Source organism: Theropithecus gelada, chromosome 5 (assembly GCF_003255815.1).
Source record: "Theropithecus gelada isolate Dixy chromosome 5, Tgel_1.0, whole genome shotgun sequence".
Classification (NCBI taxonomy): Eukaryota; Metazoa; Chordata; class Mammalia; order Primates; family Cercopithecidae; genus Theropithecus; species Theropithecus gelada.
The window spans coordinates 54,418,548-54,562,726 of record NC_037672.1 but is presented as its reverse complement, the minus strand read 5'-3'; the positions used below and the strand labels follow the sequence as shown (position 1 = coordinate 54,562,726).

The 144,179-nt window shown below is 40.7% G+C and overlaps 2 protein-coding genes and 1 pseudogene across 3 annotated transcripts; 1 reads left to right on the top strand and 2 right to left on the bottom strand.

Moving 5' to 3' along the window:
* Nucleotides 1-18,485: 18,485 nt before the first annotated feature.
* On the bottom strand, nucleotides 18,486-36,791 carry HSD17B13 (hydroxysteroid 17-beta dehydrogenase 13). Of its 2 annotated transcripts, XM_025386125.1 has the most exons (7): nucleotides 36,521-36,791; nucleotides 32,402-32,509; nucleotides 31,181-31,312; nucleotides 29,568-29,674; nucleotides 27,687-27,824; nucleotides 23,668-23,784; nucleotides 18,486-18,698 (listed from the first exon to the last, which is right to left on the bottom strand). In XM_025386125.1, exons 1-7 carry the CDS (start codon nucleotides 36,728-36,730, stop codon nucleotides 18,608-18,610), a joined length of 903 nt encoding a protein of 300 aa, XP_025241910.1. In that variant the 5' UTR covers nucleotides 36,731-36,791; the 3' UTR covers nucleotides 18,486-18,607. The 2 variants fall into 2 exon arrangements, with proteins under 2 accessions (XP_025241910.1, XP_025241912.1); XM_025386127.1 differs by lacking the exon at nucleotides 32,402-32,509.
* Nucleotides 36,792-49,929: 13,138 nt separating this feature from the next.
* HSD17B11 (hydroxysteroid 17-beta dehydrogenase 11) lies at nucleotides 49,930-114,335 on the bottom strand. Its single transcript, XM_025386058.1, has 7 exons — nucleotides 113,653-114,335; nucleotides 100,342-100,449; nucleotides 94,772-94,903; nucleotides 92,792-92,898; nucleotides 76,284-76,421; nucleotides 53,830-53,946; nucleotides 49,930-50,684 (listed from the first exon to the last, which is right to left on the bottom strand). The coding sequence occupies exons 1-7, from the start codon at nucleotides 113,860-113,862 to the stop codon at nucleotides 50,594-50,596; spliced, it is 903 nt and encodes a 300-aa protein (XP_025241843.1). The 5' UTR covers nucleotides 113,863-114,335; the 3' UTR covers nucleotides 49,930-50,593.
* An 18,352-nt stretch (nucleotides 114,336-132,687) lies between these two features.
* LOC112625310 lies at nucleotides 132,688-133,339 on the top strand (annotated as a pseudogene).
* The last annotated feature ends 10,840 nt before the right edge of the window (nucleotides 133,340-144,179 follow it).

Here is a 144,179-nt window from a genome sequence, read left to right as displayed (position 1 = left end):
TAAGACCCAAAAATCCAGGATGTGGGCCAGGCTGGCTAAGACCAACTGGACCCAACATGGAACTGAATTTGACCTAGGTTTCACCTAGGACCTCATTATATGCTCACTGACATGCTCAATCACACACCCATCAATGCCATGACAGTTCTGGGAACACCCATATTTGGGGTAAAAATGGGTGGCACCACAGTTCTGAGAAATCTTCATCATTTTCCAGGAATCTTCGTGAATATTCCAGCCCTTAGTTAAAGAACTCCATAAAGGTAGAAGCCCCAAACTTCATTGTATTACTGACTCTCTTGAGTACACCCTCAATTCCTCTTTCTTGAATGCGTACTTTTCTCTTTGCAGTAAATCTTTCACATTTTCTGACTCATCCTTGAATTTTTTCTTGTGACAGTGTCAAGAACCTGGACACTGGCTGAAATCAAGGTCCCACCAGCATTTGGGGACCTCCCCCAGCCCAAACATATCATTGGCACCATGTTCTTGGACTTCTCAGCCTCTGGGTTGGTAAACTAATTAAATCTTTATTCTTTGTGAATTACCCAGTCTGGGGTATTCAGTTACAGCAACAGAAAATGGACTAAGACATGCCCTTTTTCCAGTTATATATTGTGTAGCATAATGATTACCCTGATATACGTAAATTTTTTTAGGGTCTTGACAATATAAAATGGCCTAACTTGGATTGGATTAATATGAAATAAAGGAGATTTCCAATAATATGATATGTAGGATTTGCTTAAAATAATAAGAGGTAGAGGGCCAGGCACAGTGGCTCACACCTGTAATACCAGCACTTTGGGAGGCCGAGGCGGGCAGATCACGAGGTCAGGAGATTGAGACCATCCTGGCTAATACAGTGAAACCCTGTATCTACTAAAAATACAAAAAATTAGCCAGGCATGGTGGCATTTGCCTGTAGTCTTGGCTACTCAGGAGGCTGAGGCAGGAGAATCTCGAACTCAGGAGGCAAAGGTTGCAGTGAGCCGAGATCACACCACTGCACTCCAACCTGGGTGACAAAGCAAGACTCCATCTCAAAATAATAATAATAATAATAATAATAGGTAGAATCAACCCAAACGTACATTGATAGATGAATGGATTAAAAAAAGATAGAATATATAAAATGGAATATTCTGCAATTTAAAAAGAAGGAAATCCTGTTACATGCTACAACATAATGAACCGTGAGGACTTTATGCTAAGTGAAATACATTAGTCACAAAAGGACCAACACTGTGTGATTCTGCTCTTATGGAGTATCTAAAGTACACAAAACCACAGAACAAAAAGTAGAAGGTGGTGGCCAAGGGCTTGGGGAAAGAGGGAGGCAGAATTAGTATTAAGTGGCTGTAGAGTTTCATTTTTGAAAGATGAAAAGTTCTGGACCTGTTGAACAGCAATGTGCATATAGTTAATTCTACTGTAGTGTACACCTAAAAACAGTTAAGTTGGTGGTGATATGGTTTGGCTGTGTCCCCACCCAAATCTCATCTTGAATTCCCGCATGTTATGGAAGGGATCCAATGGGAAGTACATAGAATCATCTGGACAGGTCTTTCGTGTGCTATTCTCCTGATAGTGGATATGTCTCATGAGATCTGATAGTTCTATAAGGGGGAGTTTCCCTGCACAAGGTCTCTCTCTTTGCTTGCCACCATACACGTAAGATGTGATTTGCTCCTCCTTGCCTTCCACCATAATTATGAGGCTTCCCCAGCCACGTGGAACTGTAAGTCCATTAAACCTCTTTCTTTTGTAAATTGCCCAGTATCAGGTATGTCTTTATCAGCAGTGTGAAAATGAACTAATACAGTAAATTGGTACCAGTAGAGTGGGGCACTGCTGAAAAGATATCTGAAAATGTGGAAGCAGCTTTGGAACTGGGTAACATGTAGAGGTTGGAACAGTTTGGAGGGCTCAGAAGAAGATAGGAAAATGTCAGAAAATTTGGAATTCCCTAGAGACTTGTTGAATGGCTTTGACGAAAATGCTGATAATGATATGGACAATGAAATCCAGGCTGAGGTGGTCTGTATTAGTCAGGGTTCTCTTAGAGGGACAAAACTAATAGGAGATATATAGAGATACAATCTTTAAGGTATTAAGATATCTTTAAGATATATATAAAAATATATATTATATTAATATGTAATATCTTTAAGATATTAAGATATCTTTAATATCTGAATATTTTGTAGCCCTCAGCCCAATCAAGTTGACACTCAATATTAACCATCACATGATCTCAGATAGAGATGAGGAATTTGTTGGGGACTGGAGCAAAGGTGACTCTTGTTATGTTTTAGCGAAGAGACTAGCGGCATTTTGCCTCTTCCTCCTAGAGATTTTTGGAACTTTGAACTTGAGAGAGATGATTTAGGGTAGCTGGCAGAATAAATTTCTAAGCAGTAAAACATTCAAGATGTGACATGGGTGCTGTTAAAGGCATCCAGTTTTAAAAGGAAAATAGAGCATAAAAGTGGAAAATTTGCAGCCTGACAATGCAATAGACAAGAAAATCCCATTTTCTGAGGAGAAATTCGAGCCAGCTGCAGAAATTTGCATAAGTAATGAGAAGCTGAATGTTAGTCCCCAAGACAGTGTCTCCATGGCATGTCAGAAGTCTTCACGGCAGCCCTTCCCATCATAGGCCTGAAGATTTAGGAGGAAAAAGTGGTTTTGTGGGCCAGGCCCAGGGTCTCTCTGCTGTGTGCAGTTTAGGGACTTGGTGCCCTGCATCCCAGCCACTCCAGCTGTGACTAAAAGGGGCCAACGTACAGCTCAGGTTGTCACTTCAGAGGGTGTAAGCCCCAAGCCTTGGCAGCTTCCACATGGTTTTGAGCCTGTGAGTGCACAGAAGTGAAGAACTGAGGTTTGGGAACCTCCTGGATACTGCCTGGATACTCAGGCAGAAGTTTGCTATAGGGATGGGGTCCTCATGGAGAACCTCTGTTAGGGCAGTGCAGAAGGGAAATGTGGGGTCAGAGCCACCACACAAGAGTCCCTACTGGAGCACTGCCTAGTGGAGCTGTGAGAAGAGGGCCACAGTCTTCCAGACCCCAGAATCATAGATCCACCTACAGCTTGCACCATGTGCGTAGAAAAGCTGCAGACACTCAATTCTAGCCTGTGAAAGCAGCTAGGACGTGGGTTATACCCTGCAAAGCCACAGGAGTGGAGCTGCCCAAGGCCATGGGAGCCTACCTTTTGCATCTGAGTGCCCTGGATGTGAGACATGGAGTCAAAAGAGTTCACTCTAGAGCTTTAAGATTTGACTGCCTCACTGGATTTTGGACTTGGATGGGGCCAAAGCCCCTTTGTTTTGGCCAATTTCTCCATTTGGCATGACTGTATTTACCCAATGCCTGTACCCCTATTGTATCTAGGAAGTAACTAACTTGCTTTTGATTTTACAGGCTCATAGGCAGAAGGGACTTGCCTTGTCTCAGATGAGACTTGGTACTGTGGACTTTTGAGTTAATGCTGAAATGAGTTAAGACTTTGGGGAACTGTTGGGAAGGCATGATTGGTTTTAAAACATGAGGACATGAGATTTGGGAGGGACCAGGGGTGGAATCATATGGTTTGGCTGTTTCCCCACACAAATATCATCTTGAATTCTCACGTGTTGTGGGAGGGACCTGATGGGAGGTAATTGAAGCATGGGGGTGGGTCTTTCCCATGCTGTTCTCTTGATAGTGAATAAGTCTTATGAGGTCTGATGGTTCTATAAGGGGGAGTTTCCCTGTACAAGCTCTCTCTCTTTGCCTGCTGCCATTCATGTAAGATGTGATTTGCACCTCTTTGCCTTCTACCATGATTGTGAGGCTTCCCCAGCCACGTGGAACTGTAAGTCCATTAAACCTCTTTCTTTTGTAAATTGTGCAGTCTCGGGTATGTCCTTATCAGCAGCATGAAAACAGACTAATAAAGATGGTAGGTTTTATGTTATGTATTTTTTTACCACAATAAAAAATAATAGACGAGGTAAGATTTGGATGGAAGTATAGATCAAACAAGTTGACCAAGAGTTGACAACTGGAGAGGCTGGGCAATAGGTGTATGGGGTTCATTATACTATTTTATACATACTCTTGTATAATATATGACATATAAATATATTATTTTATATTTTATAAATTGTCACAATAAAAAGCCCCTGATATGGTTTGGCTCTGTGTCTCCATCCAAATCTCCTGTCAAATTGTGATCCTGAGTGTTGGAGGTGGGGCCTGGTGGTAGGTGATTGGATCATAGGGGCAGATTCCCCTCTTGCTGTTCTTGTGATAGTGAGTGAGTTTTCATGAGATCTGGTTGTTTAAAAGTGTGTAGCACTCCCCTTTGCTGTCTCTCTCCTGCTGCCATGTGAAGATGTGTTTGCTTCCCCTTTGCCCCTCCACCAGGTTTGTAAATTTCCTGAGGCCTCCTCAGCCATGCCTCCTATACAGCCTGTGGAACTGTGAGTCAATTAAACCTCTTTTCTTTATAAATTACCCAGTCTCAGGTATGACTTTACAGCAGTGTAAGAATGGACTAAAACAGAAAATTGGTACCAGAGAAGTGAGGCATTGCTATAAAGATACCTGAAAATGTGGAAGCAGTTTTGGAACTGGGTAATGGGCATAGATTGAAACAGTTTAGAGGGCTCAGAAGAAGACAGGAAGATGAAGGAAAGTTTGGAATTTCCTAGAGACTTGTTAAATGGTTTTGACCGAAATTCTGATGTGGTATGGACAATAAAGTTTAGGCTGAGATGGTCTCAGATAAAGATGAGGAACTTGTTGGGAACTGAAACAAAGGACACCCTTGCTATGTTTTAGCAAAGAGACTGGCAGCATTGTGCCCTGCTCTAGGGATCTGTGGAACTATGAACTTGAGAGAGATGATTTAGGGTATCTGGTGGAAGAAATTTTTAAGCAGCAGAGCATTCAAGATGTGGCCTGGCTGCTTCTAAAAGCCTATATTCGTTTGCATAAGCAAAAAGAGCTGATATTTAAAAGGGAAACAGAGCATAAAAGTTTGGAAAATTTGCAACCTGACCATGTGGTAGAAAAGAAAACCCCATTGTATGGGTTGAAATTCAAGCTGGCTGCAAAAATTTGCATAAGTTCAAGAGGAGCCAAATGTTAATAGCCAAGACAATGAGGAAAATGTCACCAAGCATTTCAGAGACCTTTGTGGCAGCCCCTCCCATCACAAGCCCAGAGGCCTGGGAGGAAAATTATTTCATTGATGCAGGGTCCCACTGCTTTCTGCAGCCTTGGGACATGGTGCCTGGCATCCTAGCAGCTTCAACTCCAGCTGTGGCTAAAAGAGGCCAAGGTACAGCTTAAGCCATTGCTTCAAAGGGTGCAAGCCCCAAGCCTTGGTGGCTTCCATGTGATGTTGTGCCTGTGGGTGCACAGAAGGCAAGAATTGAAGTTTGGGAACCTCTGTCTAGATTCTAGAGGATATATGGAAATGCCTGTGTGTCCAGGCAGAAGTCTGCTTCAGGGGTGGAGCCCTCATGTAGATCTTTTACTAGGGCAATGCAGAGGGGAGATGTGGGGTTAGACCCCTACACAGAGTCCCCATTGGAGCCCTGCATAGTGGAGTCGTGAGAAGAGACCCATTGTCCTCCAGACCCCAGAATAGTAAGATCCACCAACAGCCTGCACCATGCACCTGGAAAAGCCATAGTCACTCAACACCAGCCCTTGAGAGTAGCCATGGGAGCTGAGCCCTAGAGAGCCACAGGGGTGGAGCTGCCCAAGGCCTTCGGAGCCAACCCCTTGCATCAGAGTGCCCTGGATGTGAGACATGGAGTCAAAGGAGATTATTTCAGAACTTTAATATTTAATGACTGCCATGCTGGGTTTTGGACTTGCATGGGGCCTGTAGCCCCTTTGTTTTGGCCATTTTCTCCCTTTTGGAACAGGAACATTTGCCCAGCACCTGTACCTCCATTGTACCTTGGAAGTAACTGACTCATGTTTGATTTTACAGGCTCCTAGGCAGAAGGAACTTGCCTTGTCTCAGATGAAACTTTGGACTTGGACTTTTGAGTTAGTGCTGGAATGAGTTAAGACTTTGGGGGACTGTTGGGAAGAGATTACTGTGTTTTGAAATGTGAGAAGGACATGAGATTTGGGAGGGGCCAGGGACAGAATGATATGGTTGGCACTATGTTCCCCACCCAAATTTTATGTTGAATTGTGATCCTGAGTGTTGGATGTAGGGCCTGGTGGGAGGTGATTGGAACATGGGGGCAGATTTCCCCCTTACTGTTCTGAGATAGTGAATGAGTTCTCATGAGATCTCTTTATTTAAAAGTATGTAGCACTTCCCCCTTCGCTCTGTCTCTCCTGCTACTATATGAAGAGGTGCTTGCTCCCACTTTGCCCTTCTACCTTGATTTATTTAAGTTTCCTGAGGTCTCTGCAGCCATGCCTTGTACAACCTGTTGAACTGTGAGTCAATTAAACCTCTTTTCTTTATCAATTACCCAGTATTAGGTATGTCTTTATAGCAGGGTGAGAATGGACTAATACACCCACCAAAAGTTCTATGTTCTGGATAAAATTTTCCTAACATTGTTAATAATCACACAGCATTCTTTATCCACAATGAAAATAGCTTTTCTCTTATCAAAATTCTGTATTTTATTTTATTTTTATTTTTAATTTATCTTTTGAGACAGAGTCTGTTGCCCAGGCTGGAGCACAGTGGTGCAATCTCAGATCACTGCAACTTCTGTGTCCCAGGTTCAAGTGATTCTCATGCCTCAGCCTCTCGAGTAGGTGGGATTACAGGTGCATACCACCACACTTGGCTAATTTTTGTATTTTTAGCAGAGGCAGGGTTTTACCATGTTGGCCAGGCTGGTCTCAAACTCGTGATCCACCCGCCTAGGTGATCCACCCGCCTTGGCCAACCAAAGTGCTGGGATTACAGGCATGAGCCACTGCGCCTGGCCTAAATTCTGTATTTTACATGTTAACTGTCAAAAGAAAAGGAAAAAAAAAAAAACGAACCTTTTTCCATCCCAAGTTATGGAAAGACCCAAACAGCAGAGATGACAGTAAAAAGAAATTTAAAAATCAGCTCAAATCCTATCATTCACTGGAAAGAAATGTTTGCATATATATCCTTCCAGACATTTCTTAATAAACTGTGAGGGTTTTTTGTTTTTGTTTGTTGTTGTTGTTTTTCAGACAGAGTCTTACTCTGTCACCCAGGCTGGAGTGCAGTGGCATGATTTTGACTCATTGCACCCTCTGCCTCCCAGGCTTAAGCAATTCTTATGCCTCAGCCTCCTGAGTAGCTGAGACTACAGGCATGTGCCACCAGGACTGGCTAATTTTTGTGTTTTTAGTGGAGATGGAGTTTTGCCATTTTGGCCAGGCTGGTCTCGAACTCCTGGACTCAAGTAATCCACCTGCTTTGGCCTCCCAAAGTGCTTGGATTACAGGTGTAAGCCACTGCACCTGGCCCATGAACAGTTTGTTGCTGTCAGATAAAAAGAGCCTATATTTATGTCACATGGAAAGCGACTCCTAGTTTATCAAGAATGTCATTCAAAATAAACATATAGATTAGCAATTACTCATTCCATATGCAAAATTATGTGTTTCTACATTAACATTTTTTTCTTAGAGAAGGAGCCAAAATTTTCATCAGGCGTCAAAGAATATGGTGTCTTGAACAGACTGATACTATAATCTTGAACCTCTTAAAATTACATATTCTATTCAAATATCTCTTTGCAGCCAATCATTTCTTCATTAAAGACAAATTTGGAGGACTTTTATTTTATTGTAATTCAAGTTTGAAATTAATAACACACATCTTCACCAAGGAAAATAACCACTTAACACCAGATTTTATTTGTTCTACTATTAATAATTGACCTATCCTCCCAGTAAAAAAAAAAGTTTGGTGAAAAATGTTGAGGTTAATGTATATTTTATATAAGCTTATTTGCTTTTGTGTTTTTCAAAACTAAAGTTTTATTGTGTTCACTTGCTTATTTTTCACAATTAGCCTGATACTTGCATAAAATATTCCATTAGGTGATATTGAATAAAATGAGTTCAATGAGTCATTTTTTTTCTTAAATTACTCAATTCAGAAACAAATTTCAGATTCAAATTCTATTCTCTTACTAGATAAAATGTAACCCCATTATAGAATGGTTTATTACATGGAATTATAATAATAACTTGTGATGATGTATTTAAAGTTATTATATAACAATTTGTAATTTTCATTCATTTAGTCATTTATTCACCATATAAAAGACAGCGAACAGGCAGGGAAAATTCTGTTAGTGGCCGAGACTTTGCTTCCAGTCTTGAAGTAGAAATGCAAATAGGTGGAAGGCTTATTTTCCCAAAACAAATAAAACCTAGAAGGCTTCAAGTCAAAACAAGCCTAATGACCTATTCTGTGAATTTTTTGCAATCTATTTCCTAATCCATTTCTTTAATGTCTTCAAGGTCAACTATCAGCACCAGAAGAAGAGGAACCAGCGTGCATCAGCAACCAGGACTTAGGAGTGCTAAGTGGAGAGTTTGAGGACAGAATAGAGAGGGAGCCTACCAGGATGAGCTGCCTCTTGGCTCTTCCCTTCAAATCACATGAAATGTCAAAAATTGTGAGGATTAGACTCCTTTGGGTTAATCCCTAATGTTGTCGACATACTAACAAGTAATTTTTAAAATTTACATTTCACATGAGTCATTAAATAAAACTTATGGGAGGCCATTGTTTTTGACTGAGCTCCTGCACTAGGCCCCAACAGACCAAACCGAAATGGAGTCACCTATGTAAAGTGACACATAATGAAAACTTAAAGGAAGCAGAAAAATCCCTAAATAGACCAACTTTTCCTAAAAACAAGAGATTCACAGCAACCAATTGGAAAGGGCCCAGTCAACCTGAGCATGCTAAGAACGTTTCTTCTGCTTTAATTCTTACAAGCAAAGTAACCTGATGTTAAGCAAGTCACTTTTTTTGATATTAATATGTTTCATTGTTCCTGCTCAAGCTACCTTACAAAAACCAATGGTTGTGCTATGCCCAAGGAAGTGCTCTTTATTTTTAGATGGGATGCTGCCCAATTTATGAATAGCTAATAAAAGCCAATTAGATTTTAAATTACATTTGTTGAAATTTTGTTTTCCAACAGAATACACTTTTAGGTTTTATTTTACACAACTGGCTCAAATATTTTATAAGATGTTCACCAAAAGAGAGATTTGTTTAATTTAATTTAATTTTTTTTCCTTGAGATGGAGTCTTGCTCTGTCACCCAGGCTGGAGTGCAATGGTGCAGTCTTGGCTCACTGCAAACTCCATCTCCTGGGTTCAAGTGATTCTCCTGCCTCAGCCTCCCAAGTAGCTGGGATTACAGGCACCCGCCATCTTGCCTGGCTAATTTTTGTATTTTTGTAGAGATGGGGTTTCACCATGTTAGCCAGGCTGGTCTTGAACTCCCGACCTCAGGTGATCCACCCGCCTTGGCCTCCCAAAGTGCTGGTATTACAGGCATGAGCCACCGCACCTGACAGTTTTTATTTCTTAAATATAGTCATGGGTTGCATAATGATGTTTCAGTCAATGACAGATCGCATATACAACAGTGGTCCCATAAGATTATAATGGAGCTGAAAATTTCCTATTGCCTAGTGATGCTGTGGCCATGAAAATGTCATAGAGTAATGCATTATTCACGTGTCTGTGGTGATGCTGGTATAATGAACCTACTACACTGCCAGTGGTATAAAAGTATAGCACATACAATTAGGTGTAGTATATAACACCTAATAATAATAATAATAATACTAAATTACGGTTACTGGCTTATTTATTTACTACACTATACTATTTTTTTTTTTTTTTGAGACAGAGTCTCGCTCTGTCACCCAGGCCGGAGTGCAGTGGCATGATCTCGGCTCACTGCAACCTCTGCCTCCTGGGTTCAAGCAATTCTCCTACCCCAGCCTCCCAAGTAGCTGAGATTACAGGTGCCTGCCACCATACCCAGCTAATTTTTGTGTTTTTAGTAGAAACGGGGTTTCACCATGTTGGCCAGGCTGGTCTCAAACTCCTGACCTGTCTGCCTTGGCTTCCCAAAGTGCTGGGATTACAAGTGTGAGCCACCACGGCTAGCCTACACTATAGTTTTTATTGTTATTTTAAAGTGTACTCCTTTACTTATTTTTTTTTATTATATTAAAATGTACTCCTTTACTATAAAAAAAAGGTTAACTGTAAAACAGTCTCAGACAGGTCCTTCAGGACGTTTTTCAGAGGAAGGCACTGTAATAATAGGAGGTGACAGCTCCATGCCCATTACTACCCCTTCAGACCTTCCAGGGGGACAAGAGGCAGAGGGGGAAGGCAGTGATATCAATGATCCTGACCCTGTGTAGGCCTAGGCTGATATGTGTGCTTGTGTCTTTGTGGTTAGCAAAGATTTAAAAAGTGAAAAATAAGAAAAAGAAAAAGCTTTAGAATAAGAATATAAAGAAAGAAAATATTTTTGTATAGCTGTACAATGTGTTTGTTTTAAGCTAAAAGTTATTACAGAAGAGTTAAAAAGTTAAAAAAAATTAAAAAGTTTCTAAAGTAAAAAGGTTACATCACCAGTAAACTGAGTTCTTCTCCTATTTTATATCAACCAAAATAGCACCCAGTTGGAAAAGAGGCAAGCAGGTTTTATTCCTGGCCAGGAATAGAGGAGGGGCTGTCACTCTCAATGCCACTTTTTCCCAGTCAGTAGAGGCATGGGTTTTTTAAGGACTAAGTAGGCATGCAGCCTCCAGACACACAGGCTCAATTCATGCATATGTCTTCATACAATCCATGTCACAAAGTGATGGATATTTTCTTTTACAGGAGGGAATTTTAGCATTATGGTGAAATGTTAATGACCTAGAGGCAACTAGGGGTCATCTGTTCCAGTTTGTGCCAGTTTGGGAAATCCTGATCTTTCTCTGGTATCTGGTCAGGGATCAAGAAACTCTGGTACCACCCCAGGCCATCTTATTTCTTTAAGCAGTTGTGTTCATAAATAAAGAGACTAAAGAAAAACAATAAGAAAAAAGAACTTTCCCAGCTAATTCATCAGGGCTGCCTGGGTAACAGAGTAAGCTGAGGTTAATTTATTATTGAAGAAAGAAAAATTAGTTTTATAATTTAGTGTAGCCTACTGGTACAGTGTTTATAAAGTCTACAGTAGTGTACAGTAATGCCCTAGGTATCTGGGGAATCCACCCCCAATATTTCAACGTAGGTTCTTTCTTTTTTCTGTAAATGTTGGCCGGCTGAGAAATAGAGATAGTACAAAGAGAGGAATTTTACAGCTGGGCTGTCAGGGCTGCCAGGGGTGACATCACATATCAGTAGGAACGTGATGCCTGCCTGAGTCTCAGACCAGGAAGTTTTTATTAAGGGTTTCAAAAGGGGAGGGGGTGTAAGAACAGGGAGTAGGTACAAAGATCACATGCTTCAAAAGGCAAAAAGCAGAACTACTAGTAAGGATCCAACAAAGATCACAAGGCACAGGGCAAAAGCAGAACTACTGATAAGGGTCTATGTTCAGTGGTGCACATATTGTCTTGATAAACATCTTAAACAACAGAAAACAGGGTTCAAGAGCAGAGAACCTGTCTGACCACAAATTTACCAGGATGGAGTTTTTCCCCACCCTAGTAAGCCTGAGGGTAGTGCAGGAGACCAGGGCATATCTCAGTCCTTATCTCAACCACATAGGACAGACATTCCCAGAGTGGTCGTTTATAGACCTCCCCCGAGGAATGCATTCCTTTCCCAGGGTATTAATATTAATATTCCTTGCTAGGAAAAGAATTTAGCGATATCTTTCCTGCTTTCATGTCCCTTTATAGGCTCTCTTCAAAATATGGCTCTTTTTGCCCGACCCCGCAGGCAGTCAGACCTTATGGTTGTCTTTCCTTGTTCCATAAAAATCGCTGTTATTCTGTTCTTTTTCAAGGTTCACTGATTTCATATTGTTCAAATGCACATGTTTTACAATCAATTTGTACAGTTAACACAATGATCACAGTGGTCCTGAGGTGACATACATCCTCAGCTTATGATGATAACAGGATTAAGAGATTAAAGACGGGCATAAGAAATTATAAAAGTATTATTTGGGAACTGATAAATGTCCATATTAAAATGAAATCTTCACAATTTATGTTCCTCTGCCACAGCTCCAGCTGGTCCTTCTATTTGGGGTCCCTGACTTCCCGCAACATCTCTCCCTTTCTTTTTATATAAATGTGCCGTGGTGATGAAGGCTTGTTCTTTCTCACAGTTTTGACACAGGATTCTTTGACTGGTCCTGCACACTAAAAACAAGCTGATTAAACAGAGAAACATAATTCCAAAATTTACTACAGTGGAGCCCACAATAAACTTAATCCAAGTTGCGGGGTTTAGTCCATAAAGACTTTCTGCTACCTGATCTAATGCCTCAGCTCCAGGCACAGTGGATAAATGAGCTTGAGAGGCTTCAAAAATTTGTTGTTTTAATTTAGTTATATCCAAGGATAAATTATCTTCCCTACCCAGAAGGTGTCCTTTGACCATTTCCCATGAATGACCAGTCTCATTGTAGGAATATGGTGTGATACAGAAATCAGAAGTATTCTAATCACACTGCATTTGCATGTGATGTTTGAGACTCATTAGCTGATCTGCAAGCCAAATAACAGACTATCTTAAACTATTAATTTGATTAGCTAAATTTTGATCTATGCCCTGTTGAGAATTCCACATTTGGGTGAAATTGGCTTACCAATCATTAACAAAATGAGCTGTTTGAATAGGTTGATGTAATGCCATTCTGGCAGTGGTGGCCAGTGCAGTGACTGTAATTAGGCCCATGATCACAGCGATTAAAGTGAAAACAAATCTCTTAGATCTTTTGAGAATTTGTTGTAGCACTTCATTAATTAAATGTACTGAGGGGGAAGATTCCCAAGGTCTGGGTAAAGTCACTGGTATCCAGATTCCTTCTCAAGCTCGAACCAACATTACACTTTTCCTGGAGTCAAAACGGGAGTTAACAAAAGTGTATAAATGACAACGCATTGGATAGTTTGATTGTTTGTCCAAATTTTGATATTTCCCACTAACAGCATGTAAGGAGGCTTAACACAACTCTGTATAGGAATAGTCAGGCTGGAGGTAAACAAAGCAGAATGTTTGAATCTACGTTGATTCTGAGGGAGAGGAGCAGCAGTGGCAACGCCCGATTTTCTCTGCCATAAAGAAGCAATCTGAGGTGCCCGGGGATGCCGAAGAGGTAGAAGGGCATACCTGGGCCGAGAAGAATGATCATAATGCCAATTGGAGTCCCATAAAGGGGGATCGGCATCAAAAAGAGGAAGAGGGTACAAAGGGGATTTATCATGGGGTTCAGAATCATGGATGTGAGAGGCGGTAGTGGGGACAATAGACAAAAATTTTCCCCTTCCCATACTTGCAGTCCGGACATGGCAATAGCCAATTTCCAAAGTTCTGGGTGTTCTGGGCTCAGAATGGGGAATATCATACGAGACTGGGGGTGGGGGGAGTAATGCCCTTTTCTTCCCATTTTAAGGGAAAGAATGAGCTGAACCTCCTATGCAAAGTAGGATGATGATCCTCGTCCTCCCAATAAGAAATAAAAAAGTAGCCTCCAGGCATTCCCTTCCGACAGAGGAGCAGTTGTTTTTTAAATAGCCCTTTGGTGCCCAGTCTATTACTAAACCATATGAGTCATTTTTTAATACTACTGCATGTGAGTTAACACAATCTTCCCAAATTAAAGTTTTAGATGGACCCTCAAAATTTTTAGGACATGGTTTTCCTACAGGTTTATGTTGAAAGTATGGGGTATCTCCTATTACTCCCCTTTTCATTTGTCTTAAAGGAGAAAGTGAGAGGCTGCAGACCAAATGTCCTCGTTCCCCTGTGGCTAATCTCTCCAGAAGATGAGCAGCCCAGACTTGAGTTTCTAGATGGATACAACCAGGTGCATGTCCGAGGCACAGAGGAGGGTATTTATAACCCCTAGTAACATTAAATGCTCTGCCGAGGCTCCAGCCAGTCCTTCCATTTGGGGTCCCTGACTTCCTGCAACACCTAGGTCTTCCCACTCACTCACCACTCACTTATTGACTCACACAGAGCAACTTCCAGTCCTGCAAGCTTCATTCATGGTAAGTGCCCAATACAGGTGTACTATTTTTTAAATCTTTTATACTATATGCTTACTGTACCTTTTCTATGTTTAGACCCGTTTAGATACACACCTACTTACCATTGTGTTACAATTGCCTACAGTACTCAGTGTAAGAACATGCCGTACAGGTTTGTAGCCTATGAACAATAGGCTATACCATATACTTTAGGTGCATAGTAGGCTATGCTGTCTACGTTTGTGTCAATACACTCTATGATGTTCACACAATAACAAAATCACCTAATGAAGCATTTCTCAGAATGTATCCCTGTCGTTAAGTGACAATGTCTTTATTACATACACTTGGAAAAGAAGGAGTGAAAGTTATATAGTGTTTATTTAGTAAGGGAAATAGACTCTACCACTGTGGGATCCTATGTCAGTTTTGTATTGCTAGGTAACAAAATACCACAAATTTAGGGACTTAAAACAACAGCATTTATGGGCTTATAGTTCTGTGTCAAAAGTGCAAAGAAGGAATGGCTGCATTCTCTTCTCAAGGTCTTGGAGCCCAAATCAAGGTGTCAGCCAAGGCTGTGATCTTATCAAGGCTTGTCCTCTTCTAAGTTCCCTGGAAATTGGCAGAATTAATTTTTTTGCAGTTGGAGGACTGAGATCCCCATTTTCATGCTACCTGTGGGCTGTGGACTGTTTTCAGCTCCTGAAGGTCATCCTTCTCAATGAGCAGTTCATAAAACGAATAAACGTTTGCTTTTTTTCCAGACTACCAGAGTGCATATCTCTGACTTCTCCTGGGACCAGCCTGAGCAAAATTTTCTGCTTTCTAAAAGCTCATGTGATTTGGTTTGGCTCACCAGGATAATCTCCCTTTTTAAAAGTCAACTGTGTCATATAACATACCCTCATCCCAGGGTAAAATCCATGCTATCCACAGTCACTGGGATTATGCAGGGCATGTACACCAGGAAAGAGTAGTCTTGGGTGCCATCTTAGAATTCTGCTGGCCACACATCATTTCACTACAACCATTATCTGAGAGACAGCAATATCCAAGGAGCAGGAGAAGGAAGAGAGCTCTAACAAAGAGATTGAGAAAATCAGCCAAAGAAGTCAGAGAAAAACTGGGAGGAACTGAAAAATACAACCTCCTCACATGAGAGGCCTTCCAGGTGGATGATTAAGACCATGGACACTGTAGCTGGACTGACAACTCCATCATTTATTGACTGTGTGGCCTTGGATGACAAGGTATTGACACTTTACAGTTGCTTATTTTTAAATTGTAGCCAGTTTAAAAGCAATCCCTACCTCACAGGATTTTTTGTGATGATTAAATGAGTAAATGCATGTAAGATTTGCAGGGAAGTGTATCAGAGAATAATAAGTGTTTGCCAATGTTTGAAAGTATTATGTGTTTGCCTGTATGTGTTTGCCAATGTTTGAAAGGATTATGTGTTTACTTACATGTGTCTGCCAATGTTTGAAAGGATTAAATCCCTTTTATATCATATTGATTAATGGAGCATATAATTTCTATTCTCATTGGACATTTAAAGATTCTTTTTAGGCGGGGCATGGTGGCTTACGCTTGTAATCCCAGCACTTTGGGAGGCTGCGGTGGGCGGATCACGAGGTCAGAAGATCGAGACCATCCTGGCTAACACGGTAAAACCCCGTCTCTACTAAAAATCAAAAAAAAATTAGCCGGGCGTGGTGGCAGGTGCCTGTAGTCCCAGCCACTCAGGAGGCTGAGGCAGGAGAATGGCGTGAACGTGGGAGGCCGAGCTTGCAGTGAGCCGAGATCCCGCCAGTGCACTCCAGCCTGGGCGGCAGAGACTCCGTCTCAAAAAAAAAAAAAAAAAAAAGATTCTTTTTATATCACCAGTTTCCCCCTAGCATAGCCCATAGATGGAGCCACTGCACTCCAGCGTGGCAACAATACAATACAATAGATGAATATAATACAATTATATGCAGCCATTAAGATTAATTTAGGTGGTATGGTTCTTTTTAAAAATTTAAACGTTGGCAGGGCCTGGTGGCTCAGGCCTGTAATCCCAGCACTTTGGGGGGTCAATGGGAGGACTGCTTGAGCCCAGGAGTTCGAGATCAGCCTGGGCAACATGACAAGATCTCCTCTCTACAAAAAAATGCAAAAAATTAGCAGGGCTTGGTGGTGTGCACCTGTGGTCCCAGCTACTCAAGAGGCTGAGGTGGGAGGACTGCTTGAGCCCAGGAGGTCAAGCTTGCTGTGAACTGTGATGGAACCACTGCACTCCAGCCTGGCAACAGAGAAAGACCCTGTTTAAAAAAAAGAAAAAAAAATTTAACATTTAAAAATTATGGGCCAGGCATGGTGGCTCATGCCTGCAATCCCAGCACTTTGGGAGGCCGAGATGGGTGGATCACCTGATGTCAGGAGTTTGAGACCTTGAGACGAGCCTGGCCAACATGGTGAAACCCTGTGTCTACTAAAAATAAAAAAAAAATTAGCCAGGCATGGTGGCAGGCAATAAGAATATAATGTATTTGTCATGCATATGCATCAGAAAAAGACTGGAAGATTGTGAATTGACGGCGTGACCTCTGGGAAATGGGATTGCTGGGGGTGAGCTTCTATTTTTTACTTTCCATGTTTCTCTTTTGAATTTTTGTAACCATACTCTAAAAATAATACATTTTACTCATAAATTTCTTGATTATAAGGCAAGAAATTAAAAGAATATTATGAACAAAAATTATTGCCAGTGACTACGAAAAAAAAGTCGAAACAATAGCACTATGCTCAATGTCACAATAGAGAGGACTCAGTAAGTTTCAGTTGATAAACCAGCACTCCTGCTGTCAAAGAAACCAGAGTTGAGAAAACCCCGGATTCATTTAATATCTGCCAGATCTAGCTATTTACTAACCATAACCGTGGTTCTTGAAGGACACTCACAGAGACAGAGATTAGAAGTCAAACATTTTATTTTATAACTACAAGAGGTTACTTTTTTAAAGCATAATGACATTTATTTTTAGTGATTTGTTTTTGTTAGTGACTTTTAAAAAATCATTTGTTTTTAATAAAAACAAGAGGATAGTCCATGCAAAAGCATTCTATAATACATGTGAAAAACACACAGAACAAGATTAGTCTTGATGTAGTGGGAGTCAGATTATTCTTTCTGTTAAAAAAAAAAAAAAAAAAAAAAGGCTGGGACGGTGGCTCGCGCCTGTAATCCTAGCACTTTTGGAGGGCGAGGAGGGTGGATCACGAGGTCAGGAGATCGAGACTATCTTGGCTAACATGGTGAAACCGCATCTCTACGAAAAATACAAAAAATTAGCCAGGCGTGGTGGCGGGCGCCTGTAGTCTCAGCAACTTGGGAGGTTGAGGCAGGAGAATGGCATGAACCCGGGAGGCGGAGCTTGCAGTGAGCTGAGATCGTGCCACTGCACTCCAGCCTGGGAGACAGAGCGAGACCCCATCTCAAAACAAACAAACAAACAAAAAATAAACAAAAAACAACAAAAAACAAAAAAACCTTTCTTTCTTCCCTTCCTTCTCTTGGATCCATTGTTAGTTATGTAATAGCCAGTACAGTTCCTTTTCCTGTGTTAGCTTTAATTTTTGAGCCTAAAATTGTCTAAACAGCTCTGGGACCAAGGATATATGTAAGCATAAACTACAAAGAAAGAGGTTATCATGGGACTAGAACTTAAAATTCTCAGATTTAAAATACAGTCGGTCACCTTTTGTAATGTATCTTATAAGATTATAAAAAGGGAGGAAATATAGAGGGTCCACTTTTGGTGGACTTAAGAGTTATACAGAAGACAGAATCAAGTAATAAAGTCCAGAATAGAGTTGCACCATTTCAGGCTGATGAAAAAGGAAGAGGCTAGGGAAATCTTTCAAATGCTGAATCTTAAGGTCTGTCCAGGTTGAGATAAAGCTGCCTGCTGAAGCTTGTTGTCTTAGCTGTGCACTCATTCTGTGTTCTTGTTGATATTCTGTGGCGTGGCTACAGATTGGAATGCTACTTGAACAGTCTTAAACCTTCCCTGTGTAAATAAGTTATCTTTGTATTTACTCTTAGGGAGGTAGCTTTTGTCCACCTTTAAATGGAAAAATAAAATACCTTAAAGAAAACCTTTTAAGTATGCTTATGTAAGCACAGAAGTTTTTAAGAGGCATGAAAGGAAAAACAGACCTATTAAAAACTACATTAATATTCTTGAGAAACAGGAAGACAGGTAATTAATCTTGATGATTTCACTGCTGTTAGTGCCAAACCAATGTTTTTCATATTAACAGGACTGAAAAAATGTGAAATAAAGCTTTGCAGCATTGATTCTAAACTATTCATATCATTATCATGCATACAACGCTGGCTGGAGCTTATTTATTCATTTCATTTTGATTTTGTTGCCAACCACTGCTTCAAATTGAATATTCTGCATACGATTTAAAAATGCTGAGGCGCGTTCAGGAAGAAACCTGTACAAAAAAGAAAAAAAAAATTGAAAAATTTTCAGTTTAAAATATTTGACAACAGAGTTCTTTATTTGGTCATTTAGAATACACTGAGAGTTATCTGGTTTGTGTTTAATTTTCCTCCGTTCTTCTTTACTTCCTTTGCAATCACCTCTCTTTTATGTGTGCATCTTTCTTTTCTTTTCTTTTCTTTTTTTTTTTTGACATAACTTCATAGTGGACTTCATTAGGAAAAGTGTAAAAACATTCAAATTCATAAAATTTAAATGAGACAGTAAAATTATGCCTTGTGGCTACAGTAATTGCCATAATAATCACAAGCAAGGTGAAGTCTAAATTATTGCCTAAACACGGAGGTTGCAGTGAGCCAAGATCATGCCATTGCACTCCAGCTGGGCGACAAGAATGAAACTCTATCTCAAAAAAAGTAAAAAATAAAAAAATAAATTATTGCCTAAACAAACACTATTTTGTCAAGCTTCTGCTGCAAGCCCAAGGCAGAAAACATTGCAATTATTAGAAGTCAGCCCAATTATGAATCTGCATTTGAAGATGGAAGAAAAGGAAAAAAAGTGTGTTCTGATTACAGCATCAAGACATTCTAGCCTGCAAAAAAGTAACTTTATTAACGTCTTGCAGCAGAATACATTAGTAATTGTAATCATGCATTAAAATTCTCATTTCATGTCAAAAAGAGAGTAATCAGTTTTCTTCATGATTTATGTTTTACTGAATTTCATATGGTTTGTCCCTCTGAAAATGTTTTTGGGAACATTCCCTCTCCAGGGAGTGCCTCCTAAGATACGCTCACCACAGGTCATCTTTGGTCATTTAAAATCAATCTGTCTGAACCTATATGTGCACCTTTGTAATATTCATAGTTCAAATTGTATGCAAATATAAATAAAGCACTGATACATACCGCTCTTCTCACTCTCTTATCTGGTATGAGTAAAGATCTAAAATGAAAGTCTGAGCTCATTGCTGAAATTGCTGATTAATCTTGATGCTAAAATCTCACCAAGAGACACCACCAGAATCCATTCCATCCAAGCGTTCACCTCTCGTTTACTATTTACTGAGTACCTATTACGCACACTATAATAAGGTGAACTAAAGTACTTAAAAAACAGCTGTTGTCTTTGAGGAACTTATTGTTTAGCTGAGAGGCTAAAATGGTCATCTTAAAACAATTATTGAAAAATATCAGCCATCTAGAATTAAGGGCTATAACTGGAAGGAGGATTCACATGGGCTCGGATAGTGGAGGAAAGCTTCAAAAGGACAACTGATGTCCAGGAAGGCATAAGAGATGAGTAGGCAGATGAAAGGAAGAGAGTGGCCTGCCCAGTGGCTCACGCCTGTAACCCAGCACTTTGGGAGGCAGAGGTGGCCAGATCATGAGGTCAGGAGTTCGAGACCAGCTTGACCAACATGGTGAAACCCTGTCTCTACTAAAACTACAAAAAAATTAGCCAGGCGTGGTGGCGCATGCCTGTAATCCCAGCTATTCAGGAGGCTGAGGCAGGAGAATCTCTTGAACCCAGGAGGCGGAGGTTGCAGTGAGCTGAGATCAAGCCACTGCACTCCAGCCTGGGCAACAGAGCAAGACTCCATCTGAAAAAAAGGGGGAGAAAAAAAAAGAAAAAAAAAAAAAGGAAGAGAGTATGTGAATGTAAAGAGGCAGAAATAACATATTCTGCAAAGAAAGTCATATTGAAAATCACTTTGGTATTGTTGACTAATGCAAGATTTACTTCCTCGTTTGGGGGGTAGGTGGGTGAAAGATGGGGGAAGGAGCAAACGGGCAGGGAAGATCTGGCTGAAAGAAGGACAAGGATAAGAAGAGAGCTCATGTGGGCCTTTTACCCTCACAAAGAAACCTTCATGCTAGTAATTGCATCTGCTCATAAAATGTTGTCTCTCTGTAAAAGGAATTAAATGCAAAGAAAATTAAAAATACATACCTGTTGCCTGGTTACAAACCACCATGACAGCTTCAAAGGATACAAAAGACTTTGAGACTGTTGTTTATTTTACTGGGATACTATTCTCCAACTCAGGCAGAATAATTGTTTTTATCACCTTGGTCATATGCATGTATATGCATGTACATATGCATGTAATTTTCAATATTAATATGACTTACTTTAGGCCCCAAGAGAGTAGGTGTTCCATGAAACTCACTTCCTACGGTGCTTAGTACCAAGACACTAATTTAGTCAACTCTTTTTTTTTTTTTTCATTGTTTTTTAAATTTATTTTTCCAAGACCGAGTCTTCTGTCGCCCAGGCTGGAGTGCAGTGGCACGATCTTGGCTCACTTCAACCTCTGCCTCCCGGATTCAAGCAATTCTCCTGCGAGTGCCCGGTATTACAGGCACAGGCCACCATACCTACTAATTTTTGTATTTTTAGTAGAGCTGGGGTTTCACCATGTTGCTCAGGCTGGTCTCGAACTCCTGACTTCAAGTATTCTGCCTGCTGTGGTCTCCCAAAGTGCTGGGATTACAGGCATGAAACACCACACCCGGCCTAGTCAACTCTTGAGATGATGTTGCTTGGGGGTCAAGGTTCTCCTTATGTTATCTCAAGTCAGTCTATTTAACCTAAAACAAAATACTGAAATTGATACATCAATGCAGTTTGTACCCTGTTCTCAAATTGTTCTATTTCAAGTTTGTTCATAATTTATATGGACTTGTTTCAAAAAGGTCCAAGGGCTTATGAAGTTAGTATAGTTATCTTCTCACTGATACAATTTCAATTTATAAACTGCTCCTCAGAAGAAAGCTGAGAAGGTGTATCCTCTGGGAATTGTTGCTGTTGCTATTTCATATAAATTCTGTTCTCTAAGATTTTAACATTTGAAGCCTACACCTTTTCAGTGACAAGAGCTTTGTTTCTATTATATTGTTTTATTCTTATGGCATCCTTATAAAGAAGATATCACCATATTCATTTGGCCAAGTGCAGTGGCTCATGCCTGTAATCTCAGCACTTTGGGAGGCCAAGGCAGGAGGATTGCTTGAGGCCAGGCATTCAAAACCTTTGTTGCCTGGGCAACAAAGCGAGACTGTCTCTACTAAATAAATACATAGGCTGGGTGCGGTGGGTCACACCTGTAATCCCCGCACTTTGGGAGGCCGAGGCAGGCAGATCACGAGGTCAGGGGATCGAGACCATCCCGGCTAATGGGGTAAAACCCCGTCTCTACTAAAAAAACTGAAAAAAATAAAAATTAGCTGGGCATGGTGGCAGGTGCCTGTAGTCCCAGCTACTCGGGAGGCTGAGGCAGGAGGATGGCGTGAATCCGGGAGGCAGAGATTGCAGTGAGCCAAGATCTTGCCACTGCACTCCAGCCTGGGCAACAGAGCAAGACTCCGTCTCAAAAAGTAAATAAATAAATAAAAATAATAAATAAATAAATCAATAAGACATTCTAAAGACATTAAAAGGATAATAAGGGAATGTTATGTACAAATTTATGCCAAAGAAATTCTACAACTTAGATGAAATGGACAAATTCCTTGAAAGACACACATTACCAAGAATTAGTAAGTAAATTGAATTGGCATGTAGCTATTAAAGAAATCAAATTTGTAATTAAAAGCTTTCCCAAAAGAAAATTAGAGGCTCAGGAATCTACCAAAAAAAAACAAAAAACAAAAAACAAAACAAAACGAAACAAAAACTTACTGAGTTTAGCAAACAGAAAGTTTAACAATTTAGCAAGGTTGCAAAATATGAGATCAAATTACAAAAATCCAATATATGCTGACAACAAACAATGGTAAATATAAATTTTTTTTAAAATGCCATTTGCATTAGCATCAAAAACTGTGAAATAGGGCTGGGCACGATGGCTCATGCCTGTAATTCCAGCACTTTAGGAGGCTGAGGCAGGTGGATCACATGAGGTCAGGAGTTCGAGACCAGCCTGGCCAACATGGTGAAACCCCATCTCTACTACAAATTCAAAAAATTAGTTGGGCGAGGGGACAGGTGCCTGTAAGCCCAGCTACTTGGGAGGCTGAGGCAGGAGAATCGCTTGAAGCCAGGCATCCTAAGTTGCAGTGAGCTGAGATCACACCACTGCACTCTAGCTTGGGCAACAAGGGCGAAACTCTGTCTCAAAAAAAAAAAAAAAAGAACTCGTGAAATACTTTGGAATAAATCTGATAAAATATGTGCAAGACTTAAACATCAAAAACTACAAAATACAATTTAAAGATTTAAAGATTTTGAAGAAGATTTTAAAAATAGATATTATGTTCTTGGATTCGAAAACTCAATATTGTTGATATGTCAATTCCCCCCAATTGATCTATAGATTCCGTGCAATCCCAACCAAACTTCTAGCAGGCTTTTAAAAATGGAGTCTTTATTATTAACTACTTCACTATATTGCATTCTTTTTAAACTGTGTTTCCTTTAGTTAGAATAGTCTTCAGCAAAGTTTGCACAGAGACGGTAGATTTGGTAGAGAAAATGAATCATTCTCTTTTTATAGACTGGGTAGGAAAAGAACAGAGGAAACTTAACTGTTCTCCCCAAGGATGGAGAGTTTCCATGCCAATTTTCACAACTGAAAGATTCTCCATAATAATAGCTCTACTGGGCCAGGCACGGTGGCTCATGCCTGTAAACCCAGCACTTTGGGAGGCCAAGACAGGAGGATAACTTGAGGTGAGGAGTTCGAGCCCAGCCTGGCCAGCACGGGGAAACCCCATCTCTATCAAAAAATACAAAAATTAGCTGGGTGTGGTGTGGTAGCACACACCTGTAGTCCCAGTTACATAGGGATCTGAGGCACGAGAATTGCTTGAACCCAGGAGGTGGAGGTTGCAGTGAGCCAAGATCGTGCCACTGTAATCCAGTCAGGGTGACAGAGTAAGACTCTGTCTCAAAAAAAAAAAAAAAAAAAAGCTCTATTGGTGTTTTAGTATTTAGATGTTCTGTGCTGTACTTACTTCTTTAGTATCAGAAAGATATTGATATATGATGGAACAAAAATCATTTTCTTATTGGTAAGTATTCCATCTATCAGACTTCTTACAACTTCATCTGTCTCCAATACAGGCCATAATCTGTGATTAAAAAGACGAAAAGTTTATTTTTATTTTCTAAAATTTTAATTTCATAAGTAAATGATGGTAGGAAAATTATCCTATATTTTTACTAAATTTAGAATGAAGATTTAAAATATTCCAGGATTTGCTGCATTAATGCCACCCTACCCACTTCCTCCACATCCCATGTTGATGTTTTGTTATCAGAAACTTATACTTTCATATCCAGTAGGTGTGTTTCATAGCTCACTTAGTCAAAATATCAAAATGGTGGAGAGGCATTAGATGGTAAGGAGTAGAGGAGCCACGCAAGAAAGAGGAACGGCTAGGATTAATCATGGGACAGGAAGGAAAGATCTGACATCTCAAAGCCTGTTGGATGCAAGGAGAAAATTCTATAGCTAAGTATACTTTCTTTCTTGTGGAGGTATTCCATAAAGCTGGATTGTTTTGAGGTCATCATTTTGTCAGAGGCGTTTAAATCAGAGCAACTCCATCTTGAATAGGGCCTGGGTAAGAGAAGGCTGACACCTCCTGGGCTTCATTCCCAGGAAGCTAAAGCATTCTTTGTCACAGGATGATATAGGAGGTTGGCACAAGATTCAGGTCATAAAGATCTTGCTGATAAAATAGGGTGCAGTAAAGAAGCCGGCCAAAACCCACCAAAACCAAGATGTTGATGAAAGTGACCTCTGGTTGTCCTCACTGCTCATTATAAGCTGACTATAATATATTAATTAGCATGCTAAGAGACACTTCTATCAGCACTATGACAGTTTACAAATACCATGGCAATGGCAGGAAGTTACCCGATATGATCTAAAAAGGGGAGGAAATCTCAGTTTTGGGAATTGCTCACCCCTTTCCCGGAAAACTCATGAATAATCCACCCCTTGTTTAGCATATAATCAAGAAGTAACTAAATATCCTTGGTGGAGCAGCCCCAGCCATTCTTCTCCGTGGAGTAGCCATTCTCCTTCACGGAGTAGCCATTCTCTACTCCTTTACTTTCCTAATAAGCTTGCTTTTGCTTTGCCCTGTGGCCTTGCCCCAAATTGTTTCTTGGGAGAAATCTAAGAACCCTCTCTTGGGGTCTGGATTGGGACCCCTTTCTGGTAAGAATTTCATATTTGAGATTCACCTCTGACTTGCCTATCCTGCAGTTTAATGAGAATTTAAGAGGCGCCCAAGGAGTATGACAACTGGAGGTATGACCTTCCTTATACTGAAGGCCGTGTACATGTATTCTTGAGAAATATTCATAAACATAGGTTTAGTGAAGAATTGCCTATTAGTGCAAGATGATGACAGAAAATTAAAACATAAATGGATTTAAAATGTTGTATTCAAATTAAGATGTCTAGGCGTGGACTGAACAGCCAGTGAATGTAAAGGCTGGGCGAGGAGTTAGGAAACCAGTGAATGTTAAAACTCCATTCCCTGGGATGATCTGTGGTTTACTGCAGATTAGTATGTGATTCACTTCTCCACTGCATTGAACAGCAACGCCAACAGAGAGTAATACAAGTCAATACATTTCTAAATTACTCTGTTCTGCCCTTTCTCTCCCTGATGTCATCTATATGGATCCAACAACCCAGCCTCAGAGCCAAGTGTGACATTACATATCAATGCCTTAGCCCTGACTAAGGAAATTCACAATCCAGCAACCTCTATAAACCAATCCCAAATCTTTAGCATTGCCTGTGTCTGCCCCTAAGTTAGCCCCCAGGAACCCTATACCCAGAGTTCCATCATCTTTACTCTTCTCATCTATTATGCCTTCCCCAAGAGTGGCAGGATACCCTTAGGAAAGCTCATGGTACGCTAAGCATGAAAGCCTACCAAGAGGGTTTTTATTGGGCCCAATTCCTTGTCTAAGAAAACAGTCAGGAGTTGCAACAGTACTATAGTATTTACTTGCATATCGCATACTTATTAAGTACTGTGAGACAACATAGCAAATGTAAGAAGCCACGTTTGCTCACTTCTGCTTGTCAGCATAATTTTACAAAGTCCGTGACTCTGTGACAATGTGCAGCTCTCTGGAAAGATGCTTTGAAGACAATACAGGATGGAGCACATGACCCCCAGTACCAGAGCAGTCCAACTGAACCTCTCTAAAGGGCTGCTCTCAGGCTACAGGCCTCCTTCTGTAGTCTTCAGTAAGGCTTCTAAATAAAATCAACACCTTTAATTCTTTAAAAACTTATTTTTTTGGCCGGTTGTGGTGGTTCACGGCTGTAATCCCAGCATTTTAGGAGGCTGAGGCAGGCAGATCACCTGAGGTCAGGAGTTCGAGACCAGCCTGGCCAACATGGCGAAACTCCGTCTCTACTAAAAATATAAAAATTAGCCAGGTGTGGTGGTGGGTGCCTGTAATCCCAAATACTCAGGAGGCTGAGGAAGGAGAATCGCTTGAACCCGGAAGGCAGAGGTTGCGGTGAGCCGAGATTGAGCCACTGCACTCCTGCCTGGGTGACAGAGTGAGACTCTGTCTCAAAAAAAAAACAAAAACAAAAACTTATTTATTTTTCTTTAATCAACAGTACCTATGGTCTAACACCATGAAGGACTCCAGTGGCAGGGAGACACTCCAGCTGCAGAGACCACACAGCTAACTCAGGCTGTAAGAGTCAGTATCCTCAAATGAGGCGGCACTCAACAGAGAATTGTTTAGTTCATTTGAATGAATGTGTTTAGGACTAATTCCCTTCCAGTAAAAAGTTGGTTTTGAATCATTAAGCTTAGTATATTTTGTTAATCTGCAGCAGAATATATACCAGAATTAGAAAAATTTGTTAAGCAGATGGCTTAATTTTCAGGCCTTATCCACACCTTCCTGCTTTTTTCTTCTCCTTTCAGGACTACTTTTTCCTCTCTTATGGTCTCAAATCCTCTCTCACCAGAGACAAGAGTTCTTGCAGAAATTCACCTTGACTAAGAAGCTAGAGACTCAATTTATTTGCTGGTCCTTGGAACATTTGCATTTTAAAGACAGGGTGGTAACAGTGATCAAATGTATATAGAGATTGTGTGCGTGTGTGCGTGTGTGTGTGTGTTTGTGTGTGTGTGTGTATTTAGAGACAGAGGTCTCACTGTGTTGCCCAGGTTGGAGTGCAATGGCTATTCACAGGTGCAATCATAGTGCAGTACAGCCTCGAACTCCTACCTTCCTCTCGCCTTAGCTTCCCTGGTCTCTAGGACTACAAGCTTGCCCTCCGATAATATTGAATATATCAAAGTTTTCCAAACCTGCCTCTATTCTCATCTGGTATGCTTGTAAGACAAAACAAAACAAAACTCCTAATTCTTGGAATTAATCCTAGTCTACTGGATCAGAATTTCCTTAGAAATTCCTAAGGACGAGCCTATGAACTTTATTTTTTAAGTAAGCACAAGCAATAATTCTTAGGATGAGACAAGTGTGGAAAATGTTTGGGTGCCTTATGTTAACATTGTGGCCAGTGCTGTGGAAGACATAAAAGAGGCATAAGTACCCATACCTTTCCATGCTCTGTTTGAAGAGGATGAACCACTAATGGAAGGGGGGAATGTTAGGTATCATTGATTTTGTGGGTGTGGTGTCCAGGAGAGGAGACTCTGCTGTTCCCTTAAGCACACATCTCCAGCCCCCCTTGCCCCATTCCCACTTCCCACTTACTCTTGGCACCTGAGTGTGTGTTAAGCTTTTTCCCAGACACAAATAAATATCCCAGTTCATTGGTAGCTGATCATTCCTGCTAGTCCCTAATGTTTTTCCCCTTTATTCCTTTAATTCAAGATAATAATATTAATAAGAAAAAATAATTTTCCTGTTTCATTTTGTTTCTATTAGTTGGCCTGCCTAAACATTTCTCATTAGTTTTCATATCAATTTATCATACCACAGTCTCATTCTAACTTGATTTTGACCTTACCTTGTGCTTGGATTTTTGGTGAACCCAGTATTCACAAAAACTGGGCAGAGACATGAGGTTTTGATACCAGTTTTTCCCAAAGCTTGAAGTTCTGATGTCAGACCTCTGTGAAAGCCAACAGCAGCAAATTTGCTGGAACTGTAAGAGAATTATTAAGCATTGTTAGCTAAGGGAGAGTGAAACCAATCCTCAGTTTTCTGTGAGAAGGCGGTATCATTTGACTTAAGAACAAGTAGATCCTGGCTAACATGGTGAAACCCCGTCTCTGCTAAAAATACAAAAATAAACTAGCCAGGCGTGGTGGCGGGCTCCTATAATCTCAGCTACTCGGGAGGCTGAGGCAGGAGAATGGCATGAACCTGGGAGGCGGAGCTTGCAGTGAGCCGAGATCGCGCCACTACACTCCAGCCTGGGCGACAGAGCCAGACTCCGTCTCAAAAAAAAAAAAAAAAAAAGAACAAGTAGAAGCCAAAAATCAGCCACTTGTGATTTTTCTGAGAGTATAAATGGCAATTCATTTTCATTTTCTTATACGATTAAGCAGAATCGTGAACGTATCTCATTTCTTAAACAATGATAGCAAAAGAACAAAAATAACTCTATTGATTGGCTTAATGTTCAGTTTTCCATCCTACATGTAAGGTTTTTCCATTGAATCTTCAAACTGTTTTCTAATCAGTTTTTATTGCTTTTATTTTGAAAAATATGAATCAGGAAAAACATATTTAGTAATTCTACAAAATTGATGTCTGTGTTGACAGACTTCTGTAGGACGGTGCTCATTTCTCCTTTCTCTCTCAATAACTGAGTTGATGATTTTTCTCTTGATAATGGTTGCCACTTTGGCCTCTTGATTTTATTATGAGGATCTGGAGAAGAGTTTACAGGAAAGGATATTTGGCAAATACAGTAGTATATCCTTAGGGCCTCCCACCTCCTTCCCTTTAAGTCTTTGGTGGTGCGTGGAGTGTGGTATCTGCAACTTTTAGTCAGGTAGAGTTGTTTCTCTCTCTCTCTCTCTCTTTCTCTCTCTCTCTCTCTCTCTCTCTCACACACACACACACACACACACACACGTTCATGGCACAAGCACACTGTAAAATGTTTTGATCCAGGGACCACTCTGATTGTCTTATTTTGGGCACCAAGGCCATGACATAGACATGTGTTCCTTTTAGCTTCTGTAGGTTTTGCTTCTTAGTCTGTGGAGGAAACAATGGAAACATGCTTGGCATTACTGTTTTCTCTCATTGTTCTACAGAAGAATTTGCAGAAATCTAAAAGTATTTTAAATATAATTACAACCCAGTTTCATTGCTTTAGAAAAAGTCATTTAAAAAATTCATTCTAAACCACTGTAAATTTATATCCTGTTAACCCAAATCACTCTGCTCCGAGCATTGCCATCTTGAGGCAGGAGAATAGGGTCTGGAGGCAGGGAACATAAGGCCGATTCATGCTAACTTCCTAGAACTAAATCAAATGGAAACACTTCAGCTATGACAGGAAATATCCTCTCCATTTACATGGGGTGTACACTGAGTAAATGACTTTGTAAATTTAATTCATCCTCTTCATTTACATAGGGTGTACACCGAGTAACCAGTGGAAACCTCTAGAGGGTATTTAAACCCCAGAAAATTCTGTAATGGGCTCTTGAGCCCCTGTGCTTGGGCCCACTCCCACCCTGTGAAGCATACTTTCATTTTCAGTAGATCTCTGCTTTTGTTGCTTCGTTCTTTCCTGGCATCTTGGTGTGTTTTGTCCAATTCTTTGTTCAAGATGCCAAGAACCAGGACACCCTCCACCGGTAACAATGTGAAGTGTAATGCTCCCTTCAAAGTGTAAAAATATATAACATGGCTGGCATGTGATACTTACCAATATGGGATGAGGTAAGGAATCACTTCATGGCCACACACTGAAGCCACCGTGACGATATGGCCATGATTTCTCTCTATCATCGATGGAAGAAGTGCTTTTGTGATCTTAAGGATCATTGTAGAAAGAAGAAAAACAATGACATAGGTGTTAGGTTTCCAAATCAGGTAGTTTTATTTTTGTTAAGATAGAAAGGCATTTGAGAGAACTTATAAACTGAAATAAAATACTTCCAAGCATTCCATGATTAATTCTATACAAATGATAGAAATAAAGATACAAATTTATTGGTATGGTATACCCCATGCCAACACTAATCTCAGTATTCCCCATCCTTCCCTTCAGAAGGAATCAAATAGATCCTTTTTTGGATATGTCATCTAAACAATATTAAGGGAAAAATTCAGAGTTTTCAGAAGTAAAATAATTCCTTATGATAATTTAGTGTCATGTAATTTTTTGGTTTGGGGCTTTATCATTCTAATTGAAAGAGTGAAATCTTGTGTAACTGTATTAAGGCAGTTGAGTAGTGTAAGCTGAGTGTTCTACACCACACTTATGCATCATGATTGAATTCACTATCTCCTTATTTGTAATATTGTATATTATATGTTGATGTTACAGGAAACAAGTCTTTCTTTTTTTCCAAAAACCTCTTTTGTGAGAAACATCGATAAAATTTTATAAGAATGTAGTAAATCCTATGCAAATTCATAGAACTAGAACTCCCAACCCAAGCTACCCCCAAATTCCCAACCCACAGAAACTGTGAGAGGATGGTGAACATATATTGTTGCTTTAAACCACTAAGTTTTGTATAATTTGTTATGCAGCTATAGGTAACTAATACATGAGGTCTCCATGTAGTTTGGTGGGCATGGGAGCCAATTCACATATGTGAGGAGCTATAAAGGTAAGGGGGACACATCTCTTTTTTCTTCTTCTTTCTTCCAGAATCCAGATTTGCCCTAGATTCTACACTAATATTGAGGCACTGGAAGATTAATCATAAACATTTCTATACAAAGGCAGCTGAAGTTGATATTTCCATCTCCCACAAAACTAACCAATTATGTGAGGTCTGTGTAGCTGCATTTCTCAGTTCCAGCATCCCATGGATCTAGAACTTGCCTCAGCGTCTCATCCAAAAGTGTCCTCGACCCTATATACATCACGTAATTACTTCTGATGTCCTTCCCATTCTAAAATTCCACAAAATGAGGACACATTACAAAATCATGGTGTGGAGGGGAAAAAATGAGGTCACAAGTGAGAGCATTGAAAAGATGTACACTGACAACCCTTAACAAACCTCCACAAACATTTGTTGAATTCTTGGTACATGCCAAGCTTTGTGTCAGATACTGGTGGACAAGACAGACCAAGTAGCTTACATTCTGGCGTGTTGTGTCCACTTGAATTCTGTGTCCTTGTGTCAGAGACTCTGTGGCTCTTCTACTCAAACAAATTTGATGATTCTTGATTAAGGCAAAGATCTGGCCAGTTTCCTGTCCAGAAGTATACTTCCTGTCCAGAAGTATCCTGTCCGTTATAAGTGTCATGTATCTTAAGAGAAGGTGCACAAATCAGAAATGTTTCTGACTCACGCTCACCCAAAAATGTCCTAGGATGTTGACCTCAAATGTCTTGGTAATCTCTTCATCCTTGGTGCTGCGAAGATCGGCTGGATATACTGTCCCAGCATTATTCACCACGATTGTCACATCACCCACTTCTTTCTTCACCTTTTGAAATTGAAAGAATACATTCATTGGGTGTGTTATACAAACTCAAAGTTTTGGGACCAATATAATCCAGAGATTAGAGTCTTTCTTCTACTGTATGAGGTCTCTCAGAGTTCAGGCAAGATGGACTGTTGAGCTCAAATAGTGGAGGCCAGCAGAGCACTGTCATAAAGGTGGGATAAACTGTTCTTTCAACATCTAAATTTCAATACCCAGCACATCATGTTTTGCAAGTTTATCAGTAAAGTGAAATTAACATTTATGTTGATAAATTACTATATAAGTTCTGATCAAATATTTTTAAAGTGCTCATTTTTTTAAAAAGTGGTTTTCTTTAATTTTTTTTTTCTTTTTTTTAGAGATAGAGTTTCACTACATTGCCCAGGCTGGTCTTGAGCTCTTGGTCTCATGTGATCCTTCCACGTTGGCCTCACAAAGTGCTGGGATTACATGTGTGAACCACCACACCTGGTCTAAAGTGCTGGTTGGGTAATCCTGGTTTCATAACCTACTAACTACATGACCTTGGTCTGGCTTAACCTCTGTGAGTCATAATTTGCTCATTTGTAAAATGAAGTTTACAGGGTTATTGTAGGGATTTGATTAAAAAATGTAAAGTTTGTTGGAGTGCTTAGTTCATTGTGATTATTTGATATTTACTCTTTTAAAATAATTGTGATAACAATTGTTAATATTACATTTTCTATAGAAGACTACATTAACAGCAAAATAAAATCTCACAAGGGAAATAAGTAAAGAGAAGGCAGAATTACTGCAAAGTTAATAGGACTAAAAACTAGGAAGTGATCCATATTCCCTTATGATAAATCTTTTGTCAGTCACTCTGTGTCACTGCTCACACTTCTGATCAGAATGAAATTGATTAATAATATGAATAATAATAATGGGCAGAGCTGAGTGGATTACATACAAGAAAAAAAGTATATATCCTTCCTTGGTCACATAACTACTTCAGTTAGCAGCTAAAATTCATTTAAATCAGGCAGTCATAAAGAACTTTCTCATTTTCCATGTCAGCGTCGTAGGAAACAAAATCATCTGAAGAAATTTGTGAACCTGAAGTCTCACCTGATTTAGAGAGCGATAGATTTCTTCTCTGTTGCTGCAGTCTACCACATACGCATGCGCAGTGACGCCTAGTTTTCGGCACTCAGCTGCAGTTTCCTCCACACCACGCTGTAATTGGAAGAAACAAATTCCGAAAAAAAAGTGGAGAAGACATTGGAGAAGAAAAATTTTTAAAAGAATTAACATTCGGCCTGGCGCGGTGGCTCACGCCTGTAATCCCAGCACTTTGATTGGCCGAGGAGGGCGGATCACGAGGTTAGGAGTTCAAGACCAGCCTGGCCAACATGGTGAAACCCCGTCTCTATTGAAAATTAGCCAGGCCTGATGCAAAATTAGCCAGGCCTGATGGTGTGGGCCTGTAATCCCAGCTACTTGGGAGGCTGAGGCAGGAGAATTGCTTGAACCTGGGAGGAAGAAGTTGCAGTGAGCGGAGACAGTGCTACTGGACTCCAGCCTAGGCAAACTGCACTCCAGCCTAGGCAACAAAGTGAGACTCTGTCTCCAAAAAAAAAAAAAAAAAAAAAAAAAAAAAAAAAATTAACATTCATGCCCAAAATGAACGATTAACATTCATTTTGGACATGAAGGTAGTTAATCTTTTAAAAATTGGCCTCCTGGGTCAGGTGCAGTGGCTCATGCCTGTAATCCCAGTGCTTTGGGAGGCCGAGGAGGGTGGATCGCTTGAGGTCAGGAGTTTGAGACCAGCCTGGCCAGCATGGTGAAACCCCATGTCTACTAAAAATACAAAAAATTAACTGTGCATGGTGGCGGGGGCCTGTAATCCCAGCTACTAGGGAAGTTTAGACAGGAGAATCACTTGAACCCGGGAGGCGGAGGTTACAGTGAGCTGAAATCATTCCATTGCACTCCAATCTGGGGGACAGAGTGGGACTTCGTCTCAAAATAAAATAAAATAAAATAAAAATTGGCCTCCTTATTTTTTAGAAAATTTCTTGAGAGTAATTGCCTAGTTGCAACGAGATTACCCCCGGCTTTTCTGCCAGGGAATGCTCATATTAAAACCAAAGCAAACAAAACAAAACAAAATCCCTTCATGCTTTTTCCAGTTTTTCCTCTTGATTGGAGGCTGTACAGTAGGCAGTTTCTCTAAAGCAGGCTGCTTTCAAACCTTAAAGAACATTCTTGAAAAATGTTGCTCTTCATGGTGCCATGGAAGATGAATTTGGAGAAGAAAGAAAAACTCAGCCATTAATTTATCATACATTTGTTAAGCATCAATGTATGTAATAAGCAATAAAGTGCTAAGTAGCAATTCTAAACTAGTGGTAACGGTAAACTATATGCCTCTGCCCATCATACTTTTCCCAATGATTCTGGCTCATCCTCCTAGGAGGGAAGGGGAAAGAAGGCTCTTATAGAAGGACTTTCATAGGGAGACCATGCTGCTACTCTAGGAGATATAATATTACATTCTTCAGGTGTTTGGGAGTGAGATGAGCAAGGCCACTGGATCGATTTCTCATTTATGTACCAACCTTGCCCATAACCATAGGACATGGAGACAGAGCAATTTACTTTCAGCCTAAATTCAAAGGCCTCTTTCTTAAGATAAAATTGTCCTAATGTTCCTTGACTCACATTTCTGGAAAATTAGAATTCTTTTCAAGTTTTGACATCAGGTGACTTTTATAGAAAAGATTATAAGGTTTTAAAAATTATACTTTCCATCTCACAATCGGTAAACTCTTCTCTGTGACGAACAGGCAAGGATACCTGAAAAGCCCTATTCCTTGCGTATTTGGATGACAGTGGTGTTGCTACTATTTAGGGCAATCCTCTAACGAGTGGTCTCTGGGTCCTTTGTATTTCATGACTGTAAGCTAAACCCTGGAGCAGCAGCCTGAACTCCCCAAACATGGATGTTAGGACCCAGTCGCAAAGTCAGTATCCCCTCAATTAGCCTTTTGTGGGATTGCAGAAGATTAAAAAAAGGATAGGAGAGTCTTTCACTGACTTAGATGGTAGCTTGCTCACTGCCAGATTGCACAAACCACACCATACTCTCTCATCTGTTTCTAGGTCAGTAGAGAGCATTAGTAATCAGAGCATTCATCAGATGTTTTGATTGAAGAATTAATTATTCAGTTTTGTAACTGAGCTAGATAATTGCAAAATTGCAAAATGTAATGCCTTGTTTTTTTGTTAGCAAAACACTTGCTTTAGCTTAAATTCCAGTGTGTTTTTTGAACTGTATTCCCAAAGCAACAGTATAGATTGCATAAGGGCCAAATTGCTACTGTGTCTCTCATCTCATAGAGCAAAAGGAGCCAGTTATGGTGAAAACTCAGATAGCATCTTCCTCGCCTAAAGGAGATCTGAGTTACATTACAGCCTTAGAGTGAATCATTCAGTAGCTTAAATATTTAACCATAAAATTTAATGATTCAAAGAGAATTTTTGAGGTTGGGTTATATGTTCTTCTTAAGTCTTTTTTTTTTTTTTTTTCCAGATAGTACCTGGCTCTATCGCCCAGGTTGGAGTACAATGATGTCATTATAGCTCATTGCAACCTCAGCTTCCTGAACTGAAGTGATCCTCCCACCTCAGCCTCCTGAGTAGCTGGGACTATGGGTGCGCACCACCAAACCCAGCTAATTTTTGTATTTTTTGTAGAGGTAGGGGTTTTGCTGTGTTGCCCAGGCTGGTCTCGAACTCCTGGGCTCCAGCAATCTGCCCACCTCGGCCTCCCAAAGTGCTGGGATTACAGGTGTAACCCACCGCACCCGCCCTTAAGTCATTTTTAATACGACTTCCTTCTAATTTACTTTTCTCTTGTCTCTGGAAATTTTAAAATAAAAAAAAAAACAATAAATATGGTCCTTTCCCCAAAAATACACATCTGGAAAGAGATTTGAAGGTTAGATTTCATCAAGCCCTTTTCACAGACTTATACTTATTTATGTTTTTGGACAAATGCCTAACAACAGCAGGCAACAATTTTCTCTATTTGCAAATTCTTGGTATCTTCCAGAAAGTTCATTCGAATTTCTTCAAAGACCAAACAGATGGCAAATCATTTTTATATACATCAACTCATCTATTATATAAATGCTCATATCTGTTAAAAATGTACTAGCTTTTTTGAATAGCATTCTTCACTATTCAGAAAAAAACAAAAAAGAATTAATTCTCTAAATTTAAGAGACATTTTAGGTTTTAACTAAACATGACAGCAAAGAACACGAGAAAGAAATAATATAATGGTAATTAAAACCTCACTGTAATTTGCGGAAAACGTGATTCTCAAGAAGTACTTCACAATTTTTCCAATCCTAACATCCTGTAAACACTTTTCTGTGTATATTTTCATGGCCTTACCAGAATTTACAAGTTTAGAGTAAAAGATACAAGATTTCAGTTACTTCAGTTTTATCTGGGGTTGTTCATGTAGCTGTTTACAAATAAGAACACAGGAAAACTGCTGATGTCTGAGGGAAAGCCTGACTCACTGCACACACATTTTATTTAACACAGTTATTGTTTATCATGTGCCAGGTATCGTTTACCGTGTGCTAAGTACTGAAAATCTTACTTATTTAATCCTTTTGACTAGGGACTGGCAAACATTTTCTGTAAATGGTCAGATAGTCAATATTTTAGGATTGTGTTGCATGTGTATGAGGGGAGGCACTAAAGGTTTCTGTTGCATGTTCTTCTTTGTTTGACTTTTGTTTGGTGACCTTTCAAAATGTAAAATTCATTCTTAGTTCAACAGGCCGCCCACTGGCCAGATTCAGCCTATTAGCTGTAATTTTCAGATCTCGTTCTTGCCCATCTCCTAAGTTATTATCCCCACTTCAGAACCAAGAAAACAGGCTGAGAGATAATACGTGACTTGCCTCATTTAGCAGCTGGGAAGGAGCCTGGCTCCTGAGTCTTTGCTATCAACCTGCACACCATGTCATAAAAATCACTGCTTAGTTCTCAATTACATTCCCTTCATCTAACTAACCTGATGCATATACAGACTAAGGCACCAGGGAATTTATCAAACTTTGACAAACAAAATTACAAAGATAAGTAGATGGTAAGTCAAAGAATTCTTAAAATGCTTATCTTACTCTGTGACTTTAAAAGGTTGGAAGATGTATACATTACCTTATTAATATCCCACAGAACCAGTATGCTCTGTCGTTTTGCAAATTCATAGGCAGTCCGCCTGCCTATTCCATGCCCAGCTCCAGTAATGAAAACAATCTCCCCAGCCACAGATTTTCTCTTCTGAGGAATGAAAAACTTCACCAACGACTCCAAGTAGGAGTAGATGATGGTGATCAGAAGCAGAAGGATTTCCAGGATGATGTTCATGGCTCTGCCCTGTCCTCTTCCTTCTGGTTCAGTCCTTGTATAGTCCTAGGGAGGAGGTACTCTGCACACAGAGCTCCAGGGAAGAGGTGTGCCCCGGTGTTAATGGGACTACCAGATAGAAGCCAGCTTTGGAAGCAGGCCTTGTTCACGTGTCCTAAGGTGTTGGAAACACCTCAGGTTTTTGAAGTGATGCCAAGTGCTAGCAGTAGCTTAGCTCACATCAAGAGAACCCAAGAGAATGTGCTCTCTGGACTTGTTTATCTGAAAAGCAGTTATGTACTATATTTCACCTTGAAGTTTCACCTCTAAAAACAATTCTAGGGGCCAGGTGCAGTGGCTCACATCTGTAATCCCAGCACTTTGGGAGGCTGAGACGGATTGCTTGAGCCCGGGAGTTCGAGACCAGTCTGGGCAGCATAGTAAGACCCTGTCTCAAAACAAAAAAAACCAAAAACACTTTAGAAAAAAATGAACTGGATGTGGTGGCATGTGTCTGTAGTCCCAGAGGCAGGAGGATTGCTTGAGTCCAGGAGTTTGTGGTGCAGTGAGCTGTGATTGCACCACTTGCACTACTGCACTCCAGTCTAGGCAACAGAACAAGGTCTGGTCTAAAAAAAAAAAGAAAACAAAACAAAAGAAAAATAATTCTGGAGATACTGCATCAGCTAATGATCTGTTGTTATCTTTCTGGAAATTGTTTCCTTTTCAAATAGGGAAAAGGAGAATGTAGAGATAAGCTTAAAGAAACTTAAATAAAGTCTGAATGAACCCAGCTTAGCTATTTGATTCATTTATTCACAAAAGCTCAGCATCAATATTTCAACTGGCTAATTATTTTACATACGATGACCATTTCCCTGAAAATCTCTTGAGTTTGGGGGAGACTTTAGGATATAGAACCATCAGTTCCTTCTGTGGTAATACTGGAAAGAGCATTAGACCAGGAGTCGGAAATCTCAACTTTAAAGTGGGGTGGCTTCTGTCTTTGTCTGTTGCTGTAACAAATTACCATTGACTAGCTGGTTTATAAATTACAAAAACTTATTTCTCACAAGAAGTCCAAGATCAAGGCACTGGCATATTCTTTGTCTGGTAAGAGCTGGCTTCCTGGTTTATAGATGGCTGTCATTTCACTGTCACCTCAAGTGGCAGAAGGAGGAAGGAAGCCTTCCATGTTCTCTCGCCTCAGGGCAATTATTTCCATGGCAGAACTCTCATAACCTAATCACCTCCCAAAGGTCTCACTTCCTAAAACCATCACACTGGGGGGTAGGATTTCATAATATGAATTTTGAAGGAACACATGCAACCTATAGCAACTTCCAATAGCCAAGAAGTGGGAACAACCTCAGTATTCATCAACAGATAAACAGATAAAATATAATATATATATACAATGGAATATTACTCAGCCTTAGAAAGGAAGGAAATTCTGACACATATTACTAGATAGATGAACGTTAAAGACATTATGCTAAGTGAAATAAGCCAGATGCAAAAGTATAAATATTGTATGACTCCATTTATATGAGGTACTTAGAGTAGTCAAATGCACAGAGAGAGACAGAAAGCAGTAAGGTGATTACTAGGGGATGAGGAGAAAAGGAATGGGGAGTTATTGTTTAATGTGTATGGAGTTATTGTTTAATGTGTATGGAGTTTCAGTTGCGATGAGGAGAGCTCCACAGGTGGTTGGTGGTGGTGGTTGTACAACAATGTGAATGTGCTTGATGCTACTGGTCTGTACATTAAAAAATAGTTAAAATGTAAATTGTGTGTTATGTGTGTGTGATTTTCAGCAATCCTGTTTATTTTCTCCATGCTACATTTTCCTTAACTGGAAAATAGATATTTTTTTAAGAAAGCATACATTACCCAACATAGACCTTCAGAACACATAACAACCTCAACCTTTTCTCATACGCCAACACACAAAGTGGCTCTAAGGATCAAATAAGATAATATGTTTATGAAACAGTTTTGCAAGTAGTGAATGGTTATATAAATCAAATAATAATTATAGTAAGAATTCGAATGTGTTAATCACTATATACCATGGACTGATTTAAGGGCTTTACATATCAACTTGTTTAATCTTCACAAGATACATCTGAGGTAGGTGCTATTAAAATCTGCATTGTACAGATGGGGAAACTGATGTACAGGCAAGTTAGTAACTTATTTGTAAGCATAAAGTAACAACTGTTAAGAGGAGGAGTGAGGATTTAAACCCAGGAAGCCTGATTCTGGAGCCTCAACTTTTAACTTAGATTGGTGGTTCTCAATTAGGGGTTACTTTTGTTCCACAGGGTACATTTTGGCATGTCTGGAGACACTGTTCTTTGCCACAATTCAGGCATTCCACTGTCATCTATCTAATGCGTAGAGGCCAGGGAAGCTGCTGAACACTTTACAATTCATAGGAAAGCCCTGTGCATTGAAACCAAGAATTATTTAGCCCAAATGTGAGTAGCCTCAACTAAGGTTGAGACCTGGCCTATACTTATATTATATTGGAGACAATGTGATTGGTTCTTTAAGTTTGAACCTTGGATACATTTATGGCAAAAAAAAAATAGTACTTGGTTATATCTTTCTGCATGCAGGTTTGCTGTGACATGTATATAGAGCTATTAAATATTAACATAGGTGCTTTAGATCAGACTTCACGCTGGGTTGCAGTGCAGGCATCTGTTTTCAGATTGAATGCCTATAATTTGAATATCCAGCTTGCTCAGAGGGGGCCAGACCAGGGGGACTAATGCTATCTAAATCAATACAGTACTGATGCAGTTTTGAAAGGCGGTTTTAAAATTTACAGTAGAATCTAGATTATTTTACCCACTGGGAGATTTGTATTATGCAAGAATTAAGAATCTTTGAGACAGTGAACAACACTTCTTAACATTGTTCTCAAATAGTTTGGTTGCTGAGAAATTTTATTTCATGTGAGACATAGTGAGCTTTTTTTTTTTTTTTGCTTGTTTTCTATGGGACAGAATGTTCATGTTCCTCAATTACAGGGTTCATATTTGTCCCAACAATGCTAGAAACATACACTTTGTCCCTTGATTTTGTTGTTGTTGTTGTTGTTTTGTTTGTTTTTGAGACAGATTCTTGCTCTGTCATCAGACTGGAGTGCAGTGGCGCAATATCAGCTCATTGCAACCTCCGCCTCCCGGGTTCAAGTGAGTCTCCTGCCTCAGCCTCCTGAGTAGCTGGAATTACAGGCGCCTGCCGCCATGCTCAGCTAATTTTTGTATTTTTTGTAGAGATGGGGTTTCGCCATGGTGGCCAGGCTGGTCTCGAAATCCTGACCTCAAGTGATTCACCCACCTGGGCCTCCCAAAGTGTTGGGATTACAGGCATGAGCCACTGCGCCTGGCCCCCCCTTGATTTTTTTCCCTAAGTTTTAGAGACTTTTTGTTTGTATGTCTTTATGACATCATTGGCTTCATTTCAACAGATTTTCATAACAAATAAAAATGTTTAATTTGCTTTGATAGCATTTTAGGTCAGTTTCCCACTGATAAGAATGAAGGCATCTTAAATTTATCATTAATTTGTCTTTCACTCACATTTTAGGATGAGATGCTTTCAGTAAAATTTTCTCAACTAAGTTAAAATCATCCATAGCATTTAGAATCTTATTAAAATAAGACATTTTCTAAATTTTTGTCTGCTTTTTTTTTTTTCTTTCATTAATGTCCCTTTTGAGAGCCATCTGCCTACCAGTTTTAGAAAGGTAATTATCTTTATTCAGGTAAGAATAATTATCTTTGTACAAAGGGTCAACACTAAGCCATCATTTCTCTGAAGATCATAAAGTGAGGAAGTTATGGAAATTATGCACATTAATCTACTGTTTGTTTAGGCTAACTGTGGTAATCTGATAAGTAGAGGTTTGGGGATATAATTTCTTCAAATACATACTCTTTTATTTTTCTTCTTGGTGGGGTTCATTAGTTCATTGTCAAGGGTTCTATTCATATGTACTGCCAAACTGATAACGCAGTATTAGGTATTCTTAAAAGACATATAAACCTCTCCTTGAGGGTCCAAAACCCCTATCCAAATACGGAAACCCGAAACACATATTTCATGCAGAGCGTTGGCATGTTTTGGTTTATAAAACCTCTTGCTTCATCACTCCATACCAATCCTCCTTGTAGTACCAAAGAGAGAGTCCCAATCTCTATAGTCTGGTTCTCAATCTTTCTTTTCTTGTTCTCATCCTTCTTCCTCTGTTTATTCCAAATTCTTCCTGCCAAAAAGTTGTCTCTTTTGTTTTCAGATGTTTTCAGATCTCTCCCATTATAAAAATATTCAACAAGATCATCCTGTCTTCCATATTTTACAGCCAAATTAGTCTACAGTGATTACCTCGGTTTTCTGGCTTCCCATTTCCTTAAGAAGACAGAAATCTCTCGTCCTTTTACCTCTTGTACTCTCTACCTGATGCAAAGTGTTATGACAGCTGCATATAAGGAGCAACAGGAGTTCACAGGAAGGTCAAATTACCCAGCCCTGAGGATGGAAGTGGGAGGTGAGCTATAAATGGGGCCCTGAGGATGAGGGGAGTAAGCCGGGTGATGAAGGAGATAAGAGTGTTCCATATATAGAAAACCATGTATACCAACACTAGGAGGTGAGGGATTGTGGTGAGGTCAAGGAATAAGAAGTTCTGGCTGGGCACGGTGGCTCAAGCCTGTAATCCCAGCACTTTGGGAGGCTGAGGTAGCTGGATCACTTAAGGCCAGGAGTTCAAGACCAGCCTAGGCAACGTGGTGGAACCCCGTCTCTACTAAAATATAAAAATTAGCCAGGCATGGTGACGTGCGCCTGTAGTCCCAGCTACTAAGGAAGCTGAGGCACAAAAATCACTTGAATCTGGGAGTCGGAGGTTGCAGTGAGCTGAGATTGTGCCACTGCACTCTAATCTGACAGAGTGACCCTGTCTCAAAAAAAGAAAAACAAAAAACAACAAAAATAAAAAAGAAGTTCTGTCTTGGAAGCAGGGTATCGGGTAGAGAGAAGTTAGAGAACTTAGCGAAGGCTCAGTCACTCAGAGCATAGGATCAGTAAGGGCTAGTGAAAGGTATTGAGCAGGGAACTGATACCATCAGATGCACACCCCAGGAATGCTGCAGTTTGGAGAATGCATTGAAGGGAGGACAAGAATAGATGGAGGGAGACCAGTTAGGAAGCTTTTCATTAATCTAGACCAGGCTGGGTGCAGTGGCTGACACCTATAATCTCAGCAATTTGAAAGGCCAAGGTGGGTGGATCGTTTGAGCTCAGGAGCTCAAGACCAGCCTGGGCAACATAGTGAGACCCCCATCTCTACAAAAATTACAAAAAGTAGCGGGGCATGCTGGCACATGCCTATGGTCCCAGCTACTTAGGAGGCTGAGGCGGGAGGATCACTTGAGCTTAGAAAGTGGAGGTGGCAGTCAGCCGAGATTGTGCCACTGCACTCTAGGCCTGGGCCTAGGAGTGAGACCCTGTCTCAAAATCATCATCATCATCATCGCCATCCTCTAGCCCAGAAGTCACAGTGGCCTGAATGAGGGTGGTGGCAAACGAGACATTAAGGAAACAGAATAATACGATACATAGGCATTTATTTATTAAATATATAGAAAACACTTGGTTTGTTTCAGAGACTATTCCAGGTATTTGGGTAATACCAGTGAACAAAATAGATGAAAACAAAACTGTTCCCTTGGGAAACGAACACTCTAGGGTCAATGTAGACAATAAAGAAGATAAATAAACAAAATATATAGAATGCTCCACAGTGATACGTGCTAAGGAAAAAAATAGAGAATAGAGGGAGAAATGGAATCTTGTAGGGTGTGGTTGTGTGGGGTAGGGTTGCAGTTTTACCTATAGAGTAAGAAGACCTCAAAAGAAAGAACTAAGCAAAAAGACTTAAAAGAAAGAAAGAGCTAGCTATGTAGATATCTGGAGGAAGAGCATCTAGAGAGAGTGAACAGTAATATACTAAGGTCTTGAAATAGAAACATGCCTGGGGGGTTGAGGAGCACCAAGGGGACCTATGTAGCTGGAGAGAATTGAATGAGGATGAGGCTAGTGCGACAGTTAGTTTTATGGGTCAACCTGACTACGCTATAGTCCCCAGTTATCCAATCAAACACTAATCTAGGTGTTGTTGTGAAGGTATTATAGATGAGGTTAACAGCTATATTCAATAGTATTTAACTAAAGGAAATTATTCTTTATAATGCGGATTATAAAGAATTATAATCCCAACTTAACCAATTAGTTGGAAGGTTGTGAAAGCAAAACTGAGGTTTCCCTGAGTAAAAAGAGGTTCTGCCTCAACATTGCACCATCAGTTCCCATCTAAGAGTTTACAGCTTTCTAGACTACCCTACAGATCTCAGACCTGCTAGCCTCCCACAATCATTTAAGCCAACTCCTCAATTTCTTGAAGTACATCTGTACTTCAGAATTTCTTGACGTACTCTCTGTCCGTGTGTGTGTGTGTGTGTGTGTGTGCTGTGCATATATATAAATGTGTGCATACACAATCTCCTACTGCTTCTCTGGAGAAGCCTAATTTATACAGGTAGTAAGGTAGTGGGTAATTGTAGGGACAAAAGGCTGGATTACATATGGCCTTGTAAAGTCACGGTAAGGATGTTAGCTTTAAGTTTCAGATGAGAAATTAATGGAGGATTTTGAGCCTGAAGCATGACATGATCTCATATATCTTTTTTAACTTTTATTTTTAGGTTCAAGAGTACACGTGCAGGTTTGTTATATAGGTAAATTGCATGACATGGGGGTTTAGTGTACAGATTATTTTGTCACCCAGGTAATAAGCATAATACCCAATGATAGTTTTTCGATCCTCACCCTCCTACCACCCTCCTTCCTCAAGTAGGCCCCTGTGTCTGTTGTTCCCTTCCTTGTGTCTATATGTACTTGATGTTTAGCTCCTATGTATAAGTGAGAACATATGGTATTTGGTTTTCTGTTCCTGTGTTAGTTTGCTTAGGCTAATGGCCTCCAGCTCCATCCATGGTTTTGTTTTTTTGTTTTGTTTTGTTTTGTTTTGTTTTTTTGAGATGGAGTCTCCCTCTGTTGCTCAGGCTGAAGTGCAGTGACTTGATCTTGGCTCACTGTACTCTGCCACCTGGGATCAAGCGATTCTCCTGCCTCAGTTTCTCGAGTAGCTGGGATTACAGGTGCTCGCCACCACACCTGGCAGGGTTTCACCATGTTGACCAAGCTTGTCTTGAACTCCTGACCTTGTGATTCGCCTGCCTTGGCCTCCCAAAGTGCTGGATAACAGGTGTGAGTTACCATGCCTGCCCTCCATATGAATTTTAAAATAGTTTTTTAAATATAATTTTGTGAAGAATGTCATTGGTAGTTTGATAGGAGTAGCATTAAGTGTATAAATTGCTTTGGGCAGTGTTGTTTTCATACTGCTATAAAGAACCACCCAAGACTGAGCAATTTATAAAGAAAATAAGGTTTAGTTGACTCACAGTTCATCATGCCTGGAGAGGCCTGGGGAAACTCACAATCATGGTAGAAGGCAAAGTGGGAGAAAGGCACCTTTTTCACAAGGCATCAGGAAGGAGAAGTGCGCAGCGAAGGGGGAAGTACCCCTGATAAAACCATTAGATCTCGTGAGAACTCGCTATCATAACAGCATGGGAGAAACTGACTCCGTCATTCAATTACTTCCACCTGGTCTTTCCCTTGACACATGGGGATTACAATTCAAGATGACATTGGGTGGGTACGCAAAGCCTAACCATATCACAGATCAAGGAGCTTTTGGGCAGAGATTATGGGATTTTCCTAGATATATAATTGTATCTCACCTGCAAACAGGCAGAGTTTGACTTCCTCTTTTCCTATATGGACACCTTTCATTTCTTTCTCTTGCCTGGTTGCTCTGGCTAGGATTTCCAGTACTGTGTAGAATAGTTGTGAGAGAAGGCATCCTTATTTTGTACCAGTTTTCGAGGGGAATGCTTCCAGTTTTTGCCCATTCAGTATTGTATTGGTTGTGGGTTTTTCATAGATGGCTCTATTATTTTGAAGTATGTTCCTTCAATGCCTAGTGTATTGAGAGTTTTTAACATGAAGAGATGTTGAATTTTATTGAAAACCTTTTCTGCATTTATTGAGATTATCATGTGGTTTTTGTTTTTAGTTCTGTTTACGTGATGAATCATATTTATTGATTTGCGTATGTTGAACCAACCTTGTATCCCAGGGATAAAGCCTACTTGATTGTGGTGGATTAGGTTTTTGATGTGCTGCTGAGTTCATTTTGCTGGTAATTTGTTGAGAATTTTTACATCTATATTCATCAAGGATATTGGCCTGAAGTTTTCATTTTTGTGGTGTCTCTGCCAGGTTTTGGTATCAGGATGATGCTGGCCTCATTGAGTGAGTTAGGGAGGAGTCCCTCCTCCTCAATTTTTTGGAATAGTTTCAGTAGGAATGGTACCAGCTCTTAATACATCTGGCAGAATTTGGCTGTGATTCTGTCTGGTCCTGTGCTTTTTCTTCTTGTTGGGTTTTTATTACTGATTAAAATTTGGAACTCCTTATTGGTCTGGTCAGGGATTCCATTTCTTCCTGGTTCAATCTTGGGAGGTTGTATCTTCAGGAATTTATCCATTTCTTCTAGGTTTTCCAACTTGTGTGCATAGGAGTATTTACAGTAGTCTCTGAGGGATTTTTGTATTTCTGTGGGGTTAGTGGTTACCCTTTGTCATTGCTGATTGTGTTTATTTGGATCTTCTCTTTTTTCATTAGTCTGGCTATGTGGTCTATCTATCTCATTTATTCTTTCAAAGAACCAATTCTTGGATTCGCTGATCTTTTGTATGGTTTTTTTGCATCTCAATTTCCTTCATTTCAGCTCTGAATTTGGTTCTTTCTTTCATTCTGCTAGCTTTGGGGTTGGTTTGCCCTCATTTCTCTAGTTCCTCTACATGTGATGTTCGGTTGTTAATTTGAGATCTTTCTAACTTTTTGATTGGGCATTTTGCACCATAAGCTTCCCTCTTAACATTGCTTTAGCTGTGTCCCAGAGATTCTGGTATTTTGTATCTTTGTTCTCAGTAGTTTCAAAGTATTTCTTGATTTCTGCTTTAATTTGATTGTTTACCAAAAAGTCATTCAGGAGCAGTTTGTTCAATTTTCATGTAATGATATGGATTTGAACAATTTTCTTAGTATTGATTTCTATACTAATTGTGCTGTGGTTCAAGAATATGCTTGGTAAGATTTCAGATTTTTTTTTTTTAATTTGCTGAGGATTGTTTTATGTCCAATTATGTGGCTGATTTTAGAGTATGTGCCATGGGCAAATGAGAAGAATGTATATTCTGTTGTTTGTGGGTGGAGAGTTCTCTAGGTATCTCTTAGGCCTGTATGGTTAGTGTTGAGCTCAGGTCCTGAAAAATCTTTTGTTAGTTTTCTGCCTTAATGATGTGTCTAATATTGTCAGTTGGGCGTTAATGTCTCCCACTATTATTTTGTGGTTATCTAAGTCTCTTCATAGGTCTCTAATAATTTGTTTAATGAATCTGCATGTGCTCCTGTGTTGAGAGCATATTTAGGATAGTTAGGTCTTCTTATTCCCATTACGTAATGCCCTTCTTTGTCTTTTTTGGTCTTCATTTGTTTAAAGTGTTTTGTCTGAAATTAGAAGAGCAACCCCTGATTTTTTTTTTTGTTTTGTTTTCCATTTGCTTGGTAGATTTATCTCCATCCCTTTGAGTCTATGGGTGTCATTGCAGGTGGGAAAGGTCTCTTGAAGACACTGTGTCATTGAGTTTTGCTTCTTTATCCAAATTCCCACTCCATGCCTTTTAACTGGGGCATTTAGCCCATTTACATTCAAGTTTAATATTGATATGTGTGGATTTAATCCTCTCATTTTGTTGTTAACTGGTTATTTTGTGGACTTGCTTGTGCAGTTGCTTAGTAGTGTCAATGGTCCGTGTACCTAAGTGTGATTTTGTAGTGGATGGTAATGGTCTATCTTTTCCACATTTAGCACTCTCTTCAGGACCTCTTATAAGGTAGGCCTGGTGGTAATAAATTCCCTTAGCATTTGCTTGTCTGAAAAAGTTCTTAATTCTCCTTCACTTATGAAGCTTGGTTTGGCTGGGTATAAAATTATTCATTGGAATTTCTTTTCTTTAAGAGTGCTGAATATAGGCCCCCAATATCTTCTGGCTTGTAGGTTTTCTGCTGAAAGGTCCACTGTTAGCCTGATGAGTTTCCCTTTGTAGGTGACCTGCCCCTTCTCTCTAGCTGCCTTGAAAGTCTTTTCTTTCATTTTGACCTTTGAGAATCGGATGATTATGTGTCTTGGGGATGGTTACTTAGTCCAACAAAAATAAAGAAAAAGATTAGGCTAGGCATGGTGGCTCACACCTGCAATTTCAGCACTTTGGGAGGATGAGGCAAGAGGATCACCTGAACCTAGGAGTTCAAGACCCGTCTGGGCGGGGCGCGGTGGCTCACGCCTGTAATCCCAGCACTTTGGGAGGCGGAGCAGGCAGATCATGAGGTCAAGGGATAGGGACCATCTTGGCCAACATGGTGAAACCCTGTCTCTACTAAAAATATAAAATTAGCCGGGCGTGGTGGCTCACACCTGTAGTCCCTGCCACTCAGGAGGCTGAGACAGGAGAATCTCGTCAGCCTGAGAGGTGGAGGTTGCAGTGAGCTGAGATTGCACCACTGCACTCCAGCCTGGTGACAGAGTAAGACTCCATCTCAAAAAATAAATAAAAATAAAAATAAATAAATAAAAGACTAGTCTGGGCAAGATGGTGAGACCTCACCTCAATAACAAAAAATTAGCCAGGCATGGTGTTGTGCACCTGTAGTTCCAGCTATCAATGAATCCCCTGGTTCAGGACCACGGAATATCATACTCGTTGACAATGAGAAATCATTCCCCATTTACCTGAAGACAAACTAAAGCTCTTTGATTTTAGTATGTCTCTCAGAATTAGCTCGATTGATGACCAAGATGAATTTTCCCACCAAACTGCTGAGAAGTGAAATCAGAGTTAGGATAAACTTCATTCAAATAACATTGACAAGTTTTCAGACTTTGAGACACAGGGCTAATTGCCTAATGTTGGTGAGTTAGAGAAAGCTGCTTCTTCTACTTTTTTTTTTTTTTAATGTAGAGAACAAAATTCAAAATCCCCATGATACTATAGTCATTCATCTTTCCTCTAGAGTAAGGGCTATAGACTCCAAGGTTCTTCTGGATTTCTGCTACTACTGCTGTCTTCATAGCTAGTTCAGTGCCTTCTAACAATGCCTTCTGCACAGGACTGCTGAGGGACTAAGTGGCAAACTGTGCCTGACCCATGGTTAACACTCAATAAATGGGGCACACTACCATTTGCCCTCATAACGTTGAAAGAAGTAATGCTTATTTCTCATAATGGTTAACGCTAAAGTACCTCCAAATGTTTATTTATGACAAGTGTTTTAGGAGCCAAAATGTTTATCAGGAAAAGCTGTCAGTATATTTGGGCCTCGATTATCTTACTAAAGTTTGCTAAAGGCTTTTTCCTAGTCTACTTCACTGGCGGGTGGCTAGCAGTCTGGAACAAGTATAATTTAAACAGAAGAATAAACAATTAAATCTATTTCAAAGTGAGTTAGAAGCTGAGTGTAACAGGCTCTCCACTTTCTAGTGTCATTTCTGTTACCAGGATAGGTGTTTTAATCTAGAAATTCTGTGGATATTCAACCCTAGAGTGCTAGTAGAGTATAGCTGATGTATGGAGAGGAATCAAAGTTATATTATTCAAATATAATGTTTGGGAAACAAGACTTTTTGACCCATATGTATTTACACAAACTAAATGCAAACTGTAGTCCAACAGCAATGATATTTTGATTCTCTGAGTTAGAAGGTAATTGATGGGAAAGAGGGAGAAATTTACATAGAAATGATGCTTTCTGAGAAATTATCTTTTTTGTTACAGAATCCATAACATAAGCTTCCTTAAACACATTACCATATGACCCTTATAATTTCTGATGACACTGATGATATTACTTAACTTGTTGAATGGGCTAATTGATGTAAGTTAAGTGTTTAGGACAGTAACTGACATATGTTGAATAAATATTAGTTTCTGCTTAAAATCTGGATCAAAATCTCTCTCCAAAAATTTTCTGAACCTAATGTAGCTCATTTGGTACACTTAACAGGATGTTAAAGGATTCTGCCTTATGTTTTTTCTAAATATGAACTTTCTGATAAAAGGATTAAAGTTCTTCATGTGTTATGTGTTTGACGTAGCCATTTTTTTTTTTTTTTTTTTGAGATGGAGTCTTGCTCTGTTGCCCAGACTGGAGTGCAGTGGCACAATCTTGGCTCACTGCAACCTCCGCCTCCGGGATTCAAATGATTCTCCTGGCGCAACCTCCTGAGTAGCTGGGATTACAAGCACCTGCCACCACGCCCAGCTAATTTAATTATTTATTTATTTAATTTTTTATTATTTTTTATTTTTTTGAGACTGAGTCTCCCTCTGTCTCCAGGCTGGAGTGCAATGGCACCATTTCAGCTCACTGCAACGTCCACCTCCTGGGTTCAAGCGATTCTCCTGCCTCAGCCTCCTGAGTAGCTGGGACTACAAGCGCCCACCACCACACCCAGCTAATGTTTGTGGATTTTCAGTAGAAACGGGGTTTCACCATGTTGGCCAGGATGGTCTCAATTTCCTGACCCCGTGATCTGCCCACCTTGGCCTCTCAAAGTGCTGGGACTATAGGTGTGAGCCACCGCGCCTGGCCTACACCCAGCTAATTTTTGTATTTTTAGTAGAGATGGGGTTTCACCATGTTGGCCAGGCTGGTCTCAAACTCCTGACCTCGTGATCCACCCACCTCGACCTCTCAAAGTGTCGGGACGCAGGCGTGAGCCACTGTACCCAGACGTGTTTGATATAGTCTTGAAAATATTTTTCTTTAGTAGAAGAAACCTAACCTACTAAATTTTAAAATTTATAGATCTGATCTTATAGTCCCATCTCAGTGAGCCTCACATCTAAGAAATTTCCAGTTTTTAAAAAAAGATTACACAATTTGTTTTCCTTTAATTTGAAGGTTAAGTTATGTTCTGTTTAGGAACAAAAATACGAAAACACAAAAAGTTTAAGTGTGATCCATTTATTATTGCTGCCATTTGTGGATACATTCTCTCAATTCTCCTTAAATCCCAATGATGCTTTTATACCTGCAACATGTGTATCCACCTCTAGCTTCCCTGTGCAGAAATGTCTGGCATTGGAATGTGAGGTATCTCTCAGGAAACAGAGTGGTAATGGGTAGGATGAAACTTACCCATTGAGAGCTCATGATATTCATTGTGAAATGCTACTAGATATAGTCCTTCATTATATTTAGAGAGCTTGAAGTTTCTGATTTTATGTAGAACAGAAAAAGAAACACAAATCCCACAAAATTTAAGTGCAATCAAAAATAAAAATATATATTAAATAAACAGTTATGGTAGAAATTTTGCAAAGCCTTCAGGTGAGCCACAAATAGTCTTAGAAATTATTTTAATAAAGTCATTTGGTTCTTTTTCTTCATTTTCCTTAAAGTCACCTCTAAAGGTATTTCTCGGTTTATATCATATGTAATCAGCTTTTAGCTGAAGAACAAGTGGTAGTAAATGAAGACTGCCAAAGCCTCAAAGGTGATATTGGAGAATTGGGGATAATTAGAAAAAACAAAAGTTCAAACATTAAAATTCTGACACTATTAGATGAATCAACCTAAACTTGGTAAATCAGTTTTCAGAAAACTAGGCACTTATTGCGCTTTCATTTTATATCCAATAACTGCATCAAACTTAATATTGATTTTTCTTTTTAAAACTGCCAGGAAGCGCTCCGGAAGGATCCTAAAAGAAAAATATATGAAAATAATTAGAAAATTAATATTAAGTGCATTTGTAGAATACCCTCTTTAGAAATACTTTAAAGTTATCATGTATCATCGTGTTCATCTTAAATAAGATTAAGCACCTTAAATCTGAGTCACCACTATATATTCTTTCTCATTAAATCTATTTCGTTTTCAAATGGAAAACAAGGCTTAGCCTTCTTTAGAATAGAATAACCTGAAGTAGTCAGTTTTTGAAACAAAAGATCTAAGAGAGGAGGTATACGAACTGAATAGTTGAGATACTAAAGACTTTACAAAAAGAAACCCAACATTAAAAAGGAAATGAGAATAGGAACTAATTTTATACTTTATAATGCAGAATATTATTAAAATGTTCCACTAAGAGACTGGGGAAGTAGAACTGCTAAATAAAAATGCAGACAATGCATTTGGTTTTGAGCATAATGCTGAACCAATTATTTAACCTTTTAGTTTAAATTCCTCACGTGTAAATGGAAAAATTAACACTTATCCCTCAGTGTTCTTTTGTGGAATCAATGTGTTACTATATTAAATAAAACGTCTTGGCCGGGTGCGGTGGGTCACGCCTGTAATCCTAGCACTTTGGGAGGCCGAGGCGGGTGGATCACCAGGTCAGGAGATCGAGATCATCCTGGCTAACATGGTGAAACCCCATCTCTACTAAAAATACAAAAATTAGCCAGGCATGGTGGCAGGTACCTGTAGTCCCAGCTACTCAGGAGACTAAGGCAGGATAATTGCTTGAACCTGAGAGGAAGAGGCTGCAGTGAGCCAAGATCGAGCTACTGCACTACAGCCTGGGCAACAGAGTGAGACTCCATCCCCCACCCCCTCCAAAAAAAATAAAATGTCTTAAACGGTGATAGACACTAGCAGGTCTCATCTTTTTTCTCCAGACACTACACTTAGAACATTTAGGGACTTGTCACATTCCAGTGGGTCTGGGAGAAAATAAAACAGAATATATAAATCAACATAATAATATACAGAAATCTGCCTAGATGGCATGAAAAAAGGGTTTGGAAATAGGACACCAATGTGACCTCGTAACAAGAATTAGGGCAATGATAATAATAATAGTAGTTATAATAACAGTGGCATATAACATTTATTGAGTACTTACAGTGTTCTGAGTACTTTTTATTTTATTTTTTTGAGATAGGGTCTTGGCTTGCTCTGTTGCTCAAGAGGGAGTGCAGTGGCATGATCATGGTTCACTGCAGCCTCGACTTCCTGGGCTCAGGCAATTCTCCCACTTCAGCCTCCCAAGTAGCTGGTACTACAAGTGTGTTCCAACATGCCTGGCTAATGTTTTTGATTTCTAGTAGAGACAAGGTCTTATTATGTTTCCCAGGCTTGTCTTGAACTCCTGACCTCAAGCGTTCCTCCTGCCTCAGCCTCTCAAAGTGCTGGGATTATAGACGTGAGCCACCGCACCCAGCCCTGAGTACTTTAAGAGCATTATTTTATTTATTCATCTCAGCCCTATACAGTCCAATTGTTTTCTCTATGTTACAGATAAAGAAACTGAACTTCAGATAAGTTAAAAATAACTCATCCATGTTCATGTTGCAAGCAAGTCACACAAACACATTCAACTCCAGAGCTTCATTCAACTCCAGAGCACAAACTTTGAGTCTTTATGTTTAAAGGTCTAGAAACTAGAATTAATTTATTCAATCAACAAACATTTTGGTGTCAGGCACTCTTCAAAATGCAGAGCATACAGTGATGAAAAATAGGCAAAATGCCTTCTTTCACAGGGTTATATTCTAAAGCGCTGTGTTAAGATTTTAACATGGATGTTTGAGTTGGACCAGAAATCTGTATTTTAATAGACAGCTGCCACAGACAGTGGTCCAGAGATTATATTTTGAGAATTACTGATGTGAAGAGCAAAAAACTCAAGAGATGAAAAGCGTGACATATGTTAAGCTTTCTCGCCCCTTCTGCTAAAAACTATGATGAACATGCCTTGGAGGTTTAGGTAGTAAAGCTCAAGGATGTCTTTGGTGAGTAAACACGTTAAAACTTATGATGTTTCTGGCACTATACTTGTCACGTTACATAAGTATGCACTCAGTGATCACTTCCCAAGTACTTATGATATCCCACTGACTTGGAGAAGCCCAGTCTAGGACAGGCAGCAAGAGGCTTTTTCTCCCAGCTGTCCTAAGGCACCTCTCTCCTTTCTCCTCCTCATGTGGCCAGCCTCACTGCCACACAGTTTTCCCAGATGAGGAATGAAGCAGTGTGTTATGATGAAACCAGTGAAACCAGTGGTTTCCAATCTTGGCTGAATAACTGAATCACCTAGAAAGTTGTTTTATCTCTCAAAGCCCAGACCACACTCTAAACCAAGTCAATCAGAATTTGGGGGAGTTGGTCTCAGGCACCGGCATTTCTTAAACCTCCCAGGTGAACTCCAGTGTGCACCAGAGTTGAGAGTTACTGCTCCAAAGAAGTGCTGCTCAAATTTTAATATGCATACAAATCATCTAGGAGAACTTATTGAAATGCAAATTCTGATTCAAGAGATGAGGAGAGTCTATATTTCTAACACATTTCCAGGTAATACTGATGCTGCTAGTCCAAGAACTACATTGGAAGAAGCAAGGCTCAAGGATTTCTAATATTATTAAAAAAAAAAAAAAAAAGCAATTCATATACGTCAGTATGATTTTGCACAAAACAAAAGCTCAATGATTATCTGTTGTATCTTTAAATTAATACATAAAACCTAAATCTGGTCTCCTTTAATATCATTGTTCTATGATTCCATTATGTAAAGATGCTGAAAAACTATCCTTCTTCAGAGTCATTCATTTATAAGACAAGACTTACAGAAATATACAAATTTCTTTCTTTACAAAAAGTAAAAATGTGTGGAAATTACTCAGTTCATTCACCCAGGAGCTGTATCAGTCTTGCCTCAATGATTAACACAAGTGGTTTAAAAAAACTGATGACATCTTTATTCAGCCTGTTATTTTTATTAAGTCAATTCCATTTAACTGTACTTTATCAACTGCCTGATTTTAAATGTCAGCAAAAAATGTAATAGATAATTTTTATTTTACCTTTCATTTCTAAGGCTGAAAAACTTAACTGTCACTTACCTTTCCAATATTGTTAAAAAAGCTATAGAAGATGGAATAAAAATCATTTTCTGCTCAGTCAGAATCCCATTCATCAGCCTGTTTACCACTTCCTCAGGTTCCAGAGCGGGTCCTAAACTGAAATCAGAGGCAGTCTTCAGAAACAAAATACTTCACCAAGGCTTCAGCTTTAGTTTGGTGCTAACAAACAGCTTTAGTATGGCACAGACACCATAACATAACTGATTTGTAGTGTCTGGCCTAGTATAGGTGCTCAGAAATAGCAGCTACTTTACCACTGATAATAACAATCATTCACTTAGTGCTTATCGTCTACCACAAACTGCTAAACTTTCTACATAGGTCATTCCATTGAAGTCTGACAATAACCTTATGAAGGTAATATTATAATTCCTATTCTATGTGGGGAAAAGAAAGAGAGATCAGACTGCTACTGGGTCTATATAGAAAGAAGTAGACACAAAAGACTCCATTTTGTTCTGTATTTGAGATGCTGTTAATCTGTAACCCTACCCCCAACCCTGACCTTGCAAGAGACATGTGCTGCGGTGACTCAAGGTTTAATGGATTTGGGGCTGTGCAGGGTGTGCTTTGTTAAACAAGTGACTGAAGGCAGCTTGCTGGTTAAAGTCATCACCATTCTCTTAATCTCAAGTACCCAGGGACACATACACGGGGGAAGCTCCCAGGGACCTCTGCCTAGGAAAGCTAGGTATTGTTCAAGGTTTTTCCCCATGTGATAGTCTGAAATATGGCCTCGTGGGAAGGGAAAGACCTGATCGTCCCCCAGCCTGACACCCATGAAGGGTCTGTGCCGAGGACTAGTATAAGAGGAAAGAAGGCCTCTTGGCAGTTGAGATAGAGAAAAGCATCTGTCTCTTGCCCGTCCCTGGGCAATGGAACATCTCAGTGTAAAACTCGATTGTATGTTCTATTTACTGAGAAAGGAGAAAACCACCTTAGGGCTGAAGGTAGGACGTGCTAGTGGCAATGCTGCTCTTTATGCACTAAAAAGTTTTATGGAGATGTCTGCATATGCACATCAAGGCACAGCACTTTTCCTTAAACTTATTCATGTCACAGAGATCTTCATTCATATGTCTTTCTGCTGGCCTTCTCCCTACTATGATCCTATTGTCCTGCCACTTCCTTTTTTTTTTTTTTTTTTGAGACGGAGTCTCGCTCTGTTGCCCAGGCTGGAGTGCAGTGGCCGGATCTCAGCTCACTGCAAGCTCCGCCTCCTGGGTTCAGCCATTCTCCTGCCTCAGCCTCCCAAGTAGCTGGGACTACAGGCGCCCGCCACCTCGCCCGGCTAGTTTTTTGTATTTTTTTTAGTAGAGATGGGGTTTCACCATGTTAGCCAGGATGGTCTCGATCTCCTGACCTCGTGATCCGCCCGTCTCGGCCTCCCAAAGTGCTGGGATTACAGGCTTGAGTCACTGCGCCTGGCCGCCACTTCCCTTTTCTAAGATGTTAAAGATAATGATCAATAAATACTGAGGGAACTCAGAGACTGTTGCCGGCGCAGGTCCTCTGTATGCTGAGCGACGGTCCCCTGGGCCCGCTTTTTCTTTCTCTATACTTTGCCTCTGTGCCTCACTTCTTTTCTCAAGTCTCTCGTTCCACCTAATGAGAAACGCCCACAGGTGTGGAGGGGCAGGCCACCCCTTCATCTGGTGCCCAACGTGGGTGCTTTTCTCTAGGGTGAAGGTACGCTCAAGAGTGGTCATTGAGGAAAAGTCGATGAGAGACTCCTGAGTACGTCTACAGTCAGCCTTGCGGTAAGCTTGTGCGCTCGGAAGAACCTAGGGTAACAATGGGGCAAACTAAAAGTAAATATGCCTCTTATCGCAGCTTTATTAAAATTCTCTTAAAAAGAGGGGGAGTTAAAGTCTCTACCAAAAATCTAATTACACTATTTCAAACAATAGAACAATTTTGCCCATGGTTTCCAGAACAGGGAACTTGAGATCTAAAAGACTGGGGAAAAAATTGGCAAAGAATTAAAGCAAGCAAGCAGGGAAGCTAAAATCATCCCACTTACAGTATGGAATGATTGGGTCATTATTAAAGTAGCTTTAGAACTGTTTCAAACAGAAGAAGATAGCGTTTCAGTTTCTTATGTCCCTGAAAGCTGTGCAGTAGATTGTCAAAAAGAGGCAGGGATAGAATCCCGGAAAGGAACAGAAAGTTCACATTGTAAATGTGTAGCAGAGCCGGTAATGGCTCAGTCAATGCAAAATGTTGACGACAATCAATTACAGGAGGTGATATATCCTGAAATGTTAAAGTTAGAAGAAAAAGGTCCAGAACTAGCAGAGCCATCAGAGTCTAACCCACAATGGCCAACTCCTCTTACAGCAGCTTAGATGCCTGTAACTTTACAACCTCAAATGCAGGTTAAACAAGTACAAACACCAAAAGATCAAATAGAAAAAGATAGAGTCTCTGTCATGACAATGCCAATCCAAATACAATGTCCACAATATCAGCCGATAGAAAGTAAGACCCAGCCGCCAGTAGCCTATCAATACTGGTCGCCAGCCGAACTTCAGTATCGGCTGCCCCCAGAAAATCTGTACGGACAGCCAGGAATGCTTCCAGCGCCACAGGGCAGGGCGCTATAGCCTCAGCCGCCCACCATGAGACTTAATCCTACAGCACCGCCTAGTGGACAGGGTAGTGCATTACATAAAATTATTGATGAGGCAAGAAAACAAGGAGATATTGAAGCGTGGCAATTCCCAGTAATATTAGAATCAAGACCACCTGGAGAAGGGGCCCAAGAGGGAGAGCCTCTCGTAGCTGAAGCCAGATATGAGTCCTTTTCTATAAAAATGCTAAAAGAAATGAAAGAGGGAGTAAAACAGTATGGACCCAACTCTCCTTACGTGAGAACATTATTAGATTCCATTGCTCATGGACACAGACTCATTCCTTATGATTGGGAGATTCTGGCAAAATCATCTCTCTCACCCTCTCAATTTTTACAATTTAAGACTTGGTGGACTGATGGGGCACAAGAACAGGTCCGAAGACATAGGACTGTCAATCCTCCAATTAACATAGACGTAGATCAACTATTGGGAATAGGTCAAAATTGGAGCACTGCTAGTCAACAATAATGCCAAATGAGGCCATTGAGCAAATTAGGGCTATTTGCCTTAGGGCCTGGGAGAAAATCCAAGACCCAGGAACCGCCTGACCCTTGTTCAATACAGTAAGACAAGGCTCTAAAGAGCCCTATCCTGATTTTGTAGCAAGGTTTCAAGATGCTGCTCAAAAGTCAATTACCGATGAGAATGCCCATAAGGTCATAGTGGAGTTAATGACATATGAAAACGCCAATCAGGGCCGGGCGCGGTGGCTCAAGCCTGTAATCCCAGCACTTTGGGAGGCCGAGACGGGCGGATCACGAGGTCAGGAGATCGAGACCATCCTGGCTAACACAGTGAAACCCTGTCTCTACTAAAAATACAAAAAATTAGCCGGGCGTAGTGGCGGCGCCTGTAGTCCCAGCTACTCGGGAGGCTGAGGCAGGAGAATGGCGTAAACCCGGGAGGCAGAGCTTGCAGTGAGCCGAGATCGCGCCACTGCACTCCTGCCTGGGCGACAGAGCGAGACTCCGCCTCAAAAAAAAAAAAAAAAAAAAAGAAAACGCCAATCAGCCATTAAGCCATTAAAAGGAAGCATCCCGGCAGGATCAGATATACTCTCAGAGTACCTTAAAGCCTATGATGGAATTGCAGGAGCTATGCATAAAGCTATGCTATGGCTCAAGCAATCACAGGAGTTGCTTTAGGAGGACAAGTTAGAACATTTGGGGGAAAATGTTATAACTGTGGTCAAATCGGTCATTTAAAAAAGAATTGCCTAGTCTCAGATAAACAAAATGTAACTACTCAAGCTACTACAACAACAGATAAAGAGCCACCTGGCCCATGTCCAAGATGTAAAAAGGGAAAACATTGGGGTCATCAATGTCGTTCTAAATTTGATAAAAATGGGCAACCACTGTCGGAAACGAGAGGAGGGGCCAGCCTCAGGCCCCGCAACAAACTGGGGCATTCCCAATTCAGCCCTTTGTTCCTCAGGGTTTTCAGGAACAACAATCCCCACTGTCACCAGTACCTCAGGGAATAAGCCAGTTATTACAATACAGCAATTATCCCCCGCCATAAGCGGCAGTGCAGCAGTAAATTTATGCACCATACAAGCAGTCTCTCTGCTTCCAGGGGAGCCCCCACAGAAAATCCCCACAGGGGCATACGGCCCATTGCCTGAGGGGACTGTAGGACTAATCTTAGGAAGATCAAGTTTAAATCTAAAGGGAGTTCAAATTCATACTGCTGTGTCTGATTCAGACTATAAAGGTTAAATTCAATTGGTTATTAGTTCCTCAATTCCTTGGAATGCCAGTCCAGGAGACAGGATTGCTCAACTATTACTCCTGCCTTATGTTAGAGTTGGAAACAGTGAAGTAAAAAGAACAGGAGGGTTTGGAAGCACTGATCCGGCAGGAAAGGCAAGTCTCTGAGAGCAGACCTGTCTTGGCCTTGAGTAAGGCCATTACTCAAGGAAAACAGTTTGAAGGGTTGGTAGACACTGGAGCAGATATCTCTGTCATTGCTTTAAATCAGTGGCGAAAAAATTGGCCTAAACAAAAGGCTGTTACAAGACTTGTTGGCGTAGGCACAGCTTCAGAAGTGTATCAAAGTACTATGATTTTACATCGTTTAGGGCCAGGTAATCAAGAAAGTACTGTTCAGCCAGTGATTACTTCTATTCCTGTTAATCTATGGGGTCGAGATTTATTACAACAATGAGGTGCAGAAATCATTATGCCAGCTCCATTATACAGCCCCACGAGTCAAAAAATCATGACTAAGATGGGATATATACCAGGAAAAGGATTGGGAAAAAATGAAAATGGCATTAAAGTCCCAATTGGGACTGAGGAAAATCAAGAAAGAAAAGGAATAGGGTATCCTTTTTAGGGGTGGCCACTGTAGAGCCTCCTAAACCCATTCCATTAACCGAGAAAACAGAAAAACAAGTATGGGTAAATCAGTGGCCGCTACCAAAACAAAAACTGGAGGCTTTACATATATTAGCAAAGGAACAGTCAGAAAAGGGACGCACTGAGCCATCATTTTCGCCCTGGAATTCTCCTGTATTTGTAATTCAGAAAAAATCAGGCAGATGGCGTATGTTAACCAACTTAAGAGCCATAAATGCTGTAATTCAACCCATGGGGCCTCTTCAACCCGGATTGCCCTCCCCAGCCATGATTCCAAAAGACTGGCCTTTAATTCTAATTGATCTGAAGGACTGCTTTTTTACTATTCCTCTGGCAGAGCAGGATTGTGAAAAATTTGCTTTTACTATACCAGCCGTAAATAATAAAGAATCAGCCACCAGGTTTCAGTGGAAAGTGTTACCTCGGGGAATGCTTAATAGTCCAACTATTTGTCAAACTTTTGTAGGTCAAGTTCTTCAACCAGTTAAAGACAAATTTTCAGATTGTTATATCATTCACTATATTGATGATATTTTATGTGCTGCAGAAACAAGAGACAAATTAATTGACTGTTACACATTTCTGCAAGCAGAGGTTGCCAACGCAGGACTAACAATAGCATCTGATAAGATTCAGACCTCTACTCCTTTTCATTATTTAGGGATGCAGATAGAAATTAGAAAATTTAAGCCACAAAAAATAGAAATAAGACACATTAAAAACACTAAATGACTTTCAGAAATTGCTAGGCGATATTAATTGGATTCGGCCAACTCTAGGCATTCCTACTTATGCCATGTCAAATTTGTTCTCTATCCTAAGAGGAGACCCAGACTTAAACAGTAAAAGAATATTAACCCCAGAGGCAACAAAAGAAATTAAATTAGTGGAAGAAAAAATTCAGTTAGTGCAAATAAGTAGAATAGATCCCTTAGCCCCACTCCAACTTTTGATTTTTGCTACTGCACATTCTCCAACAGGCATCATTGTTCAAAATACTGATCTTGTGGAGTGGTCGTTCCTTCCTCAGAGTACAATTAAGACTTTTACGTTGTACTTGGATCAAATAGCTACATTAATTGGTCAGGCAAGATTACGAATAATAAAATTGTGTGGAAATGACCCAGACAAAATAGTTGTTCCTTTAACCAAGGAACAAGTTAGACAAGCCTTTATCAGTTCTGGTGCATGGCAGATTGGTCTTGTTGATTTTGTGGGAATTATTGATAATCATTACCCAAAACCAAAAATCTTCCAGTTTTTAAAATTGACTACTTGGATTTTACCTAAAATTACCAGACATGAACCTTTAGAAAATGCTCTGACAGTATTTACTGATGGTTCCAGCAATGGAAAAGTGGCTTACACAGGGCCAAAAGAGCGAGTAATTAAAACTCAATATCAATCGATATTGGGCAGAGTTGGTTGCAGTCATTACAGTGTTACAAGATTGTAATCAACCTGTTAATATTGTATCAGATTCTGCATATGTAGTACAGGCTACAAGGGATGTTGAGACAGCTCTAATTAAATACAGCATGGATGATCAGTTAAACCAGCTGTTCAATTTATTACAACAAACTGTAAGAAAAAGGAATTTCCCATTTTATATTACTGGTATTCGAGCACACACTAATTTACCAGGACCTTTAACTAAAGGAAATGAACAAGCTGACTTACTAGTATCATCTGCATTCATAAAAGCATAAGAACTTCATGTTTTAACTCATGTAAATGCAGCAGGGTTAAAAAACAAATTTGATGTCACTTGGAAACAGGCAAAAGATATTGTACAACACTGCACCCAATGTTAAGTCCTACACCTGCCCACTCAAGAGGCAGGAGTTAATCCCAGAGGTCTGTGTCCTAACGCATTATGGCAAATGGATGTTACACATGTACCTTCATTTGGAAAATTATCATAAGTTCATGAAACAGTTGATACTTATTCACATTTCATATGGGCAACCTGCCAGACAGGAGAAAGTACTTCCCATGTTAAAAAACATTCATTATCTTGTTTTGCTGTAATGGGAGTTCCAGAAAAAATTAAAACTGACAATGGACCAGGATATTGTAGTAAAGCTTTACAAAAATTATTAAATCAGTGGAAAATTACACACACAACAGGAATTCCTTCTAATTCCCAAGGACAGGTCATGTTGAAAGAACTAATAGAACACTCAAAACTCAGTTAATTAAACAAAAAGAAGGGGGAGACAGTAAGGAGTGTACCACTCCTCAGATGCAACTTAATCTAGCACTCTATACTTTAAATTTTTTAAACATTTATAGAAATCAGACTACTACTTCTGTAGAACAACATCTTACTGGTAAAAAGAACAGCCCACATGAAGGAAAACTGATTTGGTGGAAAGACAACAAAAATAAGACATGTGAAATAGGGAAGGTGATAACCTGGGGAAGAGGTTTTGCTTGTGTTTCACCAGGAGAAAATCAGCTTCCTGTTTGGACACCCACTAAACATTTGAAGTTCTACAATGAACCCATCGGAGATGCAAAGAAAAGCACCTCCACGGAGATGAAAATACCACAATCGAGCACCATTGACGCGCAAGACGAACAAAGTGGTAGTATCAGAAGAACAGATGAAGTCGCCATGTACCAAGAAGGCGGAGCTGCCAACCTGGGCACAATTAAAGAAGCTGACACAGTTAGCTGGAAAAAGCCTAGTGAGCACAAAGGTGACACAAACCCCAGAAAATACGCTGCTTGCAGCTTTTTTTTTTTTTTTTTTTTGGGACGGAGTCTCGCTCTGTCGCCCAGGCTGGAGTGCAGTGGCCGGATCTCAGCTCACTGCAAGCTCCGTCTCCCGGGTTCACGCCATTCTCCTGCCTCAGCCTCCCGAGTAGCTGGGACTACAGGCGCCCGCCACCTCGCCCGGCTAGTTTTTTTTTTGTATTTTTTAGTAGAGACGGGGTTTCACCGTGTTAGCCAGGATGGTCTCGATCTCCTGACCTCGTGATCCACCCGTCTTGGCCTCCCAAAGTGCTGGGATTACAGGCTTGAGCCACCGCGCCCGGCCCGCTTGCAGCTTTAATGATTGTATCAACGGTGGTAAGTCTCCCCATGCCTGCAGGAGTAGCTGCAGCTAATTATACCTACTAGGCCTAGGTGCCTTTCCTGCCCTTAATTCAGGCAGTCACATGGATGGATAATCCTATTGAAGTATATGTTAATAATAGTGTATGGGTACCTGGTCCCACAGATGATCGTTGCCCTGCCAAACCGGAGGAAGAACGAATGATGATAAATATTTCCATTGGGTATCGTTATCCTCCTATTTGCCTAGGGAGAGCACCACGATGTTTAATGCCTGCAATCCAAAATTGGCTGGTAGAAGTACCTACTGTCAGTCCCACCAGTGATTCACTTATCACATGGTAAGTGGAATGTCACTCAAACCACAGGTAAACTATTTACAAGACTTTTCCTATCAAAGAGCATTAAAATTTAGGCCAAAAGGGAGACCTCGCCCCAAGGAAATTCCCAAAGAATCAAAAGATTTAGTTTGGGAAAAATGTGTGGCCAATAGTGCAGCGATATTACAAAACAATCAATTTGGAGCTGTTATAGATTGGGCCCCTTGAGGTCAATTCTACCACAATGTCACAGGACAAACTCAATCCTGTCCCAGTGCACAAGTGAGTCAACTGTTGATAGTGACTTAACAGAAAGTTTAGACGAACATAAGCACAAAAAATTACAGTCTTTACCCTTGGGAATGGGGAGAAAAAGGAATCTCTACTCCAAGACCAAAAATAATAAGTGCTGTTTTTGGTCCTGAACATCCAAAATTATGGAGGCTTACTGTGGCTTCATACCGCCTTAGAATTTGGTCTGGAAATCAAACTATAGAAACAAGAGATCGTAAGCCATTTTATTCTATCAACCTAAATTCCAGTCTAACAGTTCCTTTACAAAGTTGTGTAAAGCCCCCTTATATGTTAGTCATAGGAAATACAGTTATTAAACCAGACTCCCAAACTATAACTTGTAAAAGTTGCAGATTGTTTACTTGTATTGATTCAACTTTAATTGGCAGCACTGTATTCTGCTAGTGAGAGCAAGGGAAGGCATGTGGATCCCTGTGTCCATGGACCGACCATGGGAGGCCTCGCTATCCATCCATATTTTGACTGAAGTATTAAAAGGCATTTTATATAGACCCAAAAGATTCATTTTTACTTTAATTGCAGTGATTATGGGATTAATTGCAGTCACAGCTACAGCCTCTGTGGCAGGAGTTGCATTGCACTCTTCTGTTCAGACAGTAAGCTTTGTTGACAATTGGCAAAAGAATTCTACAAGGTTGTGGAATTCACAATCTGGCATTGATCAAAAATTGGCAAATCAAATTAATGATCTTAGACAAACTGTCATTTGGATGGCAGATAGGCTCATGAGCTTAGATCATCGTTTCCAGTTACAGTGTGACTGGAATATGTCAGATTTTTGCATTACACCCCAAGTTTATAATGAGTCTGAACATCACTGGGACATGGTTAGATGTGATCTACAGGGAAGAGAACATAATCTCACTTTAGACATTTCTAAATTAAAAGAACAAATTTTTGAAGCCTCTCAAGCTCACTTATCCATTGTGCCTGGAGCTGAGGCATTAGATCAAGTGGCAAAAAATCTTTATGGATTAAACCCCACGACTTGGATTAAGTCTATTGAGGGCTCTACTATTTACTGCAGTAAATTTTGGAATTATGTGTCTCTGTTTAATCGGCTTGTTTTTAGTGTTCCAAACCAGTCAAAGAATCCTCCGCCAAAATCGAGAGAATGAACAAGCCTTCATCGCCATGAAACATTTATATAGCCGGGCGCGGTGGCTCAAGCCTGTAATCCCAGCACTTTGGGAGGCCGAGACGGGCGGATCACGAGGTCAGGAGATCGAGACCATCCTGGCTAACACGGTGAAACCCCGTCTCTACTAAAAAATACAAAAAACTAGCCGGGCGCGGTGGCGGGCGCCTGCAGTCCCAGCTACTCGGGAGGCTGAGGCAGGAGAATGGCGTGAACCCGGGAGGTGGAGCTTGCAGTGAGCTGAGATCCGGCCACTGCACTCCAGCCTGGGCGACAGAGCGAGACTCCGTCTCAAAAAAAAAAAAAAAAAAAGGAAAGGGCGAGAGGATGTTGCAGGAAGTTAGGGACCCCGAACGGAGGGACCCGCTGAAGCCACAGCAGAAGAACATAAATGTGAAGATTTCACGGACATTTATTAGTTCCCCAAATTAATACTTTTATAATTTCCTATGTCTGTCTTTACTTTAATCTCTTCATCCCATCATCTTCTTTGTAAGCTGAGGAGGATATATGTCACCTCAGGCCCCTGTGATGATTGCGTTAACTGCACAAATTGTTTGTAGAGCATGTGTGTTTGAACAGTATGAAATCTGGGTGTCTTGAAAACAGAACAGGATAACAGCGATGTTCAGGGAACAAGGGAGGTAACCTTGAACTGGCTGGAACAGAGGCATATTTCTTCTCTTTTCTTTAACAAATAGGAGAAATATTGCTGAATTCTTTTTCTCAGCAAGGAACATCCCTGAGAAAAAGAGTGCGCTCTGAGGGTAGGCCTATAAACGACCCCCTTGGAAGCGTGCCGCCTTTTACAGTCGAAGCTGAAGGGATGAAATAAGCCCCCGTCTCCTGTAGCACTCCCAGGCTTATTAGGAAGAGGAAATTCCCGCCTAATAAATTTTTGGTCAGACAGGTTGTCTGCTCTCAAACCCTGCTTCCTGATAAGATGTTATGAATGACAATGCGTGCCTGAAATTTCATTAGCAATTTTAATTTTAATTTTGCCCCATCCTGTGGTCCTGTGATCTCACCCTGGCTCCACGTGCTTTGTGATATTTTATTACCTTGTGAAGTATGTGATCTCTGTGTTGGTACCAGAAACTGAGGCAATTGCAGGAGTTGCTGATGGCCTCGCAAATCTTAACCCTGTCACTTGGGTTAACACCATCTGAAGTACTACTATTGTAGATTTCATATGAATCCTTATGTGCCTGTTCTGTCTGCTGTTAGTCTGCCGGTATACCCAACAGTTCCAAAGAGACAGCGACCATCGAGAACGAGCCATGATGATGATGGCGGTTTTGTTGAAAGAAAAGGGGGAAATGTGGGGAAAAGTAAGATCAGACTGTTACTGTGTATATATAGAAAGAAGTAGACATAAGAGACTCCATTTTGTTCTGTATTTGAGATGCTGTTAATCTGTAACCCTGCCCCCAACCCTGTCCTTGTAAGAGCCATGTGCTGTGGTGACTCAAGGTTTACCGGATTTGGGGCTATGCAGGGTGTGCTTTGTTAAACAAGTGCCTGAAGGCAGTATGCTGGTTAAAAGTCATCACCATTCTCTTAATCGCAAGTACCCAGGGACACGCACACTGCCAAAGGTCGCAGGGACCTCTGCCTAGGAAAGCTAGGTATTGTCCAAGGTTTCTCCCCATGTGATAGTCTGAAATATGGCCTCGTGGGAAGGGAAAGACCTGATCGTCCCCCAGCCTGACACCCGTGAAGGGTCTGTGCTGAGGAGGACTAGTATAAGATGAAAGAACGCCTCTTGGCAGTTGAAACAGAGAAAAGCATCTGTCTCCTGCCCGTCCCTGGGCAATGGAACTTCTCAGTGTAAAACCCGATTGTATGTTCTGTTTACTGAGAAAGGAGAAAACCGCCTTAGGGCTGAAGGTGGGACGTGCTAGTGGCAATGCTGCTCTTTATGCACTAAAAAGGTTTACGGAGATGTCTGCATACGCACATCAAGGCACAGCACTTTTCCTTAAATTTATTCATGTCACAGAGATCTTTATTCATATGTCTTTCTGCTGACCTTCTCCCTACTATGATCCTATTATCCTGCCACTTCCCTTTTCTAAGATGGTAAAGATAATGAGCAATAAATACTGAGGGAACTCAGAGACTGGTGCTGGCGCGGGTCCTCTGTATGCTGAGTGCCAGTCCCCTGGGCCCACTTTTTCTTTCTCTACACTTTGTCTCTGTGCCTCATTTCTTTTCTCAAGTCTCTCCTTCCACCTAACGAGAAACGCCCACAGGTGTGGAGGGGCAGGCCACCCCTTCAAGTCCACAAATAAGAATTAGAGAAGTAACCAAGATTCAAAAACAATTGAGCTAGATTAGGTCTGAGAAGTTTACTTTTAAACTTGAAGCAGTCTTGGGAAAAAAATCAGATACTATTATACAAGTTTTATTATATACTCGGTCTCTTTAGTGAACAATTCCTAAAGCATCAGAGGAATTAGAATATGACAGGTATATGCCCACCTTTAGGCCCTTCATCTCCACATGATATGCTTATATTTATTAGGTCTTTGTTTTTTGTTGCTATTTTTTGTTTTTATTTTTTGAGGCAAGGTCTCACTCTGTCACCCAGGCTGGAGTGCAGTGGTGAGATCTCAGCTCACTGTAACCTCCACCTACCGGGTTCAAGCGAGTCTCCTGCCTTGGCCCCTCAGGTAGCTGGGACTACAGGTGTATGCCACCACTCCAGGCTATTTTTTGTATTTTTAGTAGAGATGGGGTTTCACCATATTGCCTAGGCTGGTCTCGAGCTCTTGGGCTCAAGTGATCTGCCAGCCTTGGCCTCCCAAAGTGCTGGGATTATAGGTGTGAGCCACTGCACTTAGGTTTTGGCTTTGTTACTTAGTTCTGTGTTATATCTTTGCCATGTAATCACTCAAGTATATATACCACAGACTAGCAAGTGGCCCCCAAAAAGTGGCTTTTAGGCTGGGGGTGATGGTTCAGGCCTGTAATCCCAGCACTTTGGGAGGCTGAGGGGGGTGGAGTGCTTGAGCCCAGGATTTCGAGACCAGCCTAACCATCATGGCAAAATTGTGTCTCTACAAAGAAATACAAAAGAAAATTAGCCAAGAGTGGTGGTGCACTCCTGTAGTGCTAGCTACTCAGGAGGCTGAGGCTAGAGGATCCCTTGAGCCTGGGAGGTCGAGGCCACAGTGGGCCATGATTGTTCCGCTGCACTCCAGCCTTATTTATTTAGAGACAGAGCTAGATCCTGTCTCTAAATAAATAAATAGATAAGTGGCTTTAAATAAAATCAGTTACAGAAGTGCACTTAGAGAGGAGCTGCACAAGAGTTGGTACTGAGATATTTTTAACATTTTATTAATGACTTAGAAAAAAATGATACATAATTAAATGTACTCATGAAATTTGCCATGCCACTAAACTATCTGGGTGGCTAACATTTTGGGGAGGCATATTTTTAACGTGTGTGTCTAGTTAAAAGAAGTGAGACACCAGGCGTGGTGCTCAATGCCTGTAATCCCAGCACTTTGGGAGGTCAAGGCAAGCAGATCACTTGAGGTCAGGAGTTTGAGACCAGCCTGGCCAACATTATGAAACCCCATCTCTACTAAAAATACAAAATTAGCCAGGCATGGTGGCAGGCACCTGTAATTCCAGCTACTCGGGAGGCTGAGGCAGGAGAATCACTTGAACCCGGGAGGCAGAGATTGCAGTAAGCCAAGATCGTGCCACTGCACCCCAGCCTGGGCGACAAAGTGAAATTTCGTCTCAAAAAAAAAAAAAAAAAAGAAGTGAGACAAAAAGTACTGGATGTGCGGAGGTGCCAGGCAGAGTGACTCATGCCTGTAATCCTAGCACTCTGAGAGGCTGAGGCAGGAGGATCACTTGAGCCCAGGAGTTGGAAACCAGCCTGGGCAAGATGGTGAGATCTCATCTCAAAAAAAAACAACATAAAAAAACTGGATGAAATTCTTTAGAAAAAAATAAAGAATAATTCATTCAGAAAAAAAATACATGTTTTGAAGTAAAATTGGGACAACTGAGAAGTATAATATTGTATTTAAAAGTGAGCATGATTATTGGATCCATGAAGGAGAGTAGAGCTTAAAAATATATAAGCTTTAATTCTCAGCACAATTCATTCATTTATTAGAATATTGTGTTCACCATGGGACCTTGAAGCAATAGTATTACACGTGAAAATCTTGGAGATTTGACAGGAGAGGAGATGTAATAATGAAATCAATGGCTTTTGGCCTAACAGAAGCAAAAAATCAAAGGCAATGGAAGCTTGCAGCGTAAACAGGTAGGGGTATCAAGGAGGATGAATCCAGAAACTGAAAGATGCTATGCCTTGAAAAGCATTTAGAGGGAAATTCACTTTGTAGCACATTGCTACCAGACTTCAATATTCTCAAGCTCCATGAAAGCTTATAAACATCTGTGTAAATAGAGCACTCTCTCATCCACACTGTGGCTTTGCTAACCTACCTATCAAGCGGTGCTGCATTCACCAAACTTTTCTAGTGTACCTGATTTCTTTACCTAAGGTTTTTAGCCCCTGTCAGATAACTTCTCACTGAAATATAATGACTGTTCAGTATCATAATTTTAAAAGCCAAAAGCAAAGGCTTTCAGAAAAAACTCAATTTCTTAGCAAAATAATATCTTATCAAATGTCAGTATGTGGAAACATTTTGTCTCCTGACATGCTAAAGTTAATGAGAGTTACAAATCCTATTAAACAAATATTCTTAGTGGATTTTGTAGAAACTATCCAAAAACACTGCAGGCCAATCTGCTGGGGTGGGAAAGGAGGGTGCATGTTGGGGTACAGAAATACTGAGGGGGAAAGAGTTTTTTCAGTCTGAAGGATTGTATTTGACGACCTACTTTAACCACTTAAGTAATGAGTAATTTTGGGGAAAACATTTCAACTCCTTTTTTTTGAGACAGAGTCTCGCTCTATCAGCCAGGCTGGAGTGCAATGGTACGATCTCAGCTCACTGCAATCTCCGCCTCCCAGGCTCAAGCAATTCTCCTGCCTCAGCCTCCCAAGTAGCTGGGATTACAGGTGTGTGCCACCAAGACCAGCTAATTTTTGTATTTTTAGTAGAGATGGGGTTTCCCCATGTTGGCCAGGCTGGTCTCGAACCCCTGACCTCAGGTAATCCTCCTGTCTCGGCCTCCCAAAGTGCTGGGATTACAGGCGTGAGCCACCACGCCTGGCCTCAACTCTTTAAATCTCAGGTTTGTTTTTGTTATTTCCTAATCTGAAAAATAAGGATAGTGCAGTGGTTCAGTGGCAAATGTTTAACCACTGGCTCTCTAGGGGACAAAAATCCCAGTTTGGTAGCATTTGTTGATTTCCACAGTGTAAATATTCCCACAACAACTAATTTTAAACTATCTACATGACATCATTGAATGAGTACTTCTATACAAGCCAGCACCAGCACTCCACTGGGAATATGGTGGTTAAATGGAAATGTATATATACAAGCACTTTACACGGTTACACTACACAAATGTTACAGGAGGCATTTTCTTATATAACATCTTTTTATGGTACTAGTCAATAAAAACTAGTATCTTTCTGTGACACACACATACAAACTCCTAAATTTTTAGAGAAAAAATAAATTGTGTTATGTACATTACAGATGGGAAATTAGATATTTTAAAACTATGTTCAACAGAAATAAATCTTGGGTGCCCCCAAAATGATCAGAACACTCAATTACACCTAATCTAATAAATTCAGGTTATGCGGCATTGTTTCTATCATTAGTTGGAAAGAGATAACTTATTTCAGGAAAAACACATTTAACTAAAAATTGCTTGTGTAGCTAACAAGAGATCCCCAAAATATTATACATGAAGCAAACCCGTCAGAATTAAAGAGAGGGGGACGTAAGACAGTTTCAACAATAATAGTTAGGGACTTTAATTTCCACTTTCAACAACATATTGAAGAACTAGACAGAAGACCCCAAGAAACAGAAGACTTGAAGAACACTATAAATCAACTATACCTAACAGATACGTGTAAAACACACCATCCCAACAACAGCAGAATACACATTATTCTCGAGAACACATGGAAAATTTTCTCCCAGATAGACCATACATCAGACCACAAAGCAAATCTCAATACATTTTAAAAGATTAAAATTATACAAACTATGTTCTCTGACTACAACGGAGTAAAATCAGAAAATAACAGAAGGAAAACTGGAAAACTCGCAAATATATAGAAATTAAACAGTACCCCTAAATAAACAATGAGACAAATGAGAAACCACAAGAAATTAGAAAATACTTAGAGGTGAACACAACAAATCAAGATTTATGGGATGAGGTGAGCATAGTGGCTCAAGTCCATAATCCCAGCACTTTGGAGGCCGAGGCAGGAAGATTGCTTGAGCCCAGGAGTTTGAGACCAGCCTGGACAACTGAGTGAGACCCTGTCTCTACAAACAATTTAAAAAAATTAGCTGAGTGTGGTGGCACGCACTTGTAGTTCCAGCTACTCAGGAGGCTGAGGCAGGAGGATCGCTTGAGCCCAGGAAGGTAGAGGCCACAATGAGTTATGACTGCACCACTGGCCCTCCAGCCTGGGTGACACAGTGAGGCCCTATCTCAAAAAATAAAAATAAAAAAATAAAGACTTATGAGGTGCAGTGAAAGCAGTGCTCAGAGGGAAATTTATAGCTGCAAATGTCTGCATTAAAAAAATAAAAAGATCTCAAATCAAAAAAGTGAAATTGCACATTAAGAAATTATAGAAACTAAAAATAAAAACAAAACAAACACAAAGCAAGCAGGAAAAAAAGATTGAAGCACAAATGAATGAAATAGAGAACAGAAAAACTACAGAATCAATGAAACTGAAAATAGGTTCTTTAAAAAGATAAACAAAATTAGCAAACCTTTAGCTACACTGACCAAGGCAAAAATAGAGAAGACTCAAACTACTAAAACCAGGAATGAAGGCAGGGACATTCCTGTTGACCTTACAGAAATAAGTAAGATTATAAGGGAATATGAGGACAATTGCAGGCCAACAAATTAGAAACATACATGAAATATACAAACTCTCAGGAACACACAAACTACCAAAACTGACTCAAGGAGAAACAGAAAATCTGAAATCTTTAATAAGAGACTGAATCAGAAATCAAAACACTTCCAGGAAAGAGAAGCCCAGGACTAGATGGCTTCATAATGAATTCTACCCAATATTTAAAAAAGAATTAACACCAATCCTTCTCAAATTCTTCTAAAAAAATAGAAGAGGAGGAAATTCTTACTCATTCTCTGAGTCCAGAATTAACCCGATACAACAAATAGAGTAAGAGATCACATGAAAACTACTGACCAGTATCTCTTAGGAATATAGATGCAAAAATCCTCAACAAAAGATTAGCAAATTAAATCTAGCATTATATTAAAAGAACTACACGCCATTATCCCAGGAATACAAAGTGGCTCACCATACCCAAAACAATGAAATATACCATTTTAATAAAATGAAGGGAAAAAACCTAAACGATCATCTCAGTAGGCATCAAACACACATTTGACATGATACAACATTCCTTTGTGGTAAAAACACTCAACAAACTAGGAACAGAAGGGCATTTCTTCAACCTGTTTTATAAACATTTGTGTAATGCAGTCTGATTTATATAATCAAAATGGAGTAGCAAAGATAGTAGGACTTATTAAATATAAAAGGATGGACTGGGTGCGGTGGCTCACGACTGTAATCGCAACATTTTGGGAGGCTGAGGCAGGCGGATCGCTTGAGGCCAGGAGTTTGAGACCAGCCTGGCCAACAGGGCAAAAGCCCCGTCTCTACTAAAAATACAAAAATTAGCTGGGCATGGTGGCATGCACCTGTAATCCCAGCTACTTGGGAGGCTGAGGCAGGAGAATCACTTGAATCTGGGAGGTGGAGGCTGCAGTTAGCTGGGATCATGCCACTGCACTCTAGCCTGGGCGACAGAGCGAGACCCTGTCTCAAACATAAATAAATAATTAAATGAATGAAAATATTGTTGGCCCATTTAATGATAAAAAGATCATATTAATATAACATGGAGGTACTGTTTTTTTCCTATCATACTGGCAAAGATTAAAAGTGTGCTAAGCTGGGTGTGGCAGCTCACGCCTATAGCCCAGTTACTTGGGACGCTGAGGCAAGATCAGCCTGGGGAACAAAGCAAGACCTTGTCTCTAAAAGAAAAAAAAAAAAATATATATATATATATATATATATATATATATATATTTAAAAAATTTTTTAAAACTATTGAAATCCAAGTTTATTTAATAAAAATAACTGAGCTTAAAAAAAATAATCGGAACACCTGATTTACATTTAATTCCAATAAACCCATATTATGCTGTATTACACCTTTCTAGTAAACAGTTTCTTTGCAGTGTGTTAGCTGTGTAAATATAAGAACCAATAAACTACATCTTAGATATGCTCTCAAACAGAATTTAAGTTCCAATATTAATATGAAACAAAATATTTATAATTCAGCCATTTAGAGACTGGTTCAATTTTCTTTATTCAGAAAGGGCTATGTAGCTTAATCTGAATCTCAGTAACTGGGCAAGTTACTTAATTTCTCTAAACCTCAGACATCTCTCATCTAGTGAAGAAGGACTAATAACATCTCCCCCAAAGTATTGTTGTGAGGTTTAAGAAAATGACATTTTATTTGGTGTCTGACATGTAAACAGGTATTTAATGAGGAATACGTTCTCTCTTCTAATTAGAAGTACTAAGTTTCTATATTAAAACTAACTTCATCTTTGGAGTCTACTTTAGTACCAGCTTAGCCTCAAAGAGGTTCATATGTCAAGACCAATATTCTAGGCCCTTCCTTGGTCAGGTTTATATTCAGCCTAGAATAATCTTAGCCTCTGTTCACACTTTTCCGCCAGAGTGGGCTTCCTAATTCTTTTTTAATGGCACTAGTAAGTTTTGTCAGGAGAGGGCACTGGAGCCCACATTAAGGTCAGCTCTGTGTGGTCTTGTCAAGGGCGCAAGGTTAAAAAATTCAATTATAACTTTTGAAAATAGGATGTCTGTTTTTAACTACTGAAAGATAGTATGACTTAAAAACTTGACTCAAATATGTTATTTTAGTATCCACATACTGAAAAAGAAATTGAGGAAACTGGCAAGTTTTATCTTCAACATCTGCTTTCAGTTTTACTGAAGCTTATCCTCACCACTCTCATTCCTCAGATCCATTTCCCAACCTGAAAAACTTATCTGTCCCTTCTCTTGTCTCTTCAGACTCCAGTTAGGGTTTTCTGGTTTAATATTGATAAATTTAAACACTGACCTCTAAAATAAATACTCTTACTTTTGCTTTCTAACAAAATTGTGTATTAAAAATAGATTTTAAAGACTATTTGATAGATTCTTGGGGGCTTGAGATCTTTGGACAGCTCCCAAATTTCTGTCTAACGTTGGCTTTCTGTTCTGCTTCCCTGTGGGATGACTTAAATTAAATGTATTTAAAATAGAACCTGGGGGCCGTGGATCACCTGTCAGGAGTTCGAGACCAGCCTGACCAATATGGTGAAACCCCGTCTCTACTAAATAAAAAATAAAATAAAATAATATAAAATAATAAAATAAAAATAAAATAAAATAAAATAGAACCTGTTAGGCTGGGCATGGTGACTCACGCCTGTAATCCCAGCACTTTGAGAGGCTGAAGTTGGGAGGATGACTTGAGTCCAGGAGTTTCAATTGAGTTCAAGGAGCCCTTGAGCCCAGCCTGTGCAACACAGGGAGACCCTGTCTCTACAAGAAATTTAAAAATTAGCCAGGTGTGGGGACACATGCCTGTGTGGTCCCAGGTACTGGGGAGGCTGAGGTGAGAGAATTGCCTGAGCCCAGGAGGTCAAGGCTGCAGAGAGTTGTGATTGTGCCACTGCATCCAGCCTGGGTGACAGAGTGAATCCCTGTCTCAAAAAAAATAAAAATAAAAAAATAAAAAAAAAAGGAAAAAAATTAGAACCCATTAACCCTTCAAGTGACCACACTGAATATTTTTCATTAATTTTAAATACATTTTCAACAAAGGCAGCTGAATTGGGGGAAAGATGGGGAAGTTTGAGTGGGCAGAATAAAACTTAAAAATTGAATCTTGGCTGGATGCAGGGACTCATGCTTATAATCCTGGCACTTTGGGAGGTGAGGTGGAGGTGGGAGAATTGCTCAAGGTCAATTCGAGACCAGCCTGGGCAAATAGCAAAACCCTGGCTCTCAAAAAAAAAAAAAAAAAAATTAGCTGGGCATGGTGGCACACACTGTAGTCCTACTCAGGAGGCTGAGGTGGAGGGCTGCTCGAGCCCAGTTCAGGGTTACAGTGAGCCACGATCACACCACTGCACTTCAGCCTAAGTGAGACCCTGTCTCAAAAACAAAACACAACTAAGCAAAATTGAATCTCGTCATTACAATAAAATTGGGAATCCAAAAGTCTATCCAAGTAAGCATATGAACTTATAATATGAATTTAATATCAGTGAGGAAATGATGTAATATTTAATAAATAGTACAGAAAACTCATTAACTATTTGGAAAAAACAAACCATACTGTGACCTTACTTCTTAAATCAAAATAAATTTGGGTGGGGCAATGATTTAAGTATGAAAAATGTAACTATAAAATATATGCTAGAAAAAATATGGGTAAATATTTTCATAAGCTCGGAATGAGAAAGACCTTTCTAAACACCTCACAGAACCTAAAGGCCACAAGAAGAAAGTCCCTAAGAAAATTTTAATGTAAAACTAAATGAAAATAGGTTTAAAAGCAAACAAACAAACAAAAAAACTGGGGAAAAAAACGTATGTGATATATAAAGGGGCTCCTCAAATGTATGAAGAATTCTTTCTTATGTATCAATTAAAAATCTCTAGAGCTCAGCTGGGTGTGGTGGCTCACGCCTGTAATCCCAACACTTTGGGAGGCCAAGGCAGGCGGATCACTTGTGGCCTGGAGTTTGAGAATAGCCTGGCCAACATGGCGAAACCCCGTCTCTATTAAAAATACAGAAATTAGCCAGGCGTGGTGGTGCGTGCCTGTGATCCCAGATACTCGGGAAGCTGAGGCATAAGACTCGCTTGAACCTGGGAGGTTGAGGTGGCAGCGAGCCGAGATTGCGCCATTATACTCCAACCTGGGCGACAGAGTGAAACCCTATCTCAAAAAACCCAAAAAACAAACAAAAACAAAAACAACTCTAGAGCTCAATAGCAAAAAGTGAGCTGATGCCATGGAAACAGGCAATTCATAAAAGAAGTCAAACGTCCAAAAATCATATGCAAACATGAATGTAGCGAGTCATCAGGGTAAAAAGAAAGATGATTCGTCGTGTATTGGATTGGCAGGGATTAAGAGAGTCACAGAAAGCAGACTGGTGAAGAAGTAGAGAGTAAGGTGCTCTCCCTGCACCGTGGGTAGGAGTGCAAATCAGTGCAGCATTTCTGGAGGCGAGTTTGGCAATATGTAGGAATATTTACAAGTTATATACCCTTTGGCCCAGTAATCCCCCTTTATGAATCTACCTGAAGGAGATAATTATCCAAAAGTGAAAATATGTGTGCCCAAGCATGCTTATTGCTGATTTGCTGTAAAAATCCAGAACACTAAAAACAACCCTAAAATCATCACAAGGAGATGCTATTGCTCCCAATAATCAATACAATTTTATAATGCTCTGTACTTTATTAGATGTCTATAACATAATGCTGAGGGAAGTATGCAGTGTACTTGCTGCTTCCAGGACCCTATGTGTAACATACGCCAGTTATATAAAATTCAGAGAAGTCTAGAAGGATGTTCATCAAAATTTTAAGAGTGGTTTCCACCCGATAGAGGGTTTTAAGGAGATTAAAAAAGAACCTTTTTGATTTGTATTTTTCAGTAACATTGGCATTTAAACAAATAAGTATGCATTATGTTTAGAAAGACATTAAAGCTATTTCTAAAAAGATAAAACATTAAAAATTATCTTCAAATTAATCCTTTATAATTTTATTTTTTAACCAAGGAAAGAATGTGATCTGGTACTCCTTTTGGAGGCTAATCGCTAGATTACCAAAGGGAAGTGTTTTTCACATGTGGTCCTGGGTTATCTCTATCAGAATCACCTATGATAATCACCTTTTTTAAACGTAGAGTTCCAGGCCCCCTTCCCTGCCACTACCCTACCCCAACCAAACCCAGTAAGTCAACATCTCTGAGGGTGAGGCCCCTACATAGTTCCCAAGCACACCTGGTGACATGTTTGTATATTTATGCCTGTGAATCATTACTCAGGAGAAGAAAAAAGGAAGAGTTCGCAAGTTTACCTATGTCATTCATATTTACTTTTTTAGTCACTCTCCCTTGCTTTCTCTCTTTTTGGCTTTCCACCTGTTTTCCCACAATCTACAGAAGCCGAAATCAAAATGAACTAAGATAATTAAATATCAGGTGTTTTAGGGATTAAAACATCTAGGAAAACCCACAGAATGGCTGGTATTCATGGCAACCACCAATCCTTTTGTCTCAATTTCTCAACTTACCTTGTACTTGGATTTTTGATGAAGCCAGTGTTTACAAAATTAGGACAGAGGCATGTGGTTTTGACTCCAGTTATTTGCAAGGCAGCCAGCTCATCTGTCAAAGCTTTATGAAATCCAACAGCAGAAAACTTGCTTGAACTGAAAATAAAGAGAGAGTTTACAAAATAATTCCAGAATTCTGAAATGTCTGCCTTTTTTCCTCAGTTCAGCATGGTCCTCCACAGAGCAATGTGGGCATTCCCTGAATCTCAGGCCCCAGTCCAGACAGACTGCATCAGAGCCTACATCTCACAAGATTCTCAGGTAAATCTGTAGGCACATTAAGGTCTAAGAAGCACTGACACAGAAGATTTACTGCATCTTAGCATCACTTATGGAATAAGAACATTTCCTTGCCGGGCGCGGTGGCTCAAGCCTGTAATCCCAGCACTTTGGGAGGCCGAGACGGGCGGATCACGAGGTCAGGAGATCGAGACCATCCTGGCTAACACGGTGAAACCCCGTCTCTACTAAAAAATACAAAAAACTAGCCGGGCGCGGTGGCGGGCGCCTGTAGTCCCAACTACTCGGGAGGCTGAGGCAGGAGAATGGCGTGAACCCGGGAGGCGGAGCTTGCAGTGAGCTGAGATCCGGCCACTGCACTCCAGCCTGGGCGGCAGAGCGAGACTCCGTCTCAAAAAAAAAAAAAAAAAAAAAAAAAGAACATTTCCTTAAAAGGCCTTTTAAAGAAAATTAGCAGAATATTTGTTTTTGTTGTTGTTCCACAAAATTCAGGGTCACTATAAGCTCTTCCTTATTTACTTTAAGATGTTCACAGAATCTGCTGAAAACTTTTCCTAGATAAATCCTATTCTTTTAAGTCACAGCTTCACTTCCTCAAAGAGGCCTTTGCTAACCCCCTGTCTAAATTATTTTCTCATTATATAGTAATTCTCAGTTTTCTATGATAGTATCTATCGCAGATTTGTAACTGAACACTGAATTGAAATTAATTTTTTTTTTTTTTTTTGAGACAGAGTCTCACTCTATTGCCCAGGCTGGAGTGCAGTAGCATGATCTTGGCTCACTGCAAGCTCCGCCTCCCGGGTACACGCCATTCTCCTGCCTCAGCCTCCCAAGTAGCAGGGACTACGGGCGCCCGCCAACATGCCCGGCTAATTTTTTTGTATTTTGAGTAGAGATGGGGTTTTACCATGTTAGCCAGGATGGTCTCAATCTCCTGATCTTGTGATCCGCCCCCCTCGGCCTCCCAAAGTGCTAGGATTACAGGCGTGAGTCACCGCGCCTGGGCGAGATTAAGTTTTTTAAAACATCTGTCCCCCACACCTCTCCTATAAGCTTCATGACTATTTTGGTCACCAGTGAATCTCCAGGGCCTAGCACAGTGCTTGGCTCTTAGGTGCTCAATGAATATTTGTCAAATGAATGAATCACAATGCAAAGCGTTTCTTACTGTAACAGCGCTTTCATTTGGAAATACTAGTGAAATTACTTACTCTAAATAGACATTACTTTCTCAGGTTTTTTTTTTTTAAAAAGGGCTTTATTGAGATATAAATTCATATATCATACAAAGCATTCACTTAATGTACAATTAAATGGTTTTTGATATATTATTAACTTTTTACAAATTGTGGTATAATATATATCATGTAAAATTTGTCATTTTAACCATTTTTAAATGTGCAATTCAGTGGCATTAATTATCAGATAATCTTTTATTCTGTTAAATCTGTATGAATTAGCAATTACACAAAGTAGCTATGAATTCTGGCCAGTTAATCTACGCTTTGGGAGACAGAAAGCTGTGAAAATGTCTCTTACCTTTTTATAAAAAGCTTAGGCACATATTGAAGGTGATATGGTTTGGCTGTGTCCCCACCCAAATCTCATCAACAATTGCAGTCCGAATTGTATTAGCCACATGTTGAGGGAGGGCATTCGTGGGAGGTGATTGGATCATGGGGGCAGTTTTCCCCATGCTGTTCTCATGATAGTGAAGGCGTTCTCACAAGATCTGATGGTTTTATAAGTGTTTGGCAGATCATCTCTTGCTCTTAATCTCAATCTCTCAATCTCTCTCTCTCTGTCTCCTGCTGCCGTGTAAGACATGCCTGCTTCCCCTTCCTCCATAATTGTAAGTTTCCTGAGGCCTCCCCAGCCATGTATGAACCTCTTTCCTTTATAAATTGCCCAGTCTTCGGCAGTTATTTATAGCAGGGTGAGAGTGGACTAATACAGAACGCTTAAAAGAAAGATTGCTAGATTAAATTATATGAGATTAAAAGGTTCTGTATACTGGAAAACAATATAAATAAAAATCATATCTAAAATAGATTACTATGTGCTAGACATTGCCTTCAGTTATTCTGATGCATTTTGGAGTTTTTTGGGGAGTCTTTCTCTGTCACCTAGGCTGGAGTGCAGTGATGCAATCATAGCTCACTTCAACCTAGGAACTTCTCTGCTCAAGCAATGTATCACCTCAGCCTCCCAAGTAGCTGGGACTACAGGCATGTGCCACAACACTTGAATAATTATTTTACTTTATTGTAGAGATGCGGGTCTCGCTATGTTGCATAGGTTGGTCTCAAACTCCTGGGTTCAAGTCATACTCTTGCCTCAGTCTCTCGAGGCGCTGGGATTATAAGTGTGAGTCACAGTACCTGGCCTATTCTAAATAATTATTTCATTGAATTTTCATAACACTCCTATAAAATATATTATGATCCTCATTTACCAAAGATGAAACTGAGGTAAACAGGGGTTATCAAACTTGCCTGAAGATACACTACAAAGTGGTAGAATCAGGTTTTACGGGTGGGTAATAAACCAGATTTATATATGATATGCTCTAAACTTTATGAACTCCAAGCAAATTAAAAGGCAAGTGACAAACTGGTAAAGCATTTGCAACATGTAAGACAAAGATAAGGTTAATATGTGGCAACTTTTATAAAGGAATAAGACAGTACTCTAATAGATAAATGGCTAAAGGGCATTCACGGAAAAATCTTAATATAAAAATACCAGTGGATATAGGCATATAAAAATGATTTACATTAGGAATAATTCATATAAAAGTAAAGTAAAACAAGACAGAATTCTTGCCTAGCAGTAACTATAAGGATATGAAGAAATTTTTATCTGAGCTTTTTTTCAATGTACAGATTTTTCACCTCATAGAATTGAATCTAGCAATCTTTTCAAGTCTTCATTCAATATATGTCAAACTTTTAAAAAAGTGATAAAAACTTTCTTTCCACAGCTTCCTATTTTTCAAAGCACAGGTTAACTGGTAGCCTTCTCTGGAAGGCAATTTGGCAAAAGGTATCAAATTCATTAAAAGTATGCCATGCTCTTAGATCCAGTGTTTATCTCAAGGAAATTATCAATCATGTCTCCAAAGATTTATGTTCAAGGATAGTCCATGGGGTACAGTTCATTAAAGCAAATAGTTGGGAATAATGTGAAACGTCTGTAGTGGACAGCTGTTGTTTCTTCCCATCAGCATTTGTATCCCCTTGCTCTGGTAATACCACTGTCACCAAATGCATACAGTGATTGGCTCCGGGTTAGTCTAGTCACTGACCTCTAGAACAAGAACGTTTGAAGCCATTGTTGAAGTGATGTTTGTTTCCTCCTCCTGCTGGACTTGGAATTTAAAGGATTTAACCCTGGAACTTTTGGTAGATATCTGGGCATCAGAGGAAGACAGCCTGTTGAGGCTTTAATTACAGAGCCAAAAAATTTCTCTTTGGGGCAGTTCCTTGCAACTTAAAGAGTCCTGACAAAGTATCAATGACAATGAATAAATTGCAGAACTAGTGGCATGTATGTGCAGTGGTATCCCATGCAGAAATAGAAAATGATATTGCACACTATATATTTATTAACATATAAATATTATTTTAAATTAAAAGCCAAAATTACATATAGATTTTTTCAATGCATAACTATATGTTTGCATTTAAAATATCCTTAAAAACTATATCATGCATATCATGATTATTTTGTCAGAGGCGTGTAAACCAGAGCAACTCCATCTTAAATAGGAGCTGGGTAAAATAAGGCTGAAACCTACTGGGCTGCGTTCCCAGATGGTTAAGGCATTCTAAGGCACAAGATGAGATAGGAGGTCAGTACAAAATACAGGTCATAAAGACTTTGAGACCTTGCTAATAAAACAGGTTGCAATAAAGGAGCCACAAAAACCAAACCCACCAAAACCCACCAAAATCAAAATGGCCACAAAAGTGACCTCTGGTCGTCCTCACTGCTACGTTCCTGCCAGCGCCATAACAGTTCACAAATGCCCTGGCAACATCAGGAAGTTACCCCATACGGTGTAAAAAGGGGAGGCATGAATAATCCACACCTTGTTTAGCATATTATCAAAAAATAACCATAAAAATGGGCAGCCAGCAGCCCTCGGGCTGCTCTGTCTAACTGAGTAGCCATTCTTTTATTCCTTTACTTTCTTAACAAACTTGCTTTCGGCCCAGCGCGGTGGCTCACGCCTGTAATCCCAGCACTTTGGGAGGCTGAGGCGGGCGGATCACAAGGTCAGGAGATCGAGACCATCCTGGCTAACACAGTGAAACCCCGTCTCTACTAAAAACACAAAAAATTAGCCAGACGTGGCGATGGGCACCTGTAGCCCCAGCTACTCGGGAGGCTGAGGCAGGAGAATGGCGTGAACCTGGGAGGTGGAGCTTGCAGTGAGCCAAGATTGGCCACTGCACTCCAGCCTGGGCGACAAAGCGAGACTCTGTCTCATAAACAAACAAACAAACAAACAAACAAACATTCTTTCACCTTGCACTGCAGACTCACCCTGAATTCCTTCGTGCACGAGATCCAAGAACCCTCTCTTGGGGTCTGGATTGGGACCCCTTTCTGGTAACGTCTTTCTGGCAACCGCGAAGGGGCTATATATAGTGCAGAAACCCTGACCCTACGGCTACCTTTGGGTAAGAGTTGGGGTCTTGTAACATATTTCTGGCGGACCATAGACTGCACGATACTGAAGAGATCCCCTGCCCAAAGGAAAACAATCTGGCACACCCATGGGCTGACACCCGGGTAAAGAATGGGATTGGGTCAGAGGCCCAACTTAGGGGAGTTACAGTCTCTCCTAAGATACAGTGAGTTACAGGTCCTTCTTAATGAAAGGCAAGGACACTTGACTGAACTCGAGTTAGAGGCCTGACTTAGGAGGGTTAGAGTCCCTTCTAAGATTTAGGGGGATAGGCCGGGTGCAGCGGCTCACGCCTGTAATCCCAGCACCTTGGGAGGCCAAAGTTTTATGTCCGTGGGAGTTTGATCTTTTAACTGCATGGCAGTACCTTCTCTTGGTACTTCCAGGGAACAAGAATTTTAAAGTTCATGTCATAGCCAGCTCTGAAAATCATATTAAATAGTTAAAAGCCTTTGCAAGCTCCAAATTAACTAATCTAGATTCCTTCTTTTTTTTTTTTTTTTTTTTTTTTTTGAGACAGAGTCTCGCTTAGTCGCCCAGGCTGGAGTGCAGTGGCGCGATCTCGGCTCACTGCAAGCTCCGCCTCCCGGGTTCACGCCATTCTCCTGCCTCAGCCTCCCGAGTAGCTGGGACTACAGGCGCCCGCCGCTTCGCCCGGCTAATTTTTTGCATTTTTAGTAGAGACGGGGTTTCACCATGTTAGCCAGGATGGTCTCGATCTCCTGACCTCGTGATCCGCCCGCCTCGGCCTCCCAAAGTGCTGGGATTACAGGCGTGAGCCACCGCGCCCGGCCTAGATTCCTTCTGAGAAAACAAATTGATACTGTCCACTCCTGTAGCTCAGTAGCTAAGGTTTTGCACTTTTACAGTGGTAGTCTAGGTTCAATTTTCCACCTAGGAAGTAAGTTGTTACTGATTTAATATATGCGTGACCCTGTCTATTCTCTTCTCCTCCATGGACTGTCTTCAATTTTCCTTTCTCTAAGCACCTAGGAGTTTACCTTTGGTAAAGTTCAGAAGCTGTAAATACTGGCCGCTTGGCATGGCTAAAGTCAGGTAATAAGAGCTCTGAAATGATTTCTTCTTTAAAGAGCACTATGGTTAAAAGTCAGCTTACTTAGAAGTGGAACAAGCTATAGATATATTTAAAAGGGCTTTATGTTTTTCTCTTCTTGAAACTTGTTTTGCTGGAAAAAGGTTTTTTCTTCTCAGTCAACTGAATTATTTTTCTGTTTTTGTTTTTTTTTTTGTCTTGTTACTCTTAATGCTCACATGAAAGGCCCGCAGATAACTTCTGGTAGCTTGGGACTCCTTGGGAAAAACAAAGGAGGTACCACAGACCCCATTTTGGGGAAAAAAAAAACCTCTCCATTTTCCTTATGAAACCCCAAGAATTAAAAGCAGATAGATTCCTCTCAAAATCAGAGGCTCTGTTCTGTTTTGCATGGTGTTATCTGACGGTTTTGAGTTTGGGGGTATCAGCAATTACTCTGCATTATGAGAGAGTTTTGGTGTGTAATAACTAGGTAGGAAATATACTTTAAGGGGTGGCTAATAGTTATGGAGGGATACTTGACTCTGCACACTTGGATCAGAGAAGCATGCTCTTGGCCACCTGGAAGATAAGGCAACATCCTCACCCCTCACTGGGAGATGAGATCTCATGAGGATGGGCTGATTACAGAATGGGCTGATTGGCTTTAGGTTGCCTTGTAATGAAATGCACAGTCGGTAAAAGCACTGCACTGTCTTCTTCCATAGTATTTCCCTCCTTTTGGGGATCCAGGATCCAGTATAAAATGGCACCTTTAATTGTGGAGATCTGTCTTTGCCTTCAGCTGCTTATTTGCTACTTATTTAGCCCTAGAAACGCATGCTCTCCCGGCCCTGTTCCTCCAAGGGCACCACCCTGAAGCCAGTCATCCAATTAACAAACTGGCAAATGGTGGGGCAAGGTGGCTCATGCCTGTAATCCCAGCACTTTGGGAGGCCGAGGTGGGTGGATCACTTGAGGTCAGGAGTTCAAGAACAGCCTGGCCAACATGGGGAAACCCCATCTCTACTAAAAATACAAAAATTAGCTGAGTGGGGTGGTGGGCGCCTGTAATCCCAGCTACTCAGGAGGCTGAGACAGGAGAATCACTTGAACCTGGGAGGCACAGATTGCAGTGAGCCAAGATCATGCCACAGCACTCCAGCCTGGGTGACAAGAGCAAAACTCTGTCTCAAAAAAAAAAAAAAACTGGCAAACGAAAAACCACATAAGTGCTGAATCTTCTATTTATAGTGTATGTTTATATATTAAAAAGCTCTAATTAATTGACTTAGAAAAATACGTGCATAAATCAAATATTTTGTCAGAAAAATAGAAACTTTAATGCCTTTTTGTTCATGTGACTTTAGTAATCTTTTGAAAATAAAGACAGTTTTAACGTTTATTGGAAAAACAAAATGTCTTTAAAATGTAGACATTTGGTCTAAATTAAGGTCAGATATCAGATGTGCTAAATGCTTTAAGGTCAAACGGTTTCTTTAACTTTTGAAAATTGTTCTATTTACCTACCTTAAAGCCATCAGATTCTAGATAAGGCATCCAGGATATGTGGAATTAGCCATGCCCCCTGGCTATGCTGGAGAGTCAGCCCTTATCTGCACTTCTGCCTGGTGTGTCCTGCCTGGTGTAATTAAGACGACTGAAGAAACAGTTTTACATGCAAAGTGTATAAAAAAGGTGAAATGTGTTTTTGGTAAAGAAAAAAAAAATTATAAGAAGGCATGGGAATGTGGATTATTTTCTGCCTAAAGTGTTAAAGGATTGTGTTAAGTGAAAAAAAAAATTTTTTTTAAAGAAGCTGTGGAAGGTTTTTTATTTTTAGATGGAGTTTTGCTCTTGTTGCCCAGGCTGGAGTGCAATGGCTTCATCTTGACTCACCGCAACCTCCGCTTCCCGGGTTCAAGCAATTCTTCTGTCTCAGCTTCCCAAGTAGCTGGGATTATAGGCATGTGCCACCATGCCTGGCTAATTTTGTATTTTTAGTAGAGACAGGGTTTCTCCATGTTGATCAGGCTGGTCTCAAACTCCTGACCTCAGGTGATCCACCCACCTTGGCCTCCCAAAGTACCGGGATATATAGGCGTGAGACACTGCGCCTGGCCTTCGTGGAAAGTTTGTAAAAATTAATTGTAAGAGATTCTGTGTATGAACATATTGGCTAAAGTTAAAGGGGTATTATTCAGTTTTTCCATAAATTAAACATTGGAAGGAAAGCATAACAGGTTTTTCTTAAAGGACTTATCTGCTCTTTCACAAAAAAATGTAAAGGGTTATAAAGGTTTATAAAAATCTTACCTTATGATTAAACATTAAAATTGGGTTAATATGTCTCTAAGGTTTTATTAAAAATTGGGTTTAACATTAATAATACATTAATGCAAAGGTGAAATTTTGCTTATTTGGTATAAAAATCATCCAAGAAGCATTACCAAATGTGAAACAGTGTTTTGCTTTCTTTGGACTATATTTGCATAAATATGTTATTGGTATATGTTCCAAAGTTATAAGAAACTCCTTTAATTCTAATATGACTTAGTGTATGTTACTAATAATTATAATTGTTATGGAAAATTTTGTGTGCCACAAAAGTAACCAAATTTCCTTATCAATTGTGGCTTTAATAGCGGCTGTCCTAAAGCTTTTCATCATCCACAGACAATTGTTGTCTTGTTTTAATCCTCTTTAAAAAGTGGTTTATAATCAACTATAGAACTCTAGCAGGTATTCTTAAATGCAGGTTTCTAATAACTTTAGAAATTGTAACATTAAAATAAAGAAAACAACTTTCAAAACTCTCATAAAAAGCTGGAATATTAATGAATAACAAGTAGAACAGGAGTTAACTGAATTAACTGAACCAATATAAAACTGAAGTAATTTTTTTAACTTTGCTTAAAATATTGCTGATCCTTTGTTTTATTTTTCAAAGTCAAGGAAACTTCTTTTAAGCTATTTACAGCTTGTAGCAATTAAGTAAAATATACTCCTATGAACAGAATTTGAAACAGATTTGTTTCTCTCTACCTGATTTCTCCAGAATTTGGAAACTAATTGTAAGTATTCTTAACTTATGGTATAGTTATTTGCATAAGTGCAATAAAAATCTGTTTTCTTTTGTAACAGGACACTATTGGAGAAACTGGTTATTTCACCAAGGCTTTGACTGAAATGGTATGCTTTCCTTTAAGGAATCAAACTTGACTTGTAAAGCCAATAAAAGCCCTATGGGAAACTGGCCTCATACCTTGCCTACACAGTCCCTGTACAGGGTTTCTGACCTATAGTAAGTAAAGAATGTCACTTTCTCACAGGTCCAGGAGGCCCAAGTTATCTTGGGACCCCAAAAGAAAAGTGTTTTACCCAACTCATAGGTATTTAAGGGTACAAACCCATGGCAGGGCTCAGCTTTAAAAAGTCTTACCTGAGATTCCTTACAAAACAGAGTTCTATCAAAGCCAATTAAAAAGCCTATGTGAAAAATAATTATTCTTGCTGCACTTTATACAAATAATCAGACCAAGTATAATAAAGCAAATCAGTCTTATCATAATTTGTCTTAAATAAAAATGGGAAACTGGAGAGAGAATATTATATTTTAAGAACTATAGTACACTTGTTATTAAATTCTAGTCTCAGTTGTTTTTAAGTTCGTTTCTGCAATTTAGGCTAACCCTGTTTATTCCTGTAAACCAACCAGGAATCTCTAACTGCTGCTCAGAAGAAACAAGAGGGATGGGTAATGTAAAATTCTAGGCACATTGCAATCAGCTAGCAACTCCATATCAGCTTCGTCTAAACAGTTGCCCAGTTCATGGAAAGCCCTCTAATTTAGTTTACTTGGAATAACTACTTATTTTGCTTTACTCTTATGAAATATATTGCTATTATATCCTTTGTATAGGAACACAGGACAGGCTTACTAAATGTTTTCTTAAACTAAATACTTATTAACCTCCCAGATATCACCTCTTGTCAAAACTCAAGTCATGAATGGCCATTGCCATACTGATGCTTTCTGACTAAGCTCCTCTACCCTGAACACAAGAGGCCCTAATAATTAGGCAGGAATATCATGGCCCCATTCAGCCTGAGGAAGTTACAAAAGATGGATTTTCATCCCTCTGCAACCCTTAGGATTAAGGGTTCTCTTATAAAAGGGAAGGGGGAAATGTCAGAGGCATGTGAACCAGAACAACTCCATCTTGGATAGGAGCTGGGTAAAATGAGGCTGAAACCTACTGGACTGCGTTCCCAGACATTTAACGCATTCTAAGTCACAGGATGAGATAGGAGGTCAGTACAAAATACAGGTCATAAAGACCTTGCTGATAAAACAGGTTACAGTAAAGGAGCCGGCCAAAACCCACTAAAACCAAAATGGCCACGAGAGTGACCTCTGGTCGTCCTCACTGCCACACTCCCACCAGGGCATGACAGTTTACAAATGCCATGGCAACATCAGGCGGTTACCCTATATGGTCTAAAAAGGGGAGGCATGAATAATGAACCCCTTGTTTAGCATATCAACAAGAAATAACCATAAAAATGGGCAACCAGCGGCCCTCAGGGCTGCTCTGTCTATGGAGTAGCCATTCTTTTATTCCTTTACTTTCTTAATAACTTGCTTTCACTTTGCACTGTGGACTCACCCTGAATTCTTTCTTGCGTGAGATCCAAGAACCCTCTCTCGGGGTCTGGATCGGAACTCCTTTCCGGTAACATTTCTGCATGGTGAGACTATCCATAAATTTAGTTTTTTCTTTTACTAAACTGTATTTTCTGATTTTACTCAAGTGACCAAAAATGCAAGAATATATTGAAACTCAGAGTTAATGTTCTTGAGTGTGTAAAAGGAATAACATATTGTTAAACTTTAGGGTGAACCTATATATAGAAAGACGTATATGTATATATGAAAGCTAAAAGTGAGTAGATTTTTGCCCCCTGCACTTTGTAATATTACATCAAATTCCTTCATATTAGAAATAGTCTAAATTATTCAGATGTCTTGGAGGGCTGAAAAAAATAGTCTGAGTTAGTGTTTCTTATTCCAAATTCTTCTTTTTTCTTTTTCTTTTTGTGTTGAGGTCTTACTTTGTTGCCCAGGCTGGAGTGCAGTGGAGAAATCATGGCTCACCGCTGCCATCAATTCTTGGGCTCAAGCTATCCTCCCACCTCAGCCTCCTGCGTAGCTGGGACTACAAGCACGCACCACCACACTTAGCTAATTTAAAATATTTTTTGTAGAGATGAGATCTCGCTATGTTACCCAAGCTAGTCTTGAACTCTTGAGCTCAAGCGATCCTCCTGCTTTGGCCTCCCAAAGCCTGGGGGATTACAGGTGTGAGCCACCAGGCCTGGGCCCAAATTATTCTTTTAAATAACATTTTATTACAAGCTAAGGTTCAGGACTCAGTTTTGCTGAGCATTTCCATACTGGTAACTTTTCATGTTTATAAACTGGCTATTTGGGTTGACAGAATATATTAGCCAGCTAACTGTTTTCTTTTAAAAATCAAAATACTTGTGAACAAATTACTTAGCAAGCAGCAAAAAAAAAATCTTAGAATAGAATCAAAAGATTCACCCTCCCCCACCATACATGCAGTTCTTTTATCTTGCATTCTTCATAATAATCATTAAAACTACTGAACTATAACTCTAAAAAGAAATTAAAATATTTTTTCCTAAGATAGGCGACTGCAGCTAGAATAGATTATTTTCTGTGGCTGTAGTAACTCAGGACAATGATATGTGAGGGCTGAATTACGGGGAAAATAATCAATAATCTTATTTTTCCTCTCATTTCATCCCAACAATTAGGCGTCAGAGCATATATGATGAATTCCATTGGGGCAAAGCATTCTGGAAGCTAAAATTAGAGGTGGGACCTCCCTGTTTTGTGTGAATATCAGGAAGTGGAATTGAAACGTAATACCAACAGGCAACCTCTTGTTATTGAACACTTGCAAGATTTCAGATTTTATGCTAAGTCCAATACAGTGTATGATTTAAACCTTACATCATTCTAATAAGTTAGATGTTATTTATTTATTTATTTATTTTTGTGAGACAAAGTCTCGCTCTGTCGCCAGGCTGGAGTGCAGTGGTGCGATCTCAGCCTACTGTAACCTCTGCCTCCTGGGTTCTAGCGATTCCCCTGCCTCAGCCTCCCGAGTAGCTGGGACTACAGGCATGCACCACCACGTCTGGGTAATCTTTTTTGTATTTTTTAGTAGAGACGAGGTTTCACTATGTTGGCCAGGATGGTCTCAATCGCTTGACCGTGTGATCCGCTTGCCTCAGTCTCCCAAAGTGCTGGGATTACAGGCGTGAGCCACCGCACCTGGCCGAGATATTATTATTAACCTATTTTACAGATGAGGCAAATGAAGCACAGAGTAGAGTAACTTGTCTAAGGTCACACAGCTGGTGAGTGATTGAGTCAACATTCATAATGCCATTCAGAAATAGTATTTTTACTGGAAACAACCCAAATGTTCATAAATAATAGAATGGACAAATAAATTGGTCACATGATACAACACTATGCAGCCATGAAAATGATCACACTATAGCTACTAACCACAACATGGCTAAATCTCACAAATATATTGTGATTCCATGGACATAAAGATCAAAAATAGGCAAAATTAATCTAAGGTGTTATAAGTTAACATGGTGGTTACCTTTGGGAAGGAAGGAGAGATTGGTGGTTGGGAAGGGTTTCAAGAGGGGGTTCTGGGGTCCTGTAATGTTCTAATTTTTTGACCTGCATGGTAGTTAAATGGATGTATCCACTTTGTAGTAACTCATTGAGCTGCAGACTTATGATTTCTTCACTCTTTTTTTTTTTTTTTTTTTTTTTTTTTTGAGACAGAGTCTCACTCTGTCGCCCAGGCTGGAGTGCAGTGGCGCAATCTCGGCTCACTGCCAGCTCTGCCTCTGGGGTTCACGCTATTCTCCTGCCTCAGCCTCCCAACTAGCTGGGACTACAGGTGCCTGCCACCATGCCTGGCTAATTTTTTGTGTTTTTAGTAGAGATGGGGTTTCATCATGTTAGCCAGGATGGTCTGGATCTCCTGACCTCGTGATCCGCCCGCCTCGGCCTCCCAAAGTGCTTGGATTATAGGCGTGAGACACCGCGCCTGGCCAATTTCTTCATTCTTATAAATGTATGTCATGTGTCAATCAAAAATGTTTAAATGTTTTAAAAAGCAGTGTCTCAGTTTAATTGCCCAATTGTTAGTAACAGTATCTGATAAACATTGCTTTCTGCTGGCAGTAATCTTTAGCACATCTCTGTAAAAGTCCTATCATTGATTAGATGCTGAGCAAAAACCAGAGCTGACAGAGTTGAAGATAACTGTGGTCAGTAAGGATCAGAGATTGCAATAATTCAGGTCAGTGATAGCTGAGGATTCTGAAGAGGAATTCTCTAAGGGCTACCAAATCACAGCTCTGTCACAAAGCTGGAAGTGTACAAACCGCTTTTGTGGTTGCCACCCTGCATGTTAGCCCAAATGGCACCCTTGTGTGGTTTCTTAAAAGCCACTTCTTGGCTGGGCAAGGTGGCTCACGCCTGTAATCCCAGCACTTTGGGAGGCCAAGGTGGGTGGATAACGAGGTCAGGAGATCCAGACCATCCTGGCTAACACAGTGAAACCCTGTCTCTACTAAAAATACAAAAAAAAAAAAAAAAAGAAAGAAAAATTAGCCAGGCGTGGTGGCGGGCGCCTGTAGTCCCAGCTACTCGGGAGGCTGAGGCAGGACAATTGCTTGAACCTGGGAGGCGGAGGCTGCAGTGAGCCAAGATCGCGCCACTGCACTCAAGCCTGGCAACAGCGCGAAACTGTTTAAAAAAAAAAAAAGCCACTTCGCTCCTCAAGCAATTTTACTTCCATCCGTTGGAAAAATCCTTCAAGTCTGAAGGACCCCAATATGAATACGGCATGGTAGAACTGTGTAGTGCACAATCTGCACAACTGTGTGTGGCATCCCTGCTTTGACAGAACCTTATGAAAACCTTTATTTCTGCTGAAAACATCACCACTAATCACGAAGATAAATTTCTTTCTCACAAAAAGCACATTTTTCGCTTGGTTTTCAATGTGAAACGCACAGTTAAACAGAATGAAGGCTGAACCCAAAGAGTTATAGTGTTTATTATGCAAACAGAAGAAGAAGCATGACAGAGCTCACTGCCCTGCAGGGTTCTCTGATCCTCTTTGCCTATCTCAGTGCCTGGTAACTAAGATAAGCGGCTGGGGGTGAGCTGGGAGGGTGTTGTGTAGTAGTTGCAGGGGCTGGGATTGAGGGAGGGTGACAGCACCTGTAACTATCTTTCATCAAGGAATTGAAATAAATGTCATATTTTATTAGCCCTTGATAGCTGGTGGTAATCACCTAACTTAAACTGGCTCTAAAAGAGACAATATACAATCTTGACACCATAGGTCTGTTCTGTGACTGCTTCACCAGTTAGTTCATCTTTTTTTTTCTTTCTGAAAATTCAGTCCAAATCTATATTTATTATTTGTTTATTTATTTTTGAGACCGAGTCTCACTCTATCGTCCAGGCTGGAGTGCAATGGCACGATCTCAGCTCACTGCAATCTCTGCCTCCCAGGTTCAAGCAGTTCTCCTACCTCAGCCTCCCGAGTAGCTGGGACTACAGGTGTATGTCAAAACACCCAGCTAATTTTTGTATTTTTTGGTAGAGATGGGGGTAGATGGGGGTTTCACCATGTTGGCCAGGCTGCTCTCAAACTCCTGACCCCAGGTGATCTACCCTTCTTGGCCCCCCAAAATGCTGGGATTATGGGCATGAGTCACCATGCCCGATCCCAAGTCTATATTTATTTTAAAAACTATTAGAAAACTAATATATGAAAATACATGTTCAGAAAGAAAAGAAAGAGAAAGAAGGAAAGAAAGGAAGGAAGAAAGGAAAGAAATATAGATAAGCAAAAGGAAAAGAATAAAAATCACTTAATTACTTGTTTTGCCATTACCTAAGAATAACCACTTTTTAGGTGTGATTAAACAGTTTGTTATATATCCTTGCAAATGCAAGTTGAATAAAAACAAATTACCCACCTATACCTGTGTCTACATATTTGTATACATATCTATAGCTACATATACAACTATATCCATGTTTTTAGAATTTAGATATTTAATTCCAAAGGAGAAAACAAATTTGAGCATTACATTATATATGCATATATATTTACACATTCAACATTTTAAAAGTTATTATTTGCTTAAACATACAATAAGTGTTCAATAAAACATAAAATACAGCCAAGAATTAGTAAGGTGTGTGTAACCAGTGGAATCATCCTAGATACAGTGGCCTCACTGATCTCCCCAGTGAAGTATAGGGTCACTGTGAACTGCTATTTCAAGTTTTCAGTTATTACAAGAGCATGTTTTTTAAACGGATAATCATGAAAATTTTTTTAAAAACCAATTCCCTTGTTTGGATTCTTTCAATGTTTAAAATCCCACTATTAGAAAACTAATATTTGAAAATATATGTTCAGAAAAAAAAAAGAAAGAGAAAGAAGGAAAGAAAGGAAGAAAGAAAATATAGATGAGCAAAAAGAACAAAATAAAGATCACTTAATTACTTGTCTTGTCATTACCTAAGAATAACCACTTTTTAGATGTGATTAGAGTAAAACAGTTTGTTATATATCCTTGCAAATGCAAGTTGTATAGAAACAAATCACTGGGCCAGGCGCGGTGGCTCACGCCTGTAATCCCAGCACTTTGGGAGGCCAAGGTGGGCAGATCACGAGGTCAGGAGATCCAGACCATCCTGGCTAACACAGTGAAACGCGGTCTCTATAAAAATACAAAAAAAGTAGCCGAGCATGTTGGCGGGCGTCTGCAGTCCCAGCTACTCGGGAGGCTGAGGCAGGAGAATGGCGTGAACCAGGGAGGCGGAGCTTGCAGTGAGCCGAGATTGCACCACTGCACTCCAGCCTGGGAGACAGAGTGAGACTCAGTCTCAAAAAAAAAAAAAAAAAAAATCACCCAACTATGCCTAATATTCTCTTTCTCTCACTCTGATTTCATTTCTGCAAAAATTTATCCATTTTTATTAATATTAAAAATTATTAAATTTTGTTACAATTGTTAATAATACTAATTATTGTTCTTGTTTTGTAATTTCTTGCTGTTAAAAGAGACGAGAAATGTTTTAAAAGTGGTTGGCTCATAACTGAATAAATTTCTGGCTGCCACCTCCAGCAGGGTCTTCTAGAAGGGGATTAATGGTTGATAATGTTGTTAGACAAGAGACTTTGTGTAACTCTTTCTGCTTGTTTTTTGACAACTCCCAATAATAGACTGGACAATTTCAAGTCTACTATGATTATACAAAGAGTTCTCATTAGACAGGGTAAGAAATCTCACACACAAGGTAAGCATAAGAACCAATGAAGGAAACACATGTTCACATACCAGTAAGCCAGTAAGAAGGGGACCGAAATATGTCCAGCTGCCGAAGCCACAGTGACAACATGGCCATGGTTATTCTTCATCATTGCAGGAAGAAATGCCTTTGTAGTCTACAAATAGTTTTTATTAAAAGAGAAAAAAAAATACTGTATTTCAGACTCACAGATCCCTTGGGAATACTTTGAAACAGAAGTATATTTTTTAACATGAATCCTGGCATAAATGAAAAAAACATAAACTAAATGACAAATGCAGCAACAATAAGGGGACTGGATATGATGCCCACATTAGAAAACCTGAGCAAAACAATGGCTACTGAAAGCTTTGAGAATCCATCTCATTTAAATTGCTAAATTCAGCCAGGTGTGGTGGCTCATGCCTATAATTCCAGCACTTTGGGAAGCCAAGTCGGGCAGATCACTTGAGGTCAGGAGTTCAAGACCAGCCTGGCCAACATGGTGAAACCCCATCTCTACTAAAAATGCAAAAATTAGCTGGGCACAGTGGCAGGTGCCTGTAATCCCAGCTACTGGGGAGGCTGATGCAGGAGAATCACTTGAACCTGGGAGGCGGAGGTTGCAATGAGCCGAGATCACGCCACTGCACTCCGGCCTGGGCGACAGAGTGAGACTCTGTCTAAAAAAAAAAAAAAAAAAATTTCTAAATTTTTATGTTCCCCAGCCCTCTACCTTTTGTTATTGATGCTTGGGATGAAGAAACAAACAAGATAATACCCAGCCAAGTGCAGTGGCTCACACCTGTAATCCCAGCACTTTGGGAGGCTGAGGCAGAAGGATTGCTTGAGCCCAGGAGCTCAAGATCAGCCTGCACAACACAAAAACTTGCCGGGCATGGTGGTGTAGGCCTGTAGTCCCAGCTACTAGGGAGGCTAAGGTGGGAAGATCATTTGAGCCCAGGAAGCTGAGGCAGCAGTGAGCCAAAATCATGTCACTGCACTCCAGGCTGGGCAACACAGAGAGACCCTGTCTCAAAACAACAACAACAAAAAAAGAGACAGTAACCTATATTTGAACAAACACAAAAACATAAAGATATATGTCAAAAACTTGGGAATATTAACATACAATAATACTGCATTTTTATCAACCCCAATATTCTTTTGAGATCAGTCATCCCAAACTCTCATCCAAGAAATCTTTGAGGGGCCTTTTTAAGAACTGGCTATTTGGGCAATATTTGAAGGCTTCAGAAACACACACAGCATATGTACATATATATAACTTAAGACCTTCAATGGTGAGGTTCACAATAAGGTTTGCAATTTTAGGGCCAGGAAATAACATAAGGCCTGAGCCTAATGCAAATCTGAAAGCTAGGGGGAGTGGCTCATGCTGTAATCCAAGCACTTTGGGAGGCCGAGGCAGGTGGATCACTTGAGTCCAGGAGTTCAACACCAGCCTGGGCAACATTGTAAAACCCCATCTCTACTAAAAATACAAAAATTAGCTGGGCGTGTTAATGCCTGTAGTCCTAGCTACTTGGGGGTGCTGAGGTGGGAGGATCACTTGAGCCTGGGAAGTTGGGGCTGCAGTGAGATGAGATCGCATCACTGTACTCCAGCCTTGGTAACAGAGTGAGACCCTGTCTAAAAAAGAAAAAGGACAATCTAAAAGCAAACTGGATTCACCTTTATAAAATCACAGATGATGACTCACATGGTCCTCAACTCCTTTCTTTATCTCTAAATAGGATCACACAGAAATGTGAGAACCTAGCTTAGAATTAAAACCTATACAATACCTGACATTTCTTATTAATTTATTATTATTATTAATATTGTAAGTGAGGAAGAATGATAGAATTTGGTGATAGCATGAAAAATGATCTCTTTGTATAATGTTATTCCTGGTGCCTGGAGAAAACTTTAGCATTGATTTAATACTTCCTTATGTCTGCTGAAAGCCCCACTTTAATCTTTGGGATTTTCAAAAGGAATATTTTTGTAAAAGAAACCATACTCACCCAGAAATGTGCAAGTACATTAACTTCAAAAGTCTTTTCAATCTGAGCATCTTGTGTAGCAAATAAATCTGATGTATAGACCACACCAGCATTATTTACTAAAATACTAACATCTCCAATTTCTGCCTTCACCTTTAAAAAATAAAATAAGAAAAGTAAATTAATTAAGAGGTATAAGGGTAAGTTTATACACAATGGCTTTTTTTTTTTTTTAAGACAGATTCCTGCTCTGTTGCCCAGGGTGCAGTATAGTGGCCAAAATCTTGGCTCACTGCAACCTCCACCTCCCGGGTTCAAGCAGTTCTCCTGCCTCAGTCTCCGGAATAGCAGGAACTGAAGGTGCATGCCACCACGCCACACCTGACTAATTTTTGTATTTTTAGTAGAGATTGGATTTCACCGTGTTGGCTAGGCTAGTCTCGAACTCCTGATCTCAAGTGATCTGCCCGCCTCAGCCTCCCAAAGTGCTGGGATAACAGGCATGAGTCACCATTCCTGGTCTTGTATGCAATGACTATTAAAGGAGTATGTATTTTTCTGCTAGATCTGGATAAAAGTGATTTTGTAATCCATGTGTCAACAGGGGAAAAAATTCTTTTTATTTTACGCACTTATGTCCAAAATAGATATATCTTCAAGTGTATCAGGTGGAAATTTTCTTTTGCAATTTAGTCTCTTGACTTTGTTCTATTGACTATAGCTCAAGAGGCATTTGGCTAAGTAGTATTTTTTTAAAAACATTACTTCAAAAGGTAAGCAAAAAAAGTTAAATTAGGCCGAGTGTGGTGGCTCACGCCTGTAATCCCAGCACTTTGGGAGGCTGAGGCGGGTGGATCACCTGAGGTCGGGAGTTCGAGACCAGCATGACCAACATGGAGAAATCCTGTCTCTACTAAAAGTACGAAATTAGCTAGGCATGGTGGCAGGCACCTATAATCCCAGCTACTCGGGAGGCTGAGGCAGGAGAATCACTTGAACCCAAGAGGCAGAAGTTGTGGTGAGCTGAGATCGCGCCATTGCACTCTGGCCTGGGCAACAAGAGCAAAACTCTGTTTCAAAAAATAAAAGTTAAATGAATGTGGCAAAATCAGGGACTACTATGAAGAACTGTAGAAAACTGATTACACTATTAGGCTGGCCACATTTTCTATTTCTTTATTTCTGTTTATTTTCTGCTCTATTGTTCAATCGCTCTCCATTAGGTAGCAGTAGGCTTAAGGGTGAAGAGTGGTTTTCTTGGACCTTGAGTTTTGGCTCTGCCACTCACTATCTGTTGGACCTTGACCAAGTTACCTAACCTCTTAAAACTTCAATTCTTCCTCTGCAAAATACAGATACTAATACAAGTTCCTTGTGAGTCATTGTGGCAACAAATGAAATAATGCATGTAAAGGAGTTAACACTGTATCTAATACACACAGTAAACTGCTATTACTATCATCATTATTTTAAAATCATTTATACTTGTCTACAAGTAACATGATTTAAGGTTCTCTTCTTGACCTGCTCAGGTGTCTATGAAGGCACTTAATATAGAAATACTGGCCAACTGAGGTGGCTTACGCTTCTAATCCCAGCATTTGGGAGGCCGAGGCAGGCATTTGAGGTCAGGAATTGGAGGCCAGCCTGAAACACATGGTGAAACCCTATCTCTACTAAAAATACAAAAATTAGCCGGGCATGGTGGTGCACACCTGTAATCCCAGCTACTCAAGAGGCTAAGGCAGGAGAATCGCTTGAACCCAGGAGGTGGAGGTCGCAGTGAGCCGAGATTGTGCCACTGCACTCCAGCCTGGGTGACAGAGCGAGATTTCGTCTCAAAAAAAAAAAAAAGCCGGGCGCGGTGGCTCAAGCCTGTAATCCCAGCACTTTGGGAGGCTGAGACGGGCGGATCACAAGGTCAGGAGATCGAGACCATCCTGGCTAACACGGTGAAACCCCGTCTCTACTAAAAAATACAAAAAACTAGCCGGGCGAGGTGGCGGGCGCCTGTGGTCCCAGCTACTCCGGAGGCTGAGGCAGGAGAATGGCGTAAACCCGGGAGGCGGAGCTTGCAGTGAGCTGAGATCCGGCCACTGCACTCCAGCCTGGGCGACAGAGCCAGACTCAGTCTCAAAAAAAAAAAAAAAAAAAAAAAAAAACCCAAAAAACAAAACAACAAAATATAGAAATATAAATGAGGTAAATAATATAAAAATACATACGTGTGTTTTTCTAGTATATATACGTGGTATGTGTGTTTTCTCTTGAAAATTCTATTTTGGTATTGATCCAGAAGAAAGAGCATTTGAGAAATTAAAATGGTTATGTGGAAGGGCTTATGTAAACCCTTATGGCCAGATTTCAAAGGTTGTTGCAGCTATCATTGGTGAAATGATTTCAGTTGAGAAAATATAAACAAAAGAACAAGGCTAGCTGCTAAGGGCAATAGAAGGCATCCACTGGATTGTAAAGACTATTTGTAGGCTGGCACGGTGCCTCACATCTATATTCAGTCAGAATTGAATTTCATCAGATTTTATTTACATTAGTGAAGTGTCAAGCTAAGTTTTTTGAGCCCCGATCAACACCATTTATACCTATATACTATTTTATATTATCAAAGGATTTTCCCAGACACTCTTGACCCTTTCTTCATCATTGCCTATTATCTCCCCAGGATATGAATGTCTGTTTTGTATTTCTTTTTTGTTTTGTATTAATTTTATTCTTAAATTTTTGTGGGTACGTAGTAGTGTATATATTCAGGGTTACATGAGACATTTTGATACAGGCATGCAGTATATAATTATCACATCAGGGTAAATCAGGTATCCATCCCCTCAAGCATTCATCCTTTGCATTACAAACAATACAATTATACTCTTTTAGTAATTTTAAAATGTACAATTAAATTATTATTATTAATTTTTTTACTAACAAAAGATTCTTTATGGCTGCTCCTTGTAGAGCAGGGCTAAGTCACAGGCAGTGCAACCAGCGTAGCCTATTTGTTCTATTTTTTGGTACCCATTAACCATCCCTACTTCTTCCCTACACCATCTCTACCCTTCCCAACCTCTGGTAACCATCCTTCTACTCTCTATCTCCAAGGGTTCAATTATTTTAATTTTTAGCTATCCCAAATAAGAGAGAACATGTTTTGTGTGTATATATATGTATGTGTGTGTGTGTATGTGTGTGTGTGTGTGTGTGTGTGTGTATATATATATATATATATTATTTTTTTTTTTTTTTGAGATCTTGCTCTGTCATCCAGGCTGGAGTGCAGTAGTGCGATCTCAGCTCACTACAACCTCCGTCCCCCAGGTTCAAGTGATTCTCCCACCTCAACCTCCAAAGTAGCTGGGATTACAGGCACCCGCCATCATGCCCAGCTAATTTTTGTATTTTTATAGAGACAGGGTTTCATCATGTTGGCCAGGTTGGTCTTGGACTCCTGACTTCAGGTGACCTGCCCTCCTTGGCCTCCCAAAGCGCTGGGATTTGTATATTTCTTAATAATGAAAGCAAGCTGAGAATTTAATTCTTTTGGTGGCATAAAAATGTTCTGATAGGCCGGGCGCAGTGGCTCATGCCTGTAATCCCAGCACTTTGGGAGGCCAAGGTGGGTGGATCACCTGAGGTCAGAAGTTCCAGACCAGCCTGGCGGTAAAACCCCCTCTCTACTAAAAATACAAAAATTAGCCATGCGTTGTGGCAGGCGCCTGTAATCTCAGCTACTCAAGAGGCTGAGGCAGGAGAATTGCTTGAACCCAGGAGGAGGAGGTTGCAGTGAGCCAAGATTATACCACTACACTCCAGCCTGGGCAAGAGAGCAAGACTGTCTCCAAAAGAAAAAAAGTTCTGATACTAAAATGGCCACATCAAAATAGCTACTTCAAAATACCTGAAAATGGGCCAGGTACAGTGGCTCACACCTGTAATCCCAGCACTTTTGGAGGCCAAGGCGGGTGGGTCACAAGGTCAGGAGATCAAGACCATCCTGGTTAACACGGTGAAATCCCATCTCTACTAAAAATACAAAAAAATTAGCCAGGAATGGTGATGGGCGCCTGTAATCCCAGCTACTCGGGAGGCTGAGGCAGGAGAATGGGGTGAATCCGGGAGATGGAGCTTGCAGTGAGCTGAGATTAAGCCATTGCACTCCAGCCTGGGCAACAGAGCTAGAGCTAGACTCTGTCTAAAAAAAAAAAAAAAAGAAAAAAAAAAGAAAAAGAACTCAGGCCAGGTGTGGTGGCTCATGCCTGTAATCCCAGCACTTTGGGAGGCCAGAGGGTGGATCACTTGAGGTCAGGAGTTCAAGACCAGACCAGCCTGGCCAACATAGTGAAACTCCATCTTTACAAAAACACAAAAATTAGCTGGGCATGATGGCATGTGCCTGTAATCACAGCTACTCGGGAGACTGAGGCAGGAGAATTTCTTGTGAACCCGCGAGGCAGAGCTTCAAGTGAGCTGGGATCACGCCACCACACTCCAGCCTGGGCGACAGAGCGAGACTCCATTTAAAAAAAAAAAAGAACTCAAATCTAAAATTCCATAAACAAAGAGGTTCTCACGTCTGGCTGAATCAGACTCTTTGTACTGCACTGAATTAGAATATCCAGGGGTAAGGTCCAGGAATGTGTATTTTAAGGAATCAGCCCAGGTAATTCTGATGACCTTGCTCCCATTAAGGTATTTAGTTAACAAGTACAAGTGAGAATGCGTTCAGAGTGAAACCCCATTATATATAGCACCTCTCAATTGTATCTAGAAGAGGCAAATAATGCTTTATAGAAATAGATCTGCTGGGAGCGTGGCTCACGCCTATAATTCCAGCACTTTGGGAGGCTGTGGTGGGTGGATTCCCTGAGCTCAGGAGTTCGAGATCAGCCTAGGCAACATGGTGAACCTCCGTTTTCTACCAAAAATACAAAATATTAGCTGGGCGTGGTGGCACACACCCGTGGTCCCCGCTCCTTGGGAGGCTGAGGTGGGAGGATTGCTTGATTCTGGGAGGTGAAGGTTGCAATGAAATGAGATCATGCCACTGCCCTCCAACCTGGGTGACAAAGTGAGACCCCCATCTCAAAAAAAAAAAAAAAAGAAGAGAAAAGAAAAGAAATAGATCTATCTACACTAAAAACCTGATAAAGAATAGCTTTATTGTAACTTTCTAACTCAATTCTATGAATGGGCTTCAAAAGATCCTGTCAGCAATTCTGCAAGTGTCATCCAAGGATAGTTACCTATATGAGAATCATGGGTGAGGTGAAGGTGCATGGGATGCAGGATGGATAGGGTGCATTTGAGGCCCTGCCCTCAAACTACTGAAAGAAAACCTCTGGAAGTGGAGCCCAAGAGTGTATATTTTCTTAACAACTCCCTGGAAAATTCCAGAACATACTAATATTTGAGAACTTCAGCTCTCAGTTCTAGTTTTGGGTTTGCTATGAGCTAGTTCTATAACCTTGGTCAAATAACATTTCTCAGTTACTTCAGCTATCTCATGTACAGACTGGATCATTTCCAAAACACCTCCTAGCTCTAACATGATATGATTCTAACTAAACACAACATTTCACCTTCTTTGCAGAGCTGTAAATATCTTCTCGGTTGCTGCAGTCTACCACAAAGGTATAAACCTTGGCACCCAGTCCCTTGCATTTGGCAGCTGTTTCCTCCAGTCCATGCTAGAAAAAGCAACAAAGAGGGCAAGGTAATAATTGATATGAGTATATTGTATCGACAGCTGAAAATAATTAAAAATAATTTTTAAAAAGTAGTGAGATTCTTTCCATTTGAATTGGGAAGATTGTAACAACACATTTTTGGCAGGTATACAGGCACATTTTGCTTTTAGTATTTTGACTAGCTTCTTTCATTTGGAACTGAATTTAAAGCAAGCTTCGTAAAAGAAGATAAAAATCTTAAAATACTAGTTTTTACATTTATGAACTTTAAATACTTTGTGAATGTCGGTATCTCTGTGTGTTCCATATCAGGTTTTAAAAAAAATATAAGATTAAGCTTTTCTCCATGTCATTAAAAACTATTCATGGATGTCGGTTTACTGGCTGCAAAATAAATAATGAGTTAACTACAGTTCATTAAACCATTTGTTCTTTTAGCATTTTAATGTGAAAGTCATATTCACTGAGCTTAGAAAAACCTTGACACAAAAATGAATGAGGTAGAGTCCTGACCCCGAGGAGTTCCCCTTGGAGTAGTAGAAAGAAACGTAAGTATCATAGTTAAGTGGGACCACATAATACTGTTATTGTTTTGATAATAAAGGATTCAATATTGGCAGTTTCAACCTAATACATTGTGATGAGTATCACAGCAGAGTTCGATACAGGGAGTTATGGGAACACAGAGGGGCACACAATACAATTCTAGCAGTGGTTTGCCATGCCCTTTCACTTACTTTCCTCAGGGTGAAAGGACACATCAGGCAGGGTGTGGGCAATGACAGAGAGGAGACTGGTCATGTGGAAACCACTAGAAGGATCATTGTTGTTGGATGGATCATAAAGTTCAAGGCCAGCAGAAGTTCAGATTAAGATCCCACATGTCATACATATTAAGATTTATCAAAAAGTGAATGGGGAACCACTGATTAAATTATAGAGTCAGGTTTATGTGTCATATTGATTATTCTGGCTGATGTATGGAGGCTGGATTTTAGGGGTCAACACTGGAGGAAGAAAAAAACTGAGAGGCAGTTACAGTGATTCAGGTAATAGATGACACAAACTTGAATTGTGGCACTAGTAGAAAAAATGTTTAGGAGATAAAATCAGTAAGACTTGGTGAGTAGATGAGGAAGAATGGGGAGGAGACACATCCGACATCTGTGCTTTCTAGTTTTGGTAGCTGGCAAGATCACGCTGCCACATGTCAGACAGAGATGACAGCAAATTTGAGGAAAGGGGGTGATGAGTCCAATTTGGGGCACTGATTTTGAGTCAACTTAAGTTTAGGATCATACCATTGGGTTTTGTTGTTGTTGTTGTTATCTTTGTTTGTTTGCCTTTGGCCAATTTTTGCCTTTTTTTTTTTTTAAGAGAATGTCTCAAAAGATATTTTGGATTAAGATCTAGTTTGTGTACTCTGCAGGCCAAGTATTAATTTGCCATTAAAATAATGGCAAAAACAGCAATTACTTTTGCATCAACCTAATAATTGTCAGCTAATGCACAAACGGGCAGATCCTAGGAGGACTCATACATTTATCCACAGAGAGGATGGTGAATCAGTGTACACATTTGTAAACAGCATGTTGCAGAAAGGCCAAGTCTGGACAGCTGTGGGGAGAATTAGTAGCTTGCATAGTGAGCCTGTTATCATAATAAAGTGAAACAAGTTCTTTTTCTGTTGCGGGAAGTCGGGACCCCAAACGGAGGGACCAGCTGGAGCTGCGGCAGAGGAACATAAATTGTGAAGATTTCATTTTAATATGAACATTTATCAGTTCCCAAATAATACTTCTGTAATTTCTTATGCCTGTAATCTCTTAATTTTGTTATCTTCGTAAGTTGAGGATGTACATCACCTCAGGACCACTGTAACAATTGAGTTAACTGTACAAATTAATTATAAAACATGTATGTTTGAACAATATGAAATCAGTGCACCCTGAAAAAGAACAGAATAACAGCGATTTTTAGGGAACAAGGGAAGACAATCATAAGGTCTGACTGCCTGCAGGGTCAGGCAAAAAGAGCCATATTTTTCTTCTTGCAGAGAGCCTATAAACAACGTGCAAGTAGGAGAGACATCACTAAATTCTTTTGCTAGCAAGGAATATTAACATTAATACCCTGGGAAAGGAATGTGTTCCTTGGGGGAGGTCTATAAATGGCTGCTGTGGGAATGTCTGTCCTAGGCGGTTGAGATAAGGACTGAGATATGCCCTGGTCTCCTGCAGTACACTCAGGCTCATTAGGATGGGGAAAAACCACACCTTGGTAAATTTGTGGCCAGATGGATTCTCTGCTCTCAAACCGTGTTTTCTGTTGTTTAAGATGTTTATCAAGACAATACGTGCACTGCTGAACATAGATCCTTATCAGTAGTTCTGCTTTTTGCTCTTTGAAGCATGTGATATTAGTACCTACTCCCTGTTCTTACAGCCCCTCCCCTTTTGAAACCCTTTTTTTTTTTTTTTGAGACGGAGTCTGGCTCTGTCGCCCAGGCTGGAATGCAGTGGCGTGATCTTGGCTCACTGCAAGCTCCGCCTCCCAGGTTCATGTCATTCTCCTGCCTCAGCCTCCCGAGTAGCTGGGACTACAGGCGCCCTTCACCACGCCTGGCTAATTTTTTGTATTTTTAGTAGAGACTGGGTTTCACCGTGTCTCGATCTCCTGACCTCGTGATCTGCCCACCTCAGCCTCCCAAAGTGCTGGGATTACAGGCGTGAGCCACTGCGCCCGGCCTGAAACTCTTAATAAAAACTTGCTGGTTTTGCAGCTCAGGTGGGCATCACGGTCCTACCAATATGTGGTCACCCCCAGTGGCCCAGCTGTAAAATTACTCTCTTTATACAGTCTCTCTTTATTTCTCAGCCAGCCAACACTTATGGAAAATAGAAAGAAACTACGTTGAAATATTGGGGGCGGGTTCCCCCGATATCTGGCATGCCAACATGGTTTTCTTTTTCCTAAGCATGTGGGAACCCAATTCCCTTTGGTAGGTGTGGAGAAACATTCATCGGTCCAGTTCACAGAAATGCTTGTTCAGCTCCCTGACGATTGGTGAATTGTCTGTGTATTGTCTGGGGTAACTTTGGGTCACGTGCTGTCTAAACATTATGCTTATCTCTGCTATATTAAACTCCTGTTAAAACGGGGGGAGTGCGAGTGCCCATGGAAAATATGGTCACCCTATTCAGGGCAGTGAAGGAATACTGTCCTTGGTTTCCTGGAACTATGGGATTGTGTTGGTACAAAATTCTGGAAACTGGTCCCAACAGGAAATAATGTTCCCATCACTGGGGTGATTGGGCCTTGGTACGTGCTGTCCTAATGACATACCAATCCCGTGACCCCCTGCAGTTACCACAATTTTCTGAATCTGGCGACCCACTACCTCTTCTTCAGCTTTCCTGTCCCATTTGGCCTTCGTTATCAGCTCAGCCTCTCCCTTCATCTACTCCTCCCCCACCTGACAATGTTGAGAATTCAATATCTAACTCTGGTGACTCTGGCTTAATGTCACCCCCTGATGATCTTATTTCTTTTCATGAAGAGCCGGTACTTGTAGCTACCGCGGACCCAACTCGGACAGCCCGGGACGGTATCTATGCTAACTCTTCCCTCTCCAAATCTTTGCAGTCTTTGCCTCCAGAGCCATCTAATGGCTCTGGGACCAAACTACAATTTACCTGTAATTCTGCAGGCCCTCCCCCATCTACCTCAGCCCCTCACCCTCCTGTCATTTCAGTCCCTCAACCGGTCACTTTGCCACCCACTCAACTTTCTTCTCTGTACCCTTCTTCACGCACGGATGCCCTGCCACTCTGGCTGCACAGGATTGGGACAATAATCACCAGTATACTTCTGCCTCTTCTGCTCCCCCAATGCCCCTTTCTCATGCTCTCATACTGGTCTGACCTCCTCAACCTCAGTTTCCCTTATCTACACATACTTTTCCTGTCACTTCTATGCTAACTCCGTCTCATGTGCCTGTTGTTGAAACTTCCATGCAACGCTCCTTATGCCAAAACAAAGAAACAAGCGGATTAGAGGTGTGGGATTATCCAGTCACGCTGGTACCTCCTAATGCTCAAAGGGTATAAGTGCATTGATATGTGCTGCTTAATTTTACCTTTTTAAAAGAATTCAAGGATGCTTGTGCTCAGCATGATCCTACTTCTCCATATGTTAAAATGGATTTACAGACTCTTTGTACTGAGGTCATTTTGCTTCCTTTAGACTGGGACCTTTTGGCAAAAGCTGTTCTAATTTCATCTCAGCATTTACAATTCTGTACCTGGTGGTCAGAGGAGGCCCGTCTGCAGGCTCAGCTAAATCGGGCTGATGGCATTCTAATTACTCAGGCTCAGCTCACAGGCTCTGATCATCACTCTAACACTACTACCCAATTAGGCTTTGATGCTGTCACCAGGGAACAAGTAAAAAAAGGTATGTATGAGTGAGAGCTTTGGATAAATTATGTGCCCCAGGCCAAGTTCCTGTTTCTTTTACTACTGTTAAACAGGGTCACAGTGAATTATAATCTGATTTTTTGGCTAAATTACAAGATGCTGTTCAAAATTCTGTCTCTGATGAGCACACTCAAGGTATTCTCCTTCGTATGTTAGCTTTTGAGAATGCGAACCATGAGTAAAATGGCCATGTGTTCCGTCCAACGACAAAATTTACCTGATTATGAGGTGTTGCCTGCATATATTAAAGCTTGTGAAGGCTTTGGATTAGAGACTCACAAAGCTATTCTGTGGGCACGGGCCATGAAGGATGGCAATCAAACTGGCTCGACTGATTATTTTCTTGGAGCCTGCTTTAATTGTGGTGAACTTGGTCACACTCAAAAAAATTGCACTGTTAAAAACTTAAAAGTGGCCAAGCCGGCTCAACAAACACGGCCAAATGCTCCTGCTACTGTTTGCCCTCGTTGTCGTGAAGGTAAACACAGCCCAAGTACTTGCCACTCTAAGTCTGATATAGATGGAAACCCCTTGCCACAGAACCAGGGAAACGGGAAGCGGGGCCAGTCCCAGGCCCCAATATCAAATGGGACACCTCAGACTCAGACCAATGTTATATTTCCGCTTTAAGGAGTACCAACACAGCCCCCAGCACAAACAAATTTCCCTACAGCCAACCCAGATGGGTCCCAGCCTCTTCTTTTGTCTCAGTACAATGCTTATCCACCTCCACAGTAGGGGGTGGGGCGGTCGATCTCTGTAGTTCCATTCCTCTAAATTTACTACCTAATTCTTTGCCTTTAATTCCCAGACCACTACCTGGTAACCCAGAACAATTATAACATGGGGAAGAGGGTATGCTTGTGTTTTGCCAGGAGATCATCAATCCCCTATCTGGGTGCCCACTAGAAGACTGAAACTTCATGTGAATACTGACAATGAAAACCACAGGGAAAAGATGTCCATGTCAGAGACCACCCTCATACCTGGTGAGATCTGTGCCGACTCCTCAAAAACTGGCACGCCAAATCAAAATGGGTCTGGTTCAATCCTCCCTAATGGCAACAGAGACCCCTCTAACTAATTTCACTTCTAATTACCTTCCTTTTTCTCCTTACGAACCTAAAAATCTCACCATTTCTATTAGCCTGAAAACAACATCCCCTGGTTCTTCTCTTCCTCCTTCACCACTGGATCTTGCTTACAATAAGTTTTATTTAATAATTCTCCTCATTATACATTCTGTCTCACCAGTTTCCCCTCAAATTGATTTACCTGCTACACAAAATTATCCTTATTGAGCTTATGTGCCTTTTCCTGCACTTATACGATCTCTCACCTGGGTGGATGCTCCTGCGGAGATCTATACTAATGATAGTGTGTGGATGTCTGGAGCTACAGATGACCGTTGCCCTGCTCAGCCAGGAGAAGAAGGCACTGCATTCAATGTCACTATGGGTTATAAATACCCTCCTCTGTGCCTCGGACATGCACTTGGTTGTATCCATCTGGAAACTCAAGTCTGGGCTGCTTATCTTCTGGAGAGATTAGCCACAGGGGAATGGGGACATTTGGTCTCCAGCCTCTCACTTTCTCCTTTAAGACAAACGAAAAGGGGAGTAATAGGAGATACCCGATACTTTCAATATAAACCTGTAGGAAAACCATGTTCTAAAAATTTTGAGGGTCCATCTAAAACTTTAATTTGGGAAGATGGTGTTAACTCACATGCAGTAGTATTAAAACATGACTCATATGGTTTAGTAATAGACTGGGCACCAAAGGGCTATTTGAAAAACAATTGCTCCTCTGGCGGAAGGGAATGCCTGGAGGCTACTTTTTTATTTCTTATTGGGAGGATGAGGATCATCATCCTACTTTGCATAGGAGGTTCAGCTCATTCTTTCCCTTAAAATGGGAAGAAAAGGGCATTACTCGCCCCCGCCTCCCTGAAGCCTCATATGATATTCCCCATACTGAGCCCAGAACACCCAGAACTTTGGAAATTGGCTATTGCCACATCCAGACTGCGAGTATGGGAAGGGGAAACTTTTCTGTCTATTGTCCCCACTACCGCCTCTCACATCCATGATTCTGAACCCCATGATAAATCCCCTTTGTACCCTCTTCCTCTTTATGATGCCTATCATCCTTTATGGGACTCTGATTGGCATTATGATAATTCTTCTCGACCCAGGTATGACCCTCTGCCTCTTTGGCATCCCTGGGCACCTGGGATTGCTTCTTTACGGCAGAGAACATCAGGTGTTGCCACCACCGCTCCTCTCCCTCAGTATCAACGTAGATTCAAACCTTCTGCTCTGTTTACCTCCAGCCTGACTATTCCTGTACAGAGTTGTGTTAAGCCTTCTTACATGCTGTTAGTGGGAAATATCAAAATTGGACAAATAATCAAACTGTCCAATGCATTAATTGTCATTTATATACTTTCGTTAACTCCCGTTTTGACTCCAGGAAAAGTGTAATGTTGCTTTGAGCTTGAGAAGGAATCTGGATACTGGTAACTCTACCCAGACCTTGGGATTCTTCCCCTTCAGTACATTTAATTAATGAAGTGTTACAACGAATTCTCAAAAGATCTAAGAGATTTGTTTTCACTTTAATCGCTGTGATCATGGGCCTAATTACAGTCACTGCACTGGCCACCACTGCCGGAGTGGCATTACATCAACCTATTCAAACGGCTCATTTTGTTAATGATTGGCAAGCCAATTTCACCAAAATGTGGAATTCTCAACAGGGCATTGATCAAAAATTAGCTAATTTTGATATGTGATGTCACTCCTGGTGGCCCAGCTGTAAAATTCCTCTCTTTATACTGTCTCTCTTTATTTCTCAGCTGGCCGACACTTATGGAAAATAGAAAGAACCTACATTGAAATATTGGGAGTGGGTTCCCCCGATATTTTTCTTTTACTGAAATCTCCCTCACAAACTGTAGTATACTCTCATGAGGAACGCTTATTCCTCAAGGGACATCAACATCTCAGGTAAACTTTATTTTGCTCTCCTATACTTTACCAGCAGCTTTTGGCATTTCTTTTTACAAGTACATTTTATTAATGTTGTATACACATATGATAGAATATTATTCAGTCTTAAAATGGAATGAATTTCTGACACATGCTACATGTCAACCTTGAGAACATTATGGCAAATGAAATAAGCCAGACACAAATACCATATGAGTGTACTTACATGAAGTACCCAGAGTATCATATTCATAGAGACAGAAAATAGAATGATTGTTGCCAGGCCCTGGGGAGAGAGAGGGCTGGGGAGATATATCATTTTAATGGGTAGAGTTTCAGCTTGGGAAGAGACAAAAAATTTCTGGAGAGAAATAGAAGAGATCACTGCATAATGAGGTAAATGTACTTAAGGCCACTAAACTGTACACTCATAAATGGTTAAAATGGTGTGTTGTGTCATATATTTTACCACATTTTAAAAAGTTTTTTAAAAGTATATTGTACTGGCCAGGCACAGTGGCTTACACCTGTAATCCCAGCACTTTGGGAGGCTGAGGCGGGCAAATCACAAGGTCGGGAGTTTGGGAACAGCCTGGCCAATACAGTGAAATCCTGCCTCTACTAAAAATATAAAAAATTAGCTGGGTGTGGTGATGGGCACCTGTAATCCTAGCTACTTGGGAGGCTGAGGCAGGAGAATCGCTTGCACTGGGGAGGCAGAGGTTGCAACAAGCCGAGATTTTACCACTGTTCTCCAGCCTGGGCAATAGTGTAAGACTCCATCTCAGAAAAAAAAAAAAAGTATATTGTATTGATTGGGTCTTCTCTTTTTTGAACAAATATATTTCCCTACATGAACAAATTTTAAAATAAAAATTTATTTCCCATTTATTCTGTTTTCGGAGATTTGCTTATTACCGATTGGCTTTCTGTAACCACCAAGTGACTAACCACCACTCTACTATGTGGAGGCAAAGATACCCTTCTTTCACATCTGCTGTCTCACTTTTGCCCTGTTTACTTGGTCTTCCTCATTTAGGTTGGTCTGCTTTCCACACCTTCTGAATTGTGCAACTTTTTTTTATTTTATTTTATTTTTATTTTTATTTATTTATTTATTTTTTTCCTGAGATGGAGTCTCGCTCTGTTACCCAGCCTGGAGTGCAGTCATGCGATCTCAGCTCACTGCAGCCTCTGCCTCCCCAGTTCAAGTGATTCTCCTGCCTCAGCCTCCCTAGTAGCTGGGATTACAGGCATGCGCCACCATACTTGTCTAATTTTTATATTCTTAGGAGAAACGGGGTTTTACCATGTTGGCCAGGCTGGTCTTGAACTCCTGGCCTCAAGTGATCCACCCATCTCGGCCTCCCAAAGTGCTGGGATTACAAGTGTGAGCCACCGTGCTTTGCCAGTGCAACAAATTTAAGTTCTGAATTCCTCCAGAAAAAATTCTGGAAAATGCCCTGTAGATAGTTAGTAAGAAATAAAAAATAAGCAGATCTTCAGGAAAAAATGAATTCTTCCTTTAAAATGTTTTGCAGCACAGTACAATTGCTCATAACTCTTCAAGATTTCCCTTGGTTTTTCAAATATGTTTGTCTATTGCTACAACTAAGACCTTTACACCCATTTTCTTGATTACTAAAAGTTTTTAAATTCCTCCCATTAATTTTTCAGTTATTCATTAATTCAGTTTTTCATTCAATAAATAGTCTTTGAGCATACACTATATGCATACCACTTACTGTAAATTTTTCTTTCCAAACTAGTATTTTAGGAGAAAGGGTCTCTCTGTTGCCCAGGTTGAGTGCAGTGGCTATTCACAGGCCTCATCCCACTACTGAACAGCACGGGAGCTCTGATCTGTTCCTTTTCCAACCTGGGCGGGTTCACCCCTCCTTGGACAACTTGATCTCCTTCATGCCCACTGCCAGGAGGTTACCATACTGATTGTGAACTTATGCGGACATGCAGAGCGCACCACAGTCCAGAACTCCTGGCCTCAAGCAATCCTGCTGCTTCAGCCTCCTGAGTAGCTGGGGCTACCGGAGCATGCCACCATGCCTGGCTACAAACTATTCTAACCAGGCATGGGAATGAGAATAGTCAAGAAGTGATAGATTATCATAAAGCAGAATGAATAATTCCCAGTATCAGTCTCAGTGGAACAACAAAGCTGACACCACCATTAATTCTTCCCTAAATTAACATTTGGTACATGTGGACATTGCTATCCTCATTACATGGACTAATCTAAGGGATTGTCTTTGTACTCTAGGTGAAAGAGCCCTCCATTTGACCCCTCCCTGCCCTTCCAGCTAGATCTCATAACAATCAAACACCACTCCACTTTCTTCCTCATTCTCCAGGTATTCACCAGCCCAAGAGGTTCACATCTCCAGTTTCTGCTACCTGGACTGCTCCAAACTCCCACCCTGTCCTTCCCCAATCAGGTTTAGTGGTTCTTAGATTTCTATAATTTCAAATCTATAAAACGGCAAGAAAAATAGAGTAAGGTGTGTATACTGAACTAAGATTGCCAAACTTTTGGCCAAATAAGGACCCTCAAAACTAACAAAATGACCCTCATATGTTATCATTGTAATTTCATTAACAAATACATATTTTACCCACAAAAAAGTAGGAAGGATATAATCTCAAAATAAAAGATAGATTATTTAAATTAAACTAATTTAACTTCATAAAAACTCACTACATTGTCCTCAATTTTTCTGACCATTACTCCCAATTTCTGCTGCTCCCAACCTGGTCCAACAGTCCCCATAATGTCATCTCATGCCTGGATTATCACAGTAGTCTCTTACTTTACTTGCTCCTTCCATCTTTTCTCCTCTTACATCTCTTCTAAGCCCAGCAGCCGGAGGATCCTCTTCAATAGGAATTACCCTCAAAACCCTTCATTGACTCCCCAGAGTAAAAAGCCAAAGTACAGGAAATTTTATCATCTGCAACTCCAGCCCCCTAAATCTCTAGACCAGTACTGTCTCATAGAAATATAATGCAAGCCACGTACATAATTTCAATCTTTCCAGTAGTCACATCAAAAAAAAAAAAAAATCTAGTGGTATATTTTATTTAATCCAATATATCTAAGTAATTATCATTTCAACATGTAATCGATATAAAAATTCTTAACACAAAATTCTACATTCTTTTCTTCATACTAAGTCTGCAAAATCCAGTGTGTATTTCCACCCACAGTCCATCTCAATTCAGACTGGCCACATTTTCAAAGGCTCAAGAGCCACAAGAGGTTAGGGGTTACTACTTACCATGTGTTGCACAGAGTAGATCTAGACCTTTCTTGTGCTTCTCTCCCTTCCCTCAGTCTATGCCAGGCTTTGTATTTGCTGATCCTTCCCTGCAGGACTCACTGTGCTCTCAGCTTCTTCTGATGTTGACTCAATTATCTCCATTTCAGTGGGGCCTTTCTGGCCACCTCTGTAAAGTCAACACTCCCCTCCTACCCTCCCCACCATATACAGTCTTTAATCTGCTTTCACCTTTTATTTTTTTCTTTATGCTTAACACCATCTAACAATTAAACATTTTATTATACAGTGTGGCATACTGCCCCTAGCTCATGAGGCTCATGTCTTCCTCAGTGCTATATCCTCAGTTCTGCATTAGAACAGTGCCTAACAGATAATAGATGCTCAATAAACATTTGTTGGATAAATACATGTCACTGAAGATCAGAGAAAATTTTGTACAAACTAGCACTGGACATTGGAAGTCATTAACCTAACTAACTCTTACATATATTTAAATTTTAGCTTAAACCACTACTTTGTCAAGGAATAGTAAGAACTAACACTCCAGTGTTTACCTTATACCAGCTACTGTGCTAAATGCTTTGTGTGCATTATCTCTTATCACACTCCCAGCCTTTTGAGGTAGGTATTGTTATTTTATCCATTTTGGAGAAAAGGAACTAAAGCTGTGGAAAAGTTGAGTAAGTTACCCAATTAAAAAATAAGAACTCAGATGTGTCTGACTATATCACCATGCCAGATCTTGACCATGCTGGTCCAGGCTGGGCCTAGGTTGTATTTTTCATTGCACTTGTAATTACTTATTTTTTATTTATTTATTTTATTTTATTTATTTATTTTTGAGACGCAGTTTCGCTCTTGTTGCCCAAGCTGGAGCACAATGGCGCAATCTTGGCTCACTGCAACCTCCGCCTCCCAAATTCAAGCAATTCTCCTGCCTCAGCCTCCTGAGTAGCTGGGATTACAAGCGCATGCCACCATGCTCAACTAACTTTTTGTATTTTTAGTAGAAATGGGGTTTCACCATGTCAGCCAGGCTGGTCTCGAACTCATGACCTCAGGTGATCTGCCCGCCTCGGCCTCCAAAAGTGCTGGTATTAAAAGTGTGAGCCACCCCATCCAGCCTGCACTTGTAGTTACTTAATGTCCATTTTCCCTACTAGACTGAGGTCATGGAACCTTATTTTCTGTTTGTCACTCTGTCCCTAATGTCTAAACAGTGGACAGTATTTGTTGATTGCTGTCTTAATCAGCCACTCACTGGGTTAACTCTCATTTAACTTCACATCCTTTGAATTATTATTTAGAGCATTGCATGTCAACTAGTGTGTAATGGATAATGTTTCAGGCCATCAGGTATCTTATAGAAACCCCTTTGGTTCATCTACCAAAGGTCAAATAAAAGGTTAGAGTCTAGGTCCTCTTCCCTAAGCTACACCTAAACTTGTCCTGGATAAAAAATTACACTGAAAGTTTTTTTCTATTTATTGTTTTTACTAAAAGATGCTTTCCCGCCACTCCTTCAGTATCACAGGTCAAACGTGAAAAAATGCTTTTTTTTTTTTTTTTTTTGAGACGGAGTCTGGCTCTGTCCCCCAGGCTGGAGTGCAGTGGCCCAATCTCGGCTCAGTGCAAGCTCTGCTTCCCAGGATCACGCCATTCTCCCGCCTCAGCCTCCCGAGTAGCTGGGACTACAGGCGCCTGTCACCACGCCAGGCTAATTTTTTGTATTTTTAATAGAGACTGGGTTTCACTGTGTTAGCCAGGATGGTCTCGATCTCCTGACCTCGTGATGCGTCCTCCTCGGGCTTCCCAAAGTGCTGGGATTAGAGGCGTGAGCCAATAAAAAATGCTTTTTAAAAAAACTTGAGACAGGGTCTCACTCTGTCACCCAGGCTGGAGTGCAGTGGGGTGTTTACACTGCAGCCCCCACCTCCCAGGCTCAAGCAACCTCCCACCTCAGCCTCCCGGAAAATTACTCTTGGCAATAACTATGGCAATGTAGCATTGTTTTCTGTTGAGTATAATCTTTTAAACCACTTATCTCATTAACAGCAAGTAGGTTAGGACTTTCTCTTAATAGGTACAAGCTTCTTACTCTTTTAATATATAGCTAAAACGATTACTTTTTCCCTATGTTTAAAATAGAGGGATCAATGAAATCAGGTTCAGGAGAAAATTATGAGTTATCCTTAGGGCAAAAATGGGGATCAATTTACAACGGGGCAGTAACTGGGACTCTTATAACCTCTAGGTTTGTTTATCATGTGATCATACAACATATTAATTCATGCCCTCCCATCTGCAAAATGGCAATACTAATTTTTTTTTTCCTCCCTGCTTTACAGAGATGCGGTAAAGGGTGGTTGCCAGCAAAATGCAGACATGTCCACAGATTAAAGGAACCAGAAAGTAAAACATAGTAAGCACTGTTACCTTATTTATATCCCAGAGAACCAGCTTGCTTTTAAGTTTAGCAAATTCATAGGCAGTCAGTCTCCCAATTCCATGCCCAGCTCCTGTAATTAGCACGATTTCGCCGGCGACTGATTTTCTCCTCTTAGGAATAAAAAGCTTCACGAAGGACTCTAGGCAGCAGACGATGAGTAAGGGGAGAAGCAGGAGGAGGTCCAGAAGGAATTTCATCCTTTTTGTTGCTTGAGCGTTTGGTGTGTCTTTTCCAACCACTCTAAACTGCTTTTAGAGGGTTGCTCGATCTAACACCAGAAAGAGTAGGGGCGAGAGCAAGGAAGAGCTCCCCTATCAAAGAAAAACAACTCCGAAACCGTTCCTTCCGCTGGGCTGGGCTTTGTTGGTCTTTCGCAATTGGCTCGGGCTGCAGTGCTTGCTCGCTCAGAGATCTGGGAGGGACGAAGTCCAGACCCGAGCAAAGCTTCCTAGTTCTGCTTCGCGCAGCCCCCAAGCGATGTGTGGCCGCGACTATCTTTTACCCACTTTCTCCCGGTGTCGTGAGCCGGCAGTGGAGGGTTAGCTGCTCACTTGTTTTCCTAAACTGGATAAATTCCAAGGATAACCGACAGTATCCGCAAGCCAGATGCTTCTTTCAAAGTTGAAGGTTGCTTATCACTAGATAGGGGTGCCGCTGGGCGTGGCGGCTTTCGTCTGTAATCCTGGCACTTTGCGAAGCCCTGGAGGGAGAATCGCTTGACCCCAGGAGTTCGAGATCAGCCCGAACAACATAGGGAGACCCCTAGTCTCTTATTTTTTTTATTTTTTTGGTAATTAGCCAGGAGTAGTGGCGCGTGCATATAGTTCCAGCTACTCGAGACTGAGGCACGAGAATAGCTTGAGCCCAGGAGGTCGAGGCTACAGTGCGCGAAGATAAGATCGTGCTGCTGCACTCCAACCTGGGTGACAAGGCCAGACTTTGTCTTAAAAAAACAAAAACTAGATAGAGGATGCAAATGTAGATTCCTATCTTAAAGGATCTTGAAAAGACCAAGCGTTCTGCTTCCAGCTGAAAAATTACGCTACATCACATTTTAGTTTGAACTAAGCACGATTTCTGAAGACGGGAAATTTTGTCTGTTCAAGGACAGCTATAATCAAGCGCCTGGAAAAATTATTACCGTATTAAAGGGATTGTTTCCACAAGAAAGAAGAGTATATTTGAATAATCATTTTTCACTTGACCTATCAGAGTTTGAAAAGAAAAAATATATATTGTACTTTAGGAATTTTATCTTTATTCAAGTGAATAAATAAATAGCAAATCATTTAGCCTAGAGATTACCTATGTAACATTTCGTTTTGTAGCCTATATAAATGGGTGTTCAGTATATGTTAACTGGTGACTTGAAAAAACTCTAGAGATTGATTAAGGGAAGAAAAGACCTAACTAGGGCTTGTGTGCAGTAAGAGCTTAATAATGGTATTGTATGCAATTTTTTCCAATTCATTTTTCACAGACATTGAATGTGGGTTTTGCGCAAGACACGCCAGTGCTTGGGAAGAGACTTCGTTGTGTGCCAATGGTCAACTTTTATATTGAAGAGCCAGAAAGATCACAAAAAAAATCGAAGTTCACAAATAGTTCATACTCGATGGTCCCTCTTACTTAAGCAGCCATATGTTGTTATAGGGGATGAAGGGATAGTGGCAGCCTCACAAATGTGAGCTCTATTGTGGAATTCTTTGAATTCAGAATATCATCTACAACGTTTTTTGGATAGCCTCCAAATCCAAATTTACGAAACACTTGTATAGAAAGTTTACCAAGTGTTTTTCCACATATATTATTTCATTTGATTTTGAAACGCCTCCTAGGAAATAGAGAAGAAAAGTAGAATAAGGATATATTTATACCCCTGTACTATAAATGAATAAATCTGTTAGATCAACTTTAAAGTCTATACAGCGAGTAAAAGTGTAACTGGGGCTACACATATGGTCAGTGTTTATCAATTTTTTTTGTTCAACACCTACAGGAATAAATTACACATCTTACATGGTGATCTAGTATAAGAAGTGTTTCAACTATGTTGACTTTCATATATTGAGGCTCTGGCTATGCTATTTCTTTTTCTTTTCTTTTCTTTTTTTTTTTTTTTTGAAGGAGTCTCACTCTGTCTGCAGGCTGGAGTGCAGTGGCGAAATATTGGCTCACTGCAACCGCCACCTCCCAGGTTCGAGTGATTCTCCTGCCTCAGCCTCCCGAGTAGCTGGGACTACAGGAATGTGCCACCACACCCAGCTAATTTTTGTATTGTTAGTAGAGACGGGGTTTCACCATATTGGCCAGGATGGTCTCAATCTCTTGATCTTGTGTTCCACCTGCCTCGGTCTCCGAAAGTGCTGGGATTACAGGCGTGAGCCATCGCACGCAGCCTGGCTATGCTATTTCTCATTCCGTTCTATTAATAAAAAAAAAACTTGGTAGTTTTAACCTACAGTTGATAAAGGTTTCATTGGTTAAGGGAAAGAACACAGCATTTGGAGGCAGTCATACCTGAATCCCTTATGTGTGTGTGACTTCATCTCTCTGAACATGTTTCTTAATTTGTAAAATTGAGATAACTAATACTTACCCTACAGGATTCTTGTGAAGTTCAAACGAGTTAATAGAAAGCACATTGCTTTATCAACTATTCAACTCTATGTAAATTTTAATTAACACTAATAGAATGTGAGTGATGTGAATAGTCTTGTGAATGATGGTTGTAACGTGAATGATTTTGTGAACAGCACACTAGATGTTTACAATTAAAATTGTTCACAGAACACAGATTAGCTTCTAATCTGACAGTTATGTGATTTTATGTATTTGTGGTTTTAAAAAATATTTTTCATTGGCAGGGTTTAAAATATTTTGTACTTGGGACATCTGTTTTTTAAAAAATTTTTGTCTATTTATTTTGAGACTGGATTATGAGACTAGCGAATTTTTGTATTTTTGGTAGAGGCAGGGTCTCCCTACCCTGGTAGAGGCTGGTCTTGAACTCATGGGCTCAACTGATCCACCGGCCTTGGCCTCCCAAAGTGCTGGGATTACAGGTGTGAGCCACCGCACCCAACCTGTGTGGGACATCTTAATTTCATGCTGCCTTCCCAGAAGTTGAAACAGTATTTAAAAAAAAAAAAAAGATGAGGATAAAGGGGTCTTTCTTTCTTTCTTTCTTTCTTTTTTAGTGTTCAAAAACGCTAACTTGAACCAGAAGAATAGGGATCTTTCATCAATGTCTTGAACACTTGCTATGTCCAGGCATATGCTAAGTGCTTCACATAACACATTTCATTTTATCTTCTCAATAACATTAAGCAGTAGGTTCAATAGAAATCTATATTATATGAATGAAGAAATAAAGAATTAAGAGAAATTAAGCAAACCACTTGAGGTCATAGTATAAATGTAGAGTTGAATTTAAACCTAGGCTGTCATCACCAGCCTTTTTTTTTTTTTTTTTAAATGGGAGTCCCAGCCAGAGCAATTAGCCTTCTTCTTTTTCCGTAGGGCAACAAAGAAAAGCTTATCAGTTCTGAACCATTAGATAAATTCAAAAAGATCAAAACTCCTGATTTTGAATCACAACATTAATAACACTTCCCTTTCATACAATTAGATAAATACCTTAATTAGCAGGCAATAGATTGCAGCTGCTAAAAGAAGGCGTTTGACATGTTCTCACTCACAGGTGGGAATTGAACAATGAGGTCACTTGGACACAGGAAGGGGAACATCACACACCCAGGTGCTATTGTGGGGAGGGGGTAGAAGGGAGGGATAGCATTAGGAGATATACCTAATGTAAATGATGAGTTAATGGGTGTAGCACACCAACATGGCACATATATACTATTTAATAAACCTGCATGTTGTGCACATGTACCCTAGAACTTAAAGTATAATAGTTAAAAAAAAAAAAAAAAAAAAAAAAAGGCCGGGCGCGGTGGCTCAAGCCTGTAATCCCAGCACTTTGGGAGGCCGAGACGGGTGGATCACGAGGTCAGGAGATCGAGACCATCCTGGCTAACACGGTGAAACCCCGTCTCTACTAAGAAATACAAAAAACTAGCCGGGCGAGGTGGCGGGCGCCTGTAGTCCCAGCTACTCGGGAGGCTGAGGCCGGAGAATGGCGTGAACCCAGGAGGCGGAGCTGCAGTGAGCTGAGATCCGGCCACTGCACTCTAGCCTGGGCTACAGAGCCAGACTCCGTCTCAAAAAAAAAAAAAAAAAAAAAGGCGTTTGAATTCCTACCAAGTTTTTAATGAGCTATGTGGTATTTGGTTAATTACTTAACCTCTCCTGAGGTCTCAGTTACCTCATCTGTAAAATGGATGTAATAGCAGCTTGGTTGCTCTGAAGAGTAAATGAGATATATATAAAGCACAGAGTCATTCATAAGAGTAAAAGGCACAAGAGTAAATGAGATATATAAAAGCACGTCTTGCATACAAACATACTTAGTGAATGACAGCCATTACTATATGTTAATCAGTCATCAGTAAGAGGCCTGTATTTGTAAGGCTGACTCTGTAGTATCCCAGCAGATTAGGAATGAAAGACCACCGTGACACTTAGCAATTACACAGGCCAGTGCAGAATGCTCACTTTCACTCTAAAGAATATACAGGAAAATATATAGAGGAAAAATATACAGAAATGATTGCCACACCTGCTAACAGTGGTATTTCCCATAGTTTTCTTGTCATCCTGAGATAGAAGACTTCACAGTTTGACTCGGAAATCTGAATTTTAGAGCTGGAGAAATTTAGCCATTAGCTTGTGTGCAATGACCCTTTTTTTTTTTCAATAATGAATCTATAAATTCAAAGTAGTACTTTCAAAATTGGAGTCAATGCTCTCAAACCCTACTGCTGTTTTATAAACTAAGTTTATGGAATATTCTAAATCCTTGTTTTCATTTAAATATCTTCCTGGCATCTTCACTAGAAGTAGATTCCATCTCAAGAAACTGGTTTACCTTGCACTTGTTTATCTGATGGAGATGACTTCTTTCCTTAAACCTCAGGAACCAGTTTCCACTAGCTTCAAACTTTTCTTCTGCAGCTTCCTCACCTCTCTCAGCCTTCATAGAATTAAAGAGAGTTGGGTCTTGAACTGGATTAGGCTTTGGTTGAAGGGAATTTTGTGGCTGGTTAGATTTATCCAGACTAAAACTTTCTTCATATCAACAATAAGGCTGTTTCACTTTCTTATCATTTGTGTGTTCATTGGCATAGAACCTTTAATTTCTTTCAGTAATATTTCCTTTGCATTCACAACTTGGCTAACTGTAGATGCAAGAGGCCTAGCTTTCAGCCTGTCTTGGCTTTCAACATGCCTTAAGTTTAATCATTTCTAGCTTTTGATTTAACATGAAACACATTTGAGTCTTCTTTTCACTTGAACACTCAGAGACCACTGTAGGGTTATTAATTGGCCTAACTTGAATATTGCTGGTGTCAGGAAACAGGAGGCCTGATTATGGGGAGCGGGTGAGAGGGTTATAGGGAGACAACCTGTTGGTGGAGCAGTCAGACACTTGATGCTTATTGATTCAGTTTGCTGTTTTATTCAGATATGCGGTTTTTGGTGTCCTAAAACAATTACAATAGTAACATCAAAGATCACTGATCACAGATCATCTTAACAGATATAATAATAATGAAAAGGTTTGAAATATTGTGAGAATTACCAAAATATGACACAGAGACATGAAGCGAGCTTTAGGAAAATTGTGTAGATGGACTTGCTCAATGAAGGGTTACCATAAAGCTTCAATTTGTAAAAAGCACAATATCTGTGAAATGCAATAAAATCAAGTGCTGTAAAACAAGGTATGCCTGTAATTTGTCAAATGTTCTATGGTTCATAATATGGGAATCTAGGTCTCTCTGACTCTGAGGTTATACTCTTGAAATGTCCCTCCCCTCTCCCTTTTTTTTGGCCTCTAAGATGTCCTTGGATTTGTAAAGACTAGAGAAGACCCAGCTTAAATGGATATTAGTTGGCCTCTTTCAGCCGAACACTCATTTTGTCAGTAGACCTTAGAATCTGGAGAAAACAGAAAAAAAACCTCAAAAAACAAACACAAAACCAGCCAACCAACCAACAAATAGAAAACCACAAAGATGATCAATAGATAAATATCCAGTAAATATTTAGGATAATGGGCAGTTTTCTTTAGGACTCCTCTGCTCCCACCCAAGTCTTTCCGCACTCTAAGTCACATCAATCCAACATGTAAAATGACCCGGCTGTTGCCCACTTTTTGCTTTGGTGTCCATAGCTGTGGAAGCTGCCCAAGTATTCAGGAAGAGCCACACAGAGAAGAGGTCTTTTCATTGGATCTTTATTTTTGAATCGAAGATATGATGAGAAAGTTCTTGAAATATGGGTTTGGATATAACTTTTCCAAATTACATGTCATATGTTTCAATGATAACTTCCTAGAAAATTAATAACTATAATACCACTTTAAGAAAAAATTAAAACCTGTGATAAAGAACTTTCTTTTATTTATTACAAGTAGTAATATGCTCAGAGCTCTAATGATGAGATTATCCAATAAATAACTACACATTTGTTGTATATCACTCCAATCAACAACCGCAATTTTAGTATTATCCATCTCAACGTGTTTAAAAACGTGTTGGCTAGGCACAGTGGCTCATGCCTGTATTCCCAGCACTTTAGGAGGCCAAGGCGGGCAAATCACCTGAGGTCAGGAGTTTGAGACCAGCCTGGCCAACCTGGTGAAACTCCATCACTACTAAAAACACAAAATTAGCTGGGAGTGGTGGCGGGTGCCTGTAATCCCAGCTACTTGGGAGGCTGAGGCAGGAGAATCACTTGAACCCAGGAGGTGGAGTTTGCAGTGAGCTGAGACTGCGACACAGCACTCCAGCCTGGGTGAAAAGAGTGAAACTCTTAAAAAAAAAAAAAAAAAAAAGTGTTACATACCTTTGTGTAAGCAATCTAATTTATTTTACTTCTTATTTTATTATTATTTTTGAGATGTAGTCTCACTCTGTTGCCCAGACTGGAGTACAGTGGTGTGATCGCGGCTCACTGCAACCTCCTCCTTCCAGGTTTGAGTGATTCTCTTGCCTCAGCCTCTGGAGTAACTGGGATTACAGGTGGGAGCTAACATGCCCACCTAATTTTTGTATTTATGGGGTTTCACCATGTTGGCCAGGCTGGTCTCAAATTCCTGACCTCAAGTGATCTGCCCACTTCAGCCCCCCAAAGTGCTGGGATTACAGACATGAGCCACCATGCCTGGCTAGCAATCTGATTTATAATACTAAATTATTTCATTGCAATTAGCCTAAATAATATTTATAATATACTACTAAATTATGTTTATTAGCATACACCATTGGAGAAAAACTGAGTTTTAACATTACAGGTTGGGAATGACTATTTAGCAGATTTAACACATGGCCATTTTGATTAAACTTTTTAAAAAAATTTCATGCTTTCCTTTAATATTATTAAAAATGAATAAACAAAATTAATTCTAATTAGTTTAAATATGTATTTGGATATTAATGGCAGTGGGGGCCTGTCTGGAGTGGCCACTGCCATCACACTGGCTACAGCAAGGGAGGCGTGAGTGGGGCTGTGTGCTTCATGGAGCTGGCAGGAGCTGAAACAGGCAGAAGCCCCATCCCCTTTCTGAGTTGGCAGGGCTGGAGTCTTGTGCTTCCGAGTGCAGCTGTGGCTGCCCAGCCACGGCTCTGGACCTGTGCATCCCTGTTCTCTTGGGGGCCAGGAGCAGGCAGGAGCCCCCATAACTGCAGCTGCCCAGCTGCAGCTGGGGACCTGGGCATCTCTGCACTCTCAGGGGCCCAGGAAGCCCCCATGCTTCAGCAGACTCAGAAGTGCGTGCTCTTGCTGCCTGGTCTCTCCCCACTACCGGCACCTGTTCTGATTTTGGAGCAAAGTTCAGGCCCAGCCCCGGTGCTATCACAGCCTGCCAAGATGTGTGCATGCTTGGGGCAGTGCTGACAGGCCAGCCCCCTGCCACCTTGGTCCCCTCCAGACTTTGGGTGCTGATGAGCATGGGAGGCAGGTGGAGCAGGTGCTGAAGGCAGCTTGATGCTAACCTGTAGGTACCCCTCGGCATGAACGACCTGGGCACTGTGGGCACTGTGGAGAGCAGGTTAATGTTGGCAGGAGGCAGATAGGCTCCTGGGTGGAAAGGGGCGGGTCGCTGGTGAAACCCTACCTTCAGGCCACAGATGGTCTGAGGCCTGGGGGCCATGTTGCCAGTTCTGTGGACCAGAGTGAGAACTTATGGTGCTTTATATGGACCCACCCATGGCCATCCATGGACCAATTAGCACATACCTCCTCCCCTCTGAAGCCCATAGAAACCCTGGACTCAGCCAGATTTGGGCAGACGTTGGGACAACCTGTCTGCTGAGAGGAGCTACGCACTGTGGGTTTCTTCTCTGCTAAGAGCTGAACAGATGTTGGGATGAACCTGCCTGTTGCCTGTGGAGAGGAGCTACCCACTGTGGGTCTCCTCTGAGCTGCTCTGTCACTCAATAAAGCACCTCTTCACCTTGCTCACCCTCTGCTTGACTACATGCCTCCTTCTTCCTGGACGTGGGACAAGAACTCAGGACCTGCCAAATTGCAGGGCTGAAACACATCCCTTGCTCACTGTGTTGCAGGCGATGAGAAGGAGGGAAGAGAGACAGAGAGAAGAGCTGTGACCCTTCAGAGATCCCAGACCTAGGAGCTCCCTGAGCCAGGGCTGTGACTCCTCCTTTGGGTCTCTGTGGTTCCCGGCATCTTGAAGCTTCTGGGTGCTACCGCATTCCCCAATGCCAGCTGTGGAAGCTGCTTACAGTACTCCTGGTTTGGTCACAATTTCACAGGAAGCTAGTGCCTGTGCTGGCACCTGGAGCTGCCCGCCCCACTGTAGCCAGCGTGTCTGGCTGTGCACAGTAGCTGGACCCCACACTCACTCAGTCACACACCCTTCACCACTCCGTGCCTAGCTGGCCCTTGGAAGGCATGAGGTCCAAGCTGGTAGCATGAGCTGAGTGTAGCCTACCAAGCCCAGTGGGCCTGAGCAAAACTTGGGCAAAGGCACCACTGACCATAGAGGTTTGTGGCTGGAAAAGTGACACTCAATGATCCTGTGACATTAATATTAATAATAATTAAGAATATTAATCTTTAATATGCTTTTGTTTCAAATTATACATTGGGCTGGAGGTCCTGGTTCTCTCTCCTTAGGGAGGGCTCCGTTTTACCTGTGGTTCATTTTAACACCCATTTGAGAATCACTTATCCAAGCCTTACGGGGTCTCAGAAGTGTCCTCATTTGTGGTATGAGCAACATTACTGATACAGTGCACCTCCCCCCTGGGAAACTGAAAGAAGCATATACTTTCTGACAAGTTTGTTCAAAATTCATCCCCTTATGTTGTAATCACACCTACTGTGGAGGGTATTACAGAATCATGCTTTTCTTTTAGTCTTCAGCTTTTTCATACAATTCTTTTGTAAATTATTAAGGAAAGATATTTAAATATATTTCTCAATAATGGGGCAGTGAATACCATTTGAGTAGTATTTTGGAGGGTAATTGAACTTTTATTCCCTAGATTTTTTTTTTTAAGGGAGTCTTGCTCTATCGCTCAGGCTGAAGTGCAGTGGCATGATCTCAGCTCACTGCAACCTCCGCCTCCTGGGTTCAAGCGATTCTCCTGCCTCAGCCTCCCAAGTAGCTGGGACCACAGGTGCACACCACCATGCCTGGCTAAGTTTTGTATTTTTAGTAGAGATGGGGTTTTGCAATTTTGGCCAGGCTAGTCTCCCACTCCTGACCTCAGGTGATCCACCTGCCTTGGCCTTCCAAACTGCTGGGATTACAGGTGTGAGCCACCATGCCTGGCCTCTAGATTCTTTTTTACGTGTTTGTTTTTGAGACAGAGTCTCACTCTGTTTCCCAGCCTGGAGTGCAGTGGCGCACTCTCGGCTCACTGCAAGCTCTGCCTCCCAGGTTCACGCCATTCTCCTGCCTCAGCCTCCTGAGGAGTTGGGACTACAGGGGCCCGCCACAAAGCCCGGCTAATTTTCTTTTGTATTTTCAGTAGAGATGGGGTTTCACCGTGTTTAGCCAGGATGGTCTCAATCTCCTGACCTCGTGAACTGCCTGCCTTGGCCTCCCAAAGTGCTGGGATTACAGGCGTGAGCCACTGCGCCTGGCCTAGATTCTTTAAAACGTGGTATATTTTTATTGACCAGGAATATTAAGCCTAAGTTGTACCCTGTATTTTAAAGGTGATAACACTCTATCAATTGAATCAAAGAAAAGACGATCAAATAGCTACGAAACGTTAATAATTTTGAAGTATTCAGCCACAGTAGTGTTGGGGTGATCAGACCCAACACCTGGTCATGGGGTGATGAAGTCTGGCAGAATCAAAGGGTTGAGAAAAAGACAGTTTGAAAAGGAAAGTGGGACGAGGGGGCCATCATGATTGTGGAGGTTGTGAAGGCCCCGACCTCTGGGAGCCCAGGCTATTTATTGGGAATCCAACAACGAAACAGGTCATGAGAATGTGGGAGTCAAAAGGGCAGGCACATGATCTACAGCCGTGATGGTTTAACATTGATATGGAACATCTTCTGCTACTTGAGACAATGGGAATACAATCGATCTAGAAGCCTAGGAGGGCTACCAACAAGGAGCCAGCAAGTCTAGACACATTCCAGAGGACATCATGTCAGACATGCAAGCCCTGCCTCAGTTTTTTTCCCCAACATGCCCCACTTCTCCTTTTTGTAAAAGAGAAGGTATCATTATTACTATCATTATTACTAGTTATCATTATTGCTAGCATAAAAGGTGGCCTCTTTTAATTGAGCAAGGCAATTGCAGGCTGTGCAGCCCTTAATTGCTGGTTGGTGATCCAGCTTCATTTTTCTTAGCTCTCATTCAAACTGGAGTCTCTGTGGTTTGAATGCATCCCACATATCTCCCCTTTCCCTTTTATAAGAGGACCCTTAATCCTAGGGGTTGCAGAAAGATGAAGGTCCATCTTCTGTAACTTCTTCATGCTGAATGGGGGCAATGATATTCCTGCCTAACTATTAGGGTCTCTTGTATTCAGGGTAGGGAGGAGCTGAGTCAGAAAGCACCGGTTCATTAAGCATCGTGACTCTGGTCAGTCTTCATTCCATCTTCACATTCAGATTCAACTGGCTCATGGCTCCTACTGGGGGAACCTAGTCCATGGTTGGGATCCACGGGTCCCTCCAGTCTCCCGTTCCATGGTCATACACATCTTGAGGGCATCCACACGGTTCATTCATCTCCTGCAAAAAACAAGCATACCCTCACCCCTACATTATTAAATCTACTGAAACAGAAGCAAAAACTTTTGTGGCTGTAGCTGGGAGACCACTGATAATGAGAAACAGGCCCCTTCTAACAGAAGGCACAAGGAAAGCAAATCGAGGCTTTTCAGACCTTCAATTCGCACTGTACAGGTGGGTCCACTAGATGCTGTGTCTCATGATAGATCTTCAGATGTTTAGCGGGCACCCACACAGGCACCTGATTGTCACCTGGAGAGACACAAGCAAATCCTCTTCCCCGTGTAATTATCTTTCCTTTTTCCCAGTTCTTTGTATGTGTATCCCTCTATCATATATCTTGTCCAGCATTTTTATTTTCCTTTTGTCCTGTCAGAAGTTGTTCCGCTGCAGTTATGGGTTGATCTTTTTGTAAAATTTAATGTTAATAAAGCTAGATGCAATTGCATATGTGATGTTTTATATTCCTGGTCTCCTGCCTTTCGCTTTTGTATTTGAGTTTTTAAAGTACGATTAGCTCTTTCCACTATTGCCTGTCCTTGTGAGTTATACGGAATACCCATAGTATTGGCAATATTCCATTGTTGAAAGAATGTAGCCATGGCTTTACTACAGTATCCTGGGCCGTTATCAGCTTTTATTTTTTCTGGGATTTCCATAACAGAAAAGCAAGGTAAAAGATGTCTTTTAACGAGCTGTAGCCTCCCCTGTTTGACATGTGGCCCAGATAAAATGTGAATAGGAATCTACTGAAACATGAACAAAGGACAATTTTCCAAAAGCAGGAATATGTGTTACATCCGTCTGCCAGATGGAATTTGGAGATAACTCCTAGGGTTAACTTCTCTTCCTTGATGTGGCAAATGCAGGACTTGGCAGGCAGAACAGTGTTGCAAATTTCTTTAGCTTCTTTCCATGATGCACCATATCTTTTCCTAAGGCCTGAAGCATTAAGATGGGTTAAAGAATGAAATGTTTGTGCATCAGCAAAAGCTGTGGACCCCAAAGCATCCACCCTTTGATTGAGTTTAGTTAAAGGGCCAAGGAGGTTAGTATGTACTCTCATATGAGTGATATAGAAAGGTGAATGCCTTTGTTGTAGTGCTTGCTGTAAAGAATGAAATAAAGAATTAAGTTGTTTATCAGTCACATTTTGAATTAAGGCACATTCAATATTTTGTGTGGTTTGCACCATGTAGGCTGAATCAGAAACAATGTTTACTGGCTGTTTAAAAGTTTTTTAACAGTTATCACAGCCATAAGTTCAGCCCTTTGAGCAGAAGTAAAGTGAGTTTGCAAAACTTGTTGAGGTCCCACAAATGAGGCTTTTCCATTACTAGATCCATCAGTAAAAACAGTAAGGGCCCCTTTAATAGGGGCTTTTTGAGTAATAGAAGGCAATATCCAGGATGTTAATTTTAGAAAATGAAATATCTTAGATTTAGGATAATGATTATCAAGAATGCCAACAAAACCTACCAAATTAACTTGCCATTCTTGGGAATTAACATAGGCTTGTTGAATTTGTTCTTTAGTTAACAGAACTATAATCTGATTTGGATCATATCCCATTAGCTTTGTTGTGTGCAGCCTTGCTTGTCCTACTAGCACAGCAATTTGATCCAGGTACAGTGTGAACGTTTTGGTTGTATTGTGAGGCAGAAAAACCACTCAACCAGATCATCCTGTTGAACTATAACTCCTGTAGGCAAATGCTTAGTAGGAAAAACTAAAAACTGTAATGGTTGCGTTGGATTATGCGTTGGATTAATCTGTTCTATGTGTGCTTGCTGATTTTTTTCCTCAATTAATTGAAGTTCCTCCAATGCCTCTTTGGACAAGGAACATTTCTTGTTAAGGTTAGAATCACCTTGTAAGGTAGAAAAGAGGTGAGACATAGCATAGGCAGGAATGCCTAAAGTTGGACGAATCCAATTAATGTCACCTAGTAATTTTTGGAAATCATTTAGGGTTTCTAAATTATCTCTCTGAATTTGAATCTTTTGAGGCTTAATAGGATTTTACTCTACCTTCATTCCTAGATATTGAAAAGGTGTAGAAGTTTGGATTTTACTGGGGGCTATAATCAACCCTGCCACCTTTACAGCCTTTTCTAACTGTTTGTAGTGCAACATCAATTCTTCCCTAGTTTCAGCTGTACACAAAATATTATCCATGTAATGGATGATATAACATTTTTTAAACTGTTCTCTAACTGGCTTAATAGCTTTCCTGACATAAGTTTGGCAAATAGTCGGGCTATTTAGCATGCCTTGTGGTAGTACTTTCCAATGGTATCTGTCTGCTGGTTCTTTATTATTTATGGTGGGAATAGTAAAAGCAAATTTTTCATAATCTTGGGCAGCTAAAGGAATGGTATTAAAAGGAAAAAAAAGCAATCCTTTAGATCTATCACTATGAGAGGCCAGTATTTTGGGATCATTGTTGGGGAGGGTAACCCTGGTTGTAGTGTACCCATAGGTTGAATGAGCATGAACAGCCCTTAAATCTGTTAACATTCTCCATTTCCCTGATTTTTTCTTAATGACAAATACAGGAGAAATCCAAGGGGAGAAAGTAGGTTCTATATGACCCTTTTGCAATTGTTCCTGCATCAGCTCTTTTAAGGCCTTCAGTTTTTCCTGTTTCAGCGGCCACTGCTCCACCCAAACTGGTTTGGCAGTTAGCCAGACAAGAGGAATGGGAGCTGGAGGCTCAACAATGGCCGCTTCTAAAAATGACACCCCAATCTGGTCTGATCTGTTTGTCTTTTTAATTCTAAAGGTTCTGATTGGCCATTTTTATCTTTCCCTATACCTTTTCCTGGGCAATATACCATATTTATCATCATTTGTTACTACTGTTACTACTATATTGATCCATAGGAATAGATATTTCAGCCTCCCATTATTGCAGTAAGTCTCTACCTCATAAATTGAGAGGAATAGGTGTAATGATAGGCTGAATTGTCCCTTCCTGACCATCTGACCCTTGACATGGTAAAATCAAGGAACTTTGAAAAACTTCCGAGGCAGCTCCTACTCCAACAATACCAAAGGATGCCTTTTGCTTAGGCCAGTGCCAGGACAATTGATTTATAGCAATAATAGAGACATCAGCTCCAGTGTCTACTAGTCTTTCAAAATCTTTTCCCTGAATAGTTACTGTGCAAATAGGTCTTTTGTCAGACACTTGATTAACCCAATATACAGCGTTTCCTGTTGTATTAGTTCTACCAAAGCCTCCTGTTCTCTTCATTGTGCTGCTTCCTAATTTTATGTAAGGTAACAGCAACAACTGAGCAATTCTTTCTCCTGGGGAAGCAGACCATAGCGTTGAGGAACTAGTTGAATTTCTCTGATATAATCAGAATCAATTATTCCCATATGCAAGTGACACCTTTCAAATTTAGACTAGACTTTCCAAGTAATAGACCAACTGTTCCTGTGGGTAAGGGTCCCCTAACTCCTGTGGGGACCTGTTTTGGTGGCTCCCCAGGAAGTAAGGAGATGGGAATTGTGCTGCAGAGGTCTATAACAGCACTGCCTCCTGTGGCGGGGGACAATTGTACGTTTGTAAGGGCAGTGATAGTACTGGGTATGTCTCGGTTTGTTGAGGGGCTCGAGTTGGGCCTCTCTTTCTGTTTTCCGAGAGAGGTTGTCCATCTTTGCTAATTTTAGAATGACACTGACTTGCCTAGTGATGGCCTTTTTCACAATGGGGGTATACACCAGGACTTTTCTGTTTGTTGGTAGCTCTTGCCTTTTGATTTCCTTTCCTACATTCCTTTTTTCTGTGTCCCAGTTGCCCACAATTAAAGCAAGAGCCTAAGAAACAGGGCATATTCTTTCTGACTCTTAATCCAGCCACAGCCTGAGCTAAAAAAGTAGTCTTATGTAAGTTACCCCCAATGCCATCACAAGCCTTAATATGTTCAGCTAAATGAGCCTTCCTTCTCAGGGGTCTAATAGCAGTTTGACACTCTGTATTAGTATTATGATATGTAAGAAGCTGTATTACAACATCTTGAGCTGTTTTATCAGTTATGGCTTTATACACAGCCTCTTGGAGCCAACCAATAAAATCAATATATGATTCTTTAGGTCCTTGTTGGATAGAACTGAAAGAAGGATATTTTTCCCCTATAACATTTATCCTTTCCTGTGCCTGTAAGTACATAGAGCGCAGCTGAACAATGGCAACATCCTCCATTACTGCTTGATTTAATCAACCCCAATCAGCTCCGACTCTCATTAACTGTTCAAAGGAAACAGGCACAGGTGGTTGTGCTTGTGTATTTTCCCTTGACTGAGTTTGAGCCTCATCAGCCCACCAGGTTTTAAACTGCAAGTACTGAGATGAAGTGAGAACAGATTTTGTTAAAGTATCCCAATCATACGGTATTAATCTATTATCGAGAGAAACGTTTTTTAATAAAGTTTGCACAAAAGGAGAGTTTGGCCCATATTGACTAATGGCTTGCTTGAATTCCTTTAACAGCTTAAAAGGAAAGGTGGTCCGATTAGCCATATTCTGTCCTTCCTGCTGGATTATAGTTAAGGGAAATTGCCATGCTTCAAGGTCTCCCTCGGCTCTAGCCTTTTGAATAGAATTTTGTATAGCACCACCAATTGCTCCAGATTTTAATGTTACAACTACAGGAGCAGTAAGTTGTGTAGCTAATTCATCTTCTCACCCATTAAGGGGAGAGAGAGGAGGTGGCCTTTCACTTAATTCAGCAGGTAGAGCTGACAGGCTAGTAAAACACACTTTTTTCAGTTTCCCTTTCTTTTCTTTAATTTCCTCTGTTTCCTGTTTGTTCCTCACATTCAGAATCTGAAGATAGGTTTTTGCACTCATCCTCCTCTTTCCCCATCTGAATCTGCCTCATCATCTGTTTGAAATGGTTCAAGAGCTGCTTTTATTAGCACCCACATTGACCAAACCAAGACTGGAATTTTTGCTCCATCTTTATACACTTTTAAAAAAATCTCTGCCAATTATCTCCCATTCATTCAACTCCATAGTCCCTTGTTCCAGGAACTATGGGCAAAACTGCTTTACTGCATTAAAGGTTGACAACAAATTCTGACTACTAACTTTCACTCCTCCTCTTCGTAATAAATGCCTTAAGAAATTTAAATAAGCAGAATGTCTACTTTCACTTTGTCCCATTGTTACCCTGGTTCTTCCAAGTGCTCAGCTTTTCTGCCAAGCTTCTTTTAGACGTCCTTGGGTGTCCTTTGATGATGCATCCTCTGCTTTCACAAGTTCTAGTGTTTCTTCACCAGTGTCTTTATTGCCCCATTTTGGGCTGCCAGCAATGTTGGGATGATCAGTCCCAACACCAGATTGTGGGGGCAACAAAGTCCGGCAGAGTCAAAGGATTGAGAAAAAGTTTGAGAAGAAAAGTGGCACCGGGGCCATCATTATTATGGGGGCTGCAAAGGCCCTGAGCTCTGGGACCCCAAGCTATTTATTGGGAATCCAACAAAGAAACAGGTCGTGAGAATGTGGGGGTCAAAAGGGCAGGTGCATGATCTACAGCTGTGATGGTTTAGGATTTATATGGAACATCTGCTACTTGAGATAATGGGAATACAATCAATTTAGGAGCCTAGGAGGGTTAGAAGCAAGAAGCCAGCAAGTCTAGACACATTCCAGAGGACATTATGTCAGACATGCAAGCCCTGCCTCAGTTTTTTCCCCAACACCAGCTTTTTCCCAACAAGTAGTGGGAAGTTTCAGAAAACTATGATCTATAAATTCAGTGACCAATAAGGAAACACCTCATTAGAAAATTATCTAAGCTTATACTCTAAGAAAAGTAAATTTATGAATCAGATCATAAAATTGTCAAACTAGCATTGGACTAGGTATATACAGATACATTTTTTTTCTGCCTCATAAGTGAGACTAGAATTTAAACCTGAATATCTTATCTAAGAATTTTGCTATATACAATGTCCAAACTATACAATTTTTAATCTGGGATTTGAAAGAGATTGAAATTAAACTCTGCACCTGAACTCAGTGCTGCTTCCCCCTAATTTATTTGCAGTTTTCTGTTATTTGGTGCCTCATGTTAAACCTACGGGGAGAAAGAGGTTCTGAAGCTTTCATATACTATCCTCCTTTGTTTTGTTATCTTTGCTTTCCTCTTCAAGGCTACTGTGGGTATTCACTATAGCTTGATTTACTTCAAGTGAAAATATTCCCTGTTGTGGAGGTAAAGGAGTAAATAAAAGGGTATGCAGGTTTATTTGTCCTTGTTTTATAACCCCGAAGAATTAGGTTGAATTTGCTTAATCCAGTTCCTCTTTCCTACTATTGAGTTTCCTTCATCATGAGTCAAAACCACTCAACACTACTCCTTTTTTGCCACCTTTATTGTTTGCAGCCTTCCAAGTCACATTTAGCTTCTTGATTTCCCTGGAGTTTTATAACACTCCCAGAATGCTTTGTCCTATGATCACTCCCATCTAAATTATAGGTCTATTTACTGTGTGTTAACCATCTACCTACCAGTGATAACCTCTGAGTTCATCGCTCTTTCATAAACAGGAAGATAAGTCCTCTGAGAACTGCCAAGTCTCCTGTTACCATGCAATGGTAAAATAGTTACATATTGGAGACCAATGTGCAGAGAAGAGACTAGATAAGGCCAAAAATTGCTTGTTTGAATTGGCTTTTACTCAGTTGTCTTTATCTCTCATTCTTGTAGCTATATTAATGACCTTGATATCCTTGGTTCTGCACAGCATCCCAATCTCAGCTTGGAACCTCCCCCTCTCTCACACCCCACCCCTCCCTTACTAGCCTTCCAGCCCACTCACTTGAGTGCACTAGAGCAACTGCTTGACTAGTGTCTTCCAATCAACTGACTTCCACTTTCCACTACAGATTACCTGACTCAGTTCCTCCCTTCTCCCCTTATTCAGCTTAGAACTCATGGCCCTTCATTAGAATCATTCTCCTGATGCTTGATCCCACTATTGGACTCTCCTAGCAATGCTCTAACCCCTAGTTAAGCCCTGCTCTCTTCTACTTTGTGTTTGCACCACGAAGCTGAGCGTTCCGGAAACAAAACAAAAAACAGCCTCAACCATGCTGATTGAATTCACATATACAAATCTCAAAGGATCATTAAATATTCCCTGGGAGGAAATTTCCTATGATGTTTCCTTTCCCACTGTCTAAAAGAGGCTATATCACACATTGTCCTCTCTCCTCAAACTGTCTATACTCCTTTTCCTTCCCTCACCATCAGCTGACCACTTTGTCTCCATTGGCCTAAACAGAAGCAATCACAAAGAATGCCCTCATCTCCCAGCCACCAAATCAATCAAACTCTCTGTGGATGAATGTCCAGATAGCTCTTGTCCTACTTCTTGCAGCACTGCTACTATACACAGTAGTGTTTGTTTGATGCAAACTCACAGTTTTCAGTTCTTTCTCCAGCAATAAATATTGATCAGAGGTTACTTATTGAACCTTACAGAATTCACCAAAAGGAAGAAAAATGACTAATTTAAAACATGGAGACTGGTAGTCTCAACGTGAGCAAGCTAGCATGGTGGCCTGCATTGTGGCGGGGCATGGGGTTGCAAGAAGCCCAGGCCAGAGTCTCCAGGCTGGGGGTTGGCCTCTGTTGCTTGCAGTTCTTGAGTCCCTAATTCATTCCTCCAAGGAAAAGAACAAATTCTCTGAAATTTCAAAAAGGAAGAAAAGTTATGTTAGAAAGGAGAAAAGTACTCCACATTCCAGAGTTCTATTTTGGAAGTATTCTTTGTGTTACTATAGCTAACTCATATGCCAGTGAAAAAACTCAGCCAGTTTCTGGGGATTTGCATCTAGAGATCAGGAAAAGGACTTGGGGCTACTTTTATCCTTAGGAATATTATCAAAGGACAAGGTGTTAAGATTTGCTTTGAACTTTATAATCTTCGAATCCAGGAGATTCAAGTGGTCAAATTAGAGAAATGGCTGGATGATAACTTGCTGTATTTACGAGATGCCCTTCCTGAATATAGCACTGTTGATGTGAATATGAAGCCAGTAGCACAACAGCCTAGCCAAGAAGTTCCTGTTAATAAGCTGAAAGTGAAAATGAAGCCTCAGCTCTCGTCCAAATACTGGGACTGTCCAAATTTTAATATTTAAGGAATAATATTTGATCTTTGTTTCACCGAAGAACAAATGAAAGCAACTTAGAAGTAGAGACAGCTGTGACTTGAATTTGATATGATGAGGGAATATGATGTTTCAAAAATTGAAGCTGCAATATGGGATGAAATGGAAGCATCCAGAAAGTCCTGATTCTGAGTATGAATTTGGTTACTTGCAGAAGATATATTGGCTCTAAGAGAACATATTGAGAGACTAATTTAATTTCATTTATAAGAACGCAGTCGTTAAATGAACTAAGCATTCATTGTTTCATTAGTATTTTTTTCTAAAATAAAACTTTCACACCAGTTTATTACTCTAACAAAAAGAATTAAACATGCCAAATGGTCCAATATCCATTCCCTTACTGGAGGCACAGTTACAATAGGAGTCAGAGCATCACCAGAATGCTCTTTAATGAGCATGGAATTTGAGCAAGGGGAATAGGTGGAGTGATCTTTTTTAAATTGTGAAATAAATCATAAACACAACAATGTATGATTTACAGAACAATAAAATGGACATTTACATACCCATCATCAGGTTAAGAAATAGAACATTTAGGCCGGGTGTGGTGGCTTACGCTTGTAATCCCAGTACTTTGGGAGGTCAAGGCAGGCAGATCACTTGAGATCAGGAGTTCGAAACAAACCTGGCCAACGCGGCGAAACCCTGACTCTATTAAAAATTCAAAAATTAGCCGGATGTGGTGGCGCACACCCATAATCCCAGCTGCTTGGGAGCCTGAGGCAGGAAAATCACTTGAACCCGAGAGCTAGAGGTTGCAGTGAGCCGAAATTGCACCACTGCGATCCAGCCTGGGTGACAGAGTGAGACTCAGTCTCAAAAAAAAAAAAAAAAGAAATATGTGAGAAGGTTAAGAAATAACATTGAATAAGATCTAAAACAAAAAAGGAAAACTATTCCATATTTTGTTTTTCAACTAGCTGTTAAATCAGATAATTTTATTTCCTTTACATGGCAAATGTCAGCTAGGCTGGTCCAGCAGTAGTGAGTTATCAGAACTTACTAACATTAGTGTCACTAAAGTTGGTGTACAACCCTACCCTCCCCCCAGCTAAATTTGACTGGCTTAAAACAAACAAACAAACAAACAAACAAACAAACAAAGTCCATGAAAGCTTTGAAAAATACTTACTTTCAACTGCAAAAGCACATTTTCTGAAATTTATTTCATGTAACACACGGTAACATTTGCAACGACTGTCTTTGAACAACTTTCTGTTGCCTAATAAACAATGTGAGATAGAATTGACAAGATCTTTTAAAAAAAAAATAAACGTTGGCTGGGTGCGGTGGCTCACGCCTGTAATTCCAGCATTTTGGGAGGCTGAGGCGGGTGGATCATCTGAGGTCTAGAGTTCGAGACCAGTCTGACCAACATGGAGAAACCCGTGCCTACAAAACATACAAAAAAATTAGCCAGGCATGGTAGTGAAAGCCTATACTCCTAGCTATTAGGGAGGCTGAGGCAGGGAAATTGCTTGTACCCGGGAGGTGGGGAGGTTGCAGTGAGCCAAGATTGTGCCACTGCACTCTAGCCTGGGCAGCAGAGCAAGACTCTGTCTCAAAAAAAAAAAAAAAGTTCGGTTAATGGATGGTTTGTTGGGATTTTTCAAATGTCTTGATAATGTCTCAATCCCATTTTGGAACACGGTACATTGACAAAATGCTTGCTTTTTTTTTTTTTTTTTTACAAACTAAGTATTTAATTTTTGGTTCCTGTCTTGATGGAACAAGGTATATTAAAGATTTATCAAAATTTACGCTGATGAACTATGACCTGTGAAGACAGATGTTACATGGACTATAGCACAGAGCATGAGTTAGGAAGACACTTAGGGAAACCTGTGTGGTTCTACAGCCCCATGGGAGTAGTTCTATGTCTGTTACAATAAGACTATAATTGCACCAGTAGATTCTTTAAGGAAGAGAGGAGAGTGGGAAGAGGGAAACTGATTTTATGAGCACTTATATGTGTCAGACCTTGTGCTAGCAGGACTACATAAGGATTTTTGCTTGTTCTTCGTTTTATGTCTAGTGACCCCATTCTTCCTTCAGATCTCATCTCAAGTAATTCTTAGTATGTGGACCTTTCCCAGACTTGACCAAATTCATACAGCACCATGTACCTCCTATCATAACATGTATCATAGTTGCAATTTGACATTCATTTGCATGATTATTTTTACCAATATCTATCTCCCCAGCGAACTTGTTGGCTCATAAGGGCAGCCCAAATCAACCAATGGTGATTGGTTTTGCTTCACATCGTAGCCACAGTATCTGCCACAGTGCTTCTATGTATCAAGAATTTAACAAATATGAAGTGGACAAACGCATGGTTGAAATTTAAGCTTATAGTCATGTAGACCTACATTTGATTCCTTATGTAGCAAACTGAATAATGAAAGATATCAGATCTTAATCCTTGGAACCCATAAATGTTACCTAACATGAAAAAAGGGTCTTTGCAGATGTAGATAAGAATTTTGAGGCCAGGCGCGGTGGCTCAAGCCTGTAATCCCAGCACTTTGGGAGGCCAAGACTGGCGGATCACGAGGTCAGGAGATTGAGACCATCCTGGCTAACACGGTGAAACCCCATCTCTACTAAAAAATACAAAAAACTAGCTGGGCGAGGTGGCAGGCGCCTGTAGTCCCAGCTACTCGGGAGGCTGAGGCAGGAGAATGGCGTAAACCTGGGAGGCGGAGCTTGCAGTGAGCTGAGATCCGGCCACTGCACTCCAGCCCGGGCGACAGAGTGAGACTCCGTCTCAAAAAAAAAAAAAAAAAAAAAAAAAAGAATTTTGAGATGGTGAGATTATCCTGGTGGGCACTAAATGAAATCCCAAGTGTCCTTACAAAAGAGTGGGAGAGGCTGGGTGCAGTGACTCATACCTGTAATACCAGCACTTTGGGACGTCAAGGCAGGTGGATCAGCTGAGGTCAGGAGTTCAAGACCAGTCTGGCCAACATGGTGAAACCCCATCTCTATTAAAAATACGAAAATTAGCTGGATGTGGTGGTGCATGCCTGTAATCCCAGTTACTTGGGAGGCTGAGGCAGGGGAATTGCTTGAACCTGGGAGGTGGAGGTTGCAGTGAGCTGAGATCGCGCCACTGCACTCCAGCTTGTACAACAGAGAAAGACTCTGTCTCAAATAATAATAATAATAGTAATAATAATAATAATAAGACAGGGAGAGGGAAATTTGATTCAAACAGGAAAGGGGAAGGCAATGTGACCACAAAAGCAGAGATTGGACTGATGTGGCCACAAGCCATGGAATGTTAGCAGCCACCAGAAGCTCTAAGAGGCAAAGAGTAGATTCTCCACTGGAGCCTTCAGCAAGAGCATGGTCCAGTAGACACTTTCATTTTGGTACAACAAAACTGATTTTGGACTTCCAGTCTCCAGAACTGTGAGAGAATAAATTTCTGTTATTTTCAACTACTAATTTGTGGTAATTTGTTATAGCAGCCACAGAAAACTAATACATCTGACTCTAGAAATTATTAGATAGGCTGTGTGAAGTTGAGCAAATTATTTAACTTCTCCAAGTCTGAATCCTCATCTCTAAAGTAGAGGCAATCAGACCAGCCCTCCTGGGGGTAATTGTCAGCTCTAAACGTGGTGATATGTGTAAAGTATATAGCCAATTGTAGGTATCACATTGTAAATGCTTGAAAAAAATAATAATTACAATTTTTTTAGACATTTTATAAAATTTATCTTCTTTAATTCTCATAGCTCTATGATGTTGATTACCATATCTCCTCATTTTATAGGTAAGGAAACAGGCATAGAGAAGTGAATGTGCCCAAACTACATAGACAAAATAAAAAAAAAAACCACCACTAGCATAATATTTTTGAAATATTTTTAGATGTTTTTATATTTGAGTGTCTTATTTCCCTGAGGCACTCCATCCATTGAAATAATCGTTTCCATGCTTTAGGGGGAAGAACACATATGAATTGGAACAAAGAAGCAACTGTCAAATGGGATTTTTGAGTCTCCAGCACAGGATTAATCTTGAAAGCCAGGCTTTGTCAAGTGAGAAGGGGTTTTAAAAAATCCTTCTGCGTGCATTAACTTATCAAGAAGCAGAACTGGTGAGTGTGAAGGGTTTCTTTAACTGAAAAAACAGGAGATATGAAAAAATGTTTTTTTCCATAAGGAAAGAGAGGGAAGGAAGCTACTTCTGACCCAGTGAATTGTGGGAAATAAGAGGGAGATGACGGTAGTAGAACCAAGTATTAGTTGGGTGTGGTGGTCACGCCTGTAATTCGAGCTTTTTGGGAGTTTGAGGCAGGTGGATCACTTGAGGTCATGAGTTTGAGACCAGCCTGACCAACATAGTGAAACCTTGTCTCTACTAAAAATACAAAAATTAGCCAGGCGTGGTGGTATGCATCTGTAATCCCAGCTACTCAGGAGGCTGAGGCAGGAGAATCGCCTGGACCTGGGAGGCAGAGGTTGCAGTGAGCCAAGATCACACCACTGCATTCCAGCCTTGGCAACAGAGCGAGACTCTGTATCTAAAAAAAATAAAATAAAATAAGCAAGTATGAAGAATCCAGTACCCTGATCCCACACAATGCCCACTTGAATGCTGCTGTTTATCCAGTTTCAATGTTTATAACATCTACTTCTCTGTGTTGTGAACAATAAAATTTGGTGGAGTTTTAATGGCTTCTCATTGCACTTGGGATAAGATCCCAATTCCTCAGAATGGTGTGTAAGGCCTTAGATGTTTAAGTCTTGAGTCAGGATTTTTAAATAAAATTAACACAATCATAATGATGGGGTTTATTTTCTTGATTAGTCCAGAAGCCAGCTGTCCAGGGCCAGTGCATCTACTTGAGGAAGTCATAAAAGACAGGCTCCTTCTTGCACCCTACTCTGCCATCCCTTCCATACTGTGTGGCTTTTGTCAGCATTGGTCTCAGGATAGCTCCTCCTTCTCTAGGAATTATGTCCTCCTTTCAAGCTGGAATAAAGGAAGGAGGCGAAATGGCAAAGGGTAAATGGTGCTTATGAAATGAGCTAATTCCTTTTTACCAGGAAAACAATACCCTTTCCGGAAGACCCACACAGTAGACTTCCACTTTCATTTCATTGACCAGAAAGAGCCACATGGCCCCTTTAGCTGCAGGGAGAATTAGGGAGGTAGAAGTTAAAACTAGGCATATTTCTACACATAATGTGGAAGAAAGAATTAATGGGTATTGGGAAGCAGCCAGCAGTGTCCACCATACTGGCCTAAATACAGATTATTATGCCCCTAGTTTACTATGCTTTAGTTTATTGGCCTTTCTATTCCTTGGCTATTTTAATTTATTTCATTTTTTTGAGATAAAGTGTTGCTCTGGTGCCCAGGCTGGAGTGCAATGGCATGATCTCGGCTCACTGTTACCTCTGCCTCCTGGGTTCAAGCAATTCTTCTGCCTCAGCCTCCTGAGTAGCTGGGATTACAGGCGGCTATCACCATGCTTGGCTAATTTTTGTATTTTTAGTAGAGACATGATTTCACCATGTTGGTCAGGCTGGTCTTGAACTCCTGACCTCAGATGATCCACTTGCCTTGGCCTCCCAAAGTGATGGGATTACAGGAGTGAGCCACTGTGCCCGGCCTCCTTGATTATTCTTATTTCTTTCCTACCTCAGATCTGTTTTTTCAACGTACAGTCTTACCTGCCTTGAATGCTCTTTTCCCAGCTTTTTCAATGACTGGCAGCTTCATGTCCTTAGGTCTCTGCACAAATGTGACCTCATCAGAAAAGACATCCTCCCCCTGCAATCTAAAGTAGTCACTTCTCCCTCAACTATTCTGGCCCTCAGCAAGTTATCTATTTCCTTCACAGCACTTTTCCTAATCTGGAATTCCTAGTTTATTGGTTTACTTATTAACATTTATTTCCCTCTCCTATAAAGTAAGCTTCATGAGAGTAGGACCTTGTCCATCTTGTTCACAACTGTATTCCTGGCACCTGGGGTGGTGTGCTTGGTAAATAGTATTATTTGTCATTATGGTATAATGTGAATAAATGCGAACCCGAAAGGGGCAATCCTTTAAGATGGATCCCATGTGGCTAACAAATTTTAAATGGAGCCAAGTGGCCATTTGCTTACTAAAGGTCACACACATACTCTGAGTTCACTGAAAACTCACACCTCTATTGAACTTTGGGATTTACAAAACTCACCCAAACCAACCAATAGGAGCTCAGCTGTGTCAATCAATCAGAACTAAGCTAGTTTGAATCCCTCATTTGTATAAACAGACCTAATTAGTAATCTGGGTGGCAATTTTGGTTACAAAATCCAAACCCTCTCTCTGTTCTCTGGAGCACACTTTTGTTTTACACCAAAGGCCATGTTTCCCTGGTTTGCAAACTGTCCACTGGAATAAAGTCTCTTTCCTCCAAATTCCTTTTCAGAGAATGTTTGTTTACAATGACTAAATGAGTGGAAGAAAAAAAAAAAAGAGAGAATATGTTAGACCATTCTTGCATTGCTATAAAGAAATACTTGAGGCCGGGCATGGTGGCTCACGCATGTAATCCCAGCACTTCGGGAGGCCAAGGTGGGCAGATCACAAGGTCAAGAGATTGAGATCATCCTGGCCAACATGGTGAAACTCTGTCTCTACTAAAAATACAAAAAATTAGCTGAGCTTGGTGGCATGGGCCGAGTAGTCCCAGCTACTTAGGAGGCTGAGGCAGGAGAATCACTTGAACCCCGGAGGTGGAGGTTGCAGTGAGCCGAGATCGCACCACTGCACTCCAGCCTGGCAACAGAGCGAGACTCCATCTCAAAAAAAAAAAAAAAAAGAAGAAGAAAGGAAAGAAGTACTTGAGACTGGGTAATTTATAAAGGAAAGTGTTGCAGGAAGTCAGGGACCCTGAACAGAGGGACCGGCTGGAGCTGCAGCAAAGGAATATAAATTGTGAAGATTTCATTTTAATATGGACATTTATCTGTTCCCAAATAATACTTTTATAATTCTTACGCCTGTCTTTAATCTGTTAATCCTGTTATCATCATAAGCTGAGGATGTATGTCACCTCAGGACCACTGTGATCATTGTGTTAACTGTACAAATTGATTGTAAAACGTGTGTTTGAACAATATGAAATCAGTGCACCTTGAAAAAGAACAGAATAACAGCAATTTTTAGGGAACAAGGGAAGACAACCATAAGGTCTGACTGCCTGTGGGGTTGGGCAAAAAGAGCCATAGTTTTCTTCTTGCAGAGAGCCTATAAATGGACATGCAAGTAGGAGAGATATTGCTAAATTCTTTTCCTAGCAAGGAAAATTAAGACCCTGGGAAAGGAATGCATTCCTTAGGGGCAGTCTATAAACCGCTGCTCTGGGAATGTCTGTCCTATGTGGTTGAGATAAGGCCTGAGATACAACCTGGTCTCCTGCAGTACCCTCAGGTTTACTAGAATTGGGAAACTTAATCCTGGTAAAGTTTTGGTCAGACCGGTTCTCTGCTCTTGAATCCTGTTTTCTTGGATGTTTATGAAGACAATACTTGCACTGCTGAACATAGACCCTTACCCAAGAGTTCTGATTTTGCCCTTGTCCTGTTTCCTCAGAAGCATGTGATCTTTGTTCTGTCTTTTGCCCTTTGAAGCATCTGATCTTTGTGACCTACTCCCTGTTCGTATACCCCCTCCCCTTCTGAAATCCTTAATAAAAACTTGCTGGTTTTGCGGCTCAGGTGGGCATCATGGTCCTACAGATATGTGATGTCACCCCCAGTGACCCAGCTGTAAAATTCCTCTCTTTGTACTCTTTCTCTTTATTTCTCAGCTGGCCGACAGTTATGGAAAATAGAAAGAACCTATGTTGAAATATTGGGGGTGGGTTCCCCTGATAGAAAAGAGGTTTGCTTGGCTCACAGTTCTGCAGGCTGTACGGGAAGCATGGTGCTGGGCATCTGCTTGGCTCCTGGTGAGGCCTGACAAAGCTTACAATCATGGTGGAAGGCAAAGGGGAGCTGACATTTTGGTGAGAGTGGGAGCCCCAAAGAGGTGGGGAAGGTGTCATACATCTTTAAATAACCAGATCTCGCATGAACTCACTATCACAAGGACAGCACCAAGCCATGAGGGATCCACCCTCATGACCCAACACCTCCCACCAGACCCCACCCCCAACACTGGGGAATACATTTCAACATGAGATTGTGGGGGACAAATATCCAAACTATATCAGGGAAATAGTTGAGATTCTGAATTACTCTTTTAGCATACCCATCAATTCCAATGATCACATATGTCACTTTCCTATTTAAAAATTCTCATTTCTCAGTGTCATTGGCCTGTCTCACCAACTATTGTAAGATGTCCTTGAAGTTGGTATATGCTTCATAAATTTTAAAAAAGTCCTTACTTCTCCTTACTTAAATTCTGATGACATCTGTTTAACTAATTTAGGACGTGGGTAATTTGATAATGAGATTTCTTTTTTTTTTTTTTTACCCAAGAGCAGGTTGCGGAACATGCACTCACTACACCCTAGAAGACATGGGAGTATGCGTCCCCAAAGGGAGGAACCCAGGAGATCTGGCTGTCCCAGCTAACTGTGATTTGGTTTCAGTGCCATGGAATTGTTTTGTTTGCACAGTTGTGTGGTTCATCAAACTAAGTTCATGCTAGCCTCCCCTTAAGGAATGTGGAGTTAGAAGACTAGGGTCTGAGGAGCTTCCTGTGAGAACTACTTTCTGTTGCTCCCTTTCTTTGCTTGTTGACTTTGTAACTCACTGCTTTTCTCCTGTCCTCTCTCTTGACTAATTTGTCAGCAGACTTTGGAAACGCTGAACTTGATGAACAGAGCCGGTCTAATACATTTCCAACTTAAGCAGTGATTAACAACTTTGAGAGCAAAGTTTATCTGACCAGAGGAAGCCAAGTACAGATATTTATCTTTAAAATGCACATTTCAATAATACTACTTCTCAACCTGAGATAGCAGTCAAAATAAACAAAGCTGGATACTAGTTAAAGCAGTAAGGACAGACTTTATTCAGTAATGCCAGTCCAATAGGGAAGAGAATGTAATATGAACAAACCCCACACTTCCCTGAAACAAAAGGCTGAGATATGCAACAGAGAAAGGCACAAAAGGATCTTAAGTTTTGGGGGGTGGTGGGCAGTGGAGGGGGCGGTGGTTTGTTGATTGATGTGACTATGCCATTTGGGTTTGTTAACTGGCTTGTATCCACAGGACAAACAAACTTCCATCTTTATGATAGGAGGCAGTGGTGCTAGCTAAAGCAAGGTACCTGCCTCCTATAGCGACCAGGAGCTAGGGTGAATTATCTCCCTGAATATTTGCATTTCAAAGAGATGGCTCCCAAGTCTTTGAGGAAACTGTTTTGGGTGGTAGACTTACATCACGAAGGGTAGAGAAACAAGATTTCTAAGGTAACTGCTCTAAGAAGGGGTTCAGTGACCTATTTGCCTATCACCAAGTTTTGGCTGGAACAAACAGTAAATTCTCCAGGCATTGAGTTTTGATTTCAGGGAAGCATTTTAATGGGGTCTGGGACCAGCCCAGGGACAAGGCCTTAAGCTACTGGAAGCTATGCTAGAGTATAATCAAGTCTCTCAGTGCTGAGAAAAGAACTTTTATATGAGGAAGGTGAATCCTTTAAAATTATCAGGCCCAGAGAGACATTAAAAGGAGACAGCAATTACATCCTACTCCCCACTTTGTTATGTATTCATCTCTTTAAACTGCTTGCTTTAGCCACAAGTAGCTACCAATTAACCTAACAATGGCACACTGCACACTGTAACTCACACCCTATAGCTTAATATATAGCCATTCACTAATCAATGCTATTTCTACAAACCAGTAATTCTTTACAACTTTGTATCAGTCCCCTTTTTGCCCTGTCCCCATTTTGCCTTTAAAAACCTGATTGTAACGAAGGCGGACAGGAGCTCACACTCAAGGTTACTTGGGTCTGGGTCTTCTGGGCAGCTGTCCTCACTTTGGCTAAAGCAAATGCTTTAAATTCTATTTCGTGCCTCAGCATCTGAGACACAACCAGGTTGACAGTGTAAAGGTTTGAATAGTCAATACCTGTCAAGAGTTCTGCAGTTTTCAGAACAATGGTTGTCAAAATTTGATTAATCTGGCTCTTAAGATGGTCAGTTTTGTAACCTCGGTGTATTGGAACCGCACAGAAACAGCGGCTCATGTAAGCAAAAGTCAAGTATTTGCCACATCAATAAGCTAATATGAATGAAGTAAGCCTGATTACAAGCTGCTTTGGACAATCTGGGTTTCCAACTTTCAGTTTGTCCGTTTGGCTAATTTTTGCCTCTCGAGTTTCTTCTCCAGTATTAAGGGTATTGGCCTCTGTTCCTCCTCCAGGTTGTGTGCCTATTTTCATAGCTTTTCTCCTCCACGAGTTTCCAAGGCCCACACCTGGTCCTGGCAAAGCCTTGTGAATGAAATCCAGCAATTGGAGCAGACAACTTGGTTAAGAAAGCAAAAACAGGGCCGGGCGCCGTGGCTCAAGCCTGTAATCCCAGCACTTTGGGAGGCCGAGACGGGCGGATCACGAGGTCAGGAGATCGAGACCATCCTGGCTAACACGGTGAAACCCCGTCTCTACTAAAAAATACAAAAAAACTAGCCGGGCGAGGTGGCGGGCGCCTGTAGTCCCAGCTACTCGGGAGGCTGAGGCAGGAGAATGGCGTAAACCCGGGAGGCGGAGCTTGCAGTGAGCTGAGATCCGGCCACTGCACTTCAGCACTTCAGCCTGACTCCATCTCAAAAAAAAAAAAAAAAAGAAAACAAAAACAAAAAACCGAGAAATGCTTCAAGATAGGAGGGCTGAGTCTCTGCACTATCTCCTCTTGCTGTAAACGCCCAAGGGGTTCACCATTCCCGCTGCCTAGACAGAGCTGATTCATCAAGACAGGGGAATTGCAATAA

Excerpts from the sequence above, each read along its gene's own strand:
- HSD17B11 (XM_025386058.1), bottom strand. The coding sequence starts at position 113,862 with ATGAAATTCCTTCTGGACCTCCTCCTGCTTCTCCCCTTACTCATCGTC. Across the intron at positions 94,904-100,341 it reads TTTACAGCTCTGCAAAGAAG|GTGAAGGCAGAAATTGGAGA; the intron begins GTGAAATGTTGT and ends TATTTTTTAAAG. Across the intron at positions 53,947-76,283 it reads ATCAAAAATCCAAGTACAAG|TTTAGGACCCGCTCTGGAAC; the intron begins GTAAGTTGAGAA and ends CTCTGATTTCAG.
- HSD17B13 (XM_025386125.1), bottom strand. The coding sequence starts at position 36,730 with ATGAACATCATCCTGGAAATCCTTCTGCTTCTGATCACCATCATCTAC. Across the intron at positions 27,825-29,567 it reads CCTTACCTCATCCCATATTG|TTCCAGCAAATTTGCTGCTG; the intron begins GTAAGTATCACA and ends ATTCTCTTACAG. Across the intron at positions 18,699-23,667 it reads ATCTTTCTGATACTAAAGAA|GTTTCTTCCTGAACGCGCCT; the intron begins GTAAGTACAGCA and ends TTTTTTGTACAG.